General features: G+C 43.0%; 1 protein-coding gene across 1 annotated transcript; it reads right to left on the reverse strand.

Moving 5' to 3' along the window:
- Positions 1-60,023: 60,023 nt before the first annotated feature.
- On the reverse strand, positions 60,024-120,296 carry LOC132386029 (E3 ubiquitin-protein ligase TTC3-like). The gene is made up of 7 exons (XM_059958313.1): positions 120,147-120,296; positions 115,037-115,158; positions 89,064-89,190; positions 84,881-85,006; positions 81,758-81,859; positions 80,954-81,040; positions 60,024-60,200 (listed from the first exon to the last, which is right to left on the reverse strand). The coding sequence occupies exons 1-7, from the start codon at positions 120,294-120,296 to the stop codon at positions 60,024-60,026; spliced, it is 891 nt and encodes a 296-aa protein (XP_059814296.1).
- Positions 120,297-129,682: the final 9,386 nt, after the last annotated feature.

Raw genomic sequence — 129,682 nt, forward strand, 5'->3', positions numbered from 1 at the left:
TTCCACAAGACAGGGAAATAACATTCTCACAGTGTGTTCCACAATACAGGGAAATAACATTCTCACAGTGTGTTCCACAAGACAGGGAAATTACACTCTCACAGTGTGTTCCACAAGACAGGGAAATAACATTCTCATAGTGTGTTTCACCAGACAGGGAAATAACATTCTCACAGTGTGTTCCACAAGATAGGGAAATAACATTCTCACAGTGTGTTCCACAAGGTAGGGAAATAACATTCTCACAGTGTGTTCCACAAGATAGGGAAATAACATTCTCACAGTGTGTTCCACAAGACAGGGAAATAACATTCTCACAGTGTGTTCCACAAGACAGGGAAATAACATTCTCACAGTGTGTTCCACAAGACAGGGAAATAACATTCTCACAGTGTGTTCCACAAGATAGGGAAATAACATTCTCACAGTGTGTTCCACAAGACAGGGAAATAACATTCTCACAGTGTGTTCGACAAGACAGGGAAATAACATTCTCACAGTGTGTTCCAGAAGACAGGGAAATAACATTCTCACAGTGTGTTCCACAAGACAGGGAAATAACATTCTCACAGTGTGTTCCACAAGATAGGGAAATAACATTCTCACAGTGTGTTCCACAAGACAGGGAAATAACATTCTCACAGTGTCTTCCACAAGACAGGGAAAGAACATTCTCACAGTGTGTTCCACAAGACCGGGATATTACATTCTCACAGTGTGTTCCACAAGGTAGGGAAATAACATTCTCACAGTGTGTTCCACAAGACAGGGAAATAACATTCTCACAGTGTGTTCCACAAGACAGGGAAATAACATTCTCACAGTGTGTTCCACAAGACAGGGAAATAACATTCTCACAGTGTGTTCCACAAGACAGGGAAAGAACATTCTCACAGTGTGTTCCACAAGACAGGGAAATAACATTCTCACAGTGTGTTCCACAAGATAGGGAAATAACATTCTCACAGTGTGTTCCACAAGACAGGGAAATAACATTCTCACAGTGTGTTCCACAAGACAGGGAAATAACATTCTCACAGTGAGCTCGACAAGACAGGGATATAACATTCTCACAGTGTGTTCCACAAGACAGGGAAATAACATTCTCACTGTGTGTTCCACAAGACAGGGAAATAACATTCTCACAGTGTGTTCGACAAGACAGGGAAATAACATTCTCACAGTGTGTTCCAGAAGACAGGGAAATAACATTCTCACAGTGTCTTCCACAAGACAGGGAAATAACATTCTCACAGTGTGTTCCACAAGACAGGGAAATAACATTCTCACAGTGTGTTCCACAAGACAGGGAAAGAACATTCTCACAGTCTGTTCCACAAGACAGGGATATTACATTCTCACAGTGTGTTCCACAAGGTAGGGAAATAACATTCTCACAGTGTGTTCCACAAGACAGGGAAATAACATTCTCACAGTGTGTTCCACAAGAGAGGGAAATAACATTCTCACAGTGTGTTCCACAAGACAGGGAAATAACATTCTCACAGTGTGTTCCACAAGACAGGGAAATAACATTCTCACAGTGTGTTCCACAAGACCGGGATATTACATTCTCACAGTGTGTTCCACAAGGTAGGGAAATAACATTCTGACAGTGTGTTCCACAAGACAGGGAAATTACACTCTCACAGTGTATTCCAGAAGACAGGGAAATAACATTCTCACAGTGTGTTCCAGAAGATAGGGAAATAACATTCTCACAGTGTGTTCCACAAGATAGGGAAATAACATTCTCACAGTGTGTTCCACAAGATAGGGAAATAACATTCTCACAGTGTGTTCCACAAGATAGGGAAATAACATTCTCACAGTGTGTTCCACAAGATAGGGAAATAACAGTCTCACAGTGTGTTCCACAAGACAGGGAAATAACATTCTCACAGTGTGTTCCACAAGACAGGGAAATAACATTCTCACAGTGTGTTCCACAGGACAGGGAAATAACATTCTCACAGTGTGTTCCACAAGACAGGGAAATAACATTCTCACAGTGTGTTCCACAAGACAGGGAAATAACATTCTCACAGTGTGTTCCACAAGACAGGGAAATTACACTCTCACAGTGTGTTCCACAAGACAGGGAAATAACATTCCCACAGTGTGTTCCACAATACAGGGAAATAACATTCTCACAGTGTGTTCCACAAGACAGGGAAATTACACTCTCACAGTGTGTTCCACAAGATAGGGAAATAACATTCTCACAGTGTGTTCCACAGGACAGGGAAATAACATTCTCACAGTGTGTTCCACAAGATAGGGAAATAACATTCTCACAGTGTGTTCCACAAGATAGGGAAATAACATTCTCACAGTGTGTTCCACAAGATAGGGAAATAACATTCTCACAGTGTGTTCCACAAGACAGGGAAATAACATTCTCACAGTGTGTTCCACAAGACAGGGAAATAACATTCTCACAGTGTGTTCCACAAGACAGGGAAATAACATTCTCACAGTGTGTTCCACAAGATAGGGAAATAACATTCTCACAGTGTGTTCCACAAGACAGGGAAATAACATTCTCACAGTGTGTTCCACAAGACAGGGAAAGAACATTCTCACAGTGTGTTCGACAAGACAGGGATATAACATTCTCACTGTGTGTTCCACAAGATAGGGAAATAACATTCTCACAGTGTGTTCCACAAGACAGGGAAATAACATTCTCACAGTGTGTTCCACAAGACAGGGAAATAACATTCTCACAGTGTGTTCCACAAGACAGGGAAATAACATTCTCACAGTGTGTTCCACAATACAGGGAAATAACATTCTCACAGTGTGTTCCACAAGACAGGGAAATTACACTCTCACAGTGTGTTCCACAAGACAGGGAAATAACATTCTCATAGTGTGTTTCACCAGACAGGGAAATAACATTCTCACAGTGTGTTCCACAAGATAGGGAAATAACATTCTCACAGTGTGTTCCACAAGGTAGGGAAATAACATTCTCACAGTGTGTTCCACAAGATAGGGAAATAACATTCTCACAGTGTGTTCCACAAGACAGGGAAATAACATTCTCACAGTGTGTTCCACAAGACAGGGAAATAACATTCTCACAGTGTGTTCCACAAGACAGGGAAATAACATTCTCACAGTGTGTTCCACAAGATAGGGAAATAACATTCTCACAGTGTGTTCCACAAGTCAGGGAAATAACATTCTCACAGTGTGTTCCAGAAGATAGGGAAATAACATTCTCACAGTGTGTTCGACAAGACAGGGAAATAACATTCTCACAGTGTGTTCCAGAAGACAGGGAAATAACATTCTCACAGTGTGTTCCACAAGACAGGGAAGTAACATTCTCACAGTGTGTTCCACAAGATAGGGAAATAACATTCTCACAGTGTGTTCCACAAGACAGGGAAATAACATTCTCACAGTGTGTTCCACAAGACAGGGAAAGAACATTCTCACAGTGTGTTCCACAAGACCGGGATATTACATTCTCACAGTGTGTTCCACAAGGTAGGGAAATAACATTCTCACAGTGTGTTCCACAAGACAGGGAAATAACATTCTCACAGTGTGTTCCACAAGACAGGGAAATAACATTCTCACAGTGTGTTCCACAAGACAGGGAAATAACATTCTCACAGTGTGTTCCACAAGACAGGGAAAGAACATTCTCACAGTGTGTTCCACAAGACAGGGAAATAACATTCTCACAGTGTGTTCCACAAGATAGGGAAATAACATTCTCACAGTGTGTTCCACAAGACAGGGAAATAACATTCTCACAGTGTGTTCCACAAGACAGGGAAATAACATTCTCACAGTGAGCTCGACAAGACAGGGATATAACATTCTCACAGTGTGTTCCACAAGACAGGGAAATAACATTCTCACTGTGTGTTCCACAAGACAGGGAAATAACATTCTCACAGTGTGTTCGACAAGACAGGGAAATAACATTCTCACAGTGTGTTCCAGAAGACAGGGAAATAACATTCTCACAGTGTCTTCCACAAGACAGGGAAATAACATTCTCACAGTGTGTTCCACAAGACAGGGAAATAACATTCTCACAGTGTGTTCCACAAGACAGGGAAAGAACATTCTCACAGTCTGTTCCACAAGACAGGGATATTACATTCTCACAGTGTGTTCCACAAGGTAGGGAAATAACATTCTCACAGTGTGTTCCACAAGACAGGGAAATAACATTCTCACAGTGTGTTCCACAAGAGAGGGAAATAACATTCTCACAGTGTGTTCCACAAGACAGGGAAATAACATTCTCACAGTGTGTTCCACAAGACAGGGAAATAACATTCTCACAGTGTGTTCCACAAGACCGGGATATTACATTCTCACAGTGTGTTCCACAAGGTAGGGAAATAACATTCTGACAGTGTGTTCCACAAGACAGGGAAATTACACTCTCACAGTGTATTCCAGAAGACAGGGAAATAACATTCTCACAGTGTGTTCCAGAAGATAGGGAAATAACATTCTCACAGTGTGTTCCACAAGATAGGGAAATAACATTCTCACAGTGTGTTCCACAAGATAGGGAAATAACATTCTCACAGTGTGTTCCACAAGATAGGGAAATAACATTCTCACAGTGTGTTCCACAAGATAGGGAAATAACAGTCTCACAGTGTGTTCCACAAGACAGGGAAATAACATTCTCACAGTGTGTTCCACAAGACAGGGAAATAACATTCTCACAGTGTGTTCCACAGGACAGGGAAATAACATTCTCACAGTGTGTTCCACAAGACAGGGAAATAACATTCTCACAGTGTGTTCCACAAGACAGGGAAATAACATTCTCACAGTGTGTTCCACAAGACAGGGAAATTACACTCTCACAGTGTGTTCCACAAGACAGGGAAATAACATTCCCACAGTGTGTTCCACAATACAGGGTAATAACATTCTCACAGTGTGTTCCACAAGACAGGGAAATTACACTCTCACAGTGTGTTCCACAAGATAGGGAAATAACATTCTCACAGTGTGTTCCACAGGACAGGGAAATAACATTCTCACAGTGTGTTCCACAAGATAGGGAAATAACATTCTCACAGTGTGTTCCACAAGATAGGGAAATAACATTCTCACAGTGTGTTCCACAAGATAGGGAAATAACATTCTCACAGTGTGTTCCACAAGACAGGGAAATAACATTCTCACAGTGTGTTCCACAAGACAGGGAAATAACATTCTCACAGTGTGTTCCACAAGACAGGGAAATAACATTCTCACAGTGTGTTCCACAAGATAGGGAAATAACATTCTCACAGTGTGTTCCACAAGACAGGGAAATAACATTCTCACAGTGTGTTCCACAAGACAGGGAAAGAACATTCTCACAGTGTGTTCGACAAGACAGGGATATAACATTCTCACTGTGTGTTCCACAAGATAGGGAAATAACATTCTCACAGTGTGTTCCACAAGACAGGGAAATAACATTCTCACAGTGTGTTCCACAAGACAGGGAAATAACATTCTCACAGTGTGTTCCACAAGACAGGGAAATAACATTCTCACAGTGTGTTCCACAAGATAGGGAAATAACATTCTCACAGTGTGTTCCACAAGACAGGGAAATAACATTCTCACAGTGTGTTCGACAAGACAGGGAAATAACATTCTCACAGTGTGTTCCACAAGACAGGGAAATAACATTCTCACAGTGTGTTCCACAAGATAGGGAAATAACATTCTCACAGTGTGTTCCACAAGATAGGGAAATAACATTCTCACAGTGTGTTCCACAAGACAGGGAAATAACATTCTCACAGTGTGTTCCACAAGACAGGGAAATAACATTCTCACAGTGTGTTCCACAAGATAGGGAAATAACATTCTCACAGTGTGTTCCACAAGATAGGGAAATAACATTCTCACAGTGTGTTCCACAAGATAGGGAAATAACATTCTCACAGTGTGTTCCACAAGATAGGGAAATAACATTCTCACAGTGTGTTCCACAAGACAGGGAAATAACATTCTCACAGTGTGTTCCACAAGACAGGGAAATAACATTCTCACAGTGTGTTCCACAAGACAGGGAAATAACATTCTCACAGTGTGTTCCACAAGATAGGGAAATAACATTCTCACAGTGTGTTCCACAAGACAGGGAAATAACATTCTCACAGTGTGTTCCACAAGACAGGGAAAGAACATTCTCACAGTGTGTTCGACAAGACAGGGATATAACATTCTCACTGTGTGTTCCACAAGATAGGGAAATAACATTCTCACAGTGTGTTCCACAAGACAGGGAAATAACATTCTCACAGTGTGTTCCACAAGACAGGGAAATAACATTCTCACAGTGTGTTCCACAAGACAGGGAAATAACATTCTCACAGTGTGTTCCACAAGATAGGGAAATAACATTCTCACAGTGTGTTCCACAAGACAGGGAAATAACATTCTCACAGTGTGTTCGACAAGACAGGGAAATAACATTCTCACAGTGTGTTCCACAAGACAGGGAAATAACATTCTCACAGTGTGTTCCACAAGATAGGGAAATAACATTCTCACAGTGTGTTCCACAAGATAGGGAAATAACATTCTCACAGTGTGTTCCACAAGACAGGGAAATAACATTCTCACAGTGTGTTCCACAAGACAGGGAAATAACATTCTCACAGTGTGTTCCACAAGATAGGGAAATAACATTCTCACAGTGTGTTCCACAAGACAGGGAAATAACATTCTCACAGTGTGTTCCACAAGACAGGGAAATAACATTCTCACAGTGAGCTCGACAAGACAGGGAAATAACATTCTCACAGTGTGTTCCACAAGACAGGGAAAGAACATTCTCACAGTGTGTTCCACAAGACAGGGAAATAACATTCTCACAGTGTGTTCCAGAAGATAGGGAAATAACATTCTCACAGAGTGTTCCACAAGACAGGGAAATAACATTCTCACAGTGTGTTCCACAAGACAGGGAAATAACATTTTCACAGTGTGTTCCACAAGACAGGGAAATAACATTCTCACAGTGTGTTCCAGAAGATAGGGAAATAACATTCTCACAGTGTGTTCCACAAGATAAAGAAATAACATTCTCACAGTGTGTTCCACAAGATAGGGAAATAACATTCTCACAGTGTGTTCCACAAGACAGGGAAATAACATTCTCACAGTGTGTTCCACAAGACAGGGAAATAACATTCTCACAGTGTGTTCCACAAGACAGGGAAATAACATTCTCACAGTGTGTTCCACAAGATAGGGAAATAACATTCTCACAGTGTGTTCCACAAGACAGGGAAATAACATTCTCACAGTGTGTTCCACAAGACAGGGAAATAACATTCTCACAGTGTGTTCGACAAGACAGGGAAATAACATTCTCACAGTGTGTTCCACAAGATAGGGAAATAACATTCTCACAGTGTGTTCCACAAGACAGGGAAATAACATTCTCACAGTGTGTTCCACAAGACAGGGAAATAACATTCTCACAGTGTGTTCGACAAGACAGGGAAATAACATTCTCACAGTGTGTTCCACAAGACAGGGAAATAACATTCTCACAGTGTGTTCCACAAGACAGGGAAATAACATTCTCACAGTGTGTTCGACAAGACAGGGAAATAACATTCTCACAGTGTGTTCGACAAGACAGGGAAATAACATTCTCACAGTGTGTTCCACAAGACAGGGAAATAACATTCTCACAGTGTGTTCCACAAGACAGGGATATAACATTCTCACAGTGTGTTCCACAAGACAGGGATATAACATTCTCACAGTGTGTTCCAGAAGACAGGGAAATAACATTCTCACAGTGTGTTCCACAAGATAGGCAAATAACATTCTCACAGTGTGTTCCACAAGACAGGGAAATAACATTCTCACAGTGTGTTCCACAAGACAGGGAAAGAACATTCTCACCGTGTGTTCCACAAGCCCGGGATATTACATTCTCACAGTGTGTTCCACAAGGTATGGAAATAACATTCTCACACTGTGTTCCACAAGACAGGGAAATAACATTCTCACAGTGTGTTCCACAAGACAGGGAATTAACATTCTCACAGTGTGTTCCACAAGACAGGGAAAGAACATTCTCACAGTGTGTTCCACAAGACCGGGATATTACATTCTCACAGTGTGTTCCACAATGCAGGGAAATAACATTCTCACAGTGTGTTCCACAAGACAGGGAAATAACATTCTCACAGTGTGTTCCACAAGACAGGGATATTGCATTCTCACAGTGTGTTCCACAAGGCAGGGAAATAACATTCTCACAGTGTGTTCCACAAGACCGGGATATTACATTCTCACAGTGTGTTCCACAAGGCAGGGAAATAACATTCTCACAGTGTGTTCCACAAGACAGGGAAATAACATTCTCACAGTGTGTTCCACAAGACCAGGATATTACATTCTCACAGTGTGTTCCACAAGGCAGGGAAATAACATTCTCACAGTGTGTTCCACAAGACCGGGATATTACATTCTCACAGTGTGTTCCACAAGGCAGGGAAATAACATTCTCATAGTGTGTTCCACAAGACAGGGAAATAACATTCTCACAGTGTGTTCGACAAGACAGGGAAATAACATTCTCACAGTGTGTTCCACAAGGTAGGGAACTAACATTCTCACAGTGTGTTCGTCAAGACAGGGATATAACATTCCACAAGACAGGGAAATAACATTCTCACAGTGTGTTCCACAAGACAGGGAAATAACATTCTCACAGTGTGTTCCACAAGATAGGGAAATAACATTCTCACAGTGTGTTCCACAAGACAGGGAAATAACATTCTCACAGTGTGTTCCACAAGACAGGGAAAGATCATTCTCACAGTGTGTTCCACAAGACCGGGATATTACATTCTCACAGTGTGTTCCACAAGGTAGGGAAATAACATTCTCACAGTGTGTTCCACAAGACAGGGAAATAACATTCTCACAGTGTGTTCCAAAAGACAGGGAAATAACATTCTCACAGTGTGTTCCTCAAGACAGGGAAATAACATTCTCACAGTGTGTTCCACAAGACAGGGAAAGAACATTCTCACAGTGTGTTCCACAAGACAGGGAAATAACATTCTCACAGTGTGTTCCACAAGATAGGGAAATAACATTCTCACAGTGTGTTCCACAAGACAGGGAAATAACATTCTCACAGTGTGTTCCACAAGACAGGGAAATAACATTCTCACAGTGAGCTCGACAAGACAGGGATATAACATTCTCACAGTGTGTTCCAGAAGACAGGGAAATAACATTCTCACAGTGTCTTCCACAAGACAGGGAAATAACATTCTCACAGTGTGTTCCACAAGATAGGGAAATAACATTCTCACAGTGTGTTCCACAAGACAGGGAAATAACATTCTCACAGTGTGTTCCACAAGACAGGGAAAGAACATTCTCACAGTCTGTTCCACAAGACAGGGATATTACATTCTCACAGTGTGTTCCACAAGGTAGGGAAATAACATTCTCACAGTGTGTTCCACAAGACAGGGAAGTAACATTCTCACAGTGTGTTCCACAAGACAGGGAAATAACATTCTCACAGTGTGTTCCACAAGACAGGGAAATAACATTCTCACAGTGTGTTCCACAAGACAGGGAAATAACATTCTCACAGTGTGTTCCACAAGACCGGGATATTACATTCTCACAGTGTGTTCCACAAGGTAGGGAAATAACATTCTCACAGTGTGTTCCACAAGACAGGGAAATTACACTCTCACAGTGTGTTCCAGAAGACAGGGAAATAACATTCTCACAGTGTGTTCCAGAAGATAGGGAAATAACATTCTCACAGTGTGTTCCACAAGATAGGGAAATAACATTCTCACAGTGTGCTCCACAAGACAGGGAAATAACATTCTCACAGTGTGTTCCACAAGATAGGGAAATAACATTCTCACAGTGTGTTCCACAAGATAGGGAAATAACAGTCTCACAGTGTGTTCCACAAGACAGGGAAATAACATTCTCACAGTGTGTTCCACAAGACAGGGAAATAACATTCTCACAGTGTGTTCCACAAGACAGGGAAATAACATTCTCACAGAGTGTTCCACAAGACAGGGAAATAACATTCTCACAGTGTGTTCCACAAGACAGGGAAATTACACTCTCACAGTGTGTTCCACAAGACAGGGAAATAACATTCTCACAGTGTGTTCCACAATACAGGGAAATAACATTCTCACAGTGTGTTCCACAAGACAGGGAAATTACACTCTCACAGTGTGTTCCACAGGACAGGGAAATAACATTCTCACAGTGTGTTCCACAAGATGGGGAAATAACATTCTCACAGTGTGTTCCACAAGATAGGGAAATAACATTCTCACAGTGTGTTCCACAAGATAGGGAAATAACATTCTCACAGTGTGTTCCACAAGACAGGGAAATAACATTCTCACAGTGTGTTCCACAAGACAGGGAAATAACATTCTCACAGTGTGTTCCACAAGACAGGGAAATAACATTCTCACAGTGTGTTCCACAAGATAGGGAAATAACATTCTCACAGTCTGTTCCACAAGACAGGGAAATAACATTCTCACAGTGAGCTCGACAAGACAGGGATATAACATTCTCACAGTGTGTTCCACAAGACAGGGAAATAACATTCTCACAGTGTGTTCCACAAGACAGGGAAATAACATTCTCACAGTGTGTTCGACAAGACAGGGAAATAACATTCTCACAGTGTGTTCCAGAAGACAGGGAAATAACATTCTCACAGTGTGTTCCACAAGACAGGGAAATAACATTCTCACAGTGTGTTCCACAAGACCAGGATATTACATTCTCACAGTGTGTTCCACAAGGCAGGGAAATAACATTCTCACAGTGTGTTCCACAAGACCGGGATATTACATTCTCACAGTGTGTTCCACAAGGCAGGGAAATAACATTCTCATAGTGTGTTCCACAAGACAGGGAAATAACATTCTCACAGTGTGTTCGACAAGACAGGGAAATAACATTCTCACAGTGTGTTCCACAAGGTAGGGAACTAACATTCTCACAGTGTGTTCGTCAAGACAGGGATATAACATTCCACAAGACAGGGAAATAACATTCTCACAGTGTGTTCCACAAGACAGGGAAATAACATTCTCACAGTGTGTTCCACAAGATAGGGAAATAACATTCTCACAGTGTGTTCCACAAGACAGGGAAATAACATTCTCACAGTGTGTTCCACAAGACAGGGAAAGATCATTCTCACAGTGTGTTCCACAAGACCGGGATATTACATTCTCACAGTGTGTTCCACAAGGTAGGGAAATAACATTCTCACAGTGTGTTCCACAAGACAGGGAAATAACATTCTCACAGTGTGTTCCAAAAGACAGGGAAATAACATTCTCACAGTGTGTTCCTCAAGACAGGGAAATAACATTCTCACAGTGTGTTCCACAAGACAGGGAAAGAACATTCTCACAGTGTGTTCCACAAGACAGGGAAATAACATTCTCACAGTGTGTTCCACAAGATAGGGAAATAACATTCTCACAGTGTGTTCCACAAGACAGGGAAATAACATTCTCACAGTGTGTTCCACAAGACAGGGAAATAACATTCTCACAGTGAGCTCGACAAGACAGGGATATAACATTCTCACAGTGTGTTCCAGAAGACAGGGAAATAACATTCTCACAGTGTCTTCCACAAGACAGGGAAATAACATTCTCACAGTGTGTTCCACAAGATAGGGAAATAACATTCTCACAGTGTGTTCCACAAGACAGGGAAATAACATTCTCACAGTGTGTTCCACAAGACAGGGAAAGAACATTCTCACAGTCTGTTCCACAAGACAGGGATATTACATTCTCACAGTGTGTTCCACAAGGTAGGGAAATAACATTCTCACAGTGTGTTCCACAAGACAGGGAAGTAACATTCTCACAGTGTGTTCCACAAGACAGGGAAATAACATTCTCACAGTGTGTTCCACAAGACAGGGAAATAACATTCTCACAGTGTGTTCCACAAGACAGGGAAATAACATTCTCACAGTGTGTTCCACAAGACCGGGATATTACATTCTCACAGTGTGTTCCACAAGGTAGGGAAATAACATTCTCACAGTGTGTTCCACAAGACAGGGAAATTACACTCTCACAGTGTGTTCCAGAAGACAGGGAAATAACATTCTCACAGTGTGTTCCAGAAGATAGGGAAATAACATTCTCACAGTGTGTTCCACAAGATAGGGAAATAACATTCTCACAGTGTGCTCCACAAGACAGGGAAATAACATTCTCACAGTGTGTTCCACAAGATAGGGAAATAACATTCTCACAGTGTGTTCCACAAGATAGGGAAATAACAGTCTCACAGTGTGTTCCACAAGACAGGGAAATAACATTCTCACAGTGTGTTCCACAAGACAGGGAAATAACATTCTCACAGTGTGTTCCACAAGACAGGGAAATAACATTCTCACAGAGTGTTCCACAAGACAGGGAAATAACATTCTCACAGTGTGTTCCACAAGACAGGGAAATTACACTCTCACAGTGTGTTCCACAAGACAGGGAAATAACATTCTCACAGTGTGTTCCACAATACAGGGAAATAACATTCTCACAGTGTGTTCCACAAGACAGGGAAATTACACTCTCACAGTGTGTTCCACAGGACAGGGAAATAACATTCTCACAGTGTGTTCCACAAGATGGGGAAATAACATTCTCACAGTGTGTTCCACAAGATAGGGAAATAACATTCTCACAGTGTGTTCCACAAGATAGGGAAATAACATTCTCACAGTGTGTTCCACAAGACAGGGAAATAACATTCTCACAGTGTGTTCCACAAGACAGGGAAATAACATTCTCACAGTGTGTTCCACAAGACAGGGAAATAACATTCTCACAGTGTGTTCCACAAGATAGGGAAATAACATTCTCACAGTCTGTTCCACAAGACAGGGAAATAACATTCTCACAGTGAGCTCGACAAGACAGGGATATAACATTCTCACAGTGTGTTCCACAAGACAGGGAAATAACATTCTCACAGTGTGTTCCACAAGACAGGGAAATAACATTCTCACAGTGTGTTCGACAAGACAGGGAAATAACATTCTCACAGTGTGTTCCAGAAGACAGGGAAATAACATTCTCACAGTGTGTTCCACAAGATAGGGAAATAACATTCTCACAGTGTGTTCCACAAGACAGGGAAATAACATTCTCACAGTGTGTTCCACAAGACAGGGAAAGAACATTCTCACCGTGTGTTCCACAAGACCGGGATATTACATTCTCACAGTGTGTTCCACAAGGTAGGGAAATAACATTCTCTCAGTGTGTTCCACAAGACAGGGAAATAACATTCTCACAGTGTGTTCCACAAGACAGGCAAATAACATTCTCACAGTGTGTTCCACAAGACAGGGAAATAACATTCTCACAGTGTATTCCACAAGACAGGGAAAGAACATTCTCACAGTGTGTTCCACAAGACCGGGATATTACATTCTCACAGTGTGTTCCACAAGGCAGGGAAATAACATTCTCACAGTGTGTTCCACAAGACAGGGAAATAACATTCTCACAGTGTGTTCCACAAGACCGGGATATTGCATTCTCACTGTGTGTTCCACAAGGCAGGGAAATAACATTCTCACAGTGTCTTCCACAAGACCGGAATATTAAATTCTCACAGTGTGTTCCACAAGGCAGGGAAATAACATTCTCACAGTGTCTTCCACAGGATAGGGAACTAAAATTCTCACTGTGTGTTCGACAAGACAGGGAAATAACATTCTCACAGTGTGTTCCACAAGATAGGGAACTAACATTCTCACAGTGTGTTCGACAAGACAGGGAAATAACATTCTCACAGTGTGTTCCACAAGGTATTGAAATAACATTCTCACAGTGTGTTCCACAAGATAGGGAACTAACATTCTCACAGTGTGTTCGACAAGACAGGGATATAACATTCCACAAGACAGGGAAATAACATTCTCACAGTGTGTTCCACAAGACAGTGAAATAACATTCTCACAGTGTGTTCCACAAGATAGGGAAATAACATTCTCACGGTGTGTTCCACAAGACAGGGAAATAACATTCTCACAGTGTGTTCCACAAGACAGGGAAAGAACATTCTCACAGTGTGTTCCACAAGACCGGGATATTACATTCTCACAGTGTGTTCCACAAGGTAGGGAAATAACATTCTCACAGTGTGTTCCACAAGACAGGGAAATAACATTCTCACAGTGTGTTCCAAAAGACAGGGAAATAACATTCTCACAGTGTGTTCCTCAAGACAGGGAAATAACATTCTCACAGTGTGTTCCACAAGACAGGGAAAGAACATTCTCACAGTGTGTTCCTCAAGACAGGGAAATAACATTCTCACAGTGTGTTCCACAAGATAGGGAAATAACATTCTCACAGTGTGTTCCACAAGACAGGGAAATAACATTCTCACAGTGTGTTCCACAAGACAGGGAAATAACATTCTCACAGTGAGCTCGACAAGACAGGGATATAACATTCTCACAGTGGGTTCCAGAAGACAGGGAAATAACATTCTCACAGTGTCTTCCACAAGACAGGGAAATAACATTCTCACAGTGTGTTCCACAAGATAGGGAAATAACATTCTCACAGTGTGTTCCACAAGACAGGGAAATAACATTCTCACAGTGTGTTCCACAAGACAGGGAAAGAACATTCTCACAGTCTGTTCCACAAGACAGGGATATTACATTCTCACAGTGTGTTCCACAAGGTAGGGAAATAACATTCTCACAGTGTGTTCCACAAGACAGGGAAATAACATTCTCACAGTGTGTTCCACAAGACAGGGAAATAACATTCTCACAGTGTGTTCCACAAGACAGGGAAATAACATTCTCACAGTGTGTTCCACAAGACAGGGAAATAACATTCTCACAGTGTGTTCCACAAGACCGGGATATTACATTCTCACAGTGTGTTCCACAAGACCGGGATATTGCATTCTCACTGTGTGTTCCACAAGGCAGGGAAATAACATTCTCACAGTGTCTTCCACAAGACCGGAATATTAAATTCTCACAGTGTGTTCCACAAGGCAGGGAAATAACATTCTCACAGTGTCTTCCACAGGATAGGGAACTAAAATTCTCACTGTGTGTTCGACAAGACAGGGAAATAACATTCTCACAGTGTGTTCCACAAGATAGGGAACTAACATTCTCACAGTGTGTTCGACAAGACAGGGAAATAACATTCTCACAGTGTGTTCCACAAGGTATTGAAATAACATTCTCACAGTGTGTTCCACAAGATAGGGAACTAACATTCTCACAGTGTGTTCGACAAGACAGGGATATAACATTCCACAAGACAGGGAAATAACATTCTCACAGTGTGTTCCACAAGACAGTGAAATAACATTCTCACAGTGTGTTCCACAAGATAGGGAAATAACATTCTCACAGTGTGTTCCACAAGACAGGGAAATAACATTCTCACAGTGTGTTCCACAAGACAGGGAAAGAACATTCTCACAGTGTGTTCCACAAGACCGGGATATTACATTCTCACAGTGTGTTCCACAAGGTAGGGAAATAACATTCTCACAGTGTGTTCCACAAGACAGGGAAATAACATTCTCACAGTGTGTTCCAAAAGACAGGGAAATAACATTCTCACAGTGTGTTCCTCAAGACAGGGAAATAACATTCTCACAGTGTGTTCCACAAGACAGGGAAAGAACATTCTCACAGTGTGTTCCTCAAGACAGGGAAATAACATTCTCACAGTGTGTTCCACAAGATAGGGAAATAACATTCTCACAGTGTGTTCCACAAGACAGGGAAATAACATTCTCACAGTGTGTTCCACAAGACAGGGAAATAACATTCTCACAGTGAGCTCGACAAGACAGGGATATAACATTCTCACAGTGGGTTCCAGAAGACAGGGAAATAACATTCTCACAGTGTGTTCCACAAGACAGGGAAATAACATTCTCACAGTGTCTTCCACAAGACAGGGAAATAACATTCTCACAGTGTGTTCCACAAGATAGGGAAATAACATTCTCACAGTGTGTTCCACAAGACAGGGAAATAACATTCTCACAGTGTGTTCCACAAGACAGGGAAAGAACATTCTCACAGTCTGTTCCACAAGACAGGGATATTACATTCTCACAGTGTGTTCCACAAGGTAGGGAAATAACATTCTCACAGTGTGTTCCACAAGACAGGGAAATAACATTCTCACAGTGTGTTCCACAAGACAGGGAAATAACATTCTCACAGTGTGTTCCACAAGACAGGGAAATAACATTCTCACAGTGTGTTCCACAAGACAGGGAAATAACATTCTCACAGTGTGTTCCACAAGACCGGGATATTACATTCTCACAGTGTGTTCCACAAGGTAGGGAAATAACATTCTCACAGTGTGTTCCACAAGTCCGGGATATTACATTCTCACAGTGTGTTCCACAAGGTAGGGAAATAACATTCTCACAGTGTGTTCCACAAGATAGGGAAATAACATTCTCACAGTGTGTTCCACAAGGTAGGGAAATTACATTCTCACAGTGTGTTCCACAAGACAGGGAAATTTCACTCTCACAGTGTGTTCCAGAAGACAGGGAAATAACATTCTCACAGTGTGTTCGAGAAGACAGGGAAATAACATTCTCACAGTGTGTTCCACAAGACAGGGAAATAACATTCTCACAGTGTGTTCCACAAGATAGGGAAATAACATTCTCACAGTGTGTTCCACAAGATAGGGAAATAACATTCTCACAGTGTGTTCCACAAGATAGGGAAATAACATTCTCACAGTGTGTTCCACAAGATAGGGAAATAACAGTCTCACAGTGTGTTCCACAAGACAGGGAAATAACATTCTCACAGTGTGTTCCACAAGACAGGGAAATAACATTCTCACAGTGTGTTCCACAAGACAGGGAAATAACATTCTCACAGTGTGTTCCACAAGACAGGGAAATAACATTCTCACAGTGTGTTCCACAAGACAGGGAAATAACATTCTCACAGTGTGTTCCACAAGACAGGGAAATAACATTCTCACAGTGTGTTCCACAAGACAGGGAAATAACATTCTCACAGTGTGTTCCACAAGACAGGGAAATTACACTCTCACAGTGTGTTCCACAAGACAGGGAAATAACATTCTCACAGTGTGTTCCACAAGACAGGGAAATAACATTCTCACAGTGTGTTCCACAAGACAGGGAAATAACATTCTCACAGTGTGTTCCACAAGACAGGGAAATTACACTCTCACAGTGTGTTCCACAAGACAGGGAAATAACATTCTCACAGTGTGTTCCACAATACAGGGAAATAACATTCTCACAGTGTGTTCCACAAGACAGGGAAATTACACTCTCACAGAGTGTTCCACAGGACAGGGAAATAACATTCTCACAGTGTGTTCCACAAGATAGGGAAATAACATTCTCACAGTGTGTTCCACAAGATAGGGAAATAACATTCTCACAGTGTGTTCCACAAGATAGGGAAATAACATTCTCACAGTGTGTTCCACAAGACAGGGAAATAACATTCTCACAGTGTGTTCCACAAGACAGGGAAATAACATTCTCACAGTGTGTTCCACAAGACAGGGAAATAACATTCTCACAGTGTGTTCCACAAGATAGGGAAATAACATTCTCACAGTGTGTTCCACAAGACAGGGAAATAACATTCTCACAGTGAGCTCGACAAGACAGGGATATTACATTCTCACAGTGTGTTCCACAAGACAGGGAAATAACATTCTCACAGTGTGTTCCACAAGACAGGGAAATAACATTCTCACAGTGTGTTCGACAAGACAGGGAAATAACATTCTCACAGTGTGTTCCAGAAGACAGGGAAATAACATTCTCACAGTGTGTTCCACAAGATAGGGAAATAACATTCTCACAGTGTGTTCCACAAGACAGGGAAATAACATTCTCACAGTGTGTTCCAGAAGACAGGGAAAGAACATTCTCACCGTGTGTTCCACAAGACCGGGATATTACATTCTCACAGTGTGTTCCACAAGGTAGGGAAATAACATTCTCACAGTGTGTTCCACAAGACAGGGAAATAACATTCTCACAGTGTGTTCCACAAGACAGGGAAATAACATTCTCACAGTGTGTTCCACAAGACAGGGAAATAACATTCTCACAGTGTATTCCACAAGACAGGGAAAGAACATTCTCACAGTGTGTTCCACAAGACCGGGATATTACATTCTCACAGTGTGTTCCACAAGGCAGGGAAATAACATTCTCACAGTGTGTTCCACAAGACAGGGAAATAACATTCTCACAGTGTGTTCCACAAGACCGGGATATTGCATTCTCACAGTGTGTTCCACAAGGCAGGGAAATAACATTCTCACAGTCTCTTCCACAAGACCGGAATATTACATTCTCACAGTGTGTTCCACAAGGCAGGGAAATAACATTCTCACAGTGTCTTCCACAGGATAGGGAACTAAAATTCTCACTGTGTGTTCGACAAGACAGGGAAATAACATTCTCACAGTGTGTTCCACAAGATAGGGAACTAACATTCTCACAGTGTGTTCGACAAGACAGGGATATAACATTCCACAAGACAGGGAAATAACATTCTCACAGTGTGTTCGACAAGGTATTGAAATAACATTCTCACAGTGTGTTCGACAAGACAGGGATATAACATTCTCACAGTGTGTTCCACAAGATAGGGAACTAACATTCTCACAGTGTGTTCGACAAGACAGGGATATAACATTCCACAAGACAGGGAAATAACATTCTCACAGTGTGTTCCACAAGATAGGGAACTAACATTCTCACAGTGTGTTCCACAAGATAGGGAAATAACATTCTCACAGTGTGTTCGACAAGACAGGGATATAACATTCTCACAGTGTGTTCCACAAGATAGGGAACTAACATTCTCACAGTGTGTTCGACAAGACAGGGATATAACATTCCACAAGACAGGGAAATAACATTCTCACAGTGTGTTCGACAAGGTATTGAAATAACATTCTCACAGTGTGTTCCACAAGACAGGGATATAACATTCTCACAGTGTGTTCCACAAGATAGGGAACTAACATTCTCACAGTGTGTTCGACAAGACAGGGATATAACATTCCACAAGACAGGGAAATAACATTCTCACAGTGTGTTCCACAAGACAGGGAAATAACATTCTCACAGTGTGTTCCACAAGATAGGGAAATAACTTTCTCACAGTGTGTTCCACAAGACAGGGAAATAACATTCTCACAGTGTGTTCCACAAGATAGGGAAATAACATACTCACAGTGTGTTCCACAAGATAGGGAAATAACATTCTCACAGTGTGTTCCACAAGATATTGAAATTACATTCTCTCAGTGTGTTCCACAAGACAGGGAAATAACATTCTCACAGTGTGTTCCACAAGACAGGGAAATAACTTTCTGACAGTGTGTTCCACAAGACAGGGATATAACATTCTCTCAGTGTGCTCGACAAGACAGGGAAATAACTTTCTCACAGTGTGTTTCAGAAGACAGGGAAATAACATTCTCACAGTGTGTTCCACAAGATAGGGAAATAACATTCTCACAGTGTGTTCGACAAGACAGGGATATAACATTCTCACAGTTTGTTCCACAAGAGAGGGAAATAACATTCTCACAGTGTGTTCCACAAGACAGAGAAATTACATTCTCACAGTGTGTTTCAGAAGACAGGGAAATAACATTCTCACAGTGTGTTCCACAAGACAGGGAAATTACATTCTCACAGTGTGTTTCAGAAGACAGGGAAATAACATTCTCACAGTGTGTTCCACAAGATAGGGAAATAACATTCTCACAGAGTGTTCCACAAGATAGGGAAATAACATTCTCACAGTGTGTTCGACAAGACAGGGATATAACATTCTCACAGTGTGTTCCGCAAGACAGGGATAAAACATCCTCACAGTGTGTTCCACAAGACAGGGAAATAACATTCTCACAGTGTGTTCCACAAGACAGGGAAATAACATTCTCACAGTGTGTTTCAGAAGACAGGGAAATAACATTCTCACAGTGTGCAAGACAGGGATATAACATTCTCACTGTGTGTTCCACAAGACAGGGAAATAACATTCTCACAGTGTGTTCCACAAGACAGGGAAATAACATTCCCACAGTGTGTTCCACAAGACAGGGAAATAACATACTCACAGTGTGTTCCACAAGACAGGGATATAACATTCTCACAGTGTGTTCGACAAGACAGGGAAATAACATTCTCACAGTGTCTTCCACAAGACAGGGAAATAACATTCTCACAGTGTGTTCCACAAGGTAGGGAAATAACATTCTCACAGTGTGTTCCACAAGATAGGGAAATAACATTCTCACAGTGTGTTCCACAAGACAGGGAAATAACATTCTCACAGTGTCTTCCACAAGACAGGGAAATAACATTCTCACAGTGTGTTCCACAAGATAGGGAAATAACATTCTCACAGTGTGTTCCACAAGACAGGGAAATAACATTCTCACAGTGTGTTCCACAAGACAGGGAAATAACATTCTCACAGTGTGTTCCACAAGACAGGGAAATAACATTCGCACAGTGTGTTCCACAAGACAGGGAAATAACATTCTCACAGTGTGTTCGACAAGACAGGGAAGTAACATTGTCACAGTGTGTTTCACAAGACAGGGAAATAACATTCTCACAGTGTGTTCCACAAGACAGGGAAATAACATTCTCACAGTGTGTTCGACAAGACAGGGAAGTAACATTGTCACAGTGTGTTTCACAAGACAGGGAAATAACATTCTCACAGTGTGTTGCACAAGATAGGGAAATAACATTCTCAAAGTGTGTTGCACAAGATAGGGAAATAACATTCTCACAGTGTGTTCCACAAGGTAGGGAAATAACATTCTCACAGTGTGTTCCACAAGATAGGGAAATAACATTCTCACAGTGTGTTCCAGAAGACAGGGAAATAACATTCTCACAGTGTGTTCCACAAGGTAGGGAAATAACATTCTCACAGTGTGTTCCACAAGATAGGGAAATAACATTCTCACTGTGTGTTCCAGAAGATAGGGAAATAACATTCTCACAGTGTGTTCCAGAAGATAGGGAAATAACATTCTCACAGTGTGTTCCAGAAGATAGGGAAATAACATTCTCACAGTGTGTTGCACATGATAGGGAAATAACATTCTCACAGTGTGTTCCACAAGATAGGGAAATAACATTCTCACAGTGTGTTCCACAAGATAGGGAAATAACATTCTCACAGTGTGTTGCACATGATAGGGAAATAACATTCTCACAGTGTGTTCCACAAGATAGGGAAATAACATTCTCACAGTGTGTTGCACAAGATAGGGAAATAACATTCTCACAGTGTGTTCCACAAGACAGGGAAATAACATTCTCACAGTGTGTTCCACAAGACAGGGAAATAACATTCTCACAGTGTGTTCGACAAGACAGGGATATAACACTCTCACAGTGTGTTCGACAAGACTGGGATATAACATTCTCACAGTGTGTTCCACAAGATAGGGAAATAACATTCTCTCAGTGTGTTCCAGAAGACAGGGATATTACATTCTCACAGTGTTTTCCACAAGATAGGGAAATAATATTCTCACAGTGTGTTCCACAAGATAGGGAAATAACATTCTCACAGCGTGTTCCACAAGACAGGGAAATAACATTCTCACAGTGTGTTCCACAAGATAGGGAAATAACATTCTCACAGTGTGTTCCACAAGATAGGGAAATAACATTCTCGCAGTGTATTCCACAAGACAGGGAAATAACATTCTCACAGTGTGTTCCACAAGATATTGAAATAACATTCTCACAGTGTGTTCCACAAGATAGGGAATTAACATTCTGACAGTGTTTTCCACAAGATAGGGAAATAACATTCTCACAGTGTGTTCCACATGTCAGGGAAATAACATTCTCAAAGTGTGTTCCAGAAGAAAGGGAAATAACATTCTCACAGTGTGTTCCCCAAGATAGGGAAATAACATTCTCACCGTGTGTTTCACAAGATAGGGAAATAACGTTCTCACAGTGTGTTCGACAAGACAGGGATATAACATTCTCACAGTGTGTTCCACAAGACAGGGAAATAACATTCTCACAGTATGTTCCAGAAGACAGGGATATAACATTCTCACAGTGTGTTCCACAAGACAGGGAAATAACATTCTCACAGTATGTTCCAGAAGACAGGGATATAAGATTCTCACAGTGTGTTCCACAAGATAGGGAAATAACATTCTCACAGTGTGTTCCACAAGATAGGGAAATAACATTCTCACAGTGTTTTCCACAAGATAGGGAAATAACATTCTCACAGTGTGTTCCACATGTCAGGAAAATAACATTCTCAAAGTGTGTTCCAGAAGAAAGGGAAATAACATTCTCACAGTGTGTTCCCCAAGATAGGGAAATAACATTCTCACCGTGTGTTTCACAAGATAGGGAAATAACGTTCTCACAGTGTGTTCGACAAGACAGGGATATAACATTCTCACAGTGTGTTCCACAAGACAGGGAAATAACATTCTCACAGTATGTTCCAGAAGACAGGGATATAACATTCTCACAGTGTGTTCCACAAGACAGGGAAATAACATTCTCACAGTGTGTTCCACAAGACAGGGAAATAACATTCTCACAGTGTGTTCCACAAGACAGGGAAATAACATTCTCACAGTGTGTTCCACAAGACAGGGAAATAACATTCTCACAGTGTGTTCCACAAGATAGTGAAATAACATTCTCACAGTGTGTTCCACAAGATAGGGAAATAACATTCTCACAGTGTGTTCCACAAGACAGGGAAATAACGTTTTCACAGTGTGTTCCACAAGACAGGGAAATAACATTCTCACAGTGTGTTCCACAAGACAGGGAAATAACATTCTCACAGTGTGTTCCACAAGACAGGGAAATAACGTTTTCACAGTGTGTTCCACAAGACAGGGAAATAACATTCTCACAGTGTGTTCCACAAGACAGGGAAATAACATTCTCACAGTGTGTTCCACAAGACAGGGAAATAACATTCTCACTGTGTGTTCAACAAGACAGGGAAATAACGTTTTCACAGTGTGTTCCACAAGACAGGGAAATAACATTCTCACAGTGTGTTCCACAAGACAGGGAAATTACATTCTCACAGTGTGTTCCACAAGACCGGGATATAACATTCTCACAGTGTGTTCCACAAGATAGGGAAATAACATTCTCACAGTGTGTTCCAGAAGACAGGGAAATAACGTTCTCAGAGTGTGTTCCAGAAGACAGGGAAATAACATTCTCACAGTGTGTTCCACAAGACAGGGAAATAACATTCTCACAGTGTGTTCCACACGACAGGGAAATAACATTCTCACAGTGTGTTCGACATGACAGGGAAATAACATTCTCACAGTGTGTTGCACAAGACAGGGAAATAACATTCTCTCAGTGTGTTCCAGAAGAAAGGGAAATAACATTCTCACAGTGTGTTCCACAAGACAGGGAAATAACATTCTCACTGTGTGTTCCACAAGATAGGGAAATAACATTCTCACTGTGTGTTCCACAAGATAGGGAAATAACATTCTCACAGTGTGTTCAACAAGACAGGGAAATAACGTTTTCACAGTGTGTTCCACAAGACAGGGAAATAACATTCTCACAGTGTGTTCCACAAGACAGGGAAATTACATTCTCACAGTGTGTTCCACAAGACCGGGATATAACATTCTCACAGTGTGTTCCACAAGATAGGGAAATAACATTCTCACAGTGTGTTCCAGAAGACAGGGAAATAACGTTCTTAGAGTGTGTTCCAGAAGACAGGGAAATAACATTCTCACAGTGTGTTCCACAAGACAGGGAAATAACATTCTCACAGTGTGTTCCACACGACAGGGAAATAACATTCTCACAGTGTGTTCGACATGACAGGGAAATAACATTCTCACAGTGTGTTGCACAAGACAGGGAAATAACATTCTCTCAGTGTGTTCCAGAAGAAAGGGAAATAACATTCTCACAGTGTGTTCCACAAGACAGGGAAATAACATTCTCACTGTGTGTTCCACAAGATAGGGAAATAACATTCTCACTGTGTGTTCCACAAGATAGGGAAATAACATTCTCACAGTGTGTTCCAGAAGACAGGGAAATAACATTCTCACAGTGTGTTCCACAAGACAGGGAAATAACATTCTCACCGTGTGTTTCACAAGACAGGTAAATAACATTCTCACAGTGTGTTCCACAAGACAGGGAAATAACATTCTCACAGTGTGTTCCAGAAGACAGGGATATAACATTCTCTCAGTGTGTTCCAGAAGAAAGGGAAATTACATTCTCACAGTATGTTCCAGAAGACAGGGAAATTACATTCTCACAGTGTGTTCCACAAGACAGGGAAATAACATTCTCACAGTGTGTTCCACAAGACAGGGAAATAACATTCTCACAGTGTGTTCGACACGACAGGGAAATAACGTTCTCACAGTGTGTTCCACAAGACAGGGAAATAACATTCTCACAGTGTGTTCCACAAGACAGGGAAATAACATTCTCACAGTGTGTTCCACAAGACGGGGAAATAACATTCTCACAGTGTGTTCCACAAGACAGGGAAATAACATTCTCACAGTGTGTTCGACAAGACAGGGAAATAACGTTCTCACAGTGTGTTCCACAAGACAGGGAAATAACATTCTCACAGTGTGTTCCACAAGACAGGGAAATAACATTCTCACAGTGTGTTCCACAAGACGGGGAAATAACATTCTCACAGTGTGTTCCACAAGACAGGGAAATAACATTCTCACAGTGTGTTCCACAAGACCGGGATATAACATTCTCACAGTGTGTTCCACAAGACAGGGAAATAACATTCTCACAGTGTGTTCCACAAGACGGGGAAATAACGTTCTCACAGTGTGTTCCACAAGACAGGGAAATAACATTCTCACAGTGTGTTCCACAAGACAGGGAAATAACATTCTCACAGTGTGTTCCACAAGACGGGGAAATAACATTCTCACAGTGTGTTCCACAAGACAGGGAAATAACATTCTCACAGTGTGTTCCACAAGACAGGGAAATAACATTCTCACAGTGTGTTCCACAAGGCAGGGAAATAACATTCTCACAGTGTGTTCCACAAGACAGGGAAATAACATTCTCACAGTGTGTTCCACAAGACCGTGATATTACATTCTCACAGTGTGTTCGACAAGACAGGGAAATAACATTCTCACAGTGTGTTCCACAAGATAGGGAAATAACATTCTCACAGTGTGTTCCACAAGACAGGGATATAACATTCTCACAGTGTGTTCCACAAGACAGGGAAATAACAGTCTCACAGTGTGTTCCACAAGACAGGGAAATAACATTCTCACAGTGTGTTCCACAAGACAGGGAAATAACATTCTCACAGTGTGTTCCACAAGACGGGGAAATAACATTCTCACAGTGTGTTCCACAAGACAGGGAAATAACATTCTCACAGTGTGTTCCACAAGACAGGGAAATAACATTCTCACAGTGTGTTCCACAAGGCAGGGAAATAACATTCTCACAGTGTGTTCCACAAGACAGGGAAATAACATTCTCACAGTGTGTTCCACAAGACCGTGATATTACATTCTCACAGTGTGTTCGACAAGACAGGGAAATAACATTCTCACAGTGTGTTCCACAAGATAGGGAAATAACATTCTCACAGTGTGTTCCACAAGACAGGGATATAACATTCTCACAGTGTGTTCCACAAGACAGGGAAATAACAGTCTCACAGTGTGTTCCACAAGACAGGGATATAACATTCTCACAGTGTGTTCCACAAGACAGGGAAATAACATTCTCACAGTGTGTTCCACAAGGCAGGGAAATAACATTCTCACAGTGTGTTCGACAAGACAGGGATATAACATTCTCACAGTGTGTTCCACAAGATAGGGAAATAACATTCTCACAGTGTGTTCCACAAGACAGGGAAATAACATTCTCACAGTGTGTTCCACAAGGCAGGGAAATAACATTCTCACAGTGTGTTCGACAAGACAGGGATATAACATTCTCACAGTGTGTTCCACAAGACAGGGAAATAACATTTTCACAGTATGTTCCAGAAGACAGGGAAATAACGTTCTCACAGTGTGTTCCACAAGATAGGGAAATAACATTCTCTCAGTGTGTTCCACAAGACAGGGAAATAACATTCTCACAGTGTGTTCCATAAGACAGGGAAATAACATTCTCACAGTGTGTTCGACAAGACAGGGAAATAACATTCTCACAGTGTGTTCCACAAGACAGGGAAATAACATTCTCACAGTGTGTTCCAGAAGACAGGGAAATAACATTCTCACAGTGTGTTCCACAAGACAGGGAAATAACATTCTCACAGTGTGTTCCACAAGACAGGGAAATAACATTCTCACAGTGTGTTCCACAAGATAGGGAAATAACATTCTCACAGAGTGTTCAACAAGACAGGGAAATAACATTCTCACAGTGTGTTCCAGAAGATAGTGAAATAACATTCTCACAGTGTGTTCCACAAGATAGGGAAATAACATTCTCACAGAGTGTTCAACAAGACAGGGAAATAACATTCTCACAATGTGTTCGACACGTACGGAGATAATCATCTTTCTGCTTTTCGTCCAAATTTGAATTTCAGTAGACTGTTGCAGTCTGCTCTCATAATATCCACTGGGAACCGTTGTCACTTAATTGAAATACTGCTTCCATACTTGCTAATGAACTATGTCACCACAAAATTGAACCCATATGCACTACCTGGAGTCTTTTTGGACCAGATGATTAATTTAACAGCTTTAGTTTACCTTTCTGAGTGTAACACATTCATTTCTTGTTGTATTGTTTAGGCTGTGGGCCTATATTCATTGGGGTTGAGAAAAATCCCAGAGAGCTCATTGAAATCCGTTGAACGGTGTACAGATTCCATGGAGTGGATGTTGACAAAATATTTCTTGTAGGGGGAAAGTTTATGCCCAGATTATGTAGCCTTAGAATATCAGAACATCCTTTTAGAATGGAGATATGGAATATTTTTAGATCTAGGGAATTCTTTGCTTTAAGTAGCTGTGAGGTCACGTCATTGTATATTTATGATATATTATTGATTGACCAGTGAATGAGGCGATAAAGGGAGAGGGCAGGAGACTGGAGCTGAGATGATAAATGGATCAGCCATGATGAAATGGCAGAAGAGACTTGATGGACCAAATGACCATATTCTGCTCGTCTATCTTTAGTCATTACTGTCACTTCTAATAATTCTTTATGTATTACATTGCGCTGCTGCTGAATGCAACAAACTTCATGACAAACGTCAGTGATAATACTGATTACATCCCCACTATGAATTTTAAACCATTGATATTTTTCCCATCCATAAATAAAAAGACTATCTGGCAGTAAACCACAGTGCTGTTTAGCAAGGAAGATGGAAAGGAGTGAAATTTCCATGTTCTTATAATGAAAATAAAACAAGATGTTCACTTTACCTTCAGTTCAGTCTGATCTGGCTTTTTGTTTGGTGTATCTGTATTAAAAAACAACATTCAAAAATTACATGATGAAGATTGTCCTTTCTTGTTCTCTAAGTCTAAGATTACTTTTCCTTTGGTCAGGCTTCACTTTAAGCTTGCTGAAACTTGGTTTTGAAATTATGGAAAGTTTTATAATTTGTATGACACAAGATTGAAACTTAAACCAAACTGCTGATTTAAGTGGTTCTGATTTATGCCTCTGAGCAGCTTCTTATATTGCTAGAATCACAAGTTGATAAATCAAGAAATGCAATCTCAGTGCAATTATGCCTAGTACTACCAGATGTTTCAGTTGTTTCACCTGTGTCTTAATGGAACTACTGAAAGATTCATGAATCAGGCAAGCAAGGGTTTAATTTTTATTTTCAAAGACAGCTTACAGTGCTCCACTTACACCCCACGTGAAAACCTCTGGCTTGCTGCTGGTCCATCAAAGCTCCCTTTTCCACGTTGTAATTCTCCTGTTCTCCTCACTAGGTATCAGCCAACATTCACATTCAGCGTGATATCAAGCTGACCTTTGCTCACTGTTTATTGGTGGTTACAGCATGCCAAAATTCAGCAGAATTCAAAGAATGGCCCTTATTATTTTAGGCTGCCTTATGGTGAATATCTGATATCTAAGACCTCGATGACAGTAACAGCAATCTATTGGATTCCTGGATTAATAGAGTACAGATTCTGACCTTTTGCCCAACAGACTCTCTGACCACAGTGCTCACCCATTCAGTTCCAATTTCCTGAGTCTGGCCTATGGTCCTTTAAACACCATTCCTCCAAGTGCCTCTTACATGATGCTATTGTACCTCTAACAGCTCATTCCATATAATCACCACCGTCTGTGCGAGTCCCTTTTAAATCTTTCCGCTCTCATCCCCACTCCCATTTTTGGATTCCTCAACCCTGGGGTTTCAAGTCCAAAAGACATCCTCTCACAATTTTAAACATTTCTACAATGATATGCTGCTTCTCCCAATTTAAGGTCACACATCAGGCAAACACTGATCGCTCTTGAAGACACGCACTGTTCAAGTCCCAGATAATCAGAGTGTACACAGCAGGACTTCTACCTTTTCCTCCAACATTTCAAACAATAGTTTTAGTTCAGATTCAGATTCATTTATTTCTCACAGGTACACTGAAACACACACTGAAATGCATTGTTTATGTTAACATCCAACCCAACATCAGGACGCTGGAGGCAACCCGCACAATCTCTTCAGCCACCTCTTTCAGAACTTTGGGGTTCTGATACCAAGTGACTTGTGTATCGTCACATCTTTCAGTTTCCCAAGAACCTTCTCTTTGGTTATGGTAACTTCACACACTTCATGCCTTCACAGCTGGAACTGTTACCATACCACCAGTATCTTCCACTGTGAAGACTGATACAAAACACTTATTCAATTCAGACGCTATTTCATTGACATCCATTTTTTTTCCTCTCCAACATCGTTTCCCAGTGGTCTAATATCCACACTTACTTCTCTTTTATACTTAAAGGAAGTTTTCATCTCCTCTTTAATATTCTTGGTTAGCTTATTTTGTATTTCACCTTTACCTTCTTGGACTTTTTTAGTTGGCTTCTGTTGGTTTTTAAAAGTTTCCCAAATTCTCTAACTTCTCACTCATCTTTGCTCTAATAATTCCCTCTCTTTGGCTTTTACAGTGTCTGTAAAGAAGTATTCAACCCACCCACACCCCCCTGGAATTTTTCATGTTGTATTGTGTTACAACAATGAATCACTGTGTATTTAATTCGGCTTTTTTGACACTGATCCACAGAAAAAGACTCTCGTATCAAACTGAAAACAGATCTTTACAAAGTTAATTGTACATATAGCACACAGAATAATTGATTGCTTAAGTATTCACCCCCTTTAATATGACATATCAAATCATCACTGGTGCAATTCACATATTTAGTTAAATGGAGATCTGTTTTTGAAGACCTGAGTGGAGTCAAGGAGTTTTAATTGTAGTAAAACTACACCTGTATCTGGAAGCTCCAACTGCTGGTGAGTCAGTATCCTGGCAAACACTACACTAGTGGTCGCCAACGTTTTTAAGCCCAAGATCTGCTACCTCAGCTTAGTGAAGGGCAAGATCAACCTACTAAATCATTTAGACACGCATGCGCACAGGGCCGAAGGGACTAGAAATGGAGGCTCGCAGCCCTGAAAACAGTATCTCTTTGCAGGCGGCTTTCCATAGTGGGAATGTTGCTATGTTACCATTATTTTAATTGGTATTACTTATTTTTATAATGCTCACATTACAACACCTTTAATTCTATGTTTCATTATTTAATTTTATTTCAACACAAAAAAATAAATAAATAAAAATTGATTGTTGAACTCAGTGTGATGACTGGGGCTGAATACTTCCAGCTAGTCCCCTGAAATTTGGCTGAAAACTACAGACAGCCAGTCTGAGACGGTCTGTGATGTGTCTGTCAGTAAGACAGCTCCTGTACTTACACTTAATAATTTTCATTTGTTGCAGCACAGCGCCCTCGTAAACCTCCTGACAGACTGAACGTTTGAATGGACAGTTCACTTTGTTAGACTGAATGTTGAATATGCCACGTTTTTTAGGTGTTTTGTATTGGTAAACTGTTACTGAGACACTAGTATAAGTTTCAGGGGTATGTGAGCTAATGATGCCACTGTTTTTTGTTTCCCAGTTCTTTTACATGTGGGGAATGTTGGCATTTACAGGAGGAGTAGTGTTGTAATGTGAGCATTATAAAGATAAATTAATACCAATTAGGATAATAGTAATATAGTAGTGCTCCCACTATGGAAAGCTGTTTGTAAAGAGAGGTTGTTTCCAGGTTGCAGCGTTTTCCTTCCAGTCTTTTCTGCCCAGTGCACATCCTTTATTCTTTTTTCTTTCTGGATCTACTGGTAAAGTCTCAAAGATCAACTGGTCGATGACAACTACACTACACCATGAAGACAAAAACAAAGCACTCCAAGCAACTTTATAATAAGGTTATTGAAAAACACCAGTCACAGGATCATTTCCAAGTCACAGAATATCCCTCAGAGGGCAGCTGGGGAAACAATGTGGCACAGCCGAAAATCTGCCTAGAGCAGGCCATCCTCAAAAACTGAATGACCATGCAAGAAGGGGACGAGTGCGGGAGGCTACTAGGAGACTTATGACAATTCTCGAGGGTTAATAGCTTCTGTGGCAGGGATGGGAGAGACTGCGCATCTGACAGCTGTTGCCTGTGAATCATGGTGGTGGCTTTATCATGCAGGCCCTGGAAGACTAGTAAATGTAGAGGATAAAATGAATGCAGCAAAACACAGGGATATCCTGGAGGAAAACCTGATGCAGTTTGCAAGAGATTCGTTTTCCAGAAAGACAATGACACCAAATATAAAGACAAAGCTATACAGAAATGGCTTAAGAACAACAAAATTAATGTCCTGGAGTGGCCATGTCAGAGTCCAGACCTTAATCCAATTGAAAATTTTTGGCTGGACTTGAAAAGGGGTGTTAACTCACGATCCCCATGCTTGGGCAGTTTTGTAAAGAAGAATGGGGAAATATTGCAATTTCCAGATGTGCAAAGCTGATAAGAGACCTATCCACACAGACTCAAGGCTGAAATTGCTACCTTTAACATCTGCAGGATGATGCTGAGGATGTTCTACGAGTCCGTGGTGGCCAGTGCTATCATGTTTGCTGTTGTGTGCTGGGGCAGCAGGCTGAGGGTAGTAGACACCAACAGAATCAACAAACTCATTCCTAAGGCCAGTGATGTTGTGGGGGTGGAACTGGACTCTCTGACGGTGGTGTCTGAAAAGAGGATGCTGTCCAAGTTGCATGCCATCTCAGACAATGACTCCCATCCACTCCATAATGTATTGGTTAGGCACAGGAGTACGTTCAGCCAGAGACTCATTCCACCGAGATGTGAGCGTCATAGGAAGTCATTCCTACCCGTGGCCATCAAACTTTACAACTCCTCCCTCAGAGTGTCAGACACCCTGAGCCAATAGGCTGGTCCTGGACTTATTTCCACTGGGCATGATTAACTTATTATTTAATTATTTATGGTTTTATATTGCTATATTTATTCACTATTCTTGATTGGTGCGGCTGTAACGAAACCCAGTTTCCCTCGGGATCAATAAAGTATGTCTGTCTGTCTGTCAAAGGTGAATCTACTAAATACTGATTTGAAGAGGGTGAGTAATTATACAATCAAACATTTTGGATTTATTCATTGTAATAAATTTAGACCAAATTGTAGATTTTTTGTTCACTTTGAGTCTTTTTTTCTGTTGAGCAGTGTCAAAAAGCCAAATTAAATACAGTGCGATTCAATGTTATAAAACATGAAAATTTACAAGGAGGGTGAATACTTTTTATAGGAACTGTATATTTTCAGTTGTTTTTAACAGACAAGGCTTTTTCACTCATGTGAGCTTGCTGTAAAGCCCAGAATCCTTATGATTAAATAAGCTCTCCAATTAATGTCAGTCAATCAGAACATTCAAGGACTAACTTTATTCACTACATACATCTAGAGGTATAAGTAATTTGCTCTGGTGTGTTCATCAGGGCATGTCATGCAGCAAAAAACATTCAACAACTGTACAGCTTAAATTACTTAAAAATAGTGTTACAAGTGCCGATATTGAATAAAATGTGCATAAATGCAGAAATAGCATGTACTTACACTGTAAATAGCATTATAAAAAGTGTTCACAGCACATGACTGAGGTAATAGATAGAACAGATATAGAATAGATAGAACTAAGGTAATAGAATAGTGGGTAGGGGGAGCTAACTGGAATGGTTGATCAGAATAACTGTTCTGGGAGAATAAACTTCTAAAATGGCATGTTTTTTTTCCTTTCAAAGGTTTGCTTATGTACATAACCAACAGTAACCTGCTCACCAATTTGGTCCTGGTAGATACTTGACGAATGTTTTACTGGGTTTTGCTGCTTCTTTTCCTTTCTCCTGGCAATCTTCTTCAAGTTAAAACTAATAGAAGAAAAAAACAAGCCATAACAATGCGGTCAAGTTTTGTAAAATATTTCAAAATAAAAAGGATCCTCTACTGGCACACCACAGTTCCCTATCTGTGGGTAGACCGCCAGCACATAAAATTCAAGGTCACGTTCAAAAACGAGCTTCCCCAAAGACAAAATGTGACATTGGAATATAGCCTCAGAATAGAGGGATGTCCATTTAGAACAGAGATGAGGAGGAACTTCTTTAACCAAAGGGTGGAAATCTGTGGAATTCCTTGCCCAAGTCAGCTGTGGCAGCCAAGTCATTGGGTGTATCCAAAGCAGAGGTTGATAGATTCTTCACTAGTAAAGGAGTCAAAGGTTACAGGGAAACAGCAGGAGAACCAGGCTGAGAGGGATAATAAATCAGCCATGATGGAATAACGGTGCAGACCCAATGAGCCGCAGGCCTAACTCTGCTATCTCTTATGATCTTAATCAAATTAAATACTGCACACCAGCAATTTCAATTCATAATGAGATGTTGAGATCAGAAATGCATATTGTCTCTGTACGAAATATGATAAGCAAGGGGCAACTCCAATGTATTATTGGTCTTTGGCAGAGGAATTGAGAATGCATCAATTGATTTTATGTACTGTTAAAATGATTATTTTATTAAAGAATATAATTTCTCTCCTTCAGATAAATGCAGCAGATATAGTGGGCTAATGTTAGTTGTCAATGTTGTGCTTTCTCATTCCAGAGAACTTAACACAAGGAATTGTTCAGAACCAGCCATCAAAATTCCCTCTATGGCCCTGCCTACAAAAAGCTTTGGTCCCATAGGAAGAGTGAGTGAGAGCAGCAGTTGTTCCACCCGCAGAATCATCCCATTCCTCCACAGGAAGTATCGACTCAGCAGGCACAGTTCTCAGACTGAGCAACTGCACCAGTTTTCAATGTGTATTGTTATGATCCCAGCCCCCTCCTTTGTGAGAATCGCAAGAGCACTAGTTGAGGGGGGGTCAGTAGACCCAGGAAGTGCGAGAGAGAGAGAGAGACGTGCCGAATACCATGTTCCACCGGGATGCAAAATAAGGCGACATTGACTATTGTCTCATGGAGACCACGTGTAAAGCCTTCGGGCAAAGTGGGCTGGGTGAGAGAGGGATTGCATCATCCCAACCTGATTGACATCTGAGACCCCGTGAGGAAATATAAAGGAGAGTCTCAGGGGGACAACCCCTTCAGACGCACCAAGAAGTCACGATAGCGATCCCGTTGTAGCGGGAAGCCATTTTGAAGGAAGCCACGTGCGTTAGATTCCGGGCCTGGAGTCTGTGGCTGGAATCACAGAAAACAACGGGGAAGCCCGCTCCCCGATTCAAAGGATTTGCCTCATAAAGACCAGGGCAAGTTTTCCTTTTCTCACCAATCTCTCTCTCTCTCCAGCACGTGAAACCCAGCGGTTCCCAAAAGGCTGAAGCCTGCAGACTTCTGAGTGACTTTTATATTTCCAGCGGACAATATATTATCCCCTAGACAAACGATAGAACAATTTCTTAATGATGATTATTACTATATTCGCGCTTTAGATTGAGTATTGACGACGTATATTATCTGAATGTTTGTATTAACCTTACTTTTGTGCCCCTTTATAAATAAAAAACTTTTGAAAATAGTGACATCAGACTTCAACGGACCTCTCTATCTTTGCTGGTAAGTGATCCAGTTAGGGGATACGTAACAGTATCAGCAAGATGGGCGAAGCCAAACAAGACCAGCCACAAATAATGAATACCACGGAAAGCAATTCAAGCCTGTGCTTTGGCCAGGAAACAAATCATTATGAATATTTATCAATGTTAATGATGTAAAACACACAGCACAGGAACAGGCCTTCAGTTATATCTGTAATGACCATTATGCCACATTAAATTAACCCCATGATCTAAATCCCTCCACAAGATGCTGGATGAAATGTCTGTTGATTTTCATTATCTCTGCAGAAACTCATTTTCCTCAAATCCCTGACCATTCATATCCATGTATAAGTGCCTCGTTATCCTCCCCTGGCAGCACCAACCACTTTCTGAATAAAAAACTTGCCTTGTAAATCTCTGTCTTATCTGAAAGCTATGCCTCCAGTACTTAACACTTCCACACCAGGAAAGAGATAAGAACTAGAAGTCATGGGTTAAGGGCAAAAGGTGAAATGTTTAAATGGAATATGGTGTTATGAGGGGGTTCAGTTTATGTGTCAGTCGAAAGACACTTCCATTGATTGGCCCATTTGAAGGATGCAGCAGCTTTTTCTCATTGGTTGCCAGTGCCTGGTTTCAGACACCTCACGCGCGGGATGCTTGGTCTCTTTCTTTTATGTCTCCAGGGGCCACTGAGGACATATGTGTGCTGAAGAACAATCGGGAAAGTATGCTCCAGAAGGCCAGTGCCTACTCTTAGCTAAGTATCTGTTTGTTGAACATTTTGTTCTGTTGCTTGTGTAACCTGGGGGGGGGGGGTGATTTAGATGTTTGGTGAATGTTATACTGTTTGTAAATAAATAATCATTATGTTTATTCATATATCATTGCCTCATTCACCAAAGCGATGAACCTATTTCCACGCTCCAGGTGGTGAGAGTGTGGAACAAAATGCCAGTGGAAGTGGTGTTGTTTCAACATTAAAGAAAAATTTGGATAGGAAGGCTAAGGTCTTTCTTTCTTTTTCAATCTTTTTATTAATATCAAAATAATGGATATAACATAATAATATTACTACACATTTGTTGGGATTACATTGTTAATGGATAACATATAATTATATATTCAGTTAATACAAAGGTAATAAACTTCCCAAAAATGTTAGAATACAAATGTAGAATACATTAAAAAGATTAACATATCCAAAGAGAAAACCAGAGAAAACAAACCCCCCCCCAAAAAAAACTGATCTAACCAATACTAACCAAAATAAAAAAACTACGAACAGAAAAGAACATGGGCTGTATATAACATCAAAAAAAAGGACCATTAGTGTCATCAACTCCAAACCTCCCTGTATATATTAACACAGGAATAGGTTTGGAAAGAGGTCAAATCACATCATATGAAAATGATAAATAAAATGCCTCCAAGACTTTTCAAATTTAATAGATGGATCTTAACACTTCTGATTTTTTCTAAGTTTAAACATAACATAGTTTGAGAGAACCAATGAAATGTGGGGAGGGTTAATCTTTTTCCAATTCAGCAAAATAGATCTTTTAGCTATTAATGTAAGAAATGCAATTATCCGGGGCGCTGAAGAGGTTAAGTGGTGTGGTTCTATCATTGGTAAACCAAAAATTGCAGTAATAGGATGAGGTTGTAAATCAATATTCAAAGCAGTTGAAATAATGTCAAAGATATCTTCCCAATATTTTTTCAAAGCTGAACATGACCAAAACATATGGGTTAAAGAGGTCATCTCAGAAAAACGAGCTAATTTTTCCCTGGACATATATGCACTACTTAGAATTGTATCAATGAATGCTTGGCACATATAGAGGACGAGTTAACTGATTGAAGAATTTTTTCCCAGTTTTTCATAGGTAAAGTAAGCTAAGTTCCCTTTCCCAATCATTTTAAATTTTATTAGATTTTTTTTATAGATTATAGATTTTCATGATTATATTGTAGATAATTGCTATTGCTCCTTTCTGAAAAGGATTTAAATCTAAAAATTTTTCCAAACTATCAATAGAGTATAGACTCAGGAAAGTAGGAAGGACAGTATGTAAAAAGTTTCTAACCTGCAAATATCTAAAGAAATGGGATCTAGGTAAATTGTATTTGTTAGATAACTGTTCAAATAACATGAAAAAAATTATCCAAAAATAAATCACAAAATCGTGGCATTGTAGCGGTGTGCTACACACAGCGCTGGAATAACAACACGCAGACGGTGAGTTGCAGTTGCAAAAAAGCTTTATTTAAACTTCGCTTTAAAGCCTTCCCGTTTCTGCCCTCCCCGGGTGGGAATGCTGTAGGGGGCACATATTCACAGTCCCATCCCGTGCGCGGGCTTTTCCCCTTGCTGGTGAAGAAGGCCTGGCGCCGTATTTGAGACTGCCCTCTCTGCCGGCACATGCCACTTTGTGAGCCGATTCGAGTGTGCTGGAAGGTGGGTCACCACATAACCTCCCCCCCTAGAACCGGCGATACACCCCCCAATGTCCACAGTCTGAGTCGGCCTCTGTTTGGAAGGTCTGCCTCTGCGCCGCGGTGCTGGAGCTCCGACCGGCTGCACCAAGTCCACAGGGGCCAGTTTGAGTCGGTCTACCGTGAAAACCTCCTTTCTCCCCCCAATGTCCAGCACGAACACCATAAACGGTCCCTCATAGGGCCGCTGTAGCGGTGCCCGATGTCCGTCCCGTCGTATAAAAGCAAACTTACAGTTCTGCAGGTCTTTGGGTATGCAGGTCTGGTTCTGCCCATGCTGTGAAGTGGGTATGGGGGCCAGGTTACCGAGCCACTATGTAGTCTGTCCAGGACTGCTGCGGGTTCTTTATCTTGCACCCTTGGGGCTCGTATGAACTCTCCTGGGACGACCAACTCGGCCGACAAGGTGTGCAGATCCTCTTTGGGTGCCGTGCGGATTCCGAGCAGGACCCAGGGAAGCTCATCCACCCAGTTAGGCCCTTTGAGGCGGGCCATGAGAGCCGACTTCAGGTGATGGTGGAAACGCTCCACTAGTCCGTTTGACTGTGGGTGGTAGGCAGTGGTGTGGTGCAGTTGTGTCCCCAAAAGGCTGGCCATAGCTGACCACAGGCTGGAGGTGAACTGGGCACCTCTGTCGGAGGTAATGTGGGCCAGTACACCAAAGCGAGATACCCAGACTGCAATCAGTGCTCGGGCGCAGGATTCAGAGGTGGTGTTGGTGAGCAACTGCCTCTGGCCATCTTGTGAACCGGTCTACAATACTGTTACGAATGCGACGCAACTCTGAGGGGCCGAAGGGTACAAAGTCGCCCCCTCCTTTTTGAGAATCGCAAGATCACTGCTAATTTGAGTCTGGGACCCAGGAAATGAGAGAGAGACGTCCAGAATACACAAGGTTTGGAATGTGTATTGACCTCAGTGGAATGGAACTACTGATAACGGCCATTGTCTCTTGGAGAAGGAATTGTGAATTGAGTACTGTACAATTCATTGAAGCCCCTCAGGGGACAACCAGAGTGGTCTGGCTGAGGGATTGCATCATCCCAACCTGATTGTATTGGAGTATAAAAGTATAAATTTTGCTGTGTAACCAAAACTATGAAGTCAGTTTTGAAACTTGCTATTTGATATGCATGTACCCAATTTAGTAGGAGAATGAAATCTTAAGAATGTAGAAGACAATGGTGTGCTAATGAGAGGCAGCTAAGAGATGTAGATTAGAACATGATTAAGTCAATGGGACATGGGGGACGTCACGTGATGACGTAGGATCGAGACGCTGGAATCCAGCCCTCCCGTAAAAAAGTTAATAAATTAATGTCTAAGTGAAGAAAAGTTAATTAATACTTTTTTAAGGTTACTTATAAACTATTCCGGATTGTTTTAAGCTATGCCTCATAAACAGAGGACGAAGAAAACTGCTACCGCGAAGACCGCTCAAGTTGGAACAGAATCAAGGCCTACTTCTACCGAAGAACCGCGGACTCAGGTACAACACACCACCGGTGAAACAGAAAAGGAGACTGCGGCAGCATCGGCCATTTCTAAAGGGAAAGATCAACGAGAACTGCGCAAGCGTAAAGGAACGAGCATGCGCAAAAGAGAACAACCAGAACTACAAATCCCAGCAACGACTGAAACCGACAGTGAAAGTGAGTCTGAGAGAGAGACGGACTCTCTGGAAAAATCAGATGAAGATGGAGAAGACGAAAGTTCCTCTGAAAGTACAAAAAAGACTTTGAGGCAAATAATGCATAAATTAAATGCATTAAAAGTAATTAAAAGTAACCAAAAAGTAATGACACAAAAAATAACAAATATGGAGGCTATGTTTGATAAAATGACAAAGAAACAGGAAAAAATGGAAAAGAAAATTATAGATTTGGACGTCAGAATGGAAGAAATGGAGGGAAGAATGAAGAGGATGGAAGATGATAATGACGCCTGGACATCAGAAAGAAAACAACTCGTGGGAAAAATTGATAAACTTGAAAATTTTAGTAGACGCAACAATATTAAAATTGTTGGACTTAAAGAAGGTACCGAAGGAGAAGACCCAATAAATTTTTTTCAAAAATGGATTCCTGAAAAATTGGAAATGGGAGAAGAAGCTTTAATTGAGATTGAAAGGGTGCACAGAGCTTTAAGACCAAGATCTCAAGATGATCAAAATCCGCGATCAATTTTGATAAGATGTTTAAGATACCAGGATAAAGAAAAGATTTTGAGGGCGGCTGCCCAGGGTGCTAAAAGAAGAAAAGGTCCGTTGATGATAGCTGAGAAACCAGTTCTTTTTTATCCTGATATAAGTTATAACCTTTTGAAGAGAAAGAAAGAATTTAACCCAGCTAAAAAGGTTTTGTGGGAAAAAGGTTATAAGTTTTCAATGCGTCACCCAGCAATACTGATAATTTTTTTGGAGGAAGGAAAAAGATTTTTTTCTGATTATCAAGATGCGGAGGTGTTTGCACAAAGACTTCCATCTATTCGTTGATTAAAAGCGGAGATTTCTAAATGTAATGGTTAAAGACGAAGACAGAGAAAGTAAATGGAACTGATGGACATTTAAGGATGATATAAGGGAGAAAAGTAATATTTTAGAAATATTAATTGAGAATAGTATGTTTTTTTTTATATATATATATTTTTCATGTTGCGGGGGGGGCTGGGGAGCTTTGAATCGGTTACTACGGGATTCACGTGTGTAATCATGGCGATTGCCATGACCCGTACAATAGAGTGGGGTAATGTTGTGTTTCTTTTTTTTCACAACATTAGTAGGGGGGTATTTTGTTTTTTTCTTTATTTTCTATTTTTCTTCTATTCTTTTGCCTGGATGATTGGTGGGGACACACATAGCAACATGGAGACTTCTAAAAAGATTTCCCAGGATATAATGAGAGTTGAAAGATTAGGTATTATTATAGATTGGAGTAACATAAATAAAAATAATGACTAATTTATTGAATTTTTTAAGTTTTAATGTTAATGGGCTTAATGGACCAATAAAAAGAAAAAGAATTTTAACATACATTAAAAAAATGAAAATAGATATAGCTTTCTTACAAGAAACTCATTTAACGGATATAGAACATCAGAAATTAAAAAGAGACTGGGTTGGAAATGTTATTGCAGCTTCATTTAACTCAAAGGCAAGAGGAGTTGCAATTTTGGTTAATAAAAATTTACCAATTAAAATACAAAATGTATTAATTGATTCGGCAGGAAGATATTTAATTATACATTGTCAAATTTTTTCAGAACTATGGACTCTTATGAATATTTATGCACCAAATGAAAATGATGTAAAATTTATACAGGAGGTTTTTTTTGAATTTGGCTAATGCACATGATAAAATATTAATAGGTGGAGATTTTAATTTTTGTTTAGATCCAGTTTTAGATAGATCAACAAAGGCTATTACAAAATCAAAAGTAGCAAAATTAACTCTATCATTGATGAAAGATCTAAATTTGATTGATATATGGAGAAGAATCAATCCAAAAGAAAGGGATTATTCATTTTATTCAAATAGACATAAAACATATTCAAGGATAGATTTTTTCCTGTTATCAACAAATATTCAAGATAGAGTGAAAAACATGGAATATAAAGCAAGAATATTGTCTGATCACTCTCCTTTAATAATGACAATGATAATGACAGATAAAGAGGAATCAATTTATAGATGGAGATTTCAATTTTACTAAAACGTCAAGATTTTTGTGATTTTATGAAAAAACAGATTCAGTTCTTTTTAGATATAAACTTACATTCAGTTGATGATAAATTTATATTGTGGGAAGCAATGAAAGCATATTTGAGAGGTCAGATAATAAGTTATACTAAAATTAAGAAGGAATATATGATAGAAATAGATCAATTGGAAAAGGAGATTATAAAATTAGAAAAAGAATCTCAAAGAAATATGACAGAAGAAAAACGAAGACAACTTATTAATAAGAAGTTAAAATATAATACACTCCAGACATATCGAACAGAAAAAGCAATTATGAGAACTAAACAGAGATATTATGAATTAGGTGAAAGATCACATAAAGTTCTTGCATAGCAGTTAAAAACAGATCAGATTTCTAAAACAATAAATGCAATTCGAACAAAAGTGAATGAAATTACTTATAAACCTCTAGAAATTAATGAGGCTTTTAAGAATTTTTATTCTGAGTTGTATAAATCAGAATCAAAGAATGACGATGTTAAGATAGAAGAATTTTTATCACAAATAACTCTTCCAAAATTAAATACAGAAGAACAGAAGGGATTAGGTATGTCTTTTACATTGAAAGAAGTTGAAGAAGCTTTGGGATCACTTCAAAGTAATAAATCTCCAGGAGAAGATGGTTTTCCACCTGAATTTTATAAAAAGTTTAAAGATTTATTAATTCCTCCTTTTATGGAGTTAATACATCAAGCGGAAAGAACGCATAAACTTCCAGAATCTTTTTCAACAGCTATTTTAATAGTATTGCCAAAAAAAGACAGAGACCTTTTAAAACCAGCATCATATAGACCTATTTCTTTATTAAACACTGATTATAAAATAATAGCAAAAATCTTATCTAATAGATTATCTAAATGCTTACCAAAATTAGTGCATATGGATCAAACAGGATTTATCAAAAATAGACAATCGGCAGATAATGTAACTCGGTTATTTAGTATAATCCATTTAGCACAAAAGAGGGGGGAAATGAGTGTGGCGGTTGCTTTAGATGCAGAGAAAGCATTTGATAGATTGGAATGGGATTTTTTATTTAAGGTATTGGAAAAATATGGATTAGGAACATCATTTATAAAATGGATTAAAACCTTAAATACTAATCCCAAAGCTAAAGTAGTGACAAATGGTCAAATTTCAACATCATTTCAGTTAACAAGATCAACTCGGCAAGGTTGCCCGCTATCACCTGCTTTGTTTGTGTTGGCAATAGAACCACTAGCTGAATTAATTAGAATGGACCCAGATATTAAGGGTTTCAGAGTTAATCAGGAAGAATACAAGATTAACTTATTTGCTGATGATGTTCTAATTTATTTAACAGATCCATTACATTCACTACGCAAATTATCTTATAGACTAGAAGAATATGGGAAAATATCGGGTTATAAAATAAATTGGGATAAAAGTGAAATTTTGCCTCTTACTAAAGGAGATTATAATCAATGTCGATTAATAACTCAATTTAGATGGCCAGCAAATGGTATAAAATATTTAGGTATAAGAGTTGATAATGATATAAAAAACTTATACAAATTAAATTACTTACCACTTTTGAAAAAAATTCAGGAAGATCTTGAAAAATGGATGGCATTACCAATAACATTAGTAGGTAGAGTAAATACTATAAAAATGAATATATTCCCTAGATTACAATATTTATTTCAATCATTACCAATACAATTACCCCAGAAGTTTTTTCAAGAGTTAAATAAATATCTGAGGAAATTCCTCTGGAAAGGTAAGATGTCCAGAATATCGTTGGAAAAATTGACATGGAAATTTGATCTAGGAGGATTACAACTTCCAAATTTTAAGAATTATTATAAAGCAAATCAACTTAGATTTATTGCATCTTTTTTCGAGAAAGATAAACCGGCATGGATTAGAATAGAATTAGATAAAATAGGAGAAAATGTACCAGAAGATTTTATATACAAATGGGAATCTAAATGGATACGGGAAAAGAAAGAATCTCCTATATTAAAACATTTGATTGATTTATGGAATAAGATAAATGTTGATGATGAGATAAAAAAATCTTTATTAGCAAAGAGATCTTTAATTCAAAATAGACTTATTCCTTTTACAATGGACAATCAACTTTTATATAATTGGATTCAAAATGGGATTAGATATATAGGGAATTGTTTTGAAGGAGGTATATTAATGTCATTTGAACAATTAAAGAATAAATATAAAATATCAAACAACACTTTATTTTGTTACTTTCAATTAAGGGCTTATTTAAGAGAAAAATTAGGTCAAACAATGTTATTGCCGAAATCTAATGAAATAGAAATTTTAATTCAAAAAGGAAATATCAAAAAATTTATATCTTGCATGTATAATTTGATTCAAAGACAGGTAATTAAGCAAGGAGTCCATAAGTCAAGACAAAAATGGGAAAGTGATTTGAATATTAAAATTGAAGAAACAAATTGGTCAAGACTATGTCTTGACAGTATGACAAATACAATAAATGTTCGGTTAAGATTAGTGCAGTATAATTTTCTACATCAATTATATATTACACCACAAATAATAAAAAAATTTAATCCAAATTTATCGGATCAGTGTTTCCGATGTAACCAGGAAACTGGTACTTTTTTACATTCGACATGGTCTTGCTCTAAAATTCAACCATTTTGGACAAATTTAAGACTTTTACTGGAACAAATTACAGGAACACAATTTCCTCATAATCCAATATTATTTTTACTAGGTGATATTGAAGGGATAAAACCGAAACTCAAACTAAATAAGTATCAGAAAGAATTTATAAAAATTGCACTGGCAGTAGCCAAAAAAGCTATTGCAGTTACTTGGAAATCGGATATACATTTAAGTATAGATTCTTGGAAGAAAGAAATCTATGGTTGTATTCCATTAGAAAAAATTACTTATAATTTAAGAGATAAATATGAAACATTTTTGAAAATTTGGAGCCCTTATTTACAAAAGACAGGATTAAATATATAGATGCTTTTAAGATGAAACAATTGGTTATTAGGGGAAAGAAATAAATATACATATTAAAATTATTACGAACTCCATGGAGCATGTGGAGATCTTCCAACCACCAGGCATTCTTTCTTTCTTTCTTTCTTTCTTTTTTTTTCTATGGGGCAGTTAGGGGGGAGGGGTTAAGGGGAGGGGGTATGGGTTATATACATTGTTTTTTCATACTTTGTAATCATTTAAAAATGCAATAAAAAATTATTAAAAAAAAAAGTCAATGGGACATACATGTGGTACGTGTGGTAGGCAATCAGCAACTACCTCAATGACTGTCTCAGCTTTGATTTGCAAATTAAAGTTTAACCCTTCTTGAAGAATCTTCTGCGTCTCCTGGTCGTTTGTGGGGCACGAGAAACCACGACAAAATTGGCGACCGCAGCAGGACTGGAAAGAGACCCACAGAAAGGAAACGGCAGATTGGGGACGCTTCCCAGTCCTCTAGGGACCCCCGCAAGGCTAACAGAATTAAGGGTGCACCCAAACAAAAGGTAAGCACTTTTTGCGACAATTCGGACTAAGAATTCTGTTGGCTTTGGGGAGGTCTTGGAGTCTCAGAAGTGTGGAACCACTGCCAATGGGTCTCTCCGGTCCAAAGAATCTGGCAGAATTGGGGGTTAACAGGAGGCTCAAAGGATTGATCAAGAACACTGCAGTGAAGGTTAAGTACAAATAAGTTAATAAGAAGTTATATTAAGAAAAATTCCACGTGGTGTTGGTAAATCCCTGTGGGTACCGCTTCGTATGAAACGAAAGGCTGAACGGGCAGGGAAAGGAAAATAGACTAGGTGTAGAATTAGAGTAAGTTTAGTTAAGAAAAAGTCCATGTGGTGTTATAGGAAGAAAAAGTCCATGTGGTGTTAGACTAGGACTAGGTGTAGAATTAGAGTAAATAATATTATCCAGTAAACAAACTGTGAATCTCTGAAATACCTTAAAAAGAAAGAATAACATGACAGGTAAAGGAACGGCAGTAGAGATTCTGAGCAAAAAATCCCCGATAAATAAATACGAGATCACAAAAACTTCAGAAAAAAATGGGAAAAAAGAAGCAGGAACCTGATCACAAAATGGCCAAGAGAAGTAACATTTGATGTAAGTTTGTGTGAAAAAATGGAGGGACTAATTAAAAATTACAAACCAAAAGATAAATCTAAGAAAAGAGGGCAAAAAAGAGAATGAGAAATGGAAGTGCTAAAGCTCTTCAGAAAGGAGGAAGAATTATGCCATTGTTAGTAAAAGGATCAGGACAAGAGCAGTACATCCCTTGGGGATTCCAGGACCTAGAAGGGCTGAAAAACACTCTGCCCAGTCTACATGAAGGAGCAGGGAAATGGATTAGAGCCTTTGAAGAAGAAACAGCGGGACGATTATTGGCTATGGGAGATTTGAAGGCACTATTGATAAGGTTGATGGGAACCTCCAAATTTAACGAACTAATGGAAATGGCTGGCATAGTAAACTCGAACGACCCGAGAACTGATGGAGACGGGTTTGACAGAGTGAGGCAGAGGGTATGGCAGGCCCTCAGGAGGCTTTATCCACCCAAAGTGGACCCCAAAGCCTTAAAAGGGGATCCACTGGGAGACACTGAAAACCCAGCAGCCTACGTAGAAAATCAGTTGAAAAGGTGGAGACTGGAGACTGAGCAAGAGGTGGAAAATAGCTTGTTTATGACCTCACTGTCCCGACACAGCATTTTGGATGCAATGCCTCCACAAGTAAAATCCAAACTGGAGGAAGTGGTTGGGCTGACGTCAATGGCCCCACAAGAATTTAGAGACCACGTAGTCCATGCGGTTGAGAAATACCAGAAAGACAAACGAAGGTTGGCTGAGCAGCAGGAAGAGGTACAAAGAAAGTTAATACAAATGCAGCTCGAAGAACTCAAAAAGAAGGAAAAAGAGAAAAACAAAAAGATGCTGCCAGCAACCACCGGTCCGAGTACAGCCATCAAACTGGCCAAAGCATTGCTATATGGAGGAACCCATCATACTGTAAGACAAGGGCTGGAAAACCCCATGCCAATAATTGTCTTTGGGGAAGCATTCCCACAAATGCCCTATCAGGAACAGACTAAATTCAAACAGCCCAGACAGGACTGGAAGTTCCAAGGAGGGGGACAGAGAAGCTATGGGCAAAGGGGACCAGTGAGGAAACAGGGGGAAAGAGAGGTAGAGAGATTGTGCTGGGAATGTAATCAGCCAGGTCACATGAGAAGAGATTGTCTGTTTACACTATGGCCTGGCACACACTAGCAGGAACCTATTGTTCAGGTTATGTTAGAAGGGCAACTGACACCAATGATGATAGATACTGGAGTCACGTACACTTGTGTACAGCCACAGTATGCCCTTCACCTTCCCACGTCAGGAAAGTTTATTAAGACGGTAGGGTTCTCGGGGAAAACACAGTTGACACAATGCACGGCTCCAGTGCGGTTGAGAATGGGAAATAAAGAAATTGTTTTGCCGGTGCTAGTATTTAAAGGAACTCCAATTAATTTGTTAGGCAGAGATGCCTTATTGAAATTGGAATTAAAATTAGAATGCACCAGAAATGGGCTGAGTGTGGAAAGAGCAGGGGCTCAAATGATAGTGTCAGAAGACAAGAAGGCTAATGTCTTTTGGATAGGAGACATCACAGATCAGATTCAGGAAACCTGGGAAAAATGGAAAAAGGGCGTGCAGGCTATATTACCCAGGGCTGTAATGCCCAAATCTGAGCTACATTGTACAGTGATTTTTGACGAGACTCAGAACAGGGAATTAGAGGAGAGATGGCACCTGGAGGTATGTACCCAAAAGAACCTGGAAGGGGAGGCTGTGATAATTGGAAAGCAAGGGGCAGCTTTACAAGTTAAGTGGAACACCTTTTTAGAAAAATGGTACAGGACACCGGAGGCTGCACCCCACGTAACATTGTTGGTAAACAAGGGCTATCAGTCTAAAGTCTTAGGACCCTTAGTTAAGAGTGTTGAAACTGTAACAGTGTGGAGGAAAATCACGCCAGAGGTGTGGATATCAGAAGACAACAATTGCATTAAAATAATGGTAAGTCTAGATATGGTAGGGACAGTGAGAGAGGTCGAAATAACTCCCCAACCACACCTGCCCTTGCTGGGAAAGGAAAGAGGCCAGCAGAAAGATAAAAGGTTAGATGAGTTGCCATCTATTCTGTGGTCACAGCATGACACGGACGTAGGGAAAATAAAAACAGCTAGTCCGGTGGAAATAAGGCTAAAAAAGGAGCAATTCCACCCAGGAGACCACAATACCCTTAAGACCAGAAGCAGAAGAGGGAATAGCATCAACAGTGCAGGGGTTGCTTGAAGCAGGAGAGCTTAAAAGAACAAACAGTCCATGTAATACCCCGTTGCTGCCGGTCTTAAAAGCAGATAAATTTAAGTGGAGATTGGTGCATGACTTGCAAGCGGTAAATGATGTTGTAGAAGACTGGCCAGCAGTAGTCCCCAACCCACACACGCTTTTGACTAATGTTCCACCAGAAGCAATTTACTTTTCAGTGATTGATTTGTGTTCGGCTTTCTTCACTATTCCTCTAGCCCACCAGTGTCAGTATATGTTTGCATTTACTTATAGAGGTGCTCAGTATACCTATACCAGAATGCTGCAAGGATTTAAACATTCACCACACATTTTTAATCAGGTATTGAAGGCAGACCTAGAGGGCATACCATTGGAAAGTACATTGTTACAGTATGTGGATGACCTGTTGATTTGCTCCCACAGTGAGGAACAGTGTGAGCAGGACACTATAACTATGTTAGAGAAGCTAGCGTACGGAGGACATAAAGTATCCAAAAAGAAACTGCAACTTTGCACGCAGCAAGTGGAGTACTTAGGCAGGGTAATATCCAAGGGAGTGAAGGCGATAGCACCAGATCAGATTGAGGCAATAACTAAGGCCCCCAAACCCCAGACTGTAGGGCAGATGATGATGTTTTTGGGAATGGCAGGATACAGCTCAGACTGGATAGGAGAATATGCTGAGATTGTGGCACTTTTGAGAAAGATAATGAAAGAAACAGGACATACAAATTTGAAGAACTGCTTACAGTGGAATGGAGAGGCGGAGATAGCTTTCAATACTATTAAACAGGAATTGCAGTCAGCACCAGCATTAGCTTTGCCTGACTACGAGAAGGTTTTTCATTTGTATGTATCCAACCGACAGGAGGGTTATGTCACAGCGGTTCTAACACAAGAGACAGGCACAGAAAAAGCAAAGCAGCTGATAGCATATTACAGTATGAGACTAGATGAGGTGGCTCAGGGGTATCCACCCTGTTATCAGGGATAAGCAGCGCTGTACTATGCTTATGAAAAGGCATCATTGGTAACCCTGGGCTATCCTGTGACTCTGTACACACACCACAAAGTAGCAGAATTGCTGGAAAGAGGGAAATTTGTGCTGACGCCAGCCAGGATAGCAGCGTATCAGATGCTACTGACATTTCCAGACATAACCGTACAGAGATGAACTACCAGTAATATAGCCGATTTTGTCCCTTTGGGCTATGAAGGAGAGCCCCATGATTGTGTAGGGAAGACGATGGCATTTGCCAAATTGAGAGCAGATTTACGGTCAGAACCACTAGAGGATGCAGATAAAAAGGTTCTGTTCATAGATGGCTCTTGTTATAGGGACTATGATGGAAATCATGTAGGGTTCTCAGTCGTGCAGCATAACATAATTAAGTCACATAATCCTAGGACTATTTGCTATGCATGTATCCTAAAAATGTAGAAGACAATGGTGTGTTAATGAGAGTTAGCTAAGAGATGTAGATTAGAACATTGGTCAGTTCTGAGTTTGCTATTATTTTGCTCAGTTTTGAAACTTGCTATTTGCTATGCATGTACCCAATTTAGTAGGAGAATGAAATCTTAAGAATGTAGAAGACAATGGTGTGTTAATGAGAGGCAGCTAAGAGATGTAGATTAGAACATGATTAAGTCAATGGGACATACCTGTGGTACCTGTGAAACTGGACCAGGACATTGATATAAAAAATGCTGTGACCGGGGATCGGTGGGCAATCAGCAACTACCTCAATGACTGTCTCAGCTTCGATTTGCAAATTAAAGTTTAACCCTTCTTGAAGAATCTTCTGTGTCTCCTGGTCATTTCTGGGGCACGAGAAACCACGACAATTGACATCTGAGACCCCGTGAGTAAATATAAAAGAGGGCCTGGGGAACAACCCCTTTAGATGCACCAGGAGAAATGCTAGAGATCCCATGACAGCGTTTAATAGCGAGATACCCGCACTTTTAGATTTAGTATTGATGACGTATATTATCTATATATTTGCATTGATATTATTTTTGTGTATTTTTACTAATACTGTTAAAAATAGTATCATGAATAGTATCATGAATAGACTTCAATGACGTCTCTATCTTTGCTGGTAAGTTACCCAGTTACTGGGTTTGTAACGATAGTCAGGAGGTGCCGCGCTCCTCGCGACACTGGCAGGGGGCCCCACGATATCCACATGAATGTGGTCGAAACGCCGGTGGGCGGGATGGAACTGCTGCGGTGGGGCTTTGGTGTGCCGCTGCACCTTGACTACTTGGCAGTGCATGCACGTTTTGGCCCATCCACTGACCTGCTTGCGGAGTCCGTGCCAAACGAACCTATTGGCCACCAACCGGATGGTTGTCCTGATGGAGAGGTGCGCTAAGTTGTGAATGGAGTTGAAAACTTGTCGCCGCCAGGCTGCCGGGATGATGGGGCGAGGTTGGCTGGTAGCTACATCACAAAGTAGGGTCTATGGTAGGCATGGGCAATCTACGGCCCGGGGGCCATATGCTTTTTAATCTGGCCCGCAGAACTTGATGAAATTATATTAATAAACCTTGTTAACGTTTTATCCCCGCAATTCTGGCGTTTTCCCAATAGATGACGCACTCTATATACATTGACCTTTGTTGAGGTGCAGCGTATTACTCCACATTTGCGCTTTACTCTTTGACCTCTCACCCCTTCTGTAAAGAAAAGAAAAGTGGATAGAGAATGTCGGGTGTTTAATAAGGAGTGGACAACTAAATATCTTTTTACCGAATACCGATCAATTGCTGTATGCCTGATATGCCAAGAGACTGTGGCGGTTTTTAAAGTATATAACATCAGCCGTCACTTTGCCACAAAACATGCCAACTATGCTAGCGACCAGTCAACGAAAGAACGGGAAGCTAATGCTCAGAGGTTGGCAGCTAATTTACAGGCTCAACAAAATTTTTTTCACCGTCAAACTGCCATTCATGGGTCAAGTACCAAGGCGAATTTTATGCTGTCATTCAAATTAGCAAAGGCCAGCAAGCCTCTGTCTGAAGGCGAGTTTTTAAAAGAATGTATGGTGGAGACAGCAGGTGTATTGTGTCCGGAGAGCAAAGACAAATTTGATAAAATCAGTTTATCACGCAGGACAGTGACTCGCCGTGTAGAACTGATAGATGAAGATATAACCAGCGACTTAAATAAAAAGGCAGAGTCGTTCACGTTATATTCATTAGCACTGGATGAAAGCAACGATGTAAAAGACACTGCTCAGCTCTCATTTTTATCCGAGGAATTAACAATACTTTTGAAATAACGGAGGAGTTTTTGACAATGGAGTCTCTGAAAGGAAAAACACGGGGAGAGGACTTGTATGACCGGGTGCCTGCAGTCATCGAAAATATGAAGCTCCCTTGGAGTAAACTTATCAACGTCACCACGGATGGATCTCCTAATCTGACGAGGAAAAATGTCGGCCTGCTGAGGAGAATACAGAATAAAATGAAAGATGAAAATCCTGACCAGGATGTTATTTTCCTTCACTGCATCATCCACCAGGAATCTCTATGTAAGTCGGTATTACAGCTGAATCATGTTGTGAATCCTGTCGTAAAACTTGTCAACTTTATACATGCAAGGGGAACCGTCAGTTCATCACGTTCCTGGAGGAAACTGATGCGGATCAGCAGGACCTACTTTATCACTCCCGTGTCCGCTGGTTAAGTTTGGACAAAGTGTTTCAACGAGTATGGGAGCTCAAAGAGAAGATCGGTGCATTTTTGGAGTTACTGAGGAAGGCCGGCGAATTTCCTGAGCTGAGCAACAAGAGCTGGCTTTGTGACTTTGCATTTGCTGTGGATATATTTTCACACATGAATGAACTGAACATGAAGCTACAGGGGAAGGACCAGTTTGTGCATGACATGTACACAAACGTGAAAGCCTTTAAATCCAAGCTGGCTTTTTTCTCCAGGCAAATTTCGAATAAGTTATTCACTCATTTTCCCACACTAGCCACGCTGGAAGAGGCCGGTGCAAATGTGAAAAAATACAGCGAGTCACTGGATGCGCTGCACAGAGAATTCTGCCGTTGCTTTTCTGATTTTGAAAAAATTGACAAGTCACTTCAGTTGGTGGCCTGTCCCCTGTCACAAGATCCTGAAACAGCACCAGAGGAGCTACAGCTGGAACTGATCGACCTTCAGTCTGACCCCGTCTTAAAAGAGAAGTTCAACTCTCTTAAACTGAATGACCTTTATGCTTCACTTGGTAAAGAGGTGTTTCCAAACCTCCGGAGGACGGCACAGAAGATGCTGGCGTTGTTCGGCTCGACCTATTTGTGTAAACAGGCATTCGAAGTAACCATTCCTGCCCCTGAGCCATCCAAGTCTCTGTAATGGCCACCACATCATATCTCCAAGTACTGATCCATGCTCTAACCCAGGCATGGGCAAACTAAGGCCTGCGGGCCATGGGCAGCCCGTTAAGCTTTTTAATCCAGCCCGCAGAACGATGAAATTATATTAATAAACCTTGTTAAAGTTTTTTCCCCGCAATTCTGGCGTTTTCCCAATAGATGATTAGACGAATATACATTCGTGGCGACCCATTTCCTGGCACATCCGAACCGGCTCACAATTAGCCAGCGTTCCGGATAAGGGAGATAGCCTGCGGGGATTTGCGAGCACAGTGCTTTGGAGCCTCTGCGCCACGGGGGGGGGGGGGGGGGGGGCAGGTTGAGGGAGGCTTAAAAGTGAGGCTGGGGATTTCGAATAAAGTTTTTTTCTTTGACTGCAGTTACCAACTCCGTGTCGTAATTTTAGTGCTGCATGTAGCACACCTCTACACATTGACCTTTGTTGAGGTGCAGCATATTACTCCACATTTGCGCTTTACTCTTTGTTCGGCTCGACCTATTTGTTTGAACAGTCGTTCAGCAAACATGTTCATGAACATCAACAAAGCCAGCCACAGATCCAAGTTAACTGACCAACACCTCAGATCCATCCTGAGAATCGCCACAACAAAACTAAATCCAGACTTTGATGCGCTGGCTAAAAAGGGAGACCAACAACACTGTTCCCACTGAAATTAAAAATAAGTTTCTTCGTTGTGTAATGTAAAAAATGCATTTTAAAATATTTTTTTCAATAAGCCTTACATGTTACATGTCATTTCTGTTAAGTGATGGACATGAGTAGTGTATGAGGTGTATTACCAAAACACTCCGTCCATCTGCTCCTGGTCCAGCCCCCGTCAAATTTTAGAACCCTTTGTGGCCCACAAGTCAAAAAGTTTGCCCACCCCTGGTCTATGGAGAAGTCGTGGAGCTGCAATTCTGTAACTAGGGATCTCATCGTCTGCCTGCTGCGCCTCCGCCAGTGCTGCATAGTCCACCCCCTGGGACAGAGCCTGGATGTAGGTCTGGATAGTGCATCCGCCACGACATTGCCCTCTCCCGAGACATGCTGGATGTCCATCGTGTACTCGGAGATGTAGGACAGGTGTCGCTGCTGGAAGGACGACCAGGGATTGGACACCTTCGTGAACGCAAAGGTAAGCAGTTTGTGGTCCGTGAACGCGGTGAAGGGCCGACCTTCTAAGAAGTACCTGAAATGCCGGATTGCCAGATACAGTGCCAACAGCTCCGAGTCGAAAGCACAGTATCTGAGCTCGGGTGGCCGCAGGTGTTTGCTGAAGAACGCCAGGGGTTGCCAGCGATCCTCGATGAGTTGTTCCAGCACTCCACTGACTGCCGTTTTAGATGCGTCCACTGTGAGGGCGATAGGGATGTCCGTTCTGGGGTGCACTAGCATCATGGCGTTTGCCAAGACTTCTTTGGTTTTAGCAAAAGCGGCTGTGGCCTCTTCATCCCAGGTAATGTCCTTGCCCTTACCCGACATCAGGGTGTACAAAGGGCACATGATACTGAGGGGAGGAAGTGGTGGTAGAAGTTCACCATACCCACGAATTCCTGAAGGCCTTTGATTGTGGTGGGTCGGGGGAAATGGCGGACTGCATCTACCTTAGCAGGCAGGGGGTTGTCCCATCTTTAGTAATCCTGTGGCCCAGAAAGTCAATGTTGTTGAGACCGAACTGGCATTTGGCCGGGTTGATTGTTAGACCGTACTCACTCAGCCGGGCGTAGAGTTGACGGAGGTGGGACAGATGCTCCTGACGACTACTGATGGCTATGAGGATGTTGTCCATATAGACGAAAGCGAAGTCCAGGTCGCTTTCCACCGCGTCCATGAGCCGCCAGAATGTCTGTGCGGCATTCTTTAGGCCGAGCAGCATTCAGAGGAATTCGAAAAGGCCGAACGTGGTGATAAGTGCTGTTTTGGGGATGTCTTCAGGGTGCACCGGGATGTGATGGTATCCCCGTACGAAGTCTACTTTGGAAAATATTCTTTCCCCGTGCAGGTTTGCTGCAGTCCTGAATGTGCGGCATGGGGTAGCTGTCCGGTGTAGTAGCCTCGTTCAGCTTGCAGTAATTGCTGCACGGTCTCCAGCCCCCTGTTGCTTTGGGCACCATGTGCAGGGGGGAGGCCCATGGATGTCAGACCGCCGTATGATCCCCAATTCCTCCATCCTCTTGAACTCCTCCTTCGCTAGTTGGAGCTTGTCCGGGGGAAGCCTTCAAGCACAGGCGTGGAGGGGTGGTCCCTGGGTCAGGATGTGGTGCTGTACACCGTGTCTGGGCATGGCTGCCATGAACTGTGGTGCCAGAACTGATGGGAAATCCGCCAGGACTCTGGTGAAGTCATTGTCGGACAGCGTGATGGAGTCGAGGTGAGGGGTTGGCAACTGGGCTGCACCCAGGGAGAACATTTTAAAAGTCTTAGCGTGGACTAGTCTCTTCCCTTGCAGGTCAACTAGCAGGCTGTGAGCTCGCAAAAAATCCACTCCCAGGAGCGGTTGGGCAGTGGCGGCCAGTGTGAAGTCCCACGTGAACCGGCTGGAGCCAAATTGTAGCCGCACCGTATGGGTGCTGTATGTCCTTACTGTGCTGCCATTTGTGGCCCGCAGGATGGGACCCGGTTCTTTGTTACAGGTGTTGTAACTTGTTGGAGGTAAGACGCTGATCTCGGCTCCGGTGTCAACCAAAAAGCAGCGTCCCGGCTGCTTGTCCCAGACATACAGGAGGATATCAGATGGCCAGCTGCCCTAGCCATCAGCGGTGGCTGGCCCTGGTGCTTCCCGGGAACTTGCAGGGTGGGCAACAACGGCAGGCTTCTGCGCCCCACCGCTGGTGGTAGAAGCACCATTGTCCGTTGCCTCTGGGTAGCTGAGCCTGGTCTGATCTGCTGTTGGGCATGTGGTTTGGTGATCTGTGTGATGGACGCCCCACTCTCCTTCTTGGCTTTCCACAGCAAGTCCGCCTGGGCTTCCACCTTCCGGGGGTCACTGAAATCTATGTTGGACAGCAGCAGGCGTATGTCCTTGGGCAGCTGCTCCAGGAATACCTGCTCAAACATGAGGCAGGGTGTGTGCCCTTCAGCCATGGACAGCATCTCTTTCATCAAAACTGACGGTGGCCTGTCTCCCAAACCATCCAGGTGCAGTAAGTGGGCAGCTCGCTCACGCCGTGAGAGTCTGAAAGTCCTTATGAGCAGGGCTTTGAATTCAGTGTATTTGCCATCCGCTGGGGGAGATTGTATGAACTCCTCAACCTGGGCGGCTGTCTCCTGGTCGAGGGAGCTCACCACATAGTAGTAACGTGTGGCATCCGAGGTTATCTGCCGAATGTGGAATTGGGCTTCTGCTTGCTGGAACCATAGGTGAGGTCGCAGCGTCCAGAAGCTTGGCAGTTTTAACAAAACTGCATGAACAGCGGCGTCGGTCATGTTCGGTCCAAATATTGTTTGGGCTGTTGGGGTCACCAATTGTAGCGGTGTGCTGCACACAGCACTGGAATAATGATACACAGATGGTGAGTTGCAGTTGTGTAAAAGCTTTATTCAAACTTCGCGGCCTCGCTTTAAAGCCTTCCCGTTTCCATACACCCCAGGCAGAAATGCTGTAAGGGGCACATATTCACAGTCCCTTCCCACGAACGGGCATTTCCGCTTGCTGGTGAAGAAGGCCTGGCACCCTTTTTGGGGTCGGCTTCTCTGCCGGCGTGTCATTTTGTGGGCAGGTTTGAGTGTGCTGGGAACTGGGTCGCCCCATAATATCATTTATCACACGTCATTTGTGAAAGAAGGTTGCAAGTCAAGGGTGTACAGCACAGGCCCACAATCAAGCATACTTTCTTCAGCCAGTGATTGGTGTATCAAGGCCGACCTGGATGGGAAAGGCAGTTTCCCGGAGCAAATAGCTTTCACCACAATGCGTCCAGATATAATCGTCTGGTCTGAGACCAGTAGAGAAGTGGTTATCGGTGAACTCACAGTCCCCTGGGAAGACAACATCGATGAAGCCCATGAGCGCAAGTTAACCAAGTATTCAGAATTAAGATCAGAGTGCAGAGACAGAGGGTGAAAGGTGTCATGCTATCCATTCGAAGAAGGGTGCTGTGGCTTTATTGCATTCACTTTCCAGAAATGGCTGCGTGACCTTGGCTTCACTAGAAGAGAGATCAAGTCAACCAGCAGGGCTGCAGCTGAGGCAGCAGAGACAGGATCATCATGGGTGTGGACTAAGTATGTCCAGAGGGGCAGATAGTCGGACAGTGTATCTGTCTTTTGTAAACCCTTCAGTAGCTGCATTGACAGCTGAAAAGTAGACTATCTGTTGGATAGAAGCGACCAACAACTCTGATAGAGGCAGATGACAAGTTGTTTAGCTGGTCAGTGGAAGATGGTGCTTTAGCACTGCTGGCCCACCATCTCGAGGGAGTCTTGATTATAATCGGGCCGAAACTCCTGAGGACAGGAGGCAGATCAACTGATGATCCCACTGATGATAGCACAGGACAGTTAACATCTTAGTTCATGTGTATTTTCAATTCTAATACCTTTAGTGTTCCAAGTCAAATAGGCTTGGTCCATAATAGAGGAATAGGAGAAAAATTTAGATACAATAGGACTTGCTAGAATAAATTGATTCAACCCAAAAAATTTCCAAAATTGAAACCATATTTGTAAAGTGTATTTAACTATCCGATTATCTAATTGTTTATACAATTTCGCAAAAGCAAAGGAAAGCGAAGTCTCTGAAATAGAACCCAGTGAAAAAAAACCCTTGTACTGATTTACATTCAAGATTTACCCAGTGAGGGTTTGAAGTCATATCCATGTCCCACAGCCAATATTTCAAATAGCGGATATTGATTGCCCAATAATAAAATCTAAAATTCAGCAGAAGCAGACCACCCTCCTTTTCAGACTTCTGTAAATATCTTTTGCCTAGCCTGATTTTTATTCTGCCAAATATAAGAAGAAATTTTAGAATCAACACTGACAAAAATAGATTTCAGAATAAAAATTGGTACTGCTTGAAATAAATATAAAAATTTAGATAATATAGTAATCTTCAGCATTGATCTGACCTATCAATGACAAAGACATTGGAGACCAATTAGTAAACAAATGTTTAATCTGATCAATTAAAGGTAAAAAGTTAGCTTTAAATAAATCCTTACGTTTTTTTGTAATTTTAACCCCTAAATATTAAAATAGTCAGTAACCAATTTAAAGGATAAACGTCCATAAATTGGAACATGCATATTTAGAGGAAACAGTTCGCTCTTATTAAGGTTCAGTTTATAACCCGAAAAATTACTAAACTGAGCCAACAAAGATAAAACTGTGGGAATGGATTTCTCAGGATTAGAAATATACAGTAATAAAACATCTGCATATAATGATAGTTTATGTATCTCATTCCCACGGGTAATGTCAAAAATATTAGGTGATTCCTGAAAAACAATTGTTCCAGAGCAATATCAAATAAGAGGACAGTCTTGCCTGGTGCCCTGAAATAAGGGAAAAAAGGGAGATCTTTGTTTATTAATGTTAACCAAAGCTATTCGGGTATTATATATAAATTTAATCCAAGATATAAATGTTGAACTAAAATTAAATTTCTCAAGTACAGTAAATAAGTATGGCCATTCAACTCTGTCAAATGCTTTCTCAGCATCTAATGAAATGACACATTCTGGAGTACTACATGAAAGAGTGTAAACAATATTCATTAATCTCCTAATGTTAAGAATAACAGTTTTTAATAAATCCAGTTTGATCCACAGATATAATTCAGGTAACGCTTTCTCCAACCTAGTCGCCAATATCTTAGAAAAAGTCTTAGAATCTACGTTCAACAAAGACGTCGGTCGATATGATGCACAATCAGTAGGATCTTTATTCTTTTTCAAAATTAAGGAAATAGAAGCCCTGTAAAATTATTGTGGTAATTCACCCAGTCTAATTGCTTCTTTAAAAACTCTATCTAACCAGGAGAGAGAATGGAAGAAAAACACTTGAAAAATTCTACTGTATAACCGTCTGGACCTGGTGCTTTACCAGAATCCATTGAAAGAATAACACCTTTTATTTCTTCATCTGTAATGGGAGTTTCTAATATTAGACGTTCTTCGAGTGATAATATCGGAAAATTCAATTCCCTTAAAAAGTCATACATGAGATTAGGATCATTCGAAAAATCAGAATTATATAAAGAGGTATAAAAATCTTGAAAAGATTTGTTTATTTTGTCATGATTAATTGTCAAATTATCTTGTTCATGGATCTTAATGATTTGGCATTTAACCAAGGCAGTTTTTAATTGATTAGCTAATAATTTACCCGATCTATCATTGTATATAAAACTCACTTCTGGTTTTCATTAATTGATTTTCAATCGAGGATGTAAGTAATAAATTATATTCCATATGAAGCTCGACTTTCTGTCTATAAAGCTCCTTGCTAGGAACGATGGAATATTTCTTATCAATTTCTTTGATCTTATCAACCAATAATAATGTTTCATTCTTAATGCATTTCCTCATACCAACAGAATAGGAAATAACCTGACCATGGATATATGCCTAAAAGTATCCCGTTGGAGATTTCTTCTATAAAATTGGTTGAAAAGAAGAAATCAATCTGTTCCTCCATAAACTTAACAAAATCCATGTCTTGAAGCAGATTGGAATTAAATTGCCATTGTCTAATACTAGGAGCATTAGTAGGAGTTTCATTGGAGCATTATCAGAAATGTCAATAATGTCATAGTTACAGTCAATCACAGATGGAAGGAGACGAGAGCCAATATAATTGATTCTAGAGTAAGGATGATAAATGTATGGAAAAAAATGAAAACACTTTGTCCTTGGGGTGTAGAAATTTCCAAATATCCAAAATTCCAGAACCATTCATAAAAGAATTGATAAGAGTAGCCGATTTATTTGGTAAAGTTTGAGTAGATATGGATCTATCCATTGAGGGATTCAGACAACAATTAAAATCACCACCCACTATCAGCATACAATCATTTAGATTAGGGAAAGCAGTAAATAAATCCTTAAAAAATTCGGGAAGATCAACATTTGGAGCGTAAACATTAGCCATAAACACTTTTTTATTAAAAAGTAACCCAGTAATAAATAAAAATCTGCCATTCGGGTCAGAAACAGTTTCGTGATGAAACACCTATCATTTTAGCATCCGAACTCTTGGCCCTTCCAAAACCTGAAAAAAAGTTGATTAACCTCTTTTGTCACATGAGATTCTTATAGAAAAATAATATGAGCATTCAGTCTTTGGAATACTTTAAAAGTCTTCTTCCGTTTAATTGGATGATTTAAACCATTTGTACTCCAAGAGACAAAATTAATAATCAGAACCATAAATTCATAGAATCAACCCTTTGGTATGTAAAGAGTTAACCGTAATGCAAACTCATGAACCCAAAAGAGGAACAAAAGCTCAGGGAGGAACCAGAAGTAATGACACTGCAGACATCTTTGTACTTCTAAGACAGTCCAAAGGAAAAAGCTGAAAATATAAAAAGATTCCTCACCCTCCACCCACAAAGACACAAGCCTAAAGGCCAAAAAGAGAACTAACACTAAATCTACCCCCATTTCTCCAAAAGATAACTTCAAAAATACATTTAAAATAAAGACCACCCGAAATCCAGAAAAAAAAAAAGGATTATACTGTAACAATCTTCAGAAAGTGATTTCTGAAAACAGGAAGAAAAAGCAAACGTCAGCGTATATTATAAATCGTAAAAAATAGACATAAGTAAATAAAAAGTAACACTTCAAAAAACAAAAAAGCCTTATGTACAGGAGAATGCAAAAAGAAAAGAAATGGTGGAATAAAAGAACAAGAGGAAATATGAGATCAGAACGAACCGTCATCTTGATTATATGAAACAAAAAGAGAAACAAGATATTCCTCCCAAAAAAATCCCCGTCAATCGTTAATAAAAACGTCAAAAATCAAATAATTTTAAAAAAAGATTAGCAAAATTAAAAGGAGAGAAAAAAAGACAAGTACTTCAAGTAAAAACAACTATAGTTAAAGTGTAAAGTGTCACTACACTAGTAACCAAAAACAAAAAGCTTAAACTTCTAAAGATCAAATTTCATAGCAAAATTGTAGGCTTTAAAAAACAGGTGCATAAGCACATAGTCAGGACTACAAAACCGTAGATTTATTAAAAATGGGTATTTATTAAAAATGAGTGTTCATCCAAAAAACTTCAAGTGGCGCTTGTAGACAGAAGAATATGGCGTTGTCCATCGGAAGTAGTAATTCTGAGGCGCGCAGGATAAAGTAATGCTGGTTTGAGACCCTTTTCATAACATTCCGACATGAAAGATTTAAAAGCCTATTGTGCCTTCATCACTTCTGGGCTATAATCCTCCACAAGACAGAATTTATCATTTTGAAATTTGATCATATTTTGCTGACGAGGGATGCGAATAAGCTGTTCTTTAACATGCACACAATGAAACTGGACAATCACTGCTTGAGATCTAGCCCCAGGGCTCGGAAATTGGGGAAAAGAGCAATGTAATGTTTAAGTAATAGGGGTTCGTTTGGAAATTCAGAGGTAAACGCATCCTTTAAAAGTTGAGAAAAGAATTTTAAAGGGTCCCCATTCTCAATATCTTCGGGGAGACCGATTAGATTCTGTCCTCTGGATGGGTTTTTGAGATTGATGATCTTTGATTTACAACTCTCCAGCTGTTTAACTGTCAAAGACAGAGTTTGTTCCAAATGAGCAGAGATCTTTCTTCTGAGCGCTGTCCTGTAATTTTGTGATTTTAGATTGTTGCTGTTTAACTTCGTGATCGAGCACAGCCAAAGAGTCCTGGAGTACCTTAAAGACTTCTTTAATATTTTGGTGTAGTTCAGTAGATTGTGCCTTCAAAAGATCCAACATTTAGTCTCATAAGTTAATTCAGTTCGCTTAGGTTCACCTCTTTTCTTCTTACTGTTCCCGTCGGAATCTTTCTCATTTTTTGAATCTGTCCCTTTAGATCTTGTGCTCATCGTACTCATTTCCATGCTCGTTTCCTCAAAAATTCACAATCAACGCTCAAGAAACAGTTCAAAAATAAAGTCTTATAGTGTACATAAAAATAGGTTAGATAAGGGTGATCCTGGGTTAAAAAAAGTAACAGTAGTGGAGTGAAGCTGGATCCAACCTCACTCCATGAGTGCCTAGTGGAGAAATTGAGGGCTACGGTCTGGAGGCAGGTCAGTGGGAAGAGGTTAATAGTTTGGTGTAGACTAGATTGGTTCAAGAGCAAGCTTATAAGCCATAGTGTTCTACGACTATCACTCATGACTTAATAAACTTTTATCAAGTTGCCCCTTAGCCACAAATGCTCCTAGGAAAAGAATCCCAGTTCATCCAACTTCTCCACACAGGCAAGATCCTGGTAAACCTCATCTGTACCCTCTCCAAAGTCTCCATGTAATGTAATGACCAAATGCAACTTCTCCTCACAGGCAATATCCAGATAAATATTCAAGAGTGTCAGGGAAGTGAAGTATATGCAGTGAAAATTATGACTTAGAAGGTGCTCAAGATGCTTAATGCTCTGAGGGTGGATAAATCTCCTGGACCTGATGGAATGCACCCTCGGGTTCTGAACGAAGTACCTGGAGAGATTCCACAGGCATTAACAATGATCTTTCACAAATCGATAGTTTCGCAATTGCGAATGTTATTCTGCTAAACAGAAACTATAGACCTGTTAGCCTGTCATCAGCAGTTGGGAAGTTGTTGGATTGGTTGTTAGGGATAAGATTATCGAGTACCTGGAGGCACATGACAAGATAGTGTGGTTTCCTGAAAGGAAATTCCTGCCTAACTAACCTACTGCAATTATTTGAGGAAATTACAAGCAGGTGTTATGAATGTACCACAGCTCTGAGGGGCCGAAGGGGCGGGAGCAGCCCCCTCCTTCCGGAGAATCGCAAGAGCACTATTAATTGGGGTCTCGGACCCAGGCAAATGAGAGTCAATGTAACGGTTTTGGCCATTGCTCTTAGAGACACCTGTGCTGAGGGCATGTCCCTGCTTCGTGACAGCTACCATGGATATGGACACCCTCGGGCAATGTGGGGCTGGGGATTGCATCACCCTACTTTGATGGACATCTACAACTCTGCAAGTCAAGATAAAAGGGGACTGCAGAAGGCGGTACCCCAGCGACGCACCATAAGGACTCGATCGCTCAACGCTCCCGTGATAGCTGGAAGCCATTCAAAAGCCACGTGCGCTCCGTAACTCCTTTGCCTGGGGAGCGGGTAGCTGATGATACCGAGAAGGACTTCGAACTAATAACAGGAAAACAACGCTCCCCTGATTCAACGGAGTTGCTTCATCAAAGACCCGGGCAAGTTTTTCCGTTTCTCCTCACTCTCTCTGAAACACGTGAAACCCAGCGATTCCCCAAAGAGACTGAAGCCTGTAGACTTCTGAGTGATTTTTATATTTCCAACGGACAATATATTATCTCCTAGACAACAGTCGGGATGATTTCTTAATGATGATTATTGCTATATCCGCACTTTAGATTGTTTTGCCGATGTATATGTTCTGAATATTTGTATTAACCTTACTTTTGTGCCCCCCATTATGAATAAAAACGTTCAAAAATAGTGCCATCAGACTCCAACGGACCTCTCTATCTTTGCTGGTAAGTTATCCAGTTACGGGATACGTAACACAGGGTAGACAAAGGAGATGATTTTCAGAAGGCCTTTGACAAGGTGCCGCATATGAAGCTGCTTAGCAAGATAAGAGCCCATGGGATTGCAGGGAAGTCATTAGCATGGGTGGAGCATTGGCTGATCATCAGAAAACAGACGGTGGGAATAAATGGATCTTATTCTGGCTGGCTGCCGGTTACCAGTGGAGTTACACAGGGGTCAGTTTGGGACTGCTGCTTTTTATGATGTATGTCAATGATTTGGACTATGGGATTAATGGATTTGTGACTAAAATTCCCGATGATACAAAGATAGCTGAAGGAGCAGGTAGTGTTGAGGAAACAGAGAGCCTACAGAGGGACTTAGATAGTTGAGGGGAAAGGACAAAGAAGTGGCAAATGAAATACAATGTTGGAAAGTATAAACAGCATCACCAACATTTAATCTAAATGTTTGGCCTAAACCAGGCTAAACATCACCTTGACTTCTGCTACCCCGGACTAGTGCCCCAAGATCTCTCTGCTATTAACGGTATTTGACCCGCAAAGTGAAACACCTTACGTATTTCTCTGCCCATATTTTAGACTTATCATTATCCTCCTGTATCTTGGACAGCCTTCCTCAATATCCACAACTCCACCAACTTTTGTCTTGTCTGCAAACTTACTAATCATCCCATCTACATCTTCAAACAAATCATTTACATGTGTCACTAACAGGAATCCAGCACGGGCACCTGTGCAACACCATCGGTCCTAGATCTCCAATCAGAACAACATCCACCTGCCACTGACTTCGCTCAGATATCCTCAAGTCAATTTTCAATCCTATCCACGTCTCCTCCAAGGATTCCACATACCTTAATCTTCTGAATCGGCCCACCATTAGGGACCATACTAAAAGCAATAGTGAAACCGAGTGATAGACAAACTAAGGTAGAACATACAAGGTAAATGATAGGGCACTGAGGAGTGCAGTAGAACAGAGGGATCTGGGAATACAGATACAAAATTCCCTAAAAGTGGCATCACTGGTAGAGAGGGTCGTAAAGAGAGCTTTTGGTACATTGGCCTTTATAAATCAAAGCATTGAGTACAAGAGTTGGAATGTTATGGTGAGGTTGTATAAGACATTGGTGAGGCCGAATTTGGAGTATTGTGTGCAGTTTTGGTCACTGAATTACAGGAAGGATATTAATAAGGTTGAAAGAGTGCAGAGAAGGTTTACAAGGATGTTGCCGGGACTTGAGAAACTGAGTTACAGAGGAAGGTTGAACAGGTTAGGACTTTATTCCCTGGAGTGTAGAAGAATGAGGGGAGATTTGATAGAGGTGTATAAAATTATGATGGGTATAGATAGAGTGAATGCAAGCAGGCTTTTTCCACTGAGGCCAGGGGAGAAAAAAACCAGAGGACATGGGTTAAGGGTGAAGGGGGAAAAGTTTAAAGGGAACATGGGGGGAGGGGCTTCTTCACACAGAGAACAGGGGGAGTGTGGAATGAGCTACCAGATGAAGTGGTAAATGCAGGCTCACTTTTAACTTTTAAGAAAAGCTTGGACAGGTACACAGATGAGATGGGTTTGGACCAATATGGTCGAGGTGCAGGTCAGTGGGACTAGGCAGAAAAATGGTTCGGCACAGCCAAGAAGGGCCAAAAGGCCTGTTTCTGTGCTGTAATGTTCTATGGTTACTCTGCAAACATCAGGTCGGCAGCAGCAGCACCTAAAAATATAACTATCTACACCTGATCCTTTGTTTCTTTATACATTTCTTCAGTTTCCAACTTAATGTTGTATTCTACATTCAATGAAGAACAAGTGCACACAGTGCGTACTTACGTACTACTACACTGCTTGGTTGCTGTATTTCTGCCACTTTTATGTTCTTTTGACTTGGAGCTTTCGATCTGCAACAGTAATCAGAACGTGGAAATGCCACCAACTTATTAGCATAAAGTTATTGGGAGTTTATGGCACAGAGTTATTTCTAACATAATAGCACTAAGTTATTGTTCACTTATTAGTGCTGTTATTGCTAGCTTATTAACAGTAAGTAATTGCAAACTTATTAGCACTGTTCTTGTTATCTTTGCAATATTGATAGGGAAAGGAGAGGTTCTGGAGGATTGGAGGATTGGAGAAAGGGAATAGGGATAGCCTAGGAAACTATAGACCAGTGAGTCTTACTTCAGTGACTGGTAAGTTGTTGAAGAAGACAGAGCTTGCAGCAGCCACTCCAGAGCTGATTATCTGTTATTTGTGACGTGGGGTGCCGTGTGCAATCATAATCGATTGAAAACAGACGTGGGAGTACGGAGAAACATCGGGACATTCCAGGAAGACGTTCTTCATTGCTGCTGCTGCTGTGGGGTCCGGGTCTCTGCTGAGAAGAACAGGCCCCCAGTCCTTGGGATCACGTTGCCGATGGCCGTTGGCGGGGCTGTCTTAATAGGCTCGGCAGAGGATGGTGCTCAGAGAAGCTGTTCAGGACGGGATGGTCGGAGGCTCGAAGGTTCAACAGACTTGGAGTCCGCTGAGGTCAGGTTGCTTTTAGTGTGTGCTGTGTCTGCGAGGCTGAGTTGGGTGATGCCACGGAAGTCCATACCGGGGTATTCCCTTCTGCCGCTGGCGTGGGATGGCAAGTCTGTCATCCTGGGGACCTATGGAAACTGTGGTGGTTTCTTTTGAACTTATAGTCTTTTAACATTTTTGGACTATTTTTACTGTGCCCATGGTCTGTTTTTTATCATCAATTATGCTATTGTTTGCACTGTTGTAACTATATGTTGTAACTATGTGGTTTTGTGCAGGTCTTGTAGCTTTAGTTTTTGGTCTTGTTTTGACTGGTGGCTTTGGAGCTCCTTTCTGGGGAATGCACTAAGATGGTAGCACAATATTAATACGCAGCAGCCTCTCCGGACTCTGGACTGGGGATTGCCAAACGTTACATGGATTATCTGGTGTAGTCTGTTTTGTCATAAATTTTCGTGATATCATTCTGGGGGAATGTTGTCTCAGTTTTTAACTGCATTGCATTTGTGGTTTCTAATGACAATAAACTGAATCTGAATCTGAAGATTCTGAGAGGCAGGATTTGTGAACATTTGGAGAGGCATAATATGATTAGGAATAATCAGCATGGCTTTGTCAAGGGCAGGTTGTGCCTTACAAGACTGACTGAATTTTTTGAGGATGTGACTAAACATGTTGATGCAGCAAGAACAGTAGATGTAGTGTACATGGATTTCAGTAAGGCATTTGATGGTACCCCATGCAACGATTATTGAGAAAGTAAGGAGGCATGGGATCCAAGGGAACATTGCTTTGTGGATCCAGAACTGGCTTGCCCACAGAAGGCAAAGAGTGGTTGTAGATAGGTCATATTCTGCATGGAGGTCGGTCACCAGTGGAGTGCCTCAGGGATCTTACTCTTCATGATTTTTATAAATGACCTGGATGAGGAAGTGGAGGGATGGATTAGGAAGTTTGTTGATGACACAAAGGTTGGAGGTGTTGTGGATAGTGTGGAGGGCTGTCAGAGGTTACAACGGTACATTGATAGGATGCAAAACTGGGCTGAGAAGTGGCAGATGGAGTTCAACCCAGGTAAGTGTGAAGTGGTTCATTTTGGTAGGTCAAATATGATGTCAGAATATAGTATTAACAGCAAGACTCTTAGCAGTGTGGAGAATCTGAGGGAGTCTGAGTCCATAGGACACTCAAAGCTGTTGCACAGGTTGACTCTGTGGTTAAGAAGGCGTATGGTGTATTGGCCTTCATCAATTGTGGAATTGAATTTAGGAGTGGAGAGGTAATGTTGCAGCACAGGTTGAGTGGACTCGGATTTTTCTCCTTGGAGCGACAGAGGATGAGAGGTGACCGAATAGAGCTGTATAAGATGATGAGAGGCATTGATCATGTGGATAATCAGAGACCTTTTCCCCAGGGCTAAAATGGCTAACAGAAGAGGGGAGTTATGAAGGTACCACAGCTCTGAGGGGCCGAAGGAGCGGGAGCAGCCCCCTCCTTCCGGAGAATCACAAGATCGCTATTAATTCGGGTCTCGGAAGTGAGAGACAATGCAACGGTTCTGGCCATTGTTCTTAGAGGCACCTGTGTCATGTGCAAGTCCCGGCTACGTGACAACTATCATGGACATGGACACCCTCGGGCAATATGTGGGTGGAGATTGATGGACAGCTACAACTCTGCAAGTAAAGTTAAAAGCGGACTGCAGGAGGCGGTACCCTAGCGATGCACCAGAAGAACTTGCTCGCTCAACGCTCCCGGGAGAGCTGGAAGCCACTCAAAGCCACGTGCGCTCCTAGCTCCTTTGCCTGGGGAGCGGGTGGCTGATAATACCGAGAAGGACTTCGAACTAACAACGGGGAAAACAACGCTCCCCTGATTTAACGGAGTGGCTTCATAAAGACACGGGCAAGTTTTCTTTTCGTTTTCACCGATCCCTCTAAAACACATGAAACCCAGCGATTCCTCGAAAGGCTAAAGTCTGCAGACTTCTGAATGACTTTTTATATTTTCAATGGACAAAAATATTATCCCCTAGACAACAGCCGAGATTACTTCTTAATGACGATTATGACTATACCCGTGCTTTAGATTGAGTATTAGTGATGTGCATTATCTGAATGTTTGCATTAACCTTACTTTTGTGCCCCTTTATAAATAAAAATGTTTGAAAATAGTGATATCAGACTTCAACGGACCTCTCTATCTTTGCTGGTAAGTTATCCAGTTACGGGATATGTAACGGGGACAGTTTTGAGGTGCTTGGAGGTAGGTACAGAGGAGACATCAGGGCTAGGTTTTTTTACTCAGAGAGTGGTGAGTGTGTGGAAATGGGCTGCCGGCAACAGTGCTGCAGGCGGATACAACAGGGTCTTTTAAGATACTCTTGCATAGGTAAATCAAGCTTAGAAAAATAGAGGGCTTTAGGTAACCCGAGATAACTTGTCTGGTTAGGACACGTTCGGCATGGCATTGTGGGCCAAATGGCCTGCATTGTGCTGTAGGTTTTCTGTGTTTCTAATTTAGTGCTCATAAGCTTACAATAGTGCTAATAAACTTAGTGCTAATAAGCTAACATAGAAACAGAGAAAAGATCATCGCCAGAGGCTCAGTAATCTCATCTGACTCCCACAACAGCCTGGAGTATATCTCGTCCTGGTGACTTATCCAACATTATGCTTTCCAAAAGCTCCTGCACTCCCTCTTTATTAATGCCTATATGCTCAAGCTTTTCAGTCTGCTGTAAGTCATCTCTACAATCGCCAATATCCTTTTCCATTGTGAATACTGAAGCAAAGTATTCATTAAGTACCTCTGCTATTTCCTCTGGTTCCATACACACTTTTCCACTGTTACACTTGATTCCTATTCTCTCACGTTTTATCCTGTTGCTCTTCACATACTTGTAGAATGCCTTGGGGTCTTCCTTAATCCTGCTCACTAAGGCTTTCTCATAGCCCCGTCTGGCTCTCCTACTTTCATTGTTAAGCTCCTTCCGGCTTGCCTTATAATCTTCTAGTTTTTTTAACCTTTCTTTAGACTTGTCCTGATGACATGTAAAAATTAAGATGTTAAGCTATGTATGATTCACTGGCTTTTTGCACCTGCAGGATGTGGTAAACTAATTATACTTTGCCTCCAAATATGCAGAATGAAAAATAAGGAATTATGTCATTGCGCACATTGTCTCGGTTGTCTGAACTTGACTGCCTTTTAAGGTGATTAATTGGTTTTTGTCTCGAAATACCACTGTTGCTGGGCATGTGATTATGGGGGTAGCTAAAAAATTGCTTCCTGTGTATGTGACAAAAAATAGTATAAAATTCTCTGTATCTCTGTGCTTTGGGAGAGAGACCCCTGTGTGTGCCTAAGGAGGGTCTCTCCAGTAGTGAACTACTAATAAAAAGCTGTTGCTTTATCCTCCGTAATACTCTGTGTTCTTCATCGGGTAATGGGTAATGATTAGAAGTAAGGTTTAACAGATTTACAACACTCTTTGTACATCCTCCCATCCTTTCCCTGTCTCACTGGAACAAACCTATACAAAACTCTACGCAAATATCCCCTGAATATTTGCCACATTTCTGTCGTACATTTCCCTGAGAACATCGGTTCCCAATTTATGCTTCCAACTTCCTACCTGATAGCCTCATATCTCCCTTTACTCCAATTAAACTCTTTCCTAACTTGTCTGTTCCTATCCCTCTCCAATGCTATGGTAAAGGAGATAATATTGTGCTAAGCTGCTCTCCCACTGAGAGATCTGACACTTGACCAGGTTCATTTCCCAATACCAGATCAAGTACAGCCTCTCCTCTTATAGGTTTATCTACATATTGTGTCAGGAAACCTTCCTGAACACACCTAACAAACTCTACCCCATCGAAACCCCTTGCTCTAGGGAGATGCCAATCAATATTTGGGAAATTAAAATTTAAATCTCCCACCACGACAACCCTGTTATTATTACACATTTCCAGATCTGTCTCCCAATCCGCTGCTAGATGTTCCTGTTACTATTGGGTGGTCTATAAAAAACAACCAGTGGAGTAGAGTTATTGACCCCTTCCTGTTCTTCCACCCACAGAGACTCAATAGACAATTCCTCCATGACTTCCTCCTTTTCTGCAGCTGTGACACTATCTCTGATCAACAGTGCCACACCCCCACCTCTTTTTCCTCCCTTCCTGTCCTTTCTGAGACATCTAAAACCTGGCATTCGAAGTAACCATTCCTGCCCCTGAGCCATCCAAGTCTCTGTAATGGCCACCACATCATATCTCCAAGTACTGATCCATGCTCTAACCCAGGCATGGGCAAACTAAGGCCTGCGGGCCATGGGCAGCCCGTTAAGCTTTTTAATCCAGCCCGCAGAACGATGAAATTATATTAATAAACCTTGTTAAAGTTTTTTCCCCGCAATTCTGGCGTTTTCCCAATAGATGATTAGACGAATATACATTCGTGGCGACCCATTTCCTGGCACATCCGAACCGGCTCACAATTAGCCAGCGTTCCGGATAAGGGAGATAGCCTGCGGGGATTTGCGAGCACAGTGCTTTGGAGCCTCTGCGCCACGGGGGGGGGGGGGGGGGGGCAGGTTGAGGGAGGCTTAAAAGTGAGGCTGGGGATTTCGAATAAAGTTTTTTTCTTTGACTGCAGTTACCAACTCCGTGTCGTAATTTTAGTGCTGCATGTAGCACACCTCTACACATTGACCTTTGTTGAGGTGCAGCATATTACTCCACATTTGCGCTTTACTCTTTGTTCGGCTCAACCTATTTGTTTGAACAGTCGTTCAGCAAACATGTTCATGAACATCAACAAAGCCAGCCACAGATCCAAGTTAACTGACCAACACCTCAGATCCATCCTGAGAATCGCCACAACAAAACTAAATCCAGACTTCGATGCGCTGGCTAAAAAGGGAGACCAACAACACTGTTCCCACTGAAATTAAAAATAAGTTTCTTCGTTGTGTTATGTAAAAAATGCATTTGAAAATATTTTTTTCAATAAGCCTTACATGTTACATGTCATTTCTGTTAAGTGATGGACATGAGTAGTGCGCAGGTGCACATACATTCTCAAAATAAAAAATGCGCTCCAGATCAAATAACGCGCTCCGCATACTGGCGCGCTGTCACTGTTCTGTCATTGTGCGTGTCGTTGTTGAGTTTTGGCACAGGAGACAATTGAATGAGAAGGAGCCAGACAAGCAGACCTGCATCTCCTACCGTTTTTGAAATAAAGACAGTCAGGGGGAGAGTGATGATGATAATATCTTGAAGGATAACAGAATTTTCAGTGCTTTAAAATAATAACTGTTACTATTAAAAAAAGCTGTATTTTATTCATTTAATTTTCAGTTTTAAAAGTCATTTCAATAAATAGCTAAATACCATGGGACTTCAAAGACAGATATTTTGTTGTAATGCATTTGTTCATTTTCAATTGAAATTAAAGCACATGTTTTCTACATATCCCATGATATTTTATTTTCTCTTATGAGGTGTATTACCAAAACACTCCGTCCATCTGCTCCTGGTCTGGCCCCCCTGTCAAATTTTAGAATCCTTTGTGGCCCTCAAGTCAAAAAGTTTGCCCACCCCTGCTCTAAGCTCATCCGCTTTGTTCATAATACTCCTTACATTAAAATAGACGTATCTCAAGCCATGGGTCTGAGTGTATCCCTTCTCTATCACCTGCCTATTTTCCCTCTCGCACTGTCTACAAGCTTTCTCTATTTGTGAGCCAACAGCCCTTTCCTCCGTCTCCAGTTTGTTTCCCACCACCCAGAAATTATAGTTTAAACTATCCCCAGTAGTCTTAAGGAAAATCCCCTGCCAGGATATTGATCCCCCTCGGATTCAAGTGCAACCCGTCCTTTTTGTACAGGTCATGCCTTCCCCAAAAGATGTCCCAATGATCCAGAAATTTGAATCCTTGCCCCCTGCTCCAATCCCTTAGCCACACATTTATCTTCCACCCCATTCTATTCCTAAACTCACTGTCATGTGACACAGGCAGTACAACCTTTGAGTTCCTGCTTCTCAACTTCCTTCCTTATCTGCTTTCAGGACCTCCTCCCTTTTCTTACCTATGTCTTGGTACCAATATTTATTTCCCTCCCCTTCCTTATTTTTTCTCTCTCTGCCCCTCTCAGAATCATTCTTTGCCTATTCTCCATCTCCCTCTGGTGCTCCTCTCTCCTTTTCTTTCTCCTGAGGCCTCCCGTCCCATGATCCTTTCCCTTCTCCAGCTCTGTATCCCTTTTGCCAATCACCTTTCCAGCTCATAGCTTCACCCCACCCCCACCGGTCTTCTCCTATCGTTTCGCATTTCCCCCTCCCCCCACTACTTTCAAATCTCTTAGTACCTTTCCTTTCAGTTAGTCATGACGAAAAGTCTCGGCCTGAAACGTCGACAGTGCTTCTCCCTATAGATGCTGCCTGGCCGGCTGTGTTCCACCAGCATTTTGTGTGTGATGTTTGAATTTCTAGCATCTGAAGATTTCCTCGTGCTCACCCACATACTTCCTGTCTCTATTCTATACAGGTAACATCTGCCTTGATCCATTGAGCGAAAACTCTCCTTCTCTGTCTCCCTTTACTCTGTCACCTGCTCTATACAGCTGTTATCTTTTTTAACTCTATTTGCTGTTCTAACTGGCTGACGTTCCCGCACTTGCGCAGTCGTCCCTCGATCAAACCGCTGAAGAAATAACTGTCTCCTTTTAAATTCTTCTCGCTCTTCTAACCGGCTGATATCCACACGCTTGCGCAGTTGTGTCTCACTCCATTAGCACTACGTTATTCCTAATATGGTCCAACACTGTTCTAAATCTATAAAATTCATATTGAATTCATGAGACCAAAAAATCAGGGACATTCTGAAGAGGAGTACTATACCCACCCCCCATCTTCCATAAATGCCCCAGCCAATCTGTGCACTGCGAACAAATCGTATAAGCTGAATGTGCTTTTAAACAAGTGGGGATCACAAGAAAGGATTATTTTTAGGTGTGACATTATTGGTAAAATCATAAAGATTGACTAGATTTATTTGACACATTGATGCACCATCAATAACTCACACTGAGACGTAGGCGAGATATCGGCTTTTATTGACTGGAAGAAGGAACCAGGAGTGAGTGTCTATCATACAAGGTCCTGGAGACTGAGGCCGATCTTCAGGCCGCAGGTCTCCTTTATACAGGGGCCTGTGGGAGGAGCCACAGGAGCAGTCAGCAGGGGCGTGTCCAGACAGGCACATAGTTCACCACATTCACCCCCCCTTCGTTTGAAAAAGTCCTCATGTAGCGAAGGTTCTTACAAGTCAAGCCGATCAGGCGGTCGAATCTGTCGCTGCGATCTACGTAGCACCGGCTGTGACCGCATAGGTGCCGGCAACATTGGCGATTGCACAGGGGACGGGGGTTGCGCGTGTTCTTGCCCACTAGGCGCCGGTGATCCCTCATGCATGTGCGAGGCGCCTGGTATAAATGCGTACGAAACGCCCGGTATACAAGTGTCGTGAGGAGTCTGTGTAGGGCCTGGTGAGTACGGTGTCACCTCTGGTGCAGGGTTCACAGTTACCGGAGAGCCTTCAGGGTAGTGGTCTGCTGCACCTGCGGGTGCCAGGTCGCGGATGGAGACCGTGTCCTTCCGCCCATCAGGTAAGACCACGTAAGCATACTGGGGGTTCGCATGGAGAAGGTGAACCCTCTCCACCAGCGGGGAGTATTTATTGCTCCTCACATGTTTCCGGAGCAGCACTGGCCCCGGGGACGTCAGCCAAACTAGTAGGGTGGTCCCAGTGACAGACTTCCTGGGAAAAGAGAATAGGCGTTCGTGAGGGGTGGCATTGGTGGACGTACATAACAGAGAGCGGATAGAGTGCAGTGCCTCAGGGAGGACCTCCTGCCATCGAGAGACCGGCAACCCTTTGGACTTAAGGGCTAAAAGTGTGGCCTTCCACACTGTGGCATTCTCCCGCTCTACCTGGCCATTACCCCGGGGATTATAACTCGTGGTCCGACTGGTAGCAATGCCCCTAGCTAGCAAGTACTGGCGCAGCTCCTCACTCATAAAGGAGGACCCTCTATCACTGTGGATATAGCAGGGATACCCGAACAGAGTGAAGAGCTGGCGCAGGGCTTTTATGACGGACGTGGCAGTGGTGTCGGGGCAGGGGATGGCAAAGGGGAACCGTGAGAACTCGTCAATAACACTGAGAAAATAGACATTGCGGTCAGTGGAGGGAAGGGGGCCCTTAAAGTCAACACTCAGGCGTTCAAAAGGGCGGGTGGCCTTGACAAGTTGTGCCGTGTCAGGACGGTAGAAGTGCGGTTTGCACTCGGCACAAATTTGGCAGTCCCTGGTCATCGTCCTGATGTCCTCCAGGGAGTACGGCAGGTTCCGAGCTTTCACAAAATGGTAAAATCGGGTGACCCCCGGATGGCAAAGTTGTGCATGAAGGGCGTACAGCTGGTCGAGCTGTGTGCTAGCACATGTTCCCCGGGATAGGGCATCAGGGGGCTCATTGAGTCTGCCAGGCCGGTACAGGATATCATAGGTGTAGGTGGAGAGTTCTATCCTCCACCGCAAAATCTTATCATTTTTGATCTTGCCCCGCTGTTGGTTGCTGAACAGGAACGCAACCGAGCGCTGGTCGGTCAGCACAGTGAATCTTTTGCCAGCAAGATAGTGCCTCCAGTGCCTAACAGCCTCCACTATGGCCTGGGCTTCTTTCTCCACCGCGGAGTGCCGAATTTCAGAGCCTTGGAGGGTGCGAGAAAAGAATGCTACTGGTCTGCCTTCCTGATTAAGGGTAGCAGCCAGAGCGAAATCGGAGGCATCACACTCCACTTGGAAGGGAGCGGTCTCGTCCACTGCATGCATCGTAGCTTTGGCAATGTCCGCTTTAATGCAGTTGAAGGCCGCGCAGGCCTCAGCAGAGAGGGGAAACGAGGTAGACTTGACCAGGGGGCGAGCCTTGTCTGCGTAATGGGGGACCCATTGGGCGTAATAGGAAAAAAAACCCCAGGCACCGTCTGAGGGCCTTGAGAGTGGTGGGAAGAGGGAGCTCTAACAGGGGGCGCATACGTTCGGGATCAGGCCCAATAACCCCGTTTTCCACGACATACCCAAGTATAGCAAGGCGGGTGGTACCAAAAACACACTTGTCCCTGTTATAAGTAAGGTTCAGAGCTGCGGCCACTTGGAGAAACCGTTGGAGGTTGGCGTCGTGATCTGGCCTGTCATGACCACAGATGGTGATGTTATCCAGATAGGGAAATGTGGCCTGCAGTTGGTACTGGTCCACCATCCGGTCCATTTCCCTCTGGAAGACAGAGACACCATTCGTGACACCGAAAGGGACGCGCAGGAAGTGATAGAGCCGGCCGCCCGCCTCGAAGGCGGTGTAGGGGCGGTCCTCTGGGCAGATGGGGAGCTGGTGATAAGCGGATTTCAGATCTATTGTCGAGTACACCTTATACTGAGCAATCTGGTTGACCATATCCGCGATGCGGGGTAGGGGGTATGAGTCAAGCTGCGTAAACCTATTGATGGTTTGACTATAGTCCACCACCATCCTATTTTTCTGCCCAGTCCGAACAACAACCACCTGGGCCCTCCAAGGGCTTGTGCTCGGCTCAATGATCCCCTCCCTGAGCAGCCGCTGCACCTCCGACTGAATGAAGGCCCGGTCCCCCGCGCTGTACCTCCTGCTTTTGGTTGCCACAGGTTTACAGTCGGGGGTCAGGTTGGCGAACAGCGGTGGGGGAGGGATCTTGAGAGTGGAGAGGCTGCAAGTGTCGGTAGCGCAGCTGTTGGCCTGGTTCTGGATGGGATGTGTGTGTCCGTGTGTGTGTGTGGTCAGTAGCGGGGTATGTGAAGAAGTCCCACAAAACTGAGGATTCTTGACAGTGAGTGGTGGGAGGGGCCCGTCGTATACCATAGTCACACTTTCAAGATGGCTCTGGAAGTCCAGCCCCAATAGCACAGGTGCACACAGATTAGGCATGACCAGCAGTTCAAAGTCCCGATATTCTGTGCCTTGCACCACCAAAGTCGCTACACAACCCGCCCGGATGTCTGCGGACTGCGACCCAGAGGCCAAATGGAACCTCCGACTGACCGGCCGCGTTGCAAGTCCGCAGCGTTGCACTGTGTCCGGGTGAATAAAACTCCCAGTGCTGCCCGTGTCAAACAGGCATCCAGTCCAATGCCCCTCCACCTGGATGTCCATCATGGATCTTGCAAGCTGGTGTGGGGCGCTTTGGTCGAGAGTCACAGTGGCCAGAGTTGGATCGCCGTCGGGGTACCCGGTCAGCATCGGAGGGTCGGGGGCGGGGCATGCTGACGCCGACAAAGATGGCCGCTCACATCCGGGGTACCCGGTCAGCATCCGAGGATCGGGGGCGGGGCGTGCTGACGTCGACAAAGATGGCCGCCCACATCCCGGCATGCAAGATGGCGGCCCCCACGTTTCACCCGCAGCGCTGCACTCCGCTCGAGGTTGAGACTTACAGACCTTGGCGAAGTGGCCCCGCTTTCCGCAGCTGGAGCAGGTCGCTTCTCGCGCTGGACAACGTTGTCGAGGATGTTTCTTTTGGCCACAGAAATAACAAAGCACGAGTTTCTTACGGGCCACAGCCGTGGTCTGGGTCGGGGAGCTCGTGGAATCGCGACTGGCGGCGGCGTTGGCGAATTCGCTCCCGGGAGCCGGCGGTGGCGGGGTCTGAGGCGTCCACGAAACCGGCGGGGAATCGCGCGACTGGACAGCGTCGGCGTTATGCCGCGCAGCTTCTAGAGCGTTGGCCTTCTCTATCGCCGAGCTTAAGGTAAGATCCGAGTTCTCCAGCAGCCGCTGGCGCATGTACACTGACCTCAGTCCCGTCACAAAGGCGTCTCGCACCAGCAGCTCCGCATGCTGTTCTGCCGTGAGCGTCTTGCAGTCACAAGCTCGGACGAGTGTCTGTAGTGCTCGGAGAAACTCAGCGCACGATTCGCCAGGCCGCTGTTGCCGGGTAGCTAAGCGATGTCTTGCGTAGACGGTGTTCACCGGCCGCAGGTACTGTCGTTTGAGGGCGTCCAGTGCCCCTTCGTAGGTCGGCAGGTCCCGGATAAAGGAGTAAACTTTGGAGGAGACCCTCGAGACTAGGATTCTGTGCATAACGGCGGGTTCAGTCGCACGAAGCTCCGCCAAGTACGATTGGAAGCATGCAAGCCAGTGTTCAAAAGCGAGAGCTGCGTCAGGGTCTTGAGGGTCCAAATCCAACCGGTCCGGACGCAAAACGGGTTCCATGTTTTAAAACTTCCAGTCAATAAAATTGATGCACCATCAATAACTCACACTGAGACGTAGGCGAGATATCGGCTTTTATTGACTGGAAGAAGGAACCAGGAGTGAGTGTCTATCTTACAAGGTCCTGGAGACTGAGGCCGATCTTCAGGCCGCAGGTCTCCTTTATACAGGGGCCTGTGGGAGGAGCCACAGGAGCAGTCAGCAGGGGCGTGTCCCGACAGGCACATAGTTCACCACACACATGTACATTAAAACTCACAGCAAAATGCATTGTTGGTGTCAAATCAAATCAGCAAGGATTGTGCTGTGCTCAACTGTCGCCATGCTTCCAGCAACAACTCACTAACCCCAGCGCGTATGTCTTTGCAATGTGCCGGGAAGCCAGGCCATCCAGAGGAAACCCACACTGTCATGGGGAGACACAGGTACTACTTACAGACAGCAGCGGGAATTGAACAACAATCAATGATTGCTGGCGCTGTAAAGTTGTGCGCTAACCACTGGGCTATCACCCTCAAAATAACTGGACAGCTCGGTAGTAATTACGAATCAAATAACTGCTCATGGCTTTCTTTCCCCATTTATGTAATTAGCTAAGTGTAACTTTGTCCTTCGCTGTTGTGGGACTTGAACTTAGTTCAACATTTCAGTGATGTACAATCTACAGCTGTGGAGGGAAACAGCAATCCATATTTCAGAGGTCTGCAGTTAAAGACCAGATGACTGTCTCAATCTGAAAAGCTGACTGTCCACTTCCCTCGGTAGAGGCTGCCCAATCTGTTAAGTTCCTCCGTGGGGTTTGTTGCTATGGATTCCAGCATCTGCAGTCTCAAAACATACAGTGAAATGTGTTGTTTTATATAAAAACATCCGGGAACACGCTGGGGACAGTCCACAAGTGTTGCCATGTTTCTGACATCAAACTAGCAGGTTTGGAATGTGGGAGGAAAGCGGAGCCGACTGATTGCACTATAAAGTGTTGCACTGAGAGCTACGCCACCGCAATAACATTGTGTTTCAATTCAGTACCATCAAAGAAACATAGAAAGTCTACAGCACAATACAGGCCCTTCAGCCCACAAAGTTGTGAAGAACATGTCCCTACCTTAGAAATTACTAGGCTTATCTATGGCCCTCTATTTTTCTGAGCTCCATGTACCTATCCAAAAGTCTCTTAAAAAGACCCTATCATATCCACCTCCACCACTGTTACCGGCAGCCCATTCTACACACTCACCACTCTGAGTAAAAAACTTATCCCTGATATCTCTTCTGTACCTACTCCCCAGCACCTTAAACCTGTGTCCTCTTGTGGCAACCATTTCAGCTCTGGGAAAAAGTCTCTGACTAGCCACACAATCAATGCCTCTCATCATCTTATACACCTCTATCAGGTCACCTCTCATCCTCTGTCGCTCCAAGGAGAAAAGGCCGAGTTCACTCAACCTATTCTCATAAGGCATGCTCCCCAATCCAGACAACATCCTTGTAAATCTCCTCTGCACCCTTTCTATGGTTTCCACATCCTTCCTGTAAGGAGGCGACCAGAACTGAGCAAGGTACTCCAACTGGGGTCTGACCAGGGTCCTATATAGCTGCCAAATTGCTTTAGGCATCCTAAGGACTCGGAACCCAAGATCCCTCTGATCTTCCACACTGCCAAGAGTCTTACAATTAATACTATATTCTGTCATCATATTTGACCTACCAAAATGAACCACTTCACGCTTATTTGGGTTGAACTCCATCTGCCACTTCTCAGCCCAGTTTTGCATCCTATCAATGTCCTGTTGTAACCTCTGACAGCCCTCCACACTATCCACAACACCTCCAACCTGTGTGTCATCAGCAAACTTACTAACCCATCCCTCCACTTCATCATCCAGGTCATTTATAAAAATTACAAAGAGTAAAGGTCCCAGAACAGATCCCTGTGGCACATCACTGATCACCAACCTCCATGCAGAATATGACCTGTCTACAACCACTCTGTGTCTTCTATGAGCAAGCCAGTTCTGGATCTAAAAAGCAATGTCCCCTTGGATCCCATGCCTTGCTGAAATCCATATTCACAACATCCACTGCTCTTCCTTCATCAATGTGTTTAGTCACATCCTCAAAAAATTCAATCAGGCTCGTAAGGCACAACCTGCCCTTGACAAAGCCATGCTGACTATTCCCAATCATATTATACCTCCCCAAACGTTCATAAATCCTGCCTCTCAGAATCTTCTCCATCAACTTACCAACCACTAAGGTAAGACTCACTGGTCTATAATTTCCTGGGCTATCTCTACTCACTTTCTTGAATAAACAACATTTGCAACCCCCCCATTCCTCAGGAACCTCTCCCATCCCCATTGATGATACAAAGATCATCACCAGAGGCTCAACAATCTCCTCCATCACCTCCCACAGTAGCCTGGGGTACATTTCGTCTGGTCCTGGCAACTTATTCAACTTGATGCTTTCCAAAAGCTCCAGCACATCCTCTTTCTTAATATCTACATGCTCAAGCTTTTCAGTCTTCTGCAAGTCATCACTACAGTCACCAAGATCCTTTTCCATAGTGAATACTGAAGTAAAGTATTCATTAGGTACCTCTGCTATTTCCTCTGGTTCCATACACACTTTCCCACTGTCACATTTGATAGGTCCTATTCTTTCAAAGCTTATCCTCTTGGTCTTCACATACTTGTAGAATGCCTTGGGGTTTAAATTCTGCACGCCAAGGTCTTCTCATGGCCCCTTCTGGCTCTCCTAATTTCCTTCTTAAGCTCCTTCCTAGTAGCATACTAGATCTCTAACATTTCTTAGCTCTCTGAACCTTTTGTAAGCTTTTCTTTTCTTCTTGACTAGATTTATTACAGCCTTTGTACACCACGGTTCCTGTACCGTAGCATAACTTCCCTGTCTCATTGGAATATACCTATGCAGAGCTCTACACAAATATCCCCTGAATATTTGCCACATTTCTTTCACACTTTTCCATGAGAATATCTATTTCCAATTTAAACCAATTTCCTGCCTGTTAGCCTCATAATTCCCCTTACTCCAAGCAAACGCTTTTCTAACTTGTCTGTTCCTATCTCTCTCCAGTGCTATTATAAAGGAAATGGAATTGTGATCACTATCTCCAAAATGCTCTCCCACTGAGAGATCTGACACCTGACCAGGTTCATTTCAAATACCAAATCAAGTACAGCCTCTCCTCTTGTAGGTTTATCTACATACTGTGTCAAGAAAGCTTCCTGAACTCACCTAACAAACTCCACCCTACTTAAACCCCTTGCTCTAGGGAGATGCCAGTTGAAATTTGGGAAATAAAAATCCTCCATCACGACAACTCTTATTATTACACCTTTCCAGGATCTGTTTCCCCATTTGTTTCTCGATATCCCTGTTACTATTAGGCAGCCTGTTAAAAAAAAACTATTAAAGTTACTGACCCCTTCCTGTTCCTAACCTCCACCCACAGAGACTCCGTGGACAATCCCTCCATGGCGTCCACCTTTTCTGTAGCCGTGACACTATCTCTGATCAACAGTGCCACGCCCCCACCTCTTTTGCCTCCCTCCCTGTCCTTTCTGAAACATCTAAAACCCAGCACTTACAGTAACCATTCCTGTCCCTGAGCCATCCAAGTCTCTGTAATGGCCACAACATCAGATCTCCAAGTACTGATCCACGCTCTAAGCTCATCTGCTTTGTTCACAACACTCCTTGCATTAAAATAGACACATCTCAAGCTTTCAGTCCCTTCTCTATCACCTGCCTATACTCCCTCTTGGACTGTCTACAATCTTTCTCTATTTGTGAGCCTACCTCCTCTTCCTCAGTCTCTTCAGTTTAGTTCCCACCCCATAATAATTCTAGTTTAAACTCTCCGCAATAGCCTTAGCAAACCTCCCTGCCAGGATATTGGTCTCCCTGGAATTCAAGTGCAACCCATCCTTTTTGCACAGGTCACAGCTGCCCCAAAAGAGGTCCCAATGATCCAGAAATCTGAATCCCTGCCCCCTGCTCCAATTCCTCAGCCACGTATTTATCCTCCACCTCTTTCCATTCCTATTCTCACTGGCGTGTGGCAGAGGCAATAATCCCGAGATTACTACCTTTGTGGTCCTGCTTCTCAACTTCCTTCCTAACTCCCTGTAGTCTGCTTTCAGGACCTCCTCCCTTTTCCTACAATATGTACCATGACCTCTGGCTGTTCTCCCTCCCGCTGCAGGATACCTTGGATGCGATCTGAAACATCCCAGACCCTGGCACCTGGGAGGCAAACTACCATCCGAGTTTTTTCCTGCGTCCACAGAGTCATTGGTCTGCCCCTAACTGTACAGTACCCTATCACTACTTCCTTCCTCTTCCTTTCCCTATCCTTCTGAGCCATAGGGCCAGACTCTGTGCCAGAGGCATGGCCACTGTCACTTCCCGCAGTTAGGCTGTTCTCCCCCCCCCCCCCCACCAACAGTACTCAAATAGTTTTCCCCTCTTCCCCTTCCGCTTGCTGTGACCCACCTGTCTGTCTTCCATGGCCCTGGTGTGACCACCTGCCTATAACTTTTTTCTATCACCTCCTTGCAGTCCCTGACTAGGCGAAGGTCATCAAGCTGTATCTCCAGTTCCCTAACTCAGTCCCTCAGAAGCTGCAGCTTGACACACCTGGTGCAGATATGGCCATCCGGGAGGTGGGGAGACTCCATGACCTCCCACATCTGCCACCGAGCACAGAAAACTGGCCTCACACACATACTTCCTACCTCGCCTCGTCCCGTTACTGCCTAAGCCTGGTGAGCCAAAGCCCTACCACTCCGCTGCCTGCTCCGACACTGCCTGCTGGGTATGGCTGCTTTCTTTTTAAACCTTTTGCGCTCTACCGGCTAATGACATGCGCAGTCTTGCCTCTCTTTGACCCAAGCAGTTAAAAAAAAATTCCCTTCGCTCCGAAAAATCAGCAGTTCACTTGCAGCCTTCTTGCTCCGAATCATCACTGAATCCAGGAACTCTGCTTACCATCCCATTCCATCATTTTTTACTGGCTTGATGGAACTATATAAAATTGCAAATCCTATTTTACAGGAACAGCAAACTTCATGGCAACAAACTCACCGTCTTTTGCCTCGAATCTTGAAAAATGTCAACCTTCCAGATGCATCCCATGCAGTCAGGTGTGAGGCAGTCTAAACCCAGAATATCCTGCAATATTCCCAAACAAAATCAGTTTTAAAAGCAAACTGTACATTACACACTCTCTTCTCACTGCTGCTGTCAGGAAGGAGGTACAGAAGGGTCAGAACCCACACCATCAGGTTCAGGTAAACTTATTACCCCTCAACCATCAAGAATGAGGTATAGGAGCCCCCGGACCCACACCACCAGGTTCATGAACAGTAATGGCTCCTCAACCATCAGGATCTTGAACCAGAGGGGATAACTTCACCCTCACCCCAATACTGAACTGTTCCCACAACTTATGAACTCGCTTTCAAGGACTCTTCATCTCATGTTCTCGATATTTATTGCCTCTATTATTATTATTTTGTTCATTTTGTATTTCTTTTGTACATTGATTGTTTGTTCATCTTGTGTGCACTTTCATTGACTCTATTCTGCTTCTTTGTACTTACTGAGTATGCCCACGAGAAAACTAACCTCAAGTCGGCATATGATGACAATATACGTACTTTGATAATACATTTACTTTGAACTTTTAACATGATTTCCCACGCATTCTGACTCCATGCAGGAAATAGAAATACCTGTCATTTGATTCCTGGCCCTTTCTAACCATCGTTTCTCAGTCTGATATCTTTGTGAAAAATAATTACATATGCATTTCAACTTTTACATTCAATTCCTTCTGTACACTGCTTCCAAACAGATAAACATTACAGAAGACAACATATTACTAACTTTTTCTATTTTATCTTGGAACTCTTTAATTTTGCAGCGTTTCCAGCAGTATAGATGGTATTCAATACGGCAGTCATAGCTGCAATGAACTCGGACAAACCCCTGCGGAAATAGAAAGTGCAGCTTTAATTTTTTTTATAACTAAATTATATAACAAAGTTCAGTCACCTGGCATCCACAGTGAATGGAAACTGCCAGCTGCACAAGAAGGGCTCAAATAGTAATTACTGTACATCATACACAAGTGTTCTATATATAAACAACACACACAAATGCTGGAGGAGCTCAGAAGGCCAGGCAGCATCTATGGAAAAGAGTACAGCCGACATTTTGGGCCGAGACCCTTCCTTAGGAAGACCCGCCTTGAAGAAGGGTCTCATCACAAAAATCGACATACTCTTTTCCATGGATGCTGCCTGGCCTGCTGTTCCTCCAGCATTTGTGTGTGTTGTTTGGATTTACTCTTGTTTATTCTTTATATATACCTTTCAATAACTCATTGAATTATGTCACACTCTTACTCTTTTAAGGATTTTTTTTTCTTTTAAACATGCAATTTCTTGAAATGAAAGAAGATTGGTAACTTGGGTTGGCTGTTTGTTTGTCGGGTTCTTCGACGAGCCTGGAGGTGAGCTCACAAATGTTACATCACCAGTCAAGGTGACATATCATTGTGCAACTGAGTGTTGTTTCTGTCTAGGGCTCATGTTTAATTTGGTTCAATTCATTTAGATGTTGGCTATCATGATGGATCCTAGCTAACCGGAAAATAGAGTGATCTCCAGTGGCCCGTGACCCTGGTCATCAGTTGGTCTGTTGGGTTGGGTGTCGCACTGGATCCTGGCTAATGGGAAAGCTGAGTGATCTCCAGTGGCCAGTAACCCTGGCCATCAGTCAGTCTGAGCATTTGTTCTCCAGTTCACCCCTCGGCCCCAATCCTGCAGATGCATGTATTCGTAAATTATGCCCAGATCATTCTACTTGTCTTCCACTGAGAACCAAGCTTCAAAAAATTCTCTTGATTTCTTGTTTTGTGCTTCTGATTATATCACCTCGACTGGTGCCAAAACATCTGCAACCTAACTTCCAGGTTTTACGAACAACTGTGCAAACAAATCACAACTCTATATTTTAAGGTCAAGTAGTATCTGTGTCAAACACAAAAGTGAGTTAAATGAATGACTGTACTCCCTATCAGTGTGCCTGCTGTTTGTAAGCCTACAACTGCACTGCTACACAAAATAAAAATGTAATTTCACACTTAACTTTTGAAATAAATTCCACAGTTCATATTATTTATTTTATAACCATATAACAATCACAGCACGGAAACAGGCCATCTCAGCCCTCCTAGTCCATGCCGAACTCTTAATCTCACCTAGTCCCACCTACCCGCACTCAGCCCATAACCCTCCACTCCTTTCCTGTCCATATACCTATCCAATTTTACCTTAAATGACACAACTGAACTGGCCTCTACTACTTCTACAGGAGGCTCATTCCACACAGCTATCACTCTCTGAGTAAAGAAATACCCCCTCGTGTTTCCCTTAAACTTCTGCCCCCTAACTCTCAAATCATGTCCTCTTGTTTAAATCTCCCCTACTCTCAATGGAAACAGCCTATTCTCGTCAACTCTATCTATTCCTCTCAAAATTTTAAATACCTCGATCAAATCCCCCCTCAACCTTCTACGCTCCAATGAATAGAGACCTAACTTGTTCAACCTTTCTCTGTAACTTAAGTGCTGAAACCCAGGTAACATCCTAGTAAATCATCTCTGCACTCTCTCTAATTTATTGATATCTTTCCTATAATTCGGTGACCAGAACTGCACACAATATTCCAAATTTGGCCTTACCAATGCCTTGTACAATTTTAACATTACATCCCAACTTCTGTACTCAATGCTTTGATTTATAAAGGCCAGCGTTCCAAAAGCCTTCTTCACCACCCTACCTACATGAGACTCCACCTTCAGGGAGTCTTTTATTGGTAGCATGAAAATTCCAGACACATACAAACTGTAAAATCAAGCTTAAATTTAAGGTAAGTCAAACGAATATGACACAAAACAAAACACAAGATTCTTGGAATACTCAGCTGACAGACGTGTCCAGTCTCCTCCTGAACGTGACGACTGAATCTCCTCCAAACAGATCCTAATGAACTAACAAAATCTTTTCATGCCAATCATGGCCAATGCTTCTAGACCCGTTTGATTTTAAATACTTCACAATCTCATTTGTTCTGATGATGCTACTTTAATTGTCTTTCTCACTCCGATCTGCCTGGGGTCTCCTGTGCTGTTCCTCAATACAAGTTTAAGGAAAGGTATCTCATCTTCTCTCTGGATATCTTCCAGCCTTTTGGACTCATTACTGAATATACATCTTTGAATGTCTTACATTATTTACTTCTGAAGGAACCTTTCTTTTAAAACACCGCAATTCTATATTTTAATTTTTAAGGGCAAGTAGTAACTTGCTTTCTTTGTATCAGAGCTAACTACTTAAGCAGCAAGACATTCACACATTATTCCTACATTATTCCTCTCATTATTCATACAGCCTGACCTACTGAACATGTTCTGCAGCACTGCATTTTACACCTTTCAACACTGTTTCTGTGTGTGTTCCCATGATAACTACCCTCTCTAACTGTCTCCATTGACTAGGCAACCTCTAATATTCATGCCCATGGCAACACTGCCACAGTTCTTTCCTTTGACCTCTGCAAATTTGACTTTACAATCAGAATTATTGCTCAGAGTGTGTGCCTTCAGGCTCCTGTACCTCCTCCTGTTGGTAGGAATGCCCTGAGTGGTGTAAGCTGCCTTTTTGAGGCATTGCCTTTTGAAGGTGTATCAATGGTGGAGAAGCTAGTGCGCATGATGGAGCACGCAGAGGTTACAACCCTCAGCAGCTTTTTCCAATCCTGTACAGTGACCCCCTTTACACCACACAGTGATGCAACCAGTTAGAACGCTCTCTACTATATATCTGTAGAAATGCGTTAAGTCTTTCGTGACATATCAAAGACTCTAGCAATTTTGATGACAATGATTCAAATGGTAAATATTTATCTCATACATTTGCCAGTATACAAATTAAATTAGCCTACCTTAAAGTCAGGATCAGACCTATAAATATCCTGTTTGCTGTTATGGGTGGAACAGAATCGATAATGGCAGACAGCATCAGGCTTTGGTGGACACAAACACTCTTTAAGAAGCGCGTTCAACAGGTCCTAGGTTAATAAAAACACAACAACATAAGTAACCACAAAAGTAACAACTCAAACTGAAACCAAATACAATGAAGAGGAAAAAAAGACAGATTAATAAAGGAAGCAACACACACTAAATGCTGGAGGAACTCAGCAGGTCAGGCAGCATCTATGGAAACTAATTTCCCTCTCAGGACATGTCAACCTTTTCATGCTTTCCTCCAGCATTTTGTATGCGTTACTTCATCAGCTGTGCAGTATTAGCCTTGTTACAAAACGAATAATGGTTAGACAGTAAGACATAGGGGGTAGAATCAGGCCATTCAACCCATCGAGTCTGTTCTGCTATTCCATCAGTCCTTATCTCTGTTCTAGAAGGTCGCCCTCTAGATCTGGATACCCCCACCACAAGAAACATCCACTCCACATCTAGTCCTTTTAACATTCGGTAGGTTTCAATGAGATCCATCATCACACTCCCCCCCCCCCCACCCCACCACATTCTTCTAAATTCCAGTGAGTACAGGCCCAAAGTTGCCAAACACTCCTCATATGGTAATCCTTTCATTCCTGGATATTCCAATGATACCTATTGGCATTAATATCATTTTCTCCTTACAGTAACAAATCCCAATCCCCTATTCCGCACTCGACCTTTTACCTCTTCTCAGCTGCCTATCTTCTCCCCTGGTGCCCTGCTTCCTTCCCTTTCTCCTGTACTCCTCTTCCCTCTTCTATCAGATTCCATCTTCTCCAGCTCTTAAGCTTTCCCACCCACACAGTTTCACCTATCACCTTCCAGCTAGCTTCCTTCCCCTTTCCTTAAATTTTTATTCCAGCATCTTCCCCCTTCCTCCTCAGTACTGAAGAAGGGTCACAACCCGCAATACTGACCATAAGATATAGGAGCAGAAGTAGGCCATACGGCCTATCGAGTCTGCTCTCATTAATGAAATATGACCATTCATTAATCAGATTCATTTCCATTGTCGCTGCCTGACCTGCTGAGTTCCTCCAGCATTTTGTGTGTGTTACTCCGGATTCTCAGCATCTGCAGGATCTCTTGTGTTTAATTTTTTCCAGAAATGTTGCTTGACCTGTTGTTCCTCCAGCATTTTGCTTGTTTGTGTGCATGCGTGTGTGTGCCAAGTATGCATGTGCGTTTTTGTCTTGCTCTGGATTTCCAGCATCTGCAGACTTCCTCATGTTTATAATATACTAAATGTACCTGGTTTGCAGCAAAAACTTTATTAGTGATTGGCATATTAGTCTTCTGAGCTTACGTGCTTATGATGCCCACCTACAGATCATTTCCATTCCAACTAAATGACCTTACAGTTCGTCCTACAAATTGCATTATTTTGCATCTTTCGGTATTGAACTTCATTCAATCACTTGCCCATTCTGCAAGTTTATGAACATTTTCTATTAATACACATTGCTCAGTATTGATTATTCCCACCATCCCAACCCACCCATCCAATTTGTAAATTGTCAAAACAGCAATAGTCCAATTATTCAGCCGTGTGAGATTTCACAACTGCCTTATTGCCAAAAGCTACTGTTAGTCAATGTTCTCTCCAGAAACCAACTACCAATTCATTTTTCTCCTTGATCTGCTTTGCTCTTGATTCACTACACTTCTTTTGGTCTGATACTGACCTCTGTTGTGTTAGGGAATCACTGACTAAACTGCAAGGCATTTGCACATTCTCCCTGTGACCATGCTTGCTTCCTCCAGGTCCTCCGGTTTCCTCCCACATACCAAATGTGTACACGTTAGGGCTGTGAGCATGCTGTGTTGGTGCCAGAAGCTGGGCTGTTCCCAGCACAGCCTGGGACTGTGTTGTTATTGAATGCTGAGCAAGTTATGTTGCTACCAGAAGCACAGGGATGCTTGTGGACTGTACCCAGCACGCCAGGACAGTGTCATTATTGAATTGTGAGCTTGCTATGTTAGTGCTAGATGCACAGCGACACTTATTGGCTGTTCCCAGCACATCCCAGGACTGTATTGGTTATTGAATTGTCAGCATGCTATGTTAGTGCTAGAAGCAGGGCGAGACTTGTGGCCCATTCCCAGCAAATCCTCAGTCTGTGCAGGTCACAGATGCCAACAAAGCACTTCCACAGGGTGTTTCAACGTACATGCGACAAGTAAAGCTAATGCTCAATCTTTACAAAGTGATAGCACCATAAATTAAAATCTGCGCTTCTCAGATTGTCTCCGCTTTAAAACATTTCTGGGGGATTTTTTTCTAATAGAATCTTGTGTAAATAAGCAGCAAACAGACCATGTAGAGCATTTCATAAATCTTGTACAAGATGTTACATAAAGCATAGGGTGGAGTACCTGAAAATTAATTCCTAAGAGCAGTGCTCAGACACTCCTATACTGTAGTAGCTCATTGAAGAGAAATTTACTTAGATAACATCCACAGGGCCTTGAATTACACACAACTTGACGTGAAGACAAGGTCACCTACTTATCATGTAAACTCACTAGTGTCCACAGGACTCTGCTCCAAAGTGTTTCAAATCCCATTGAGGATATTGTAATAACAAACTGTGCTTAGAATGAGCAGTCTGTATTCCAGTTCATCACACCATATTTGAGTCCTGGTTACTATCAACTGTTTTTCCTTACAATGAGACTGATGGGTGTTTCTCCCAAAAACACAAATCTGAAGTGACTAACTGTTTCCCCCCTCTGCAACAATGCATATAGACAACATGCTGCCTTCTAGTAAATTAAATTTCATTTAATCTGATGTACAGCAAAACCCAAATACTAATTATATAAATGTAATTTCCTATTTGTTCATGTCCAATCTTGATGAATAATTCACCTCTCACACTCTTACAGGGACTTTTCAATGGAAATTCCACATTTTGGAAGCCCGTTTCATCAGGGCAGCACAAGCTTGTCATTCTCAATTGCTGAATAATGCAGAATATCAAAGATACAGTTTTCCAGACATTCCATGAAATATTGTCTAGGAAATTATTTAAATGCAGCATGCATAAATATCACAGTGAGCAGGTGTAATCAGTCCAAGTTACATCAAGTAGCGTTCTAACTTGGTAATCACCCTTACATTAACCTATTTCATTATTATACCTATTATACATTAACCTTTTCTTCCCTCAGTTTACGTACAGATTTCTGGGCACCCTGATCAAAAATTTCAATCAGTTCAGAAAAAATAATTTCATCCAATGTCATCACATAATTTTAAGGATGCAAGATTATTTAATAAATTAACTTTTCACAATACACACGCACAAACACATATATATAGATAGGTAGCTAGGCTGTCTAAGACTTGTGCACATTCCTGTACTTAGGGGACATGCTACACCATGCTATGATGGTGCCAGAATATGTGGCAATACTTCTGTCCTGTCTGCAACACATACTCGGGTGTGTTGGTTGTTAATGCAAATGACTCACTTCGCTGCATGTTTTGATGTAGACATGACAAATAAACAGGAACCTTGAACAGTTCACATTGCAATTACCTAAATGCCGCAAAGAGCAACACCAAATATAAAAAAGGATAATAGCTTTAAAACAAAAACAGAATATTCAAGAAAAAATTGAGGAGGTCAGGCAGCATCTATGCAAGGATAAACTCAAGAGATTCTGCAGATGCTGGAAATCCCGAGTACTGCTTACAAAAAGCTGGAGGAACTCTTCCTCAAAAGGCTTCTCATTCCGATGAAGGGCCTCAGTCTGAAATGTTGACCTTATTCCTTCCCACAGTTGCTGTCCAAACTGAGCTCCTCTCACATTTTGTATGCATGTCTTTGTTAGACACAGTCAATGTTTCTGTCCTGCAACCCTTTGTCAGCTGCAGACCCAAAATGTTGACTGTATCTCTCTCTCACAGGCACTACCTGACCTCCTGATATTTTTCTGCATATTCCATTTTTGTTCTAGATTTCCAGTATCGGCAGTTTTGTGATTTTCGTAAAACTTTATGACCCCATGAAATGCCATCATAGGTAGATAAACATTCAGTATGGCTCTGAAACAATAATCGACCTCAGCCTAATTCACACTGACATTCCTTACCTTCAGCACACCATCCCTGGTTTCTTCAATTGCTGTATCTGTGCCCGGCCAGGTCTGAAGCCCTGGGACTAAATTACTCTCCACCAACTTCAGAGACTTCTCTATGAATGACCGTGCTTCTTTATATCTGGAAGAAATAACTTGTCAGAATGCTTTGTGACAAAAATACAAAACCATAAGGTTTCCAACATGCTAGTTCATGGCCTCCTCCACTGCTACAATGAGGCCACACTCTGCTGTCTGGGTGGACTCCAGCCTGACGGCATGAACATTGATTTCTCAAACTCCTGGTAATGACCCTCCCCTCTCCTTCACCATTTCCCCTCTCAACTTACGCCCTTACCTGCCCATTACCTCCCTCCTGCGCTCCCGTTCCCTTCCTTCCATGGCCATAGGTCCTCTCCTATCAGATTCCCCCTTCTCTACCCCTTAATCTCTATCACCGATCATCTTGCCAGCTCTTTACTTCACCCCTCCCCACCCCCAGTTTCACCTATCACCTACCACCTTGTACTTCTTCCTTACCCTCACCCTCTTACTCTGACTTCTCATCTCTTTTTACCAGTCCCGATGAAGGGTCTTGGCCCAAGCCATCGACTATTTACTCAGCCGGAACTGCTGAGTTCCTCCAGCATCTTGTGCCTATTACTTTGATTTCCAGCATATCCAGATTTTCTCTTATTTATGTTTCCCCTATCTTCTGCATAGTTCCAAAATTAACGGATGCAGAAGCTATCTGCAAGCCACTTTGCTAAATTTACTGTCATTAGCTGCATTACACTCTGCGATGGGAACACCAATGCATAAAATCAGACAAAAGATCATGGATTTGCCCCAGTACATCACAGGTAAAGCCCTCCCAACCATTGAGCACATCTACATAAAACATATCCGTAGTAAAGCAGTATCCAGCATCAAAGATCCTCACCACCCAGGCCATGCTCTTTTCTTGCTGCTGCCATCAGGTAGAAGGTGCAAGAGCCTCAGGACTGAAGTATGCTGCAGAAAGTTGTAAACTCAGTCACAACCACTATAGGCACCAGCCTCCCCAGCATCCAAGAAATCTTCAAGAAGCGATGCCTCAAAAAGGTGGCATCCATTATTAAGTACTCTCATCAGACAGGAGCTGCTACCATCAACAAGGAGGTACATAACTCTGAACACACACACCCAATGATTAGGAACAATTTCTTACCCTCCGCCCTCATATTTCTGAATGGACTTTCAACTCATGAACAGTCCCACACTACATTTTTCCCCTCTTTTTGCACTGCTTACTTAACTTTTTTAACTTCAGAGGCAAACACTGAGAACCATCTAGACCTGTGCTTTTCCAATAACCTGTAGCTGCCTGGAGTGTTCCTTTTGACTTCACGGTGTATTTCTGCCAAGACATTGACTCTCCAGCAACTGGAGCTTGCAGATACAGGTGTTTATTTACTACAATCAATTGAAACACCTTGAACATGGTGATCTTCATTTAACTAACACATCCTTACTGTATTTTACACTGTTTTAGTTTGTATTGCACTGTATTACTGCCTCATATCAACAAATTTCATGTCTTATGCCAGTGATTCTGATGGCTGACGTGAATGAACCGAACAGAAATGTGATCCCTCTAATGATTTGTAGAATATGGTGAGGGTTCAATCTAAAGTATTATTACAGAATGCTATTGAACGTTTGGTTATACAGATTTCTATTGTGTGGGGGGACCACTGACTTCGGACTACGTACAAACATTTTTTCCTCAACCAGCAGCGAACATCCACAGAGACAAAATTGTCCAATTAAAGTTACACAGATGAGAAGTGAAAACCTTTTTACTTGCCCAGGTTGTTTATTAACCCAGACACAGAGATCACAGGAAACACCATCCACTGATATTCCAGTTCACTTAATAAAAAAAAAACCCCGGGCACAAAGATCAGAGGGAACACTATCCACTGATAATCCATTACGCAATTAACTATTCTCCCAGACACAAATGTCCCAGGAAACAACAACTGCTTTCTACAACCTGAGCCCATTCCACCTCTCATGGAAGCCGCGACTCGACACCACGACACATGCACGCGGCCAGCGTCAGCAGCACCTCACGATGCTCACAGCAGCAACACCAACCGGGCAGAGCTACCATGTCCACTTTAAATTGAAGCAAGAGGAGGAGAGTGAAGAAGTAAAGTCATCTCAGACAGAAGCCTTTTTATTAAACTGATCGGGGAAAAGTGCCTAGCCTACACAGGCGCGTGACGTAGCGCACCAAAGGTTTCAAAAAATGACAGCCATATACAGCGGCCATCATCGGAAGTGGACTGAGTCAGAGTGGGACGGCTTTGGCTCAACAGGCTTCGGCGTGAATGGGCAGAGGCCAGTAAGTTTTGTTTGTTCGTTTAGAGTAGACAGAATGCCAGGCAGGATGTTGAACTACTCCTCTTGCAGGATGTGGGAAGTCAGGGAGACCTCCGGTGTCCCTGACAACGACACCTACAGGAACTGCATCCAGCTGCAGCTCCTATCAAACCGCATTAGGGAACCGGAGCAGGAGCTGGATGATCTCTGGATCATTCGGGAGACTGAGCAGTTTATAGATAGTAGCTTCCAAGAGGTAGTTACACCAAAGGAACAGTGCACAGGTAATTGGGTTACCATCAGGTGAGAGAAGGGGAATGGGCAGGTAAAGCAGGGCTCCCCTGTGGCCATTCCCCTTAACAAGTATACCAATTTGGATACTGTTGAGGGGGAATGACTTACCTGGCACAAGCTGTGGCAGCTGGATCTCTGGCACTGAGTCTGGTTCTGCAGTGCAGAAGGGGGGGGAAGAAGAGGAGAGCAGTAGTGAAAGGGGACTTGATAGTTAGAGGTACAGACAGGAGGTTCTGTGGTCGCGTCAGAGACTCCCAGATGGTTTGTTGCCTCCCGGGTGTCAGGGCCAGGGATTTCTCTGATCACGTGCACAGCATTCTGAAATGGGAGGGTAAGCAGCCAGATGTCATGGTACACATCGGTACCAATGGCGTAGGTAGAAAGAATCAGGAGGTCCTGAAGAGTGAGTATAGAGAGTAGGAAGTTAAAAAGCAGGACCTCGAGAGTAGTAATCTCAGGATTGCTACCTGTGCCACGTGCCAGTCAGGTTAAGAATAGGATGCTCTGGAGGATGAACACATGGCTGAGGAACTGGTGTAGGGGGCAGGGTTTCAGATTTCAGGATCATTGGGACCTCTTCTGGGGCAGGTGGGACCTGTACAACAGAGATGGGTTACACCTGAACTACAGGGAGATCAGTATCCTTGCAGGAAGATTTGTTAGAGCTATGGGGGGGGGGGGGTGAGGGGTTAAACTAGATTTGCAGGGGGATGAGAACCAGAGTGACAGAGTAGATAGTGGAGCGGGGGTGAAAATAAATGATGTTGAAGTTTCATGCTAAGTCACAGCTGACGAGCTGAGGGCATGGATTGACACATGGAGTTATGACATTGTAGTTATTAGTGAAACTTGGCTACAGGAGGGGCAGGAGTGTCAGCTTAATAATCCAGGGTACCGAGTTTCAGACGTGATAGAGGCAGAGGGATGAAGGGTGCAGGGGGGGGGGGGGGGGGGTGGCATTGCTAGTCAGTGGAAATGTTACAGCAGTGCTCAGGCAGGACAGATTAGTGGGCTTGTCTACCGAGGCCATATGGGTGGAGCTGAGAAACAGGAAAGGTGTGACCACATTAATGGGGTTGTATTATAGACCAACCTATAGTCAGCGAGAATTGGAGGAGCAAATCCACAGAGAGATAGCAGACAACTGCAGGAAACATAAAGTTGTGATAGTAGGGGATTTAATTTTCCATGTATTGATTGGGACTCCCACACTGTTAAAGGTCTAGATGAGTTAGAGTTTGTAAAATGGGTTCAGGAAAGTTTCCTGAATCAATATATAGAAGTACCGACTAGAGAGGATGCAACATTAGATCTCCTATTAGGAAACGAGTTAGAACAGGTGACGGAAGTGTGTGTAGGGAAACACTTTGGTTCCAGTGATCAAAACACCATTAGCTTCAACTTGATCATGGATAAAGATAGATCTGGTCCTCGGGTTGAGGTTCTAAACTGGAAAAAGGCCAAATTTGAAGAAATGAAAAAGGATTTAAAAAGTGTGAATTGGGTTGTTCTCTGGCAAGGATGTCGTTGGTAAGTGGGAGGCCTTCAAAGGAGAAATTTTGAGAGTGCAGAGTTTGTATGTTCCTGTCAGGATTAAAGGCAAAGTGAATAAGAATAAGGAACCTTGGTTCTTGAGGGATATTAGAACTCTGATAAAGAAGAAGAGAGAGATGTATAACATGTATAGGAAATGGAGAAAATAAGGTACTTGAGGAGTATAAAAAGTGCAAAAAAATACTTAAGAAAGAAATCAGGAGGGCTAAAAGACATGAGGTTGCTTTGGCCATCAGGGTGAAGGGTAATCCTAAGAGTTTCTACAGGCATATTAGGAGCAAAAGAATAGTAAGGGATAAAATTGGTCCTCTTGAAGATCAGTGTGGTCGGCTATGTATGGAACCAAAAGAAATGGGGGAGATCTTAAATGGTTTTTTTTGCATCTGTATTTACTAAGGAAACTGGCATGGAGTCAATGGAAATAAGGCAAATGAGTAGTGAGGTCATGGAACCTATACAGATTGAAAAGGAGGAGATGCTTGCTATCTTGAGGCAAATCAGAGTAGATAAATCCCCAGGACCTGACAGGGTATTCCATCAGACCTTGAAGGAGACTAGTGTAGAAATTGCAGGGGCACTGGCAGATATATTTAAAATGTCGGTATCTACAGGTTAGATGCCGGAGGATTGGAGGATAGCTCATGTAGTTCCATTGTTTAAAAAAGGCACTAAATGTAATCCAGGAAATTATAAACTGGTAAATTTGATGTCGTTAGTAGGTAAATTATTGGAAGGAATACTAAGAGGTAGGATCTACAAGTATTTAGATAGACAGGGACTAATTAGGGAGAGTCAACACAGCTTTGTGCATGGTAGGTCATGCTTAATAAATCTATTAAGAGTTTTTCAAGGAGGTTACAAGGAAAGTGGATGAAGGGAAGGCAGTGGATGTTGTCTACATGGACTTCAGTAAGGCCTTTGACAAGGTCCCGCATGGGAGGTTAGTTAGGAAGATTCAGTCACTAAGTATACATGGTGAGGTAGTAAATTGGATTAGACATTGGCTCAATGGAAGAAGCCAGAGAGTGGTAGTGGAGGATTGCTTCTCTGAGTGGAGGCCTGTGACTAGTGGTGTACCACAGGGATCAGTGCTGGGTCCATTGTTATTTGTCATCTGTATCAATGATCTGGATGATAATGTGGTAAATTGGATCAGCAAATTTGCTGATGATACCAAGATTGGAGGTGTAGTGGCAAGTGAGGAAGGTTTTCAAAGCTTGCAGAGGGATTTGGACCAGCTGGAAAAATGGATTGAAAATGGCAGATGGAGTTTAATACAGGCAAGAGTGAGGTATTGCACTTTGGAAAGAAAAAACAAGGTAGAACACACAAGGTAAATGGTAGGACACTGAGGAGTGCAGAGGGATCTGGGAATACAGATACAAACTTCCCTAGAAGTGGCAACACTGGTAGATAGGGTCATAAAGAGAGCTTTTGGTACATTGGCCTTTATAAATCAAAGTATTGAGTAAAAGAGTTGGAATGTAATGGTGAGGTTGTATAAGGAATTGATGAGACTGAATTTGGAGTATTGTGTGCAGTTTTGGTCACCGAATTACAGGAAGGATATTAATAAGGTTGAAAGAGTGCAGAGAAGGGTTACAAGGATGTTGCCTGGACTTGAGAAACTGAGTTACAGAGAAAGGTTGAATAGGTTAGGACTTTATTCCCTGGAGTTGATAGAGGTGTATAAAATTATGATGGGTATTGATAGAGTGAATTCAAGCAGGCTTTTTCCACTGAGGCTAGGGGAGAAAAAAACCAGAGGACATGGGTTAAGCGTGAAGTGGAAAAGTTTAAAGAGAACATGGGGGGAGGGGCTTCACACAGAGAACAGGGGGAGTGTGGAATGAGCTACCAGATGAAGTGGTAAATGCAGGCTCACTTTTAACTTTTAAGAAAAACTTGGACAGGTACATGGATGAGAGGGGTTTGGAGGGAAATGGGCCAGGTGCAGGTCAGTGGGACTACGCAGAAAAATGGTTCAGTACAGCCAAGAAGGGCCAGAAGGCCTGTTTCTGTGCTGTAATGTTCTGAGTTCTATTTAGGAGAGCACCAACCACGTCATCAAGAGTAATCAGCATCCTGGAGGCTTTGGTGTTACTGCTTCATATATTCCATCCAGCATTAGGGTACAAAGATATGGACAGCCTAATTGCGCCACGCAGAAAGAGAAGGGGGACATTATGGTCAAGCGATGAGGCCAAACATCGTCAGGAAGCGGCAAGGAGAAGGAGAGAACAAGAATCGGATGAGGCCAGGGCTGCATGACTCCAGGATCAAAGAATCAAGACAAAAAAAGAGGAGGGAAGAGACAGAGGAGAGGCCTGCACGTTTCCAAAATGACAACAATAGGCACAGAAGGAGGAGAAAACAAGAATCAGATCAGGCCAGTGCCGCATGACTCCAGGATCAGAGAAAGAACAAAAGGTAGAAGAGATCACGAGTCGAAGGATGAAAGGGCTGCTCATCTCCAGAATTACAAAAACAGGCAGAGGAGGAGAAGAGACGAAGAGACAGAGGAGAAAAGGAAAGATCAAATCGAGAAAATGCAGCAAAGACTAATTATTGCAAGAGTTGCTGAAGACAACAATGGCTGCTTTCAACAACAATACCTCGACAGAGAAAGAGCAAGGCAAAATGCACGACTCACACGGCGTAACATTTCTGCGGATGTTGATATGATGACCGGAGTATGCCCTCACTGTCGTGCCTTCCTATTCACTGGAGAAACCGCACATTTCTGCTGTATGAAGAGAAAGGTCAGGATAGGCCATTTGCAGCCTCTACCCAATGAACTCAATTTATACAGCAATGATGAACCTATTGCAAACAAGTTCAGGAAGAACATTAGATAATACAGTTGCCTCTTCTGAATGACATCCTTTGGTCCTTCCAACGAGGAATGGATGGAATTATTCTGTGACTATTCAAGGCCAAATCCATCATTACATCGGACATTTAATGCCAGACCCCAACAAGTAAGCCTTATTCCTTCAAATTTACTTCATGGATACTCAAGACAGCAAAGAATTGAGAATGGGGATACTACAAAATGATGGAATTCAACGTGAGATTGTTGAATTATTGGAAAACCTACTACAACAATGAAACCCATACATTGTGTAACTTCGACTTGCAAAAGAACAAATTCAAGGCATGCCAGGGGCATTCATTGTCATTGATCCTGACCGGAGACCGGCATTTGAACATGAGAGAAGATTTAATGCACAAATTGGCAATGAAGTCGGTCACCAAACCTGAAGCAAGATAACGGCACATTGTGTCGGAAGAACAAGGTCATTTGCAAATAATATCAGAGTCCCATCGCACATATGACAGCTTTCAATATGTACTTTTCTTTCCACTTGGAGACGATGGCATCATCAGTTCTGAACGACCAACAAGAAACTGACGGCAATGCATTATTAAGCGTATCGAATAATGAACCATGAGAATGAGTTTAATAACCCCCTCAGAGGAGGACGTCTATTCCAACAATTCTTGGTTGATTATGGCTGCTAAGATTGAAGGCAAGAGGCTGAGCTACATCTGAATGAATCAAGCAACCTTGAGATGAACAACATACAGAGGCCTGACTGATGTATTGAATGATGACGATGATTTCAGAAACATCGGAAGGCGCATCATCCTCTCCTCAACATTTGTCGGTGGAACATGATGGAACGATGTCAGGATGCCATGATGTATATACTGAAGTATGGTATGCTTCATTGTTCATTACAATGATATGCAATCCAAACTGGCCCGAAATCCAACAGCATCTTTTTTTGCATCAGCAACCAAACAATCAGCCGGATTTAATCACGAGAGTGAAGAGAAAGTTGTTTATGAAGTACCTCACTGGAACAGATGGTCTCTTTGGTAGGTATATCGTTTACTTTTTAAATATTTTAAAATATTGTTGAATACTAAAAGTGGGGTCTGCCTTATTTGCACTGTCTGCTGTGGCTCGATGAGGCATCCAAGCCGAGACCACAAGATTATGATAGATTTGTGCAAGCAGAAACACCAGACCCAAAAGAAGATCCCGAGCTGCATGAATTGGTATTGAAGCACATGATACATGGTCCGTATTGTACCATTAAATCACCGTGTTGGCAAAATAGTACATGCAGTAAGAGGTACCTAAAGCCATGTATGAGCATACAAGGTGTGGGGATGATTCATATCCTGTGTATAGGAGACGGTCTGTGGAAATGGGAGGATTCGAAGGTCATCAAGTAGGACGACAAAGTCTAACTATAACTTCTGAATTGGAGGTCCCCTATAATGCCCAACTATTGAAGCTGTTCAATTGTCATCTAAATGTGGAAATATGCTCACCTGTCCATCAAATACGTGATCAAGTATGAAGGGGAGTGATCGGGCAATTTCTGGAGTGAATAGAGAAGACGAAATCACACAGTATTTGACAGGCAGGTATATCGGGCCCTCTGAAGCTGTCAGATTGATACTTGGATTTCCAATTCATAATAGGGAACCAGCCTTTCGCCTTCAAGCACACCTTCCCCAACAGCATCAAGTATTCTTTCGAGATAATGCCGCTGTGCAAATGGATAATGATATGGCAAGAACCACTTTAACAGAATTCATGGATCTTTGCATTGGCAATCCATTTGTAAGAACCCTGTACTATGCGGATATTCCCAGATTCTGCACTTGGACATGAGATTTAAAAGAAGGAGAATGGGGAAAAGAGTGGAGGAGTACTCTGGGAATTTTGAAGCAAAGGTCTGGGTAGAGTGTATACTGTTTCTCCACGGAGTGGTGACTCTACTATTTGAGAATTCGTCTTCATCACATAAAGGGACCAGCACCTTCCGAATCATTGAAAACACATGATGGAGCAATCACAAGGAAATCTGCAGATGCTGGAAATTCAAGCAACACACACAAAATGATGGTGGAACACAGCAGGCCAGGCAACATCTATAGAGAGAAGTGCTGTCAACGTTTCAGGCCAATACTCTTCGTCAGGACTAACTGAAAGGAAAGATAGTAAGAGATGTGAAAGTAGTGGGGGGGAGGGGGAAATGTGAAATGATAGGACATGGGTGGGCAAACTTTTTGACTTGTGGGCCACAAAGGGTTCTAAGATTTGACAGGGAGCAGGAGCAGATGGACGGAGTGTTTTGGTAATACACCTCATAAGAAAAAATATCATGGGATATGTAGAAAACATGTGCTTTAATTTCAATTGAAAATGAACAAATGCATTACAACAAAATATCTGTCTTTGAAGTCCCATGGTGTTTAGCTATTTATTGAAATGACTTTTAAAACTGAAAATTAAATGAATAAAATACAGCTTTTTTTAATAGTAACAGTTATTATTTTAAAGCACTGAAAATTCTGTTAACCTTCAAGATATTATCATCATCACTCTCCTCTTGACTGTCTTTATTTCAAAAACGGTAGGAGATGCAGGTCTACTTGTCCTGCTCCTTCTTATTCAATTGTCCCCTGTGCCAAAACTCAACAACGACCCGCACAATGACAGAACAGTGAGAGCGCGCCAGTATGCGGAGCGCGTTATTTGATCTGGAGTGCATTTTTTATTTTGAGAACGTACGTGCACCTGCGCACTACTCATGTCCATCACTTAACAGAAATGACATGTAACATGTAAGGCTTATTGAAAAAAATATTTTCAAATGCATTTTTTACATAACACAACGAAGAAACTTATTTTTAATTTCAGTGGGAACAGTGTTGTTGGTCTCCCTTTTTAGCCAGCGCATCAAAGTCTGGATTTAGTTTTGTTGTGGCGAATCTCAGGATGGATCTGAGGTGTTGGTCAGTTAACTTGGATCTGTGGCTGGCTTTGTTGATGTTCATGAACATGTTTGCTGAACGACTGTTCAAACAAATAGGTCGAGCCGAACAAAGAGTAAAGCGCAAATGTGGAGTAATATGCTGCACCTCAACAAAGGTCAATGTGTAGAGGTGTGCTACATGCAGCACTAAAATTACGACACAGAGTCGGTAACTGCAGTCAAAGAAAAAAACTTTATTCGAAATCCCCAGCCTCACTTTTAAGCCTCCCTCAACCTGCCCCCCCCCCCCCCGTGGCGCAGAGGCTCCAAAGCACTGTGCTCGCAAATCCCCGCAGGCTATCTCCCTTAGCCGGAACGCTGGCTAATTGTGAGCCGGTTCGGATGTGCCAGATGTATATAGAGTGCGTCATCTATTGGGAAAACGCCAGAATTGCGGGGAAAAAACGTTAACAAGGTTTATTAATATAATTTCATCAAGTTCTGCGGGCCGGATTTAAAAGCTTAACGGGCCCCATATGGCCCCCGGGCCGTAGTTTGCCCATGCCTGTGATAGGAGAAGACCAGAGGGGGTGGGATGAAGCTGAGAGCTGGAAAGGTGATTGGCGAAAGTGATACAGAGCTGGAGAAGGGAAAGGATCATGGGACCGGAGGCCTGAGGAGAAAGAAATGGGGAGTGGGGAGCAGAGGGAGATGGAGAACAGGCAAACAACTAAATATGTCAGGGATGGGGTAAGAAGGGGAGGAGGAGTATTAACAGAAGTTAGAGAAGTCAATGTTCATGCCATCAGGTTGGAGACTAACCAGCCAGTATATAAGATGTTGTTCCTCCGACCTGAGTTTGGATTCATTTTGACAGTAGAATGTTAGGGGAGATGGAGGTGTTGTTATTGCTGTAGCTGATTTTGCTACAGTGGTAGATGCCTGGTGATAGGGCAGCGCATTCAAGATTCAAAATACCCCTCAAAGTCAATGAAAGTGCCATTTGGACCATCGATAAAAACACCAATACTGCAAATTTACTCCAAAATGCAAGGCTTATTGTCTGGGATGAGTGCCTCATGATTAGGAGGGAGAGCTTCAAAGCCGTGGACCGGACTCTTCGTGGTGTATGTGGCAAGAATGAGGCCTTCGGGGGTATTTTAACCATTTGCTGTGGCGATTTCTGTCAGCTTCTACCAGTTGTGAAACGCAGAAATGATGCTGATGTGGAGAATACATGCATAAAATTATCCCACTTATGGAGAAGCTTCACCAATTCAATTGAAGAGAAACATGCAACTAAGTGAGGGAGAAGGACAATATTCTGTGTTCTTATTGGATGTTGGAGAAGTCAAGATTGAGGAAATTTCGAACAATGAAATTGAATTATCTGAAGATGTGATTCTGCCATCAAAAACTATGGAAGAATGCATTGATTTCATCTACCTGACATTCGACAAACCTGCAGAACTGCTCTCGAGGAATTCTATCTTGGTTCCTCTCAAGGAAATGATGCAAAAAATAAACTTCACATGCATTAGATGCTTCCCTGGAATCATGAAAGAATACTGTTCCTTCAATGCCGTAAGTGAAGGAGCTAACGCCACTCATTTTCCAACAGAATTCCTTGATTCGGTCGAACTCTCTGGATTGCCACCACATAAACTGGAATTGAAGAGGGGATCTCCGATCATTTCAATGAGGATCCACCAAGGCTTTGCAATGGAATGCGAATGATAGTGGAAGAACTGCACGACAATCTCATCGTAGCAAAGATAAACATTGGTGCGTTCAATAATGACATCGTCATGACCCCAATTTATCAGAAGGGGAAGATGTCCCTCTACAGCAGAGCTAGTTCCCAATACTTTGTATTGCTTATGTAACACTTACCCAAAAGGCTAGTATATGTCTAGGGGAAAAGGAGATCCAGCAACTCACCAACCCACCTCCCGTTTGCACAGGTGCTGTGAGAATACATAAAAGGAAAAAAACAAAAGGCGCCAACTTACCAAAGTTCAGTCTGTTTAGTGCACTCGTTGGAGCTCAATCAACTAACCAATCGACCCATCCGGCCGTCGCACCTGGGACCACCCCGGTGGTCTTACGAGCAGTCCAGCACACGTCCACCTTCCTCGGTGTCTCCCTCCTGACTCCCCTCACACCAAAAACCCGCGAAAACCCCTCCCCCAAGTTCCCAGCATCACAAGACACAATAACATTCCCCATTGATTAACAAATGAATACAATTACCATATCAGCCATTCTAAAGCGAAACAACAGCGAGAGAAACACTTATCTGACAAAGAAGTATTCCTACTTGTAACAAACCAAAGAAGCCAGGTTCTCCCGGTACCACGTATGTCAACCGCTCTGGGGGGCGCCTAATCCTCTGAGTTCTCCGCACCCCTTCTGCCCCACTGGGCTCCCTCGTCACCTGCAAACCCCTTGTCTCGGACACCCCAGATCTACCTGACAGACCCGCACCCCCTTCCTCACAGGGGTCCTCCCTCACCTCAGATCTCTCCGGCTCACGCTCTGGTTCCACCCTCTCTCCCACCAATGTCGGCTGCCTCTCCATCTGCCCCTCAAGACCTTCCCTCCTTTCACCCAATTCAGTATGGGAAGGGCCAGGAGCCTCCTCTCCTGGTACTGGAGCGCCAGCTCATCTGAGTCGTCCTCTTCCGAATCGGTAGCCATTCCTGGGTGAGGGACCCAAACCCGCTCTTCAGCAGCGGCCTCCTCCCTTTCTCCACGCCCTCGCAGAGTCCTTGTACTAGGCGTAACCTCCCACTTGGGCTCCTTATCCACCTGCACCACTTGACCCAGTGGCAGCAGGTGATTCCGATGGAGTACCTTGATAGGCCCTTTCCCATCCTCAGGTTTCACCCAGTAAACTGTCAGGTTCAGCACCTGGCTCTCTATTACATAGGGGCTGGCAGCCCATCGATCTGCCAACTTGTGCTTACCTGGGAGTCCCAAATTCCATAAAAGGACCCGGTCGCCCGGCAATAATTGGACAAACTTCATCTTTCGATCATACCACATCTTATTCCTCTGATTTTGTTTGGTAGCCACCGCCTCGGCCAACTCGTATGCCCGCTGTAACTCCCTCTTCATGTCAGACACATACGTTAGATGGGACTTCCCGAGTAATTCACCCACTCCACCCCCAAAACACAAGTCAATGGGCAACCTCGCTTCCCGCCCGAACATCAGATAATAGGGCGAAAACCCTGTAGCATCATTGCGAGTACATTTGTAACAGTGAACCAATTGTCCAATATGACGACTCCACCTGCTTTTCTGCCCAATCTCCAGCGTCCCGAGCACATCCAACAGGGTCCTGTTGACTCTCTCTGGCTGAGGATCTCCCTGTGGGTGGTAAGGGGTAGTCCTGGATTTCTCAACCCCAAGCATAGTCAGTAATTCCTGGATAAGGCGGCTCTCAAAGTCCCATCCCTGATTACTATGGATTCGCCTGGGAAGGCCGTAATGCACAAAATACTTCTCCCATAACACCTACGCCACTGTCGTCGCCTTCTGATCCTTGGTGGGAAATGCCTGAGCATAGCGAGTGTAATGATCAGTGATGACTAAGACATTCACGGTGTTGCTGATGTCAGGCTCAATCGACAGGAAATCCATACATACCAGGTCCAGAGGTCCCGCACTCTGCAAGTGCGACAGTGGAGCCGCCAAGTGGAGCCGTCTTCCTCTGGATGCAACGACGGCATCCCCTACAGTATTCTTCATCCTCACGCCTCACCCGGGGCCAGTAGAACCGGTCTTTGAGTAATCCATATGTCTTTTCCACCCCCAAGTGTCCAGAATCATCATGTAAGGCCTGGAGTACAGCCTGGTGATATTCCTCCGGCAGGACCAGTTGCCAACAGCGGGTTGGTCCGGAGGCGTTGTTACCCGGTACAAGATTTTGTTCTTTAACTTCAACCGAGACCACTCCTTCAATAACAGAGACACGAATGGGTGTTTCGCCTTCTCAGCCAACGCCACATCCCCCTTCTCGACCGCTCTCCACACTGTGCCAATGCCCGGGTCATTTTGCTGAGCAGTTGCCACTTCCCCTGGACTCAGTTCCGGCAACTGTTTAGTCCGCAGTGCGGTCAGGTCACAGTAAGCTAGGGGTATGGCATCGTCAAAAACCCCCAAATGGTCCACAGCTCATTCTAGCCTTCCTCTTCCCTCGGCCTTCATGGTGATAGCAAACTGACACATCGCCTTCACTCCAGGGCCAGGGACACTCTCCCACTCCTCGTCCCTCTCCTGCTGTTCCCCCGGCTCCCGACGAAACAACACATCCGCATCGACATTCTTGCTTCCTGGGCGGTACCTCAGGCTGAAATCATATACCGACAAGGCCGCCAGCCACCGATGTCCTGTGGCATCCAGCTTCGCTGAAGTCAAAATATAAGTAAGAGGATTGTTATCTGTTCTCACCACAAACTTGGCTCCGTACAGGTAATCGCCCAGCTTGTCCACCACAGCCCACTTCAGCACCAGGAACTCCAACTTGTGAGTGGGATAGTTTCTCTCTGATGGCGACAAGCTTCGGCTGACAAAGGCTACCGGCCTCAATGCTTTGCCATGCTCCTGGTACAGAACAGCCCCAAGACCCTCTCGGCTGGCATCCTTGTGCAGCACATATGGCTTCTGGGGATCGGCAAAAGCCAACACTGGGGCCTGGGTCAGTGCCCTTTTCAAAGATCGGAACGCCTCTTCACATCGATCATCCCATCTTGAGCCAAAAGGTTCTGCCTGGTTCCAGTATCCTCCAGTATCTTGTCTCTGGTCCCCCTTCCTTTTCTTTCCCATCGGGGGATAACCACACAACAGCTGAGTCAACGGGTGACACACTTTGGCGTATCCTTTCACAAATCGCCGGTAATACCCACAGAACCCCAAAAATGAGCGCAGAGCGCCCACTTTCTAGGGTCTCGGCCAGGTGGTCACGGCTTCTATCTTGGTTGGATCAGTAGCCACTCCCTCTCGCGAAATGGTATGGCCAACGTAGCTAACCGATAACCTGCAGAACTGGCATTTGTCCAGGGAAAGCTTCAACCCTTCTTCATTAAGCCGGCCCAACACCTTCAACAGCCTCTCCTCATGTACCTCCAAAGTCGATCCAAACACTATCAAATCGTCCAGGTACACCAGCACCCCCAGCAGATTCATATCCCCCACAGTTCTCTCCATGAGCCTCTGGAAGGTGGCTGGGGCTCTGGATATGCCTTGGGGCATTCGTTCGAACTGAAAGAACCCCAGTGGGCAGATAAAAGCGGTCTTCTCTTTATCGGCCGCACTCATCGGGATCTGGTAATACCCACTTCTTAAATCCAGCACACTGAACCACTTCGCACCGCTCAGGCAGACCAGCGCATCCTCGACTCTTGGGACAGTATATTGATCAGGGACAGTTCGCCGATTCAACGTCCTGTAGTCAACACACATGTGCACTCTCCCATTCTTCTTCCGTGCCACCACTATTGGGGACGCATAAGGACTTCGAGACTCAGCAATGATTCCGGCCTCCTTCAACTTGCACAAGTGCTGTCGCACGTCCCCAACATCTGCCGGAGCCAGCCGCCGGGATCTCTCTCGGAACGGGGTGTCCTCCGTCACCCGGATGGTGTGGCGAGTGCTTTTGGCGCAGCCAACATCAAACTCGCCCCGAGAAAAAACAGTTTCCATCTTCAGCATCTTCTCCACTAGCCGGTGTTTCCACTCCGGCGACACAGGGGAATCCCCGAAGTTAAAGGCTTCAGCGGTCAGCTCCCTTCGATGCTCCGATCCCTCCCCGTTAGGGGTCCTCACTGGTGCGCTAGACATTACCGTCACCGGGAACAGATGTGCCAGCGGCATTCCCCTCTGAAAGGTGATTTCTCTTGCTGTGGTGTTCCTGACACTTATAGTTATATGCCTCGCACGTACCACCCCTGGTCTCTGCACTTCGGGCCTCACCAGTGCCCCTGCCGGAAATCGTGTCTCCCCTTCAAGATCGCCTGGTGCGTCTACTAACAGGGCTTCTCCCGTCGGCACTCCTGGGAATCTGGGGGTCCCCATCACTAGTGCTACCTCCTCTGGTCGAATCACCTTGGGCCTCGCCTGCGTACACCACACCGTCCCTCGTTTACACTCCGGGTCCAGCCCTAGGGGGGCAACCCCTTCTTCGAACACCGCTTGAAACACTGGATGCACCGAGAGGGTCTCCAGAAAGTCTTCCCCCCCTTTCTCCTTACAAGCTCCCAGGAGCCGTCGCACAACTGGGGAGTTAGTCCCCACCAGGAGGGCAGCACCACCGGTTTCCACCGGGTCAGGACACACACCAACACCAACGTCTCAATAGCTTCGGACACTCCTACATCGCCCTCCGAAAACTCCAATCTCATCGATAGGTACCCATCGTACGGGTAGTCACCCTCGCTCACACCCCAAATCTGCAGTGCGTCAAATGGGGTTACGGGCAAATGCTTTAGATATTGATTGTAGAAAGACCGGTACAATAAAGTCACCTGCGATCCCGTATCGAGAATGGCTTTTGCGTAAACTCCCTCTGTCCGTAGACCCACACAGGCACGGGGTCCTACCAGCCCATCCGGAATAAAGGCGTGGGCATCCTGTGGTCCCCTGGCTGATCTCTGGGAACATGTTCCTCCAGAGGCTCCAGTCTGTTCCCTCACTGAGCCTCTCCTAAGTTTCCCCGACACCTCTCCCTTCTTAGTCGCAGGGGGGGCTTGTCCTCCGCGGGACTCCTTGTCTCTCACAATCCCAACTAAAGTGTCCCTCCTTTCCACAGCTATAGCACACCCTTGGCCTTCCACAGTCCCGCCTGAAATGCCCCTCTTTCCCCCAGTTAAAGCACATGCTGCCTGCCGCCCCTCCTCTCCCAGGACGGTTCCCGCTCCCAATCCACTGCACTGATCGCCCGAGAGTGGGTACCTCTCCTCCAGAGGGGGTTCCCTACTCCCCGGGGGGTTGTCATTCCTCCACCCAGCCACCACTTCCTGTATCGCTAAGGATCGCTCCCGTAGGTCCGCGCCCCTTTTCCGCCCCAATGCTCTCGCACCTCTCTAATCAGTTGCCCGAACGATGGAGGGGGACCTTTCCTATAAACCTGCCGGATAGTCCATGCCACCTTGTCCTCCTCCAGAGAGCCACTGAATACCTGACTCATCCTCACGCTAGCCACGTCAGTCGCCTTCACTACCCCCCGGCGCCGCAGCCCCGAGAGCATCCCCTCCATCCTAAATATGTACTCGGAGAGCTTTTCCCTTCTCCATTGTTCCAGGCGTTGGAACTCTGCTAAAAGCAGCCAGGGTTCCCCTGACAACCCAAACGCTCCCTCCAAAACTTCTAGGCATTCCTCCACTGAGGCCCCAGGCTTCTCAGCTTTCAACTCCCGGACGGTTTTGGCTGCTAAACCCCTCAAACTTCCCACCAATCGCTGCCACTTCTCCTCCTCCGAGCCTGGCCACTCCTCTAACATCAAAGACGTATGCTCGATCCAGGTCTCATAGTCCACCTCCCCATCTGGAGTAGGCTTGGCTCCGGAGAACACCCCCAGATTCAGCCGTGGCCTCTCGGACACCCCCACCAGGGAGTTGAGTGCGGCTGCCGGCTCCGAGGCTTCCACCCTACCTGGGGAGCGGGGCCTAGACACAACTCCCTCCTCCCACCTCCTTTTACTAGTGCCGGGCACCTCTCTGGGGTCCACCTCTAGATCTAGCTCCTCCTCCGATGTCTCCTCAGCCTCATCCTTGGAGAAGGAGTGGAGCCCCCACGGCCCCTCCTCCCCCGGTACGCTGACCGTCGCCGGCAGTCCCACCGTCCTGACGTCAGCACTCGTACGAACCAACACCCAGCTAGACTCTACCTCTTTACCACCGTCTAGCTACCAATTCTACCTGCCCAATACCCTTCACCGAACTTAAACCCCGCACTATCGCGTCTCCCGAAACTCGAAAATCCACTCCGCTCACTACGCATGCGTACTGTACTGGTACATCTTCAAACTGGCACCAACAAAAAATCTTATCTCTGTCCATTCCTCTCTGCAGCCTGCGCGATTCCACAGCCCCTGATAGTCCAATCTGGGACGAGCACCCCACAAATGTAACACTTACCCAAAAGGCTGGTATATGTCTAGGGGAAAAGGAGATCCAGACACTCACCAACCCACCTCCCGTACACGCAGGTGCCGTGAGAATCGAGTTAATGCCTCGCACACGCCAACAGTATCAAACCCACAACAAATACCGTTATGAAATACACTTTAAAGAGTTTATTAAAATTAAAGTAGGCAATACAATATATATAAGGAAAAAAACAAAAGGCGCCAACTTATCAAAGTTCAGTCTGTTTAGTGCACTCGTTGGAGCTCAATCAACGAACCAATCGACCCATCCGGCCGTCGCACCTGGGACCACCCCGGTGGTCTTACGAGCAGTCCAGCACACGTCCACCTTCTTCCATGTCTTCCTCGGCCTCCCCCAAAAAACCCGCGAAAAAAACCCCTCCCCCAAGTTCCCAGCATCACAAGACACAATAACATTCCCCATTGATTAACAAATGAATACAATTACCGTATCAGCCATTCTAAAGCAAAACAACGGCCAGAGAAACACTTATCCGACAAAGAAGCATTCCTACTTGTAACAAACCAAAGAAGCCATTTTAAGTAACATACACAAGACATTGTACACTTATGCTTTGTATGACTATACTGTTATGCCCACAGCCTCCTCCTTTGTGAGAATCGCAAGAGCACTAGTTTGGGGGGGGGGGGTCAGTAGACCCAGGAAATGGGAGAGAGACGTACCGGATGCCTCATTCCCCGGCGATGCAAAATAACCCGACATTGACCATTGTCTCCTGGAGAGCACGTTTCTGGATTGGGGACTATGCTACGTACAAGCCCTCGGGCAAAGTGGGCTGGTTGAGAGAGAAATTGCATCATCCCAACCTGATTGACATCTGAGACCCCGTGAGGAAGTATAAAAGAGGGTCTGGGGGAACAACACCTTCAGACGCACCAGAAGAAACGCTAACGATCCCATAGTAGCGGGAAGCCATTTGAAGGAAGCCACGTGCATTCGATTCTGCGGCTGAAATCGGTGGCTGGAAACACGGAAAACGGCTTTTAGCTAACAACGGGGAAGCCCGCTCCCCTGATTCAACAGATTTGCATTATAAAAGACCCGGGCAAGTTTCTTTTCTCAGAAATCTCTCTCTCTCTCCAACAAGTGAAAACCGAGTGGTCCCCAAAGGCTGAAGCCTGCAGGAAATCAGTGACTTTTATATTTCCATCGGACAATATATTATCCTCTAGACAAACGATCGAGCTGTTTTGTATTGATGGTTATTATTAGGCCCGCGCTTTTAGATTGAATAGTGACGACGTAAATTATCTAAATGTTAGTATTCATCTTATTTTAGTGCCCCTTTATAAATAAAGACTTCTAAAAATAGTACCATTAGCCTTCAACGGACCGCTCTATCTTTGCTGGTAAGTGACCTAGTTACGGAGTACGTAACAATACATAATGCGCAATGCTAAACCATGTCAAGAAGGTGTTGATTTATCTGGAGAAACCGGTATTCCAGCATGGTCATCTGTATGTGGCTTTAAGTCAGGGAAAAAGAACTGAAAACATTAGAGTCTTTTTAAAGGGTGGCAGATCAAACAGAAATGTTGCCATCAAAAGTGTCCTTTGTTAAAGGAGGAGTCGCTAAGTTTGTATGCATCTTTCTTCTTTAATAAACTGATTTTTATTCCTCAATTTCCAAACCACATCACATCAGCCTGCAATAACATTCTCCCTAAGCGGGCCCCAACGGGTCACCTGGTTGTCCAGTTACACAATAACAATACCCGCAGGCACAAAGATCACAGCAAACACCTTCTACTGATATTCAAATTACACAACTGCATTACCCGCAATACAACAATCACAGGGAACACCTTCTTCTGATATTCAAATTATACAATAACAATACCCGCAAGTACAACGATCACAGGAAACACCTTCCACTGATATTCAAATCACACAATAACAATACCCGTAGGCACAACGATCACAGGAAACACCTTCCACTGATATTCAAATCACACAATAACAATACCCGTAGGCACAACGATCACAGGAAACAACTTCCACTGATACTCAAATTACACAATAACAATACCCGCAAGCACAACGATCACAGGAAACAACTTCCACTGATATTCAAATTACACAAAAACAATACCCGCAGGCACAACGATCACAGGAAACACCTTCCACTGATATTCAAATTACACAATAACAATACCCGCAAGTATAACAATCACAGGAAGCACCTTCCACTGAAATTCAAATTACACAATAACAATACCCGCAAGCACAACGATCACAGGAAACAACTTCCACTGATACTCAAATTACACAATAACAATACCCGCAAGCACAACGATCACAGGAAACAACTTCCACTGATACTCAAATTATACAATAACAATACCCGCAGGCACAAAGATCACAGGAACGCATTCCACTGATGTTCAAATTACACAATAACAATACCTGCAAGTACAACGATCACAGGGAACACTATAACGTTCTCCTTTGCGTGTAACTGATAACGTCGAATTCAACGTCGAGATAAACCACAGTCAATGAGAACCAGATCGCAGTAAGATTAACCATTTACTGTTCACTCTTCACATTAACATATGGTGAAAACTGTTGATAAAACAATACAAGATTGATACAGTATTTGTTCCTTCCTTAATATCACATTTCAATTGTAAATACTTGCAAAGGTGACTATAATTACATTACACTAAGGTGCAGTATACAGGCAGAGTTTACCTGCTCCATTGACTACTTTAAATACACTTCAATGCAAACTATCCGCAACTCTTTAACTAACGAAAGCATAAACATTATCGACCGTCGTTACTTCTAACAGGATCGGCATTAACATCTTAGTTCAATATATCGATTATCTATTAACTTACAGCGTTGCTCTCACTGTGATTTCTCATGCCTGCAAAACTACTTCTGCTCAGGTGAGCCTCGTGGTGAGCCCCCACCCTCGCGTTAATTTCAAACCGGTACTTTCCCACAAGACGCGGCGAAACCGGATGTGATGTCATCGCATGCCGATATATTTTACATGCAATGAATATACTTTAAACACTTCTAATTCTAACTAGAAAATACTATCGAATGAATTACTAAGCGAAAATATTATAAACTAAATAACTGTCGTAAAGACAGCACAAACACGTTCCACTGATATTCAAATTACACAATTACATTACCTGCAAGTAGAACGATCACAGGAAACACCTTCCACTGATATTCAAATTACACAATGACAATTCCCGCAATCACAACGATCACAGGAAACACCTTCCACTGATATTCAAATTACACAATGACAATTCCCGCAATCACAACGATCACAGGAAACACCTTCCACTGATATTCAAATTACACAATAACAATACCCGCAAGCACAACGATCACAGGAAACACCTTCCACTGATATTCAAATTACACAATAACAATATCCGCAAGTACAACAATCACATGAAACACCTTCTACTGATATCCAAATTACACAATAACAATACCCGAAAGCACAACGATCACAGGAAACACATTCCACTGATATTCAAATTACACAATAACAATACCCGCAGGCACAATGATCAGAGGAAACACTTTCCACTGATATTCAAATTACACAAAAACAATACCCGCAGGCACAACGATCACAGGAAACACCTTCCACTGATATTCAAATTACACAATAACAATACCCGCAAGTATAACGATCACAGCAAACACCTTCTACTGATATTCAAATTACACAACTACATTACCCGCAAGTACAATGATCACAGGAAACACCTTCCACTGATATTCAAATTACACAATAACAATACCGGCAGTCACAATGATCACAAGAAACAACTTCCACTGATATTCAAATTACACAATAACAATTCCTGCAATCACAAAGATCACAGGGTGCACCTTCCACTGATATTCAAATTACAGAACAATACCCGCAAGTACAACAATCACAGGAAACACCTTCTACTGATATCCAAATTACACAATAACAATTCCTGCAATCACAAAAGATCACAGGAAACACCTTCTACTGATATTCAAAATACACAATAACAATACCCGCAGGCACAACGATCACAGGAAACACCTTCCACTGAATTTCAAATTACAAGATACCCGCAGGCACAACGATCACAGGAAACACCTTCCACTGATATTCAAGTTACACAATAACAATACCCGCAGGCACAACGATCACAGGAAACACCTTCCACTGATATTCAAATTACACAATAACAATACCCGCAAATACAACGACCACAGGAAACACCTTCCACTGACATTCAAATTTCACAATAACAATACCCGCAGGCACAATGATCACAGGAAACACCTTCCACTGAATTTCAAATTACAAGATACCCGCAGGCACAACGATCACAGGAAACACCTTCCACTGATATTCAAATTACACAATGACAATACCCGCAAGTACAACGATCACAGGAAACACCTTCCACTGATATTCAAATTACACAATAACAATACCCGCAGGCACAATGATCACAAGAAACAACTTCCACTGATATTCAAATTACACAATGACAATACCCGCAAGTACAACGATCACAGGAAACACCTTCCACTGATATTCAAATTACACAATGACAATACCCGCAAGTACAACGATCACAGGAAACACCTTCCACTGATATTCAAATTACACAATAACTATACCCGCAAGTACAACGATCACAGGAAACACCTTCCACTGATATTCAAATTACACAATAACATTACCCGCAAGTACAACGATCACAGGAAACATCTTCCACTGTTATTCCTTTACACAATAACAATACCCCCACACATAAAGATCAAAGGAAACACTATCTGCTGATATTCCATTACACGCAATAAACAATTCTCCCAGACACAAAGATCACAAGAAACACTAGTTCAGTTCAGTTTAGTCTCTGCTTATTGTCATTTAAAAACCACAAATGCAATGCAGTTAAAAAATGAATCAATGTTCCTCTAGAATGATATCACAAAAACACATGACAAAGCAGACTACACCAGAAAATCCACATAACGTTTGCCAATTCCCAATCCAGAGTCCGGAGAGGCTGCCACATATTAATACTGCACTACCATCTCAGCGCGTTCCCCGGAAAGGAGCTCGAATCCCACCAGACCAATCATTGAAGTCCTACACAAAACCACATACTTACAACAGTGTAAACAATAGCATTATTTATAAAAAAAAACAGACCATGGGCACAGTAAAAATAGTTCAAAGATGTTAAAAGACTATAAGTTCGAAAGAAACCACCACACAGTTTCCACAAGTCCTCAGGGACTCACCATCTCACGCCGGCGACAGAAGGGAATACCTCCACTATTGACTTCCACGGCGCCACTGGACCCAGCGTCGCAGACGCAGCACACAATGAAAGCTCCGTCGAACCCAGCTTTGCAGACACAGCACACACTGAAAGCGCCCCAATCACAGTAGACTCCGAATCCGTCGAACCTCCGACCATCCCCTCCGGCACAGCTTCTCCGAGCATCATCATCTGCCGAGCGTATTAAGATGGCCCCACCAACGGCCATCGGTAACGCGACCTCAAGGACTGGGGGCCTGTTCTTCCCAGCAGAGACCCAGACCTCACAGCAACAGCAGCAATGAAGAGAGCCTTCCTGGAGATTTCCAGATGTTTCTCCATGCTCCCACATCTGTTTTTCATCAGATTAGAATTGCGCATGGCTTAACAAATAACAGATATCAGCTCCAGAGTGGCCGCTGCAAGCTGTATCGCGCCACCATCTTGGCTTGTCTGTTGATATTCCATTACATGCAATAACAATTCTCCCAGGCTCAAAGGTCACAGCAAACACCTCCCGCTGATATTCCATTACACTCAAAAACAATTCGCCCAGGCACAAATATAATATTAAGAAGTTAGCATCTTGTAGACCACTTGTGACCCTGGCTATTTTTGTAAGGGTCATAGCAGCTAAGAGCTTGAGAAAAAACTATAGAATCCCAGATGTTTTCTCATAAGATAAGCTGAACGGGTGACACCATCCTTGGTGTGCAATCTGCACTTAACTTCGGTTTTGCTTAGAGTAACGTATCGTTGCCTGATTAATTGCAGTGAGAAACATATTATGCCTTGTGTTTCTTATGGCATCTGCAAGATAAGCAATTAGAGGGAGTGACTATTTACAAGGGCATCAGACTTTGGGGGGTGGGCCTGTGTCTGACTGCATCCAGACATAGTAGCAATTAAAACTGTTTATGACAATTAAAACAATTTATGACTGATAAAGTTAACAATACTCACCTGTACAGAAACTAAAGGGGTGAACCCACATGTATCTGTGTACATGACTTGTATGATATAGAAGTAACTGTATTTGCTTCAGGAGACACAGACCCTTAAAGCACCCTCCGAGAGAGAGTGCTTAAGGAGGGTTCTCTCGAGTAACTTGCTAATAAAGAGTTAAAGTTACTTTCACTGTAGTACGTGGTGTCTTTGCAACAGTTGATCGAAAGATGTTTACAACACAAAGACCACAGCAAACACCATCCTCTGATATTCCATTATACAGTAACTATTCTCCCTGACACAAGGATCATAGGAAACACCATCCGCTGATATTCCATGACACAATGGCAATTTCCCAGACACAAAGATCACAGAATTACCATCCACTGATACAGACAGTCCCCGGATTCCGTACAAGTTCCGTTCCTGAGTCCATCTTTAAGTCAGATTTGTACATAAGTCAGAACAAGAAACGTCCGGTATTATTTAGCGTCAGTTCGTCAGATGTTTGTCTTAGTATATACTATATATCTTACCTTTCTATGCATATAAAACACTTAAGAAACGTATGTTTTCCAAAAATTAAACCACTACGTTGCTTCGTAATAATTGTAGCTTTCATCTAGGCAGGGCTTTTCACATGCTCCATTATTCTCACTTTATCCTTTAAAAATGTTCTGATCATTGACCGACTGTAGCCTAATGCTTTTCCAATGACCGATGGCACTCCCAAACACTTTATTACTTCCACTTTATTTTCAATTGCATTTGCTTCCCGTCAATAGAACAGAAACACTCCAGATGGTGGGTCCCGACCTCCACTGGTTCCCAAGGTCCGCTGGGTCCTAAGGACCACTGCACTGAATTCCCCGGGTGCTACATTGCACCGTACTGAGAGAGGTTAAATAGGACAAGTGGGGACTGTGCTGGGTTTGGGTATTTGATCATTCACAATATTCCACGTGGGAATTTAAACTGGAGGTGGCAGTGTTTTTTTTTACGAGGTTGAGACGCGAGCTCGACATCAAGCCAGCACAAATGGTACAGGAGTTACTGGATCGACATCAACCCGGCATGGTTGATGTTTGTCTCCAAATCGAACTCGGGAACCTCCATTCTCTAGCCCAGTGCTGATCTGACTGCACCACCAGCCGACCGGAATAGGGGGTGGAGTCAGGGTGAATCTTACTAAGAAAAATTTAAGCCAAATACAAAATTAAACACTCAACACAGTGTCAACGGCAATGACTTAAAATGGTGGATGGTGTCATGATCCAATTTAAAATGGCGGACAGCGTTCTCCTTTCTCAGTTCGTAAGTACAAGTGTCCGTAAGTCAGATGTTCGTAACTTGGGGGCTGCCTGTATTCCATTACACATTAACAATTCTCCCAGGCAGAAAGATCACAGGAAACACCATCCGCTGATATTCCATTACACAGTAATAAAAATATCATCGCTTGCAATGCAGTCAAAACGTAAAAGAAAAAATTTTCATAGGTTAATACAGGTGACCATGTATTCATAAAATGGGTGACTGAAACAGTGATTTTCCATAACAAAAGCACATACCTGTTCCATCTGAGGTGGACCCGACTTAAACCATAATACGACAGGCAGCTAAAGTTACTGCAATCTTCATCCCTAAACTCCTCAAGGATTTTCTTGAAGTGTCGTTCAGCTTCTAAAACATCCTAAGAAATTAAAGAAACTCAGGATAAAAACTAATCTCTCACTTTCAATTTCATAGCATGTATATTACTATAAGGGGCCAATGTGGTTTAAATAACAATATTTTACTTGATTCTGCCTTAAATTTTTACCTAGTGATTTAAACTCAACTTAAAAAAAATTATCAATGTAGAAACTCTAACTGTATTGCTTCCTTGCCAAGTTAGCTGGGCACATTTTTCTAGTGACCAGCAGTAAAAATGAGAAAGAAAACTAACAAAGAAGCCAATCTCTTGTAATTACTAAATTAAATACTATATTTCACAATCTTGGATGCTACCTACCATGGAACTGTGCCTTGCTCCCTATTCAGAGATCCATTTAATATCAGAGAATGTATACAGTATACAGACTGAAATTTGTCCTCTTCACAGACACGCACAAAACAAGATAGCCCATAGAATGGATAGAAACACTGAAGCTCCCAATCCTTCATACAGCAGCAGCAAAACCCCCTTCCCCACCAGTTGCGGCAGCAGAAACACCAACCTGAACACCTGCCCCCACCAAGCAAGCAACAGCAAAATATTGAAATTCTATTTCAGACAGCTTCTATTGATTATAAAGCACCTCATCCCAAGTTTTAAAGCAGTGTTATCATAGTCTAATTCAATGCCAGTGAAGGTGCTCCAAATGCAAACTGACACATTTCACTGCAGGAATAGCAGACAAAATTTTATACAAGGCATATGGAATTGGATGGCCAAAAATATGGTCAAAGAGCAGAAAGAAGAGGAAAAGACAAGAGGAGAACTCCATTCACCAAATCTTTAATTTAATCATCCTCCAGGGATCTACCTTAAGTTATGATAGCAGGGGATTTGGTGCTTACATCGATAAAAATTATACAGATAGATACTTTATTGATCCCAAAGGAGATTATTTTGACACAGTAGCATTATAAATGCACAAATATACAAATGTTAGAAGAGAAGAAGGAAAGAATAAAAAATAAGTTATCACACACGGTCTAACAGGAGGAAGTCATCACTTCCCTGGCTATAGGTTGACTCATTATAAAGCCTAATGGCCGAGGGTAAGAATTACCTCATTTCGCACTCTTTGGAGCATCACATTTGTCTTAGTGCATATATGTCAAACTCAAGGCCCGCGGTGGAATTATCTTTGGCCCGCGAGATAATATCTAATTACTATTAAAGCTGGCCCCAGTAATCGAAGCGCCTACGGCGTATGATATGGCTAATGCTGAGTTTATTCAGGTACCAGGTTTTCAGGGTTTTTAGTGTTTATTCGGTTTCCCTGGTTTATTTCCTGAATATCATTAATGAATAATTTTTTTCTCTATTAGAGCTGGCCCACCGGTATATTGCATGCACCACTAATACTACAAATCCCACAATGCACTGCCAGTGCATTGCTCGTGCTTGCCTTACTCTCTCCTCAGCATCCTTATGGCGCTAGTCACGTGTGGTCAACTTTCAGCTATCCCTCACCCCAAAAATGGCTGAACGAAAGATGGATTTTGAAAACAGGGGTTTTCAAGGCAGGTGGGAGGCAGAGTATATGTTCGCAGATATCAAGGGCAAACCTGTTTGTCTTGTGTGCGGAGACGGTGTGGCTGTAATTAAAGAATATAACGTAAGACGACACTATGAAACGAAACACCACGACAAATACAAGCATCTGGACAAGAAACAGAAGCCCGCGATGTGCGGTCAAAAGAGTGGATTGGTGGGCAGGATCCGGGAGAAGATGCGGGAGGAAAACGGCGCAGGTGAGCTGACAGCTTATCACTGCATCATACACCAGGAATCGTTGTGTGGCAAAGCCTTGAAAATGGAACATATAATGAGCACCATAACACGAGCAGTTAACTTCATAAGAGCCAAAGGTTTAAATCACCGCGAGTTCAAGTTGTTTCTGGAGGAGTTGGGTTCAGAATATAATGATTTGCCCTATCACACAGAGGTGCGATGGTTAAGCCAAGGAAAAGTGCTGAAAAGATGTTTCGAGTTGCATGAGGAGATCTGTCGGTTCATGGAAAGCAAAGGGAAAGACACAACAGAGCTCCGGGATAAAAAGTTGCTTTGTGAAATGGCGTTTCTGTGTGACATCATGAGCCATCTCAATGCGCTCAACCTGCAGCTTCAGGGGCGGGGTCGTGTGATTACAGACATGTACGCTGCAGTGATGGCTTTTAAAACCAAGCTGTGCCTGTGGGAGACGCAGATGCAGCAAGAAAACTTGAGCCATTTTCCGTGTTGCCAAACTATGAAAGAGCAGGTTTCTACCGCAGTGTTCCCACGTGCAAAGTTTGCTGAAAAACTTAGCATACTTGGTGCCAACTTCACACGGCGATTTGCCGACTTTGAAGCCCAAAAAAGCAGGTTTGAACTGCTCAGTAATCCATTTGCAGCTGACGTGGAAAGCGCACCAACCAACATACAAATGGAGCTGATTGAACTCCAATGTAGTGACACACTCAAGGCAAAGTATGACTCGGTGGGCGCTGCACATTTTCTACGTTTCACTCCCGACACAATGCCCCAGCTGCGTACCCAAGCTGGTCAAATGCTCTCTATGTTTGGCAGCACATGTCTGTGTGAACAACTGTTCTCTGATGAAGATAAACAAAACATCACACAGGAGTCGTCTTTCTGATGAACACCTTCACTCAATTCTGAGGATTTCCTCAGCTCAGAGCCTGACTCCAAACATTGATGAACTTGCATCCAAGATGAGTGCCAAGTATCTGGCTTAGACTAGTGTGAATCACAGAGTGTTGGCCTGTGGAAAAATGTTTTCATTAGAAATTACTCCGGAAAAGCTGCAGATAAAGCCAAAAGAATGTAACCCCCTGGGTCACCTCAGGCTCGCTCAGCTCGTTCTCGTCTAGGGGGAGCAGCCTTCGGCCCCGCCAAACTGGGTAATCAGCTGGTGTGGATGCTGTGTGATGTCCCCGCCTCACCCAAAAACAGACAGTACACCATAAGCGATTAAATGAGTACAATTTATAAAGGTTACTATAACTAAGTGATTAATAACGATACAGTATATATGAAGAGAAAAAATAAAGAAAAGGCGCCAAACTTATCAAAGTCCAAACCACTTCATGCAAAACCATTGGAGCTCAATTACTGAAGTCTTCTGGCCACCATTCGATCCCCTCCGAACTCCTCGACTCGCAGCTCAGGACCCTCCGAACTCCTCGACTCGCAGCTCAGGACCCTCCAAGTGGTCAACCAAGCACATCTAGCTTCATCCCCCCTCCTCGGAGTACCTCCTGGCCTCGGACCCCCACTTGGGGTCCGATCCTCGCCCAGCTTACAGCATTGTGTCCTCTCTCTCAACCCCTCACGCCGATCTGCCCAAAAGCCCGTCAACAAAAGCTTACAGACTCAGAAGAACATTAATCCCAATTTGGTTTACAAAGGAATACAATTCTCGTTATGTAAATTTTAACCCAAACAATCTTCCAGCACTCTCTCGCAACAAAGAAGCATTCCCGCTAGTTAACAAAACAAAGAAGCCCTTTTGATTACATACACAGTAACAAAGAAAAAAGAAGAAACCCCATTTACAAGAAGTAAATGCAACTGATTTTTTATTTATTTAATGTTCAATGTTGTTTTTGTAGGCAATAATCTAAGCTTTGTTAGTTCCAGGTTAATATGTGTAATAAATTCATTTCAATAAGTTTTGCAATAAACGCTGAACCAGTCCGGCCCTCGACTTGTACCGATTTTTAAATTTTGGCCCACTGTGTATTTGAGTTTGACACTCCTGCATTATGTCTACATTTGTGTTTGCTTATGCTTGATTTCAAACGGTTTATTAATGGAAAAGGTACGGCTCCCAAAACAATCTTAGCCAAAATAGCATCGTTTCTATCTCGTTGCCTACTTTCTTGTAATCTACGTCTGTAAGTTAATACCAATCATAAAAAGAATGCTTGCTAGGCAATCTGCCTCATAAAAAACAAAATTCATAAAGTGAAACAATTTTAGATATAGCAGAGACTGAGACACATGAGAGCAGGTTGAAAAAATGAAGGCAACGAAAGCTGTGGGAGCACGCATGCGTGCACAACTGATCCGGCCCGCATGAAGTCACATTTTTCTCAATCCGGCCCGTGACCTAAAATGAGTTTGACACCCCTGTTTTTAGTGTATCACTGAAAGTGTTCCTCTGTTCAGCTAAAGTGGCACACAGAGGGTGAGAAACATTATCCAGAATTTCCTGGATTTTCCTTTGTTCTACCACAGCCTCCAGTGTGTCCAGTTTGACTCCTGCAACAGAGCCAGTGCTTCTAATCCTGTTGGCATCACTTGTGTTGATGCCATTGCCCCATCACACCATCGCATAGAAGATTGTACTGGCGACAACAGACTGGTAGAACGTGTGAAGGAGAGGCCTGCACCCTCCAAAGGATCTCAGTCTCCTCAGGAAGTAGAGGCAACTCTGGCCCTTCTTGTACACAGCCTCTGTGTTGGTGCTCCACTCAAGTCTGTTGTCCAGGTGCACCCCCAGGTACTTGCAGGTTCTCACCACATCCATGTCCTCACCATCAATAGTAACAGGGAGCTGTGAAGGCTCGGACTTCCTAAAGCCCATCACCATCTCCTTTGTCTTACTGATGCTGAGCTGCAGATGATTCAGCTTGCACCAGTTGACATCCTCCACAAGAGCCTGTATTCATCCACTCATCTTCCCTTTATACATCCAATTATTGCTGAGGCATCAGGGAATTTCTGCAGATGACATGACTCAGTGTTGTATCTAAAGTCCAAGGTATAAAGGGTAAACGAGAAGGGAGCCAATACAGTCCCCTGTGGGGCCTCAGTGCTGCTTATAGCCATGTCTGACACACAGTTCTGAAGCTGCACATACTTTGGTCTGCCAGTCAGGTAGTCCATTATCGAGGATACAATGGAAGTGCCAGTCTTTACTGAATGAAGGCACTCAAGAAATCAAAAAACATCATCCTCACTGTGCTGCCCTGCATATCGAACTGGGAGTAGTAGGCTTTGCTCAGCAGGTAGATAACAGCATCGTCAACTCCGAGTGTAGGCATACTGCAGGGCATCAAGGGCTGATCTGACAAGTGGTTGTGAGCCAGGACCAGCCCCTCTAGGGCCATCATATTGTGTGAAGTCAGGGCCAATGGACAGCATTCATTCAAGACTTTCGGTTGGCCCTTCTTGGGTACTGAGACCACACACAATGAATTCCACACAGTTGGGACCCTGTCCAGGCTGAGCCTCAGATTGAAAATGTGCTGAGGAACTCCACACAGCTGCTCAGCGCACTCCTTCAGAACGCTGGGGTTCACTCCATTCGGTCCCAAAGATTTGCCGTGTCTGCGTTTCCCAGGTTTCCTCTTCTCACCTGCTCAGTAGCGAAGGTGAGTCCATGATGACTGGGGAGTTGGTGGAAGGTGGGGTTTGGGAGAGCTAAAGATCAAGACAATAGCAGTCGGTATGTTGAGGTGTGGTGGTAGGTGCAGGGCAAGGGGGGAGATGAGGGAGAGAGAAGGCATTGGTGCTGAGGGAGCTTTGGGTGCCTCTGCACCTGGATGGGAGTGCTGAAATGGGGTGGGAACAGGAGGACAAATGTCAAACCTACTAATCCATTCATGCTACCTTCCGAGCCTCTACAGCTAGGCTGATTGAAGTCAGTGATGTTTTTCATGCCTCTCCACATCTTCTGGGTGCTACTCTGCCCAAGCTTCTTCTCCAGCCCTTTCTTATTATCTGTTCAGCCACCTTGATCTTCTCCTTTAGCTCCCTCTGCACGTTTCAATTCCTCCCCATCTGCTGATCCCTTTTTGTGGTTGAGAAGACCCTTTAGATCACTGGTGACCCAGTTAGGGAGCAGCTTGCCGTCAGGCCTTGATGGTATGATAGTGTCCACACAGAAGATAGTGTAGCCAGTGATGCAATCAGTAAGTCCATTAATATCCTTCCCATATGGTTCACAAAGTATTTTCCAGTCAGTAAGCTCAAGCAGCCCTGCAAGGTTTCGGTGGTTTCTGGCAACCATTTCTTTACTATCTCAGTGGTAGCTAGCTGTTGCTGTACTTTGGGCATGAGGTGAACCAGGTTGTAATCTGATCTTCCAAGTGGGGGGAAAGCTGTGGAGCTGCATGCATCTTTAATATTTGCATACAGGGAATCCAGTGTGTTTTGACACTTGACAAACTGATTGAAAGTGGGTAGTGTCATCAAGAGAGAAACATAGTTGAAGTCTCTCAGTGTTGAGTCTGGAGTCTCACGATGGTAATGTGTATGACATCACATGCAGTAGTTGGGAAGCCAGAATGTAGACAACAAGCAATATGGCGTGGCTGAACTCACACGGCAGATAAAACAGATGCAAACTCACAGCAAGCAGTTCAACATTGGGACTGCAGATTTATTCTTTCACAGAAACGTAACCGGGATTACACCATCTGTTGTTCACTCACAAAGCAAGCCCACCTCCCTTCCTCATACCACACTGTAGATCAAGTCGGTCTGCTCGTAGTGCTGAGAACCCATTCACAGTGGCACTGGAATCTGGGATTTACTCAATCAAACATATAACGCTGCATTCCCAGTATTCATTCTTTGTCCCTGTGAGTATTGCTAGTTCCTCCATTTTATTTGCCAGTGATCTTATGTTCCCCATGGTGATATACAGGAGACATAGTCTATATCTCCAACTCTTGTTGCACCACTTGTTACCCAATCTACAACCTTGGTACCTCATCTCAGCTCGTCCGGAAAATCGACCTTATGCTGGGCAATCAGAAGTTGCTTCCCAGATGCCAGCAGTTGCTCCCTATACAATATTGCCTCCGATACTCGGTCAAAGCACTTGATGGAATAAAGTATCCCAAGAGCCAGAAGGATTATTTGTTTTGCAGTTTTGCTAGCCATTACAAAAACAAACGAAAGAAACATGGTAAATAATGTTCAGACAAACAAGCGGAGCTGCTGTAATCTGCTGCCTCACATGACAAAGCATGCGCGCACACACACGCACATAAATACACCAGCACACACACACAAACATACAAAACTTAATATAACCAAGTTTTATTCAGGGAAGCAGCTCAAACTAACATCCACTGTCTTGTGCTACAACAGCTTAACTCTAAGCCAGTCAAGGCCATTGCAATTGCAAACTGAATTTTAAACACGAGTTTTGTTTCACTTCCAGCTGGAATCCAGTGGTGTTCTGACAAGCTGCAGCAGCTCCTCTCACCAAATCCCAGTTCCTCCTACAATATGATCCTTGTCCTGTGTCATCTGGCTAAAATGACGGGTTTGAATAAAGTTTAGCTTCAACAAACAAAATCAACTTGAAAGGTATCAAATTTCTTTCAAAACTGCTCACTGACTGCCCCCTCCCAACATTCAGCAAAGAATGAAGATTCATACCTGTAGTAAATTATTTCCTAAAAAGGCAAAACCGCAGGCATACTCAACCAGTATGTACTCCATCGTTGTCAAGTTATAGACCTGGAATGGAAAATAAAACACATCCATCCTCCGGTTCAGAGACACCAGAGATTGCAATGTGGGACAAAGCTGTATGTAATCAAGATTAAAGAGGCAAAATGTCAGACAATGTTTCAAGTTGAGGTCTTGCATCCAGACTGAGAAAAAAGCCACCATGCAGAAGAGAGATACAGGCCGGGAGGTGATCGGTGGAACCAGATTGGGTGGGGACTGGTCAGTGGAACCAGACCAGGAGGAGGGAGAAGTGATCGTGTCAAGGCTGCAAAGTGGTCATTCCAAACCGACATGAGGGAAACTTGGCAGGTGGATCTGGTATGCAGTAGAAAGAGGGAGGATAAAGATAGAGGCTGGAAAGTGATAGATGGAATCAGATAAGGACGATTAGTGAGAACAGAAACAGGTAGGGGGCTCATAATGAGAAATGGGTAAAAAGGTAACAAAAAGGTAAGAAAACCTGGGTTGACGGAGGAAAGTAACACAGAGGTTACGGGTTAGAAAATACAACACTCAGACCAAAATTTGTATCAAACCAGATATAATGCAACTTTATTGGCATGCTCCTATTATGAACTGCACAGCAGAACATTTACAGTGAAAGGGAAGGCACTAATACAGTTCCCTTCTACAGTGAACAGAGAAGAGATTAATACAGTTCCCCTCGACAGTGCAGACAAGGGAATAATACAGTTCCATAGTGAACACAGAAGAGACTAATACAGTCCCCTTCGACAGTGAACAGTGAAGATAATACAGTTCCCTTCGACAGTGAGCAGTGAAGAGATTAATACAGTTCCCCTCGACAGTGCACAGTCAAGGGGATAATACAGTTCCCTTCGACAGTGAACAGTGAAGGGACCAATACAGTTCCCTTTGACAGGGAACAGTGAAGGGACTAATACAGTTCCCTTTGACAGGGAACAGTGAAGGGACTAATACAGTTCCCTTTGACAGGGAACAGTGAAGGGACTGTTACGAACCCCGTAACTGAGTCACTTACCAGCAAAGATAGAGACATCCGTTGAAGTCTGATGATACTATTTTTAACAATATTTATTAGTAAAAATACACAAAAAAAATTAATGCAAATACACAGATAATATACGTCGTCAATACTAGATCTAAAAGTGCGGGTTTAATAATAATCAATAAGAAATAAACTCTATCGTTGTCTAGAGGATAAAGTATTGTCCGATGGAAATATAAAGTTCACTCAGTTCATGCAGGCTGCAGCCGTTGGGGACCGCTGTGTTGCAATGGTTGGAGAGAGAGAGAGAGATTTGGAGAAAAACTTGCCGACTTTCCTTTAATGATTTTGATCCGTCAGGAGTCTCGTTTGTCATGGCCTTTCACTTGTGGCCTCTCCTTTAGCTAAGCCATTCTTCCGTGATGAGCCCGCAACCCTGGCAAGGGAGGACGCACACGAGCCCCCTCAGCTGTCGCTATTAAACGCTGTCACATGATCTCTAGCATTTCTCCTGGTGCGTCTAAAGGGGTTGTTCCCCAGACCTTCTTTTATCCTTACTCATGGGGTCTCAGATGTCAATCAGGTTGGGATGATGCAATCCCTCAACCAGACCACTCTGGTTGTCCCCTGAGGGGTTTCAATGAATTGTACAGTGCTCAATACACAATTCCGTCTCCAAGAGACAATGGCCGTTATCAGTGGTTCCGTTTTTGCTAAGGTCAGGACACATTCCAAACTTTGTGTATTCTGGATGTCTCTCTCATTTCCTGGGATGCAGACCCGAATTAATAGCGATCTTGCGATTGTACCCTTCGGCCCCTCAGAGTTGCTTCACATTCATAACATCCCCTTCCTTCTAAGATTTTTGCCACAGGTAAAAGTTAATTAATACAGAGTCTTACAGGATTTCAGAATCTAACGCAATTTTTTTTTCACTACAGAGTAATACAGTTATACATTCAATTCAGCATCTAAACAGTTAGCGATTACATTGTCACTTTCTTTATCTTAATGTACCTTAATAAATTCTTGTAGCTTCAGACTCCAATTTAATAACCACCTATTTATATTCCTTTTCTTCAGCAAACAAAAACTAAAGAGTTGTGATCTTAGCTTACGTGTATATTACAAAAGTTCATGCATATACTAATCTTTATTTTACTTTCAAACTTAACAGTCAATCTTCCATGGGGGTGTCTTTATTATTCACATGCTTTGTCGAAATCCCTTAAAACTGGATCCTGTTATTTAAAGTGAAATCCCGTCAACCCTCGCCCCTTTTCCACGTTAACTCCCACGTGGTTAGCTTGTATACCAGTGTGGAATAGGCTTTTGCATGCTCCTTTCATAGGAGTTATTTTATCAACAATGTTTTCCAAACGTAGCCCATTTGCCAAATTTCCACACAATTCTTTATTTTTAAGCAAGTCGTTAATTTTATCTTCAGGACCCTTCATTCTATTGGTTTTCAATTTAAAATCTGCAAGCGATCCCTCTTTGTCCAAACAGCATTTCAAATTCTGCCTTTTCACAGCAGCCTTGAATAACAATAGCGTGTGGGGCAACTTTACATTCCAAATCAACCTGTAATTGATTCGCAGGCATCGTGTTACCAAGCCATTGTCCCTTCAGCCTGGTTACTGCTTCTGACATCAATCCAGACTTTAAATTTTCTTCATTCAATTTAGGAACTACACTTTTCCCTTTTCCTTCAATAATAATATCCACATCACCACCTTTTATCTCCTCAATAACTTTGAACACACCTTCGAACACAAACAACTGGGAATTCTCACTTCCCACTATTACCAAGGTTAACTCTTTCTTCACTGAACCAAGTCCATCTGACCCACAAGGACTGCATTCCTTTTCAACTGAATCAGATACCTCACACTTTTTCTGAGCTCCATTACTAGGTTCAGTACCACGTGCCTCCACATCTTGAACACACTCAAATGGGACATCTGCCTCTTCCAGGCTTTCAATACCTGTACCCTTTTCAAATTCTAAATTCCTCTGATCCTCCCAGTTACTCTCTGGGCAACTCCCTTCCGGAGTAAACTCAACCCCGCGGGTTAAAACAATTTCATCTGCCAACCCAGCAAATTTCTTCAAGGTAAGGGCGTCCTTTTCATCTAGGACTGCCCTCATTTCATTATCGGGAACACATTTAGAATTTTCAACTTCTTCAAATAGTTCTGTCAGACCAGACAGATCAACCATGTCCAACCCTGGACCTTCTAACAGCCTTATCTGTTTCTCATTTTTACTCCGTGCCTCTATAAATTTCCTCTTGGCTAAGGGCAGGTCTACCGCCTCTCCTTTATTCTCTTTCACCTCCCTATTCTCCTTTTTACCACCCTTTAACCCCTCTTGGTACAGGGTCGGTAAAAACGTCTCAGCCAAATCGATACTGGCCTCTTTCTCAGCGGCCTTTCTCGACACGCTGCGAGTGGTCGCGCATGTGGGGTAGATCTTTGAATCTAGGGGCGTGACCTCAACACTTACAGGCTGGTTTGTCAGCTCCATGGCCGACCAAACGTCACCACCAGCTAAATCGCTACCCAGAAGGACGTCTACGTCAGTTCTCGGGAATTCTGATCGCACCCCTATTTCAACTGGTCCAGATACCAGCTCACAATTTACAATGATCCTATGCAAAGGCACAGCTTCTGTCCCTTTTCCTATGCCTCTCAAAGCTAGCTCTCCAGTCTTGGGGCCAAAATCTAGTACCTTACTGAGAATCAATGACTGCTCAGCTCTAGTGCCTCTCCAGATCTGCACTGGAACTGGTGTGTCTCCCTCTTTCACAGACACAGTTCCTTCTGAAATAAATATCTCAGGCCCCTCTCGTATTCTGTCCACCTGAGGCTTTCTCATCGATTTACTGATCACCACAATACATCCTGTAGGGACTGCTGCTTTCCCTTTTCCTGTCTCCTTCCTCGAAGCAAGGCACTTAGATGCAATATGACCCACCTTTCCACAATTAAAACAGGTCAAGCCAGGACCTCTCCTGCCGACTTGCCTTTCCTCCTTCTCAATTTTACCACTAACTCCCGGCTGGATCTCTGCCTCAACCGGCGGGCTTTCTCTACCGTTCCCACAGTCTTTCTGGTAACTTTTATTCGAGGAAAACTTGGTCTTGTGGGTTAGGGCATATTCATCTGTGAACCTAGCAAATTCGGATTTTGTCTTATTCGGCTTCTCGTTCGAATACATACGGCTATCATCCGAAACACAACCTTTAAATTCCTCAATCAGAATTAACTCTCTGAGACGCAAAAGATCCTCTTCCACCTTTTCTGCTGCACACCAACAATCAAAGAGCACACCCTTCTCATAGGCAAACTCTGCATATGTTGATTCCACCCTTTCTTTAAATCTCTGAACTTTGGGGTTGTTCCCCAGACCCTCTTTTATCCTTACTCACGGGGTCTCAGATGTCAATCAGGTTGGGATGATGCAATCCCTCAACCAGCCCATTCTGGTTGTCCCCTGAGGGGTTTCAATGAATAGAACAGCACTCAATACACAATTCCGTCTCCAAGAGACAATGGCCGTTATCAGTGGTTCCGTTTTCGCTGAGGTCAGGACACATTCCAAACTTTGTGTATTCTGGATGTCTCTCTCATTTCCTGGGTCCCAGACCCGAATTAATAGCGATCTTGCGATTCTCAAAAAGGAGCGGGCGACTTTGTACCACTTCACATTCATAACAGTACTAATACAGTTCCCTTCAACAGTGAATAGTGAAGAGGTTAATACAGTTCCCTTCGACAGTGAACAGAGAAGAGACTAATACAATTCCCTTAGACAGTGAACAGTGAAGAGGTTAATACGTTCCCTTCGACAGTGAACAGTGAAGAGATTAATACAGTTCCCTTCGACAGTGAATAGTGAAGAGACTAATACAGTTCCATTCGACAGAGAACAGTGAAGAGACTAATACAGTTCCATTCGACAGTGAATAGTGAACAGACTAATACAGTTCCACTCGACAGTGAATAGTGAAGAGATTGATACAGTTCCTTCGACAGTGAACAGTGAAGAGTTTAATACAGTTCCCTTCGACAGTGAACATTGAAGGAACTAATACTGTTCCCTTTGAGAATGAACATTGAAAGGACTAATACTGTTCCCTTTGACAGTGAAAATTGAAGGGACTAGTACAGTTCCATTCCACAGTGAACAGTGAAGAGTCTAATACAGTTCTCTTCGACAATGAACAGTTGTTATGTCCGCTGCCCCCTCCTTTGTGAGAATCTCAAGAGCACTAGTTGAGGGGGGGGATCAGTAGACTCCGGAAATGGGAGAGAGACGTGCCGAATACCTCGTTCCACCACGATGCAAAATAATACAACATTGACCATTGTCTCATGGAGACCACGTGCAAGCCCTCGGGCAAAGTGGGCTGGTTGAGAGAGATTGCATCAGCCCAACCTGATTGACATCGGAGACCCCGTGAGGAAGTATAAAGGAGGGTCTGGGAGGGAACAACCACTTCAGACGCACCAGAAGAAACGCTAATGATCCCATAGTAGCGGGAAGCCATTTGAAGGAAGCCACGTGCGTTGGATTCCATGCCTGGAATCTGTGGCTGGAATCACGGAAAACCGCTTTTAGCTAATAACGGGGAAGCCCGCTCCCCTGATTCAACGGATTTACTTCATAAAGACCTGGGCAAGTTTTCTTTTCTCACCAATCTCTCTCTCTCCAACAAGTGAAAACCCAGCGGTCCCCCCCCCACCCCACCCCGAAAGCCAGAAGCCTGCAGGAATTTGAGTGACTTTTATATTTCCGTCGGACAATATATTATCCCCTAGACAAACGATCGAACTGTTTCTTATTGATGGTTATTATTAGACCCGCACTTTTAGATTGAGTAGTGACTACGTATATTATCTGAATGTTTGTATTAATCTTATTTTTGTGCCCCTTTCATAAATAAAGACTTTTAAAAATAGTACCATCAGACTTCAACGGACCTCTCTATCTTTGCTGGTAAGTGATCCAGTTACGGGATTTCGTAACACAGTGAAGAGGCTATACAGTTCCTTTTGACAGCGAACATTGAAGAAACAAAAACTTTGTACTCGATCTTCATGATAATGGTAGAGTTTGTTATCAAAATGTCTATTATCTAGTAATTCTGAAATCTCGGCTCTGTGGATGTCATACCATCCAATACCACATTAAACAAGGGTGCTTAAGTTTTTTGTACAGTGTTGTATTTACATTAATTATGGGTAGAAATGTACTTAATAAAGCGTGGGTTAATTGTGTGTGGGTTATCTACACTGTCTGAATTGATGAAGGACTTAACCAAAGCTGCAGGATTTTCAAAGAATCAAACGACGAAGTAGGAACAAAGTCAGATAAAGAGAATGTATGCATACTTGGGTCTTATTGACTGGATAGGGATTAATTGTAGGCATAAAAGTGAGTAACTTTATGGAGGTGAAAGTAACAATCTTAGAGAGAGGACATGGAGGGTCAATTTTGGGTTGTACAGACCACTGTATTGCAGTTCAGCCAGAGTGAGTTTCATGTCTTACTTATCCTTCTTTCTACAAGCCTGCATCTTCATCTTTCCACTCCATGATTGATCAATTGATCACCTGCTTCCACCCACTGCTCCAAACTCCGGCCTTTCAAGGAACCGACAGCAAGATGAAAGCACCAGAACACTCTCTCAATTCATGGCTTACCTTCAATCTGAACTCCTCCAAACAAAAATAAATTCCTACAACAAAATTCTTCCCCCCCCCCTCGGGTTTCAACATTTCTCTCGGTGTTCTCCCTTTTCAGTTCCATTCATTCTCCACTGAAATAAACATTTTTCCGTGGTCAATCTCTGTGATACTTTTAGACACAGACATCATGCTAAGTAATGGAGGAATAATAGAGAAAGCTTGGAACAGTGTGAGAGGGAAGATAGGCAAGTGATAGAGAAGGGACACGCTCAGACTGATGGTTTGAGATGTGTCTATTTTAACGCAAGAAGCATCATGAACAAAGAGGATGAGCTTAGAGCATGAATCAGTACTTGGAAGT

Source organism: Hypanus sabinus (assembly GCF_030144855.1).
Source record: "Hypanus sabinus isolate sHypSab1 chromosome Y unlocalized genomic scaffold, sHypSab1.hap1 SUPER_Y_unloc_5, whole genome shotgun sequence".
NCBI lineage: Eukaryota > Metazoa > Chordata > Chondrichthyes > Myliobatiformes > Dasyatidae > Hypanus > Hypanus sabinus.

What these genes read in the sequence shown, in the direction of transcription:
- LOC132386029 (XM_059958313.1), bottom strand. Translation starts at nt 120,296, where the DNA reads ATGGCCCTAGAGGGGCTGGTCCTGGCTCACAACCACTTGTCAGATCAG. An exon ending in TCCAAGATAAAATAGAAAAA is followed by an intron (nt 81,041 to 81,757) that starts GTTAGTAATATG and finishes GGAATATTGCAG; the next exon opens with GATATTCTGGGTTTAGACTG. An exon ending in AAGATTCGAGGCAAAAGACG is followed by an intron (nt 60,201 to 80,953) that starts GTGAGTTTGTTG and finishes GATCTTTTGAAG; the next exon opens with GCACAATCTACTGAACTACA.